Source organism: Thamnophis sirtalis, unplaced genomic scaffold (assembly GCF_051295495.1).
Source record: "Thamnophis sirtalis isolate CommonGarterSnake01/CBP01778 unplaced genomic scaffold, rThaSir2_p1.2 scaffold_7, whole genome shotgun sequence".
Lineage (NCBI taxonomy): Eukaryota > Metazoa > Chordata > Lepidosauria > Squamata > Natricidae > Thamnophis > Thamnophis sirtalis.
This window is the reverse complement of record NW_028261387.1, coordinates 50,278,908-50,423,086: the sequence shown is the minus strand read 5'-3', so window position 1 is coordinate 50,423,086 and position 144,179 is coordinate 50,278,908. Positions and strand designations below refer to the sequence as shown.

Sequence of the window (144,179 nt, the reverse complement as noted above, 5' to 3'; positions counted from 1 at the left end):
AAATGTACCATATATTTCTGCACATTTAAATATATCAATACATCTCTGCAGTCTCTACCAAAGGGGATCAAACACGAGCATGTGTTGGACTTCTTGAAATTTATCCTTGTTTGGAGAAGTGAAGCATAACTATATATCTTTTCCTTACCTCATAATAAGACAAAAATCCTCTTTCTTTTGTGTAAACACCAGCTGTGCCAGGCCCTGAAGTTGGTGCCTTCACTCCATTCTGTGAAGTAGAAAGGGTGAAGGTTCGTCCATAGGCAGGAATTCCCAGAATGATCTTTTTAGGTGGCGCTCCCTTGGTCTTCCAGTACTGCACAGCATTGTCCTTTGGAGCAATAAACAAATAAGCAAGACTTCAGTCCATTTTGTCTGGTTTTGAGGCTAATCCTTTTTATTATTCAGTTATGCTACAGTCCTAACATAAATATATTGGTGAAGATACTGTCATATATATCAAGGAAAATGGTTCCATTTTAAGACATTCAGACTGGTAATTTTTCTTCCCAACTGTAGCCTTTCACTTCATACTGAGGAACGATTTATTCCCTTCAAATGGGTGAGGAACCACTTGCCTTCAGCTGCAATTAAAGTTGTCTTATCAGTATTGGCAACTGTGAAGAAACTGTGGTTCAGAAATACCTGTATTTGGAAGGCTACCGATAACATGTTGTATTGATTCCTACTTTAGAGGATCTTATAAATTTATGCAGCAACTTTGTAAAGAATGCAAGAAAGATAATATAAAGTAAACTAATGAGTAAAACTCTATTGTCACTCAAGCTCTTTGGATGAATAGGCGGGAAACAAATTGTACGGCTTTAGGAAAAAGGTTAACACATTGATATTCAAAATTGTATTTTATCCATATTTTCATTGGATGATGTGAAACAAAATGCAAATAGTTTAACAGATTGATATATATTCTAAGATGGCATAATATTGAAAAACTTTATATTCTAAAATATATATTTTTGTACCTGAGATTACATATTCATAATGTTTTTTTACAAAATAATCTATAAATAATAGTATGTGTTTCTTAATTGCCTACAGAATAATCTAGATATTTTTAATACTAACAGGTATGATTAATGAATAACATTCAATATTCTATACTCATGCATACAAATGATCTAGTATAACTTAGCACATTTTAAAAATAAATAAGGAGTTATTTGGCATGATTAAATTAGACTCTTTAATGCAGAGACCTTCCCCTCATCCAGAAGCTTGAAAAAAGGGAAGAAGCATATTGAGTGAATAGTAGAGAGGTGCTGAGTACTTTTTCACAATCATTTTTGACGTGTGCACGATCCTAGGATCTTCAATGCACTTATTTTAAATATCCACCAGATTAGATTTATACTGTGATCTTTCTAATACAGCTTTTCTGCTGCTATGCCTCAATTAGCAGTCATTGATGATATGTTATTATTATTTATTTTATTATTAAACTTATTTGCCACCCATCTGGTATCCAATGATTCTGGGCGGCTTGCAATATAAAAACACTAAAACCATCAATTATAAAATAGAACAGCAGATAAAATCACTAACACAGGTGGCAAAGGAGGGAGCCGGACACATGGGATGGGGGAAGGAGGAGGTGGGATTATTGTAGGTTTTAATTAGCCAACCACCTCCAATATGAAGCTTTCCCATTGGGTCCCAAGCCATCTGGAAGAGCCAGGTCTTAAGGCTCTTATGAAAAGTCAGGAGGGTGGGAACCAATCTCAACTTAGGGAGTGGGATGTTCCAGAGGGCAGCAGCTACAGCAGAGAAGGCTCTTCTCTGGGATCATGCCAGCTGAAATTCCTTGGCTAAAGTATGCCTCCTCTGTTGGTGCAGCTGGAGTGGGCCACTTCCCATGACTGCTTTACCAGCATTCATGCCCACTTAGAAATTTACAAACAACCTGGCAAAATCAGTTCACTTAATAGAATGATAGTTATTAAGAAAAGCACTTCTCACAGATCTTTTTACTAGTAGTTTTAAAGAGCTAGTAATTGTTGAGAGTCACTGTTGAGAGAACCAAGTTGTAATTTTTAGGTGCACAACATGAATATATTAAAAGGGAAAGTGTTGAATAAAATATTTTAAACCAGCATGCTGATTCTCAATCCATTTGTTAAATTGTTTTCTGTATGTAACAAGTGTTAAATAGGTAAATTACTTTTCATCCTTTCTCTAAATCTAAATGTAGAGTCTCTGTGGGATCAAGTGTTTAACACTTACAGTGTCAGGGAAAAGGGGGCTGACGTGCCCTGTGACTGAGGCTTCCTGAAAATCATATGACATGAGGTTGATAAAGTCCAAAGATCTATGAGTAAAGTAATAAAATATACATTATGTGAATTCAATCTTTAATATCATACAAGTAGTCCTCAACGTATAACCACAACTGAACCCAAAATTTCTGTTGTTAAGTGAGACATTTGTTTTGCCTCATTTTGCAAATTTTCTTGCCCTAGTTGTTAAGTGAATCACCGCAGTTAATAAGTTAGTAAACTGGTTGTTAAGTGAATCTGGCTTCCCCATTGACTTTGCTTGCCAGAAGGTAGAAAAAGGAGATCATATGATCCTAGGACACACAGAGGTCATAAGTATGAATCAGTTGCCAAGCATTTTCAGTGCTGTTGTAACTCTGAACAGTCACTAAATGAACTGTAGAACTACCTGTAATTTGAATGGTTCCATGGAGCATGATGTTTTACAACAAAGAAATAAGAACTTGTTAGCTTGCAATGTTGGAGATAACGGATGAAATTAATTTAAAGGTCAGCATGCTGTCCATTTTAGTTAATAATTTTTCCAGGATATACTCAAGCTGAAATCTTGTCCACTTCATAAGCATTGTCAATAGTCTGCTTCCCAGCAGCAACGGCAGCACTAAGCAAGAGTCTTTTCTTTCCTGTCCTCTGGGCTTCTGCTGTAAATTCTTTCATCATTTCCTAAGATAAGCAGATGGCAACATTAGTTTTATTACTGTCATCTTTTAAAATAAAATAAAATATAAATTAAAAATGTAGGTTACTTAAAAAGATGCAGGTGATTTAATGAGTGGATAGTGATACTAATTCAGTCAATTTTGTCTCCAAAGTAACTGCAAATCTAGGATACTTCTTATTTGAGTTATATTTTTATTAAAGGCATTTTAGGTATCTATTACATATTTTTGAGAGCCATGGTGCAATGGTCAAGGCATAGGCTAGAAACCCGGAAACTTTGAGTTTTAGTCCTGTTTTAGGCACAAAACCAGCTGGGTTATCTTGGGCTAATCATTCTCCCTCTTAGCCCTAGCAAGAAGGCAATGGCAAACCACTTCGACATTTTGGAATTGAATAACCGATTGCATATGCAAATCTGTTATGACTTAGTTCCAGTAACAAAGTAATTATTAAGCAGCATTCATTCTGTACAACTTTTGCGATATTCTCTGATGTTCTGTTTTACTGTTTCCGTGTTCCTAGGTACACTGTTGTACATAGAATTTGCTAGTATAAAATAACATTGCAGCAAGAAACTTTTTATTTGCTGTTTGCATTTTATCATCAACTCAAAGTTTTGCAGTACCTGAACTAAGAGTGTGAAACGTTGTTTATCCACTGCAGGGCTGCCTCTGGCACCAGGATATTTCCAATCTAGGTCTAAGCCATCAAAGTCATGTTTTCGGAGCAATGAAACCACAGAAGAAATAAATACCTGGCGGTTTTGAGCAGTAGCTACCATTGCAGAGAATCTACCAAAGAAGTTGCATATGAGCACATCAAGCAAACAAACAAGATACCAATTTGCTTTGTCACGTACATATATCATACAGTATGTGTACCCATCCAATATCTGTACCCAAACTACAGAACTCGGAGGGTTCTACCTTAGTCTTTTGACTTGAAAAGTCACTTAATCCCAAATAACGTATTTCCTATTAAATCTTCGTTCAGCTTGATTCTATTTTTTTTAATTCTAGTTCCAAATATTTGATGTTTTGAAGGTTTTGAAACATGAATATTATATGATTAACTATGTATAGTAGCCAGTTTTATGCACATTTGCCATCTTTCCTTATTACAATTATGTATTTTTTTTAATCTTGTGCAGTCATTGTTACTGTCAGCAATATTATAGGAAATACCAGTGTACAACAATGAAAATAATTGCAAAGTAGGGCCCTCAAAGAGCATCCCAAGAATTAGTCCAGTGTTTTGGCAGTTGCCACCTAGGCTTGTTCATCACAGCATGATGAATAAAGTCCCCTCCATAGATATCTCAGAGGTTCTTACTTTGCACTACCAAAATTCCATCCACCAATAGCTAAAAGTGTATTCAATCCTGGATTCCTAAATGAGAAAAAAAATTGGTTAGTAGAATTCAATTGCTTTTCTTAACTAGTTTATCTCTCATTCTATATGTGGTTTTTATGCTTAGAAAAGTCCATTGGGCCTGATTCAGGTTGATGCTTACGATGTAGGCAAAATTCTCCCAGCTGCATCAGTGTATACAAAAGGAATTTAAAACATTTTTTTTTTCTAATGCAGTCCTCAGGGTTGGAATCATTTTTACTTCCATAAACTTCCATAAAGTTCCCTGTGTAAAAATTTTATATACTTCCTTCTACAACCATATAATCCAAAATCCCAGTTCCAAGAATTTCTAGAAAGACCCCTTATCCCACCTCACCCCAACTGGCTCCATACGTTTTTTTGTGGTTATTGAAATCCTTGTAGAGCTGTTCGTCATTCCACTCTATCGTTGTGATCTTATTGTCTTTCATTCCCGCAAATGCGTAAATGAGATGAGTGCACAGTTTGGGATCGATGTCTTTAGGCAAGAATTTTCCTCTATCTTGCCTGTGCTGAGACCAGTTGGTGAAATAGCAAACAAGCCTGAAAGCAGAACCTGTCCAAATGAGATTGTATATCAAAGACATTTTGGTCTATTCAATTAATCACTCCTCCCAGGAAAATAAGATATTTCTGTTGCTTTATCTGTTTAATGACTTATTCCTAAACTAGCAAAATCCAGATATACTGAATTTTTAGGGGCATGCATAAGCACACCAGAGTGCCTATCGTCCCTGCCCTAATAATTTGTATTAATTTCATGTATTCATAATCATGTTTATGGAGGAAACCCACCATCTGACTAGGACCTATGAAAAACGTGAAGTCCAAAGAGCTTCCATTTTATGTGACCTCGCATTCCTACACAACTGCCGAGATGAAAACCTAATCCCCACACGATTCCAATTGAAATTCCACTCCAACTCTGCAGCCACCAAACACATCCTGAAAAGAACAGAATTGGCCCTAATCAGAAATGAACTTCACATGAAAAGATTCCTCCTAGACCGAATCAACAAAGATCTCCTCACTCTTCACCTCGAACTCAGCAACAAGATCCACCCCACACTTTGGGACAAATCGAAACAACTCGCCGCCTGGAGAGCTGAAACAAAGACCACCCTCAAGACAGAAACACACACCAACAAACTCCGAAGACTAAAAGAACACCAGAAACCAACCCCCCACACACACAGCCGCACATGAAACAAACAGTGCATAACATCTCAGATAGGATCCTCACCAAAGCCGAAACCCTGAAATCCTTTCAAAAGGATTCAACTTTGCAGTTGCCCCCAAATACATCCCCACTAAAACCATTATATGCGGAGTTGAAACCAGCCTGACCAAAATCAACCCTGACGACGCTAACAGAATCAGATCCGAAATCACCAACATCCTCTGTACCAGCAAGCCACCCAAAAGCAACTTACCCAAAGAAGAACAGACAGCACTACATAACCTAAAAGAATACACCAGCATAATAATCCTACCAGCAGATAAGGGCAATGCCACAGTGGTTATGAACACTTCTGACTACCAAACCAAATTAACCAACCTACTCCAAGACTCCACATACAAACCCCTAAACACGGACCCCACCACCTACCTGGAAAAAACCACTAGATCCAAAATAAAAGCTTCCCCCATCAGTGAAGAGATCCAGCAAAGAATCATTCCCAGAGAGAAATCATCCATGAAGAGTATTCGGCGACTTCAGCTTGTCCAGAATGCGGCCACGCGAGCGATCGTGGGTGCGCCTCGATTCACCCACGTAACACCTATCCTCCACGAGCTGCACTGGCTGCCTGTTGGTCTCCGGATTCGCTTCAAGGTGCTAGTTGTCACATACAAAGCCCTTCATGGTATTGGATCTGGGTACTTGAGAGACCGCCTACTGCCAATTACCTCCACTAGACCAATAAGATCCCACAGACTAGGACTCCTCCGAATTCCATCAGCCGCCCAGTGTCGACTGACGACTACCCGGAGGAGGGCCTTCTCTGTGGCTGCTCCGACCCTGTGGAACGAACTCCCCGTGGAGATTCGTACCCTCACCACCCTCCAGGCCTTCCGCATAGCCCTTAAAACCTGGCTGTTTCGACAGGCCTGGGGCTAAAGACTTGCAGCCCCACTTCGAATGGTATGATTGTTGTGTTTTTTAACTGTGTATGGTCTTTATATTTTGCAACTTTGTTTGTTTCCCCCTCCCTTGAATTGTGAGCCGCCCTGAGTCCCTTTCAGGGAAAAGGGCGGCATACAAATAAAGTAAATTCAAACAAAGTAAAATTCAAATCCAGATGCCCCAAGCTCTATGGTCTCCCCAAGATACACAAAGAAGGAACTCCACTTAGATCAATAGTCAGCTCCATAGGCTCACCTTTACAAAATCTAGCCAAATTTCTCGCCAAACAACTATAGCCCTATGCAGATTCCATCACCTCACATGTAAAAAACTCTTTCCACTTCATAGAGATCATAAAGAAACAAAACTTACAGCCCAGTGACCTACTCATGAGCTTTGATGTCGTATCACTCTTCACCCAAGTGCCAATCAAAGAAGCCTTGACAGCTATCCAAAACAAATACAACCCCCCCAAACACATCCTTGATCTGACCAACCACTGCCTATCTAACACATACTTTATTTATAATGGACAAAAATACAAACAGATAGAAGGAGCACCCATGGGATCACCCCTCTCACCTGTCATTGCCAACCTCTACATGGAAAACTTTGAAACCCAAGCCCTAGAAAAATCTGATCACAAACCCAAACTCTGGCTCAGATATGTAGATGACACTTTCATAATCTGGCCACATGGGAAAGAACAACTGGACAACTTCCTTACACACCTCAACAGCCTACACCCCAAAATACAGTTCACCATGGAAACAGAAGTAAATAACCAACTTCCCTTCCTGGACGTCTTAGTCTACAAGAAATCTAATGGCTCCCTAGGACACACCATCTACCAGAAGAAAACACACACTAACCGCTATCTGCACGCACTCTCACACCACCACCCAGCCCAGATCAACTCCGTAGCCAAGACACTCATCTCTAGAACAAAACGCCTAGCAGATGAACAACACCTAAAAACCGAACTACACACTCTCACTAACGTACTGACATCCAATGGATTCCAAAGAAATAAGATCACCAACCTAATACAAAAAGAAACCCGCACTAAAGTCCAGGACAGAGAACAAGAAAACGGAAAAGCCCTCCTCCCATACATAAAAGGCACCACAGCCAGAATCAGCAAAATCCTCCGCAAACACAACATCAAGACAGCATTCTACACAGACCGAAAAATATCCACCATCTTAAGAAACCCCAAAGACAAAATTGAGTTAGAAAATCAAGGAGTATATGAAATCCCATGCCCCACCTGCCCCACCACATACATTGGACAAACCAACAGAAGAATAAATGCACACATTGAAGAACACAAAAATGCAATCAGAAAAGAGGAACCAACTTCTTCCCTGGTCCAACACCTTAAAGCCACAAGACATAAAATTGATTTTAATAAGACTAGAACTATCGCCAAGGCTGAACATTTCAACAACCGAATAATCAGAGAAGCAATTGAAATAGAAAAACGCCCACACAGCATGAACAGGCGGGATGATACCTTCCGCCTGCCAGCATTTTGGAAGCCTGCCCTTATTGATAAACGAGTCCCGAACATGATGAATGACACCAGGCCCACACTCACAAGAGCCATACAGAATATCACCACCAAAAATCCACAAAGAAAACAGACAAAAACACAAACTGATGAAGAGGCACGGCCGAGAACCAGAAGCCAAACTGCAAATGCACAATTAGCCTCTTTAAAACCCCTCCTACCCTTACATGAAACACAACCCCCCAAACAATCAGAACAGAACACACCTCCACCCAATCAGGACACACCTCCACCCAATCAGGACACAGCCAAGCCCCCACCCAACCAGTTCAAACTCCCACTGGCAGTTAAAAGGAAGAAACAGCCGAGATCTCACATTACTCCTGGAAACACCAAGCCTGAAGTAGCCTTAAGATGACGAATGAGACTTCGTCGAAACGTCGTCAAGACATCTCCAATTCTACGCGGGAGAAAACCCGAATAACTAGAGACCTATATATGTGTGTGTGTGTGTGTGTGTATAATCTAATTCATGCTTGATTAAATAAATAAAATAAAAATAAAATAAATTGCAGTTCCCTAAAATCCCAACCAGAATAGTCAATTGTAAGAAAGATATTCTATTAGGAAGAAACCAAATTAAGAAACATTGGTTTTATTATCATGATCAGTGACCAAAATTAACTACGTATTTAAAACAGGATAGAAATAAATATAATAGAACATTAAAGTTACCCCAACCTTCCTAAAATAAACAGAGCTAATTTGCTAGCTTACTAAAACTATTTAATGCAGTAGTGAGTAGTACATTATTTTAGGTTACTTAAAGAATAATTGGCAAAATAGGTATAAATGAATTTATCTGTTTCTCACTATCTGTTATTTAAACTGTAAAAATATAAAATTACAATTTACTCAAAAACTGTATAAGGTTCTAAACATAGTGAATTGTAATAGGAATGAAATAGAATATGGCCACTCTCCTGGAGTTCCCTTCTAAAGTGTCCATTAGAAGGGGAAGAATAAAATAATCTGTGTCATTGTGACTACTTCTTAAAAGAGATATAGTTAAGTTTAATTTGAATTGAAAAAGAAAACTGTGTTTCCTTGAAAATAAGACAGGGTCTTATTTTCTTTTGACCCACAAAATATGGCTTGGGCCTTATTATCAGGGGAGGGCTTATTGTTTTGGGGTTGCCGGGTGGCTGCTCTCTTGTGAGCAGGCTCCCAAAGAGCCAGGCACAGCCTCATGGGGAATGGCTGTGTTGCGCTGTCACAGCAGTGCAACACAGCTGCCATGAAGCGACCACGCTCATAAGCAGCCAAGCCGTGGGAGCGCATGTTCGCTGCCACCTGGCTCCCGCGTCTTGGCCCGGCTTCCAAACTGAGTCTTCCGGCAGTGGCTGCTCTGGGCATATGCTCTATGGTTGTACGCTCTGGAAATACGCTCTGCCGGCAGCCATAGAGCGTATGCCCAGAGTGGCCAGTGCTGGAAGTCTTGGTTTGGAAGCCGCCAAAAAAGCCATGCTGGGATGGCGGCGGTGGCATCGGAAGGGCTCTGGTTCTGCAGTTAGAGCTGGGCCAGGGCATATTTACCATGAGGGTGCTACTATGGAGGAACACAAATGGCACAAAGAGCAGAACTTCCAAAACTGTAAATAACTTTCTAATGAAGTTGAACTATGCAAAGTTCTTTGTTCAGAATGTTTCTGAAGAGAGAGTTCCTGTGATGGGTTGCAGGTGGTATGCCCCAGTACGGGTGTACTAGAGCCTGTCTGGAGCACTGGGTACCATTCCGGTACAGTGCTCCAGAGGGCCCACCTGCCCGCCCAAGCTCCTTACCTATCCTTTAAAGTCTTCTGCGCTTCTGCGCACAGTGGGTACAGCTGAGCAGCTGGAGCATTGCGGAGGCTCACAGAGGCATCGCTGGACAGGAAGACACATGCGTGCACTGTGCAAGTGTGTGCGCATGCTGCACATGTCCATGTGGACACCGCCAGGCCCGTTCCAACCGTACCAGTTGGAAAGGGATCTGGAACCCACCACTGGAGAGTTCTATCTATCAGAATATGTTCTTCTCTATTGCTTATTATTATTTTTCTGATTCCAGAAACAGCTTCTATTGGGTCCTCCACTTATCTAATTTTCTTCTTTCTACATCTACTTCTAAATTTGAAGGAATAATGTTTCACATTTATTCAACATTTTTACTTATCGAATTTATGTCTCACAAAAATGACTCTATCTGGCACAAACCATTATTTATCACTTGTTGGCCTGCTTATGGTGGTGAATGTCTAAATCTAACTTCTCATGCTGCTTGGGCTCATGAAAGGTATTACCAATCTTCATGCTCTTTTCATTGTTGATTCCTTTATGGAATATTTTATTAGAGCCCCATAAATTGAGCTTTAATCTTTCCTGTTTTCTCATGATTCATTAGGAAATAAGATAATACTATATGATTACTTACTGCAGTGAAGAAACAGCAAGAGAGCTAAACCTAGAATAAAAGGAAAATAGAAAACAAATTAGCTAAGTAATATAGGCTCTTTGGATCTAAGATTATTATAATATGATTAATATTTACTATCAATGCTTTTTTATATTTTAGTTTGAATGCACCAGAAAACTGCTTATATCTCCTTTGGTGGGGTACATTGGTTCTGCAAAGTAGTCTATAGACTAAAGAATAGTTCTTTAAGAATAGTGTGGGTATATTTGATGAAAAATGTGGCATCTTGGTCAAGACGTGTAAAAACTGAACTATGCTTGCATTACATTAGTAGTGAATGGTATAGGTGTGACAGGTATGACATGCTGATAATTTCTCTCTCCCTCTCTCTCTCTCTCTCTTTCTCTCCTCTCCCCCTCCCTCCCCCTCCCTCCCCCCTCTCTCACGCACACATAATGAAGTTAGAGAGCATGAATAGTGAAGTTAGAGTACACTTTTTATACAATGAAAAGTAATAAGAACAAAAACTAAACTCATAAAAAGTATTGCTTTGTTAAACATGTGTAGGAAGGTAGAATTCTAACCAAAAGAGTACATCAAGACCAGTAACTAAAAACTTGTGAAGTGCAGTGTGCTTTTATGTCAAGTAGGGGGTGTACCTGCTAGATTTTTCCTCTTCAGCCGGCTGCTGAGAAATTTATGAAAGCAAACAGGAAACTTTATCATGCATTATTAATACAGTGAATGCATATAGGTATGAATTAAAGAACATTTTCCATAAAAATGAAGTTGAAGGCTGTTTGGTTGCTGAATGCAACAAATATAGAATATATAGAAGTAAAGCATGTAAGAAAATAAATGGAATGCTTAGTGAATGCTTCAACAATGAAAAAAGTAGTAAGACAAGGATATATGATGTCTTTTGAGTTCTTTAATATATTTATGTCTGAGGAATCATTGGAGAACATTAGAACTGCATTAGCCTGGGATGGAAATACAGTATATGTCTTCCTTTATATGCAGACATTTCTTTCATTGCAAACCTGCATGAGTTGTGGCAGATGTCAGATTTAAGGCAAAGAGGCATAAGAATTTCCAATGAAATGTACTGATGACTCAAGCTCACGGGGACAATAAATTAATTTTTGCAATCTATTTTAGAGCAAGTAAATGAATTGGTGTGTCATGGTGAAATCTTATGTGCAACTGCTAGTTCAGTTATTGTGGTGTAGTAGGCAATATGTAATCTCTTATATGGAATGTTTGTGGAAAATCCAGTTGCCTCTTGAAAAAGCACATTTGGGATTGGACACATGGAAGGATATTTTTTAAACAAGGATCCAGAAGTTAATTTTAAGAGTGTCAGCGTCTATAGATAAACTGGCTTTGAAATGTTATAAAAGAAGAGAAAGTTTTACATGACAAAATTCATACTGATCTGAAAGTGTATTTTAAAATGACAGGCTACAGTATGATATAGGGAAAAATGCTACACTGGACATAAAAAAGAAACCAGCTGATGTCTTAATAATTAAAAGGTATATATAAATAACAAATTAAGAGAGTAGCCTGAATAATTTTCCTATACTGAATTTACAAAAAAGACTGGTTAAAGAAGTTTGTACAAAGCGACAAAGAAAAATAAAAATAAATCAAGTTCTAAGATATTGTTTCAAAAGACTAAAGACTAAGATTGTTAAAAGTAAAAGGAAGAAATATAAAGTGGGTTTGTTTGATCAAGGTTAAAACAGATACACTATTACATCTAGTAAATCTTAATTGACTTGGTGATCAGTACTTAACAACAAGGCTTTAAGGATTTGTTTATAGATAAGAGATATGTAAATAAGAGATCATTTGTTGCATTTTAGGAGAAGGTTATAAATTACTAAAATTGTTTATATATTTATTTATACTTTATAATTGTTTACACATCCCATCATGTTGGGATGAAGAGAGAAGAAGTTTCTTTATATGCTTCTTTTTTTCTTTACTATATTTTTATTTTTATGTTCTTGTTTTAGTTTGCATTCGTATTTATCTTTTTAATTGAAACTTTAAATACAGATATCGCCCACACACAATAATGGCAATAATCAATCCCCATCACAACTACTAAAAACCTAAACTTCTTGATGTTATCCATGCAAATCTGAATGAGAACCTGATTATCAATCCAGATAGAGCAAAAAATATCAAAGAAGCAAGAACTACATAGATTTTACTTGACTTCTAGTCTGGGATAAATACAAAATTCTGAAAATTGTTACAGGAATTTCTCAGCCTTTTTCTCAGTGAGCTAATTAAGACATAATGTCTTTGAATGTTTTTCCCCATATTCCTGTCCACTTGAGCTAAGTTGCTATTGGCAAAATAAACTGTCAAGTGATTCACCTGCTATCTCTTTATTCTCTTCTATTCCTTTCCCAGTTTCCCTACAATCTCTCATATTGTTGTATAGACCTCCCAAAGTACTCTGATTCTACCAAAGATCCTATAGTAGGTAGAATTGTATGGCTCCCGCACCAGGAAGAAGTAGCACAAATAGCTTTTTGCTCATATTATTATAATCTATGGAACCTTGATGCTTCATCGTTAGAACTTTGCAAGACAGAGCTGTGCAGATTGGCCTGCCTAGGAGAAATCAAACAAACTGTGCTACTATCATTGCTAAAGGTGAACTTCAGCCTAGAAATATATTGGGAGAATTTTTCTCCTTGAAAATTGTACTGAAATAACCTACAAGTTACAACACAAAAAAGATAAAGATTTTGGAAAGGCCATTTGTAGAGTTCAATTTCAGTTCCCTATTAAAGATACTTAGATACAGAAGGCATATGTTTCCTGTGCATCTTGTCACTATACTTTTTCAATTATTCCATTGAAAGAAACAGACTTGAAAGCACAAACCTGTTAACATGTGGCCTTTATGATAGAAATACCTATTTAGAGTAAATTAATGTATCTTTTTATGAATTTTATATAGAAAAAATATACTGCATAGTTGCACAGAAGCATAAGTAAATTATATAAATAAGTTAACACAGCATCAACATCCAACATATTAACATGTTATTGAATCTAAGATTACCAGTCCAAATAATAACTCGACCCATTCTGAATGCAGATAATGTCCAGTGCTCTATTTGCAAAGAAGTAGGTCTTTGTGTTTACCTATGTGGTGTATATATACCAGCTTAACACCAACAGAGTACGATGTGGCAACAGCATTTCCTGGATGTTGAACAAATGACAATCACAAGGAGAAAGCAATTTCATAACAGGGATTAGTATTGATGTGGATCAGGGACGTGCAGTCACTAGAGGCAGGGGGCGTGGCCTCACCAGTCATGAGGAAAAGGAAAGGATTTTAAAGAATTTTTAAAAAATAATTAAAGCCAAGGTAGTTGCTGCCAGATTCACAGTGCCTTGGAACAGTGCTTTGTGTTAATCATAGGAGGAGGCCAGAGAACTAGGGGCCTCTTTTGCATAAGGAATTTTTCGCCTTTTAAGAGTTAAGCAAGGGTTAACAAGTAAAAAATTCCTTATGCAAATGAGGCATGTATTCTCTCCTGTAGAGGGAATTTTAGAGGCTTTTTAGAGTTCTCTGGGAGCAACTAGCTCAGTCTGACAGATCTCTGGCCTTTAATGAGGGGAAGGCAGGGCAGGGAGAAGCAGAGTTGAAATCGTCTCTGAAACAGCTGGAAAAGGTGCATGTGTGGGGAGGGGGGGAGGAATTCAAAAAGTTTGATCGGAAGGCAGCAGGGGAAGGGGGTTATGGCAGAGGAGCTGCTTTCAAGCCTTTGGAAAATATATCCAATCTAACTTCTGTGTTTGTGTTTGAGAGTGAGTGAATGAGAGAGGGATCGAAGTTCTCTGTGTGTGTGTGTTTGTTTGAGGGAGAGAGGGAGGAAGGAGGGGGAGGGAGAAGAAAAAGAATGGGAAAACTTATTTTGCAAGGGGGAAAATGCTGTTGCTTTAAATCGGAACTGAGCATGCCTGGCTGTGGAATTCTGGGAGTTGAAGTCCACAAGTCTAAAAAGTTCCTCACCAGGCCTAAAGCTGACCACACGTCACTAATGTGGATACATAACAGTTTTGGTACTAAAAAAGCAAAGATCAAGGCACTTAAGAATGAACTTGCCTGATTCTCAGTAAATGTAGGAAATTTGAGCAAAAATAGAAATCTGGGAAAAATGCAAAAGCTGTAATCAATTTCTGTTTTACTAGAAATGTATATCTTAAAAAGCTCTAAAGACCTTTTAAAGGTCAGTTTACTGGCCTTGCTGTTGACTGTTTCCTGACGTGTGAGGTGGTCTTCCTGGTTACCATCCTGTCAGCCAGAAGAATTTCAGAACTGGAAGGCCTCTCAGTGAGGGAAGAGTTATGTATCTTCCACCCTGACAGGGTGGTACTCAGACTGGACCCCTCCTTCATCCCTAAGGTTCCTGGGCCCAGGAATTGATACTGCCAAATTTCTGTCCAGGCCCATCTCATGCTCTGGAGGAGAGGTAGCACACCTTAGATGGGAGGAGGTTTCTCAAGATCTACCTTAAGCGGACTTCCTCTCACCAGAGAATGGAGGCGTTGTTTGTCTACTTTCAGCCTTCAACTTTGGGCACCAAAGCTTTTCCATCAACTGTGGGACTGTGGATTTGGGTGTGCATTGCCAAGGCCTATGAACTGCAGGCCCTTCCAGTGCTAAGGTGTATCACGGCTAGGGTGACCAGACGTACCGATTTCAGTGTGATAAGGACGCTTTATAACAATTTTCCCCGCGTCCCTCCGCCTTTTAAAAAAGTCCCGATTTTCTGGCTTCATGTTGAAAGCACAGTGGATTTGCTTAAGAAATCCTAACCGGGGCAAGACAAAAGACACCCTGTCTAACCTCTCTCTCTCTGTCTCAGTACTTTCATTGAAGATATTAAAATGTTAAAGCAACAAAATGGACGTCCCCCTCCCCCCCATGCCGTTTTTACGCACTTTTATTTTTAAAAAAATGATCTAGTGCCATAGAGCTGCAGGAAATGGCTAGAGAGGTTACTTCCTGGATTTTCCGGAGGGGAGGGGCACGTAGGTTGGAGGAATGCTCCGAAATATGGTGGCATTTTTCCCTGACTAATTTCACCATTTCAATTTGCTCAGTTCTTTGTATTAACATCTACATTATTCTGGGTTTACTTGGAGTGCAAGCCTGCTGGTAAGTGGGTTTTTTTCTTTTCTTTTAAAATAATATTTTATTTATTGTGCATAGGATTTATTAAAATAGTTTTATTCTGTGTGGATTTAAGTTAAGAACTCCCTGTTATTAAGCTTTCCTCAATTAATCTCTGAGTAGATTCCCACCAACTTCAAGATCCCAAGGGCACATCTTGGAAGCTATACCTTTGCTTAGTTTATAGATGATGCCTTTCCTTAAATATAAAAATAAATACATTTATTGTTCAAATGTGTACATCTCAATAGAAATGACTCTCAGGGGTGACAACAATCCACTAAAATAATAATATAAAACAGTAATTACAAAAACAGGAGCAACTGTTATGAAAATTATTATTAAAAAATAAAGAATAAAAATGGAGTTATTAAGTATATTAATTGCAGCAACCACAATACAATACCTCGGTCCTTCTTTTTATTAAACTAGACATACCCAATTCCAAGGAATTAAAAGACGCTTGCTCCTGGGGAGGAAAGCTATGGCAAATCTAGACAGCATCCAAAAAAGCAAGGTGACCAGATTTTCAGTAAAGAGGGACACCTTTGATTGGGGGTGGGGGCTTGATTAAAATTTTTACACGGAGCAACAAAAATTTTCATACAACGCAAAAATAGTATTGTAATATTTTTTTAAATTTCAACATAACTACAATTTACAAATATAAATTGTAACTGTTGCCAAACATCAAAATTTTGATCGTGTGACCATGAGGATGCTGCAACGATCGCTAAGTGTGAAAATGGTCACTAAGTGTGAAAAATGGTCATCAGTCACTTTTTTCAATGCCATTGTAACTTTGGTCACTAAGCCCATTATACCACCTTTCTTGCCACAGTTCTTAAGTGAATAACTGCAGCTGGTATTTTGTATTTTTTTAAAAATATAATTTTTATTAAACATTACCTTTAAAAAATAGAAAGAAAAATACAACAACATAAGAAAGACAAATCATACATAACAATATAAAGTAAATATACAACCTTTTGTATCGGCATTCATTAGTTATACATTTTTTTTAAGCGTAAAACATACAGATACAAATACCGTTTTAAACATACAACCCCCCTCCCCTTCCCCCCCCCCCGCGGTGACAGTCATTCACAGCCCAACTTTTTCTTTCCTTCCTCATTGTTAGGTCTCTAAGCCACATCTTCTCATTGCAAAGTTTAGGGATCTATTACAATACCCATGTTAACTTTCCCCATTTTAAGTCCCTGCTGTTCTCCTTGTTGCCCACATATACCATAGGTTCCAGCTAAGATAATGTTCCGTTTCTCCTTTGTCCCTCAGCCAACCCGTCATTCTGTCCATTTCTGCACATTCATAGATCTTTTTAATTATAGCATCTTCCGACGGTATGGTAGTGGATTTCCAAAATTGTGCATAAGTTATTCTTGCGGCCACAATTATATGTAGGCTCAAATGCCATATTGAACTGTTTATGTTTTCTGGTTTAATGCTTAGTAGAAGGTTCTCGGGTCTCCATTCCATGTTTGCCCCGGTAACCTCTTTTAACCATTTTTTAATCCTTTTCCAATATTTCGTGGCCTCAGTACAGGACCACCAAATATGGTAGAATGTGCCATCCTTTCTTCCACATTTCCAACACAATGGAAATAACCCAGGGAACATCTTGGCTAACCTCGTTGGGGGGAAGTGCCACCTATAAACCATCATGTATATGTTTTCTTTGAATGCTGTAGATGTTGTAAGTTTAATGGCATTTTGTATTTTGGATAGAATCTTTTTTTAAATTGTCTTAGACTATAGAAGCTGCCCTGCAAAAGATGGAGGTACCTCATAAAAAGGATTTAAATGAAAGTAAGGAAATGAAAATTGGCTAAATTAATCATATGCTCTTATTTTTGAAATTAATGTATTATTTAACAGTTATTTTAGCACATATACATAATGAACAGATATTTCTAAATTCATATGAGCAAAATCCATTCTCTTCAATGCCTCCCCTCCCATGTATACATGCATGTGTGTGTGTGCACACACAAACATACAGGAGGTAGAAAATCTTGACAAAAACAGACACTAATATCTGAATTTCTTATTTGCTGACAAATCCTCAGGGGCTACTCCAGAGGTACTGGTCAAAACCATTTTCTTGATCCTGTTCTTATATATTGGTGCTTTTCTGCCTTTTCTTCAAAATTTGAGTTGGTCTTCAGAATTTGACTGTATTTAAACCTATTGCAGTTCTCCCTGTTTCCCAGGATACTTCCAAACTGGCACTTCTTGTGCTACATTCAGAAAAGGAATTATTCCTGCCTCCCTTTATGTGCAGAAAGAACTGGTGAGATAAATTCAGGGAATGAAGCAAGGCAAAAGCTCCAGAAGGACATGGACTATATCATAAGGAAGTTAAGAAATGGTGGGGAAACTGAAAAAGTCAAAAGAAAAACCAGAAGCCAATAATAAGGAAATTGTGGGCAAACGGAGAAACAGTCATAAGGAAACATTCTCTTGATCTAAACCAAAAAACCACAACTTCATTCTCCTAATTCATTCAAAGTTTTTAAAGGTGTAGGTCAGTGTTTCTCAATGTCAGCAACTTTTAAGATGTGTGGACATCAACTCCCAGAATGAGACTTCAGATACATCCTTTTTTCCTTCTTTTACCTTCTTTCTTTCCTCCATTTCTTCCTCCCTCCCTCCTTGCCTGCCTTTCAACTATCTCCATTCAGATCTAGATATAACTTTCTTCTTTCTCTTAAATTTTAGAGACAACCAACATATTATATCTATTGTTTTTTTTATTTCCTGAATCTGTTTTATTTACAATTGATTCCTTTAATTTCCCAACTCTCAATTTCTCATAACCCAAAGTCCTCAGCACATAGGAATGTACTGTTGGCCATTATGACTTTGATCAACTAAAGCTTTAGTAAGAAAAAGCAAGAGCAGCCTAGGTATAAGTCATACTCAGCTTCATTCACTGCTAATGGTAAACTGTTCATATTCTCTATCACAGCAAAAGCATCTAATTCTATATGCTGTGTATTTGATTTCACTGCATAAGAATGCAATTGAAAAAGCCATACAAAACCTGTAAGAACTGGCAAATGATGTGAGTTTGTTGTCATCCAACATATCTGGGGAACACAAAATTAATGAAAGCTGCCTCAAAACATTAGTGACATATTGTTTTGATTGTATAAGACTTCATCATAGATACTGATAATAAAAGAAACTGATTGATAATTAATGACATTTCATTTTTAGATCAATTTTTCCAATCATGTAAGTTTTAAAAAGGAAAAGAAAAAAACAATATATTTTTCTTTAATAATTATGTGATAGTAGTCCTGCCAGTTCTAACATCTTCTATAGAAGAGGTTCCACAAATCTACAGTATCATTTAGAACTGGTTCCAGCTCCCTCCCCCCGCCCGTCCGCACATCATCAAGATGAAGAGCGAGAGGAAGAATTCTGGGAGTTGAAGTCCACAAGTCTTAAAGCTGTCAAGTTTGAACGCCTCTGAGGTTTTTTTTTCTAAAGGGTTTGGGGTGCAAGGATCTTGTAACTTGACAGCTTTAAGACTTGCATGCTTCAAATGCCAGAATTTCAGAGCTAACATTTTGGTTGCTAAGCAAGAATGTTGTTAAGTGAGTTTCACCACATTTTACAAGTTGGCCACGCCCACCAAGTCCCATGGCTGGCAAGCCACTTCCACCCGGTCACATGGCCAGCAAGCCACTCCCACACCATCACATGGCCAGCAAGCCACTCCCACAAAGCAGGCCACACCTACAGAAAAGGTTTTTAAAAAATTTGAAACCCACCACTGTGTGATAGGTACGTGTTCTTATAAAAAATGCTCATTCAATGCAGTTTCCTTTGTTAGAAAAATACTAAGCAATTAACCATAATTTCAAAATTATAAGCTAACAATAAATATACCGGTAATTTGATCCTTTTTTGCATCAATGTCTTTTAACTAAATATGTTTAGGCTAGTCTTCACAAATATGATGATCTCATTGCATTATGCTGATGACTGATTGGCTAGTTTCATCATCACTGGCTATTGATCTGTGAGAGTTGTTTTATTGCATTAGTTGTAGGTTGCTTAGCATTTTTAATTAAACTAGCATACAATTTTTTAAAACAAATAATTACAGGTTGGGCTGTAAAACAAATACAGGGCTGGACTGGACTGGTTTAGCTCTGTCCACTTATTCACAGACCTGGATCCTCTCCAGATAATTCTTTGCCTGAAAAAATATCAAATTACCGTTATGCTAAACCAGGAAAAGTGCTCCCTCACTTTGAAATCCTCATTAAAGGTTTCAGAAGTTGTCTTGCATCTGTAGCCAGTTGTTGATTAAAAGCAGCAAATGAATCCAAGTACTTTCATGTTTCTGTAGGTGACTGATCCATTTCGAGTTTCGAGTTTAATAAAATTTGTATGCTGCCCACTCCCATTGGGACTCTGACTTACTTTTCCACATGACTTCACTTGAGGTTTTTTTTTTTTTTCAGTTTCTCTACAAGCAAAAGACAGGCAAAAGACAGGATGACAAGATTTGTTCCACATACAGACATTAAAGGACCAGCCATTTAATCTTTCTCCAATAATAATACCCTCCATGCCACTCTTCTTAAACACAGTAGATTACTTGAGGAGGGTCAGAATGATTCTCCTCCAAACTTCTTTTATCTTCTCTGGAGTCATCAGGCTCTGCTTTCTGACATACAGTTTGCTGTACAATTGATCCTGCAACATCTAAGTAGAGTAAGGTGACCAGATTTTAACATTGGTAAAGAGGGACACCATTGACCTGGGAAGGGGGGGGTGATTAAAATTTTTTAAAAAAATTGGGACTTTTTTAAAAACACTGCGGGACGATGGACAAATTGTTCAAAATCGGGACTGTCCCACCAAGAGGGACGTCTGGTCCCCTATACAAGAGGTGCTGACTGAGGAGGAAGAGGAGGAGGAGGATGAAGATGTCTCCTGACAATTCTATATATAACTGAACAGCAGCTTGGGATGTGAGGTGGGAAGGTTCTTGGAGTGGGGCTGAAAATTTAAAAAATTGCTTTTCAAACACTTGAAATAGAGTAATGCTGTATTAAACACTGCTTGCAGGCATATAAACATCCATATGAGTGTTATATGTGCACTAAAGCAGTGTACCTGCTTTGAATAAATAGAAGTGTGCTCTGTTCTCACACTGCAATCTTGGATCAGTGTTGTGTGGAGTTTACCAGTGTGTGGCTCAAAGTGGGCAAAACTGGCAAATTTGATACATGTGTCAGCTGAACATGGATTGTGTAAAACACCAAAGAAATGCTGTACTAGCATCTCATGGCAAGATCATAGCTGCTTCTCAAATTAATGTTGACCCAGGCATTTTTTCCCTCAAAATTATCACCTTTCACACCCTCCTGCCTGTTGTATTCCACTTACATAATGTAAGGATTGAGTGAAAAATAATGGCTCCGAGGTTGTCAATTGCCATAAAAGGTAGTACTGACATGTTAAAAATGCTGAAACTTTGTTTTGTTTTGATTGTTGAGAAGTAGTTTTGAAAAAATATTGGGTTGCTATTGTTTGTTAAATGGAAGGCTGTGACAGGTTCTCAAGCACGCTTTAAGCAATGTGCCACGACTGAATTTTTGAGTGCTGAAGTCACTTCAACTGAAATTCATTGCTGAAAGCAGCTTCTTTATGGTGATGATCATGTTGCCGTAAGTATAATTATTGCTGGGCCAAAAATATAAATATGGTGAACCAGAAAGAGCTGATTTGTATGATCAAAAATGAAGGGAATGTTGCAATAACATCATCAAGCTGATGAATTGATTCAGGGCAATTAAATCACTCAAAGGGAGATGCTGTCAATCTTGGTATTTCACAGGAATATGTGAGACACAGTATTCTTCAATATCAGCAGTACAGTTGTGTGCGCAGTGATAAAGTATTCTTACTGACAATGACAAACTGCTTTATGATGTCATTTTATGATTTTCAAACATTTTGTACATTTTTCTGTGTACAACAATAATACTTATATATTTGCTTTTTAAAAGGGTCCTGTTAGGAGGGCTATGTCATTAATTTTGGAGGATGACTTGCTTTTAAATACTTCAAAATAGTCTTGTGTCTTTCATTTGTAAATATTTAAAATTTCTATACAAGTCCCTCTACCCAAATATGTATTTTATATTCTAATGAGATACAAGTAACAAATCTAGTATTAAGGTTTACCATACCATGGAAATTAAATATGCATTGTCTGATAAGATTAATTTCTCCTCACTTCTCACTTTAAATAAACAAAAATAAAAACATTATTATAAACACAGTATTATTGTTCTTATTGGAGTTCTAATAAAAATTTTCTCTAGTATTTCAATCCTGTGTATATTTTCTTAAAAATGGCACCAATTAGCAAAATATTTACAGTTTACCAATGGACCTGTTTCCCATGATAGTGAAGCTATGAAGAAATAAAATGTAGTCATTTAACTACCAACTCACTCCAGATGCCAGTCATTAGATCTCAAGTTAATCTACTTCCAAGGGAATGCTACTGTGAAAGGGAGTATAGTACAAGTTCCTCTGCCTTGGTTTATAAGCATAATAATTAGTAAGATTTATCTCTATGTAAATAGTCATAAAATATAATTATATGAATTAAATGCAATCTTATTCAAGGATATAAATTATTGTTATTGGCTATTTTTAAAAAATTAAATGTAATATAGGTAGTCCTCAATATACAACAGTTCATTTAGTGACAGTTCAAAGTTACAACGGCACAGAAAAAGGACTTCTACTGCTTTTCACTTTCCACATATTTTATTTCATTTTCATTTTCCTTTTTATACAATCACTTATATACTGTGCAATTAAAAAAGCAATAAACACAACTTGTCTTCTATTCCATCATGAAAAACCAGTATAACACTTCGATCCTCCATACACCCTTTCTTCTCCCCTTCCAACTTTCCTTTCTCCCCTCCAACATTCCCCTCTTCTACTTCCCCTCCCCCTCAAACATTCCTTTCTCCCCTTCCCTCCATCTCACCCTCCTTACATTCCCCTCTCACTCCCTCTTAACTCCTCCCTCTTCTTTCCCTCTACTCCTCACTTCGGTGTATTTCTACTATTCATTAATCTATTCAATTTGTATTTTACACTAAAATTAAAAGAAAAGAGAAAAAAAAGAGAAAAGAAAAGGAAAAGAAAAAAAGGAAAAAAGAGCAACAGTATACAAGTGCATTCTTATTATTTTAACAATTGAAACTATCTCTCCACCCTCCCCCCCCCCGTGAACCCCCCTCCCTAGCCCCCTTCCGACTTCCCAGATCCCATTCCCGGCATGACTCTTTATCAAGCACAGTCTGGAGTATATTAAAACCAAATAGATTAAAAATTAAAGGATTAAAAATAAGGGAAAAAAGAAAGAAATAAAAAAAAAGAACCAAAAAAAGAAAGAAAAATCAATAAACTCTCTACATTAAGCTCAGCTTCCCATCACTATTAAAACTTAAGCAATGTGCATCATTCCTAAACTCAATTAATTTATTACTTGCAGGATTTCAAACTATGTTGAAACCAAGTGAGTTAATCAAATAAAATTCTACTGTAGCCAGGACCTTATCTCTTTATCTAGGTATGTGTCCATTTCCAAACCTTTAATTTGTCCCTTTTACCTCGTTCTCTATAAAGCAATTTAGACACCTCAAATACTTCTCACGGTTACCATTCTAACTCCTCTCATCCTGCCTCTACCCGTGTCCATATATATATTTTATATCATCCGTACTCCTCTCATATTTGCTCCGCCTTCCTTCAAACTCCCTGAATGTATCCTTCCAAGCATTTTATTCAAATAGCAATAACAATTTCTATACAAGTCACCTTACTTTCTGGCTTCGAATAAGCTCTAATTGAACCTTCACTACCCTCCCGTCTGCACCACCCTTCCCAACTCCATTCAACCTAAGCCGCAGTCCAGAAACATCACAATCTCCGCCCTCCTCACCCTAGAGAATAAATCATAAACAATTTATATAAAAGTTCAAAGTTATCCATCAAGTCATTTTTAAGTCCCATACAGTATATTTTCCGAGGGTATCAGCATTAAGCAAATATTTTGGAAGCAAAACTAAATCCTTGTTCTCTTTTCTTCTGCCCTTCCGGAGGGGGAAAACGATACCTCCCACCTTGTAATTGTGTGTTTAATTGTTTCTCTTCTGCTTCTCCTTGTCTTTCTCCATGTCCGGGTGATTCAGGAAGTCCCGCCTTCAGGATCTTGTAGTAGAAATCTCGGGCTTCCCAAACAGAGTTAAGGCGATGTTTCTGGTTATCGAATGTAACCATAATACCAAATGGCACCTCCCATCTGTACTCTATTTGATTATTTCTGAGTTCTTTGGTTAGGAAAGCATAGTCTCTTCTGGATCTTAGCATTTGAGATGGTATTTCTTTAAAGACGATCAAATCCTGTCCATCGATTCGCAGCCTGTTATTGTAAAACTTTTGTAGTATCGCGTTTCTGGATTCTTTTGTAGCAAAATATATAATTATGTCTCTGGAAGCTGTCTCTGTTTTGCTGTCCACGAATTATGGCGGTAAATTTTTTGAATCTGCCAATCAAAGTTGAGTCCCGGACTTCCCACCGAACAACTGAAAGCCTCCGAAAAGGTCTGTTTCAAATTCTCCTGTTCCTTTTCACGCAATCCCCTAACTCTTATTGCAAACGCAGTCTTTTTATAATTTGTCATAACAAGTTGTCTTTCTGCCTTTTCAATTTCCTGTTGCAATTTTAAATGTCAGATTAAAATTAGTTTCTTCCAAGAGTTCCAGTTTATCTTCCATTCCTGCAATATAATCTGTCATTACAGTTATAACCTCGATCATATTCTCCTTTGTTTGAGCAATCTTAGCATCAAGTTTATCACATAATTCCGAAACAAATTGCTTCATTTCCGCCCTAAATTCATTAAGAGTTTCAAAAAGAAATTCTTTCGTTAACAAATCTCCAGTAGAGGGCGTAGAAGGCAAAGGCTGCGGCTTTATGGCAATTGCTTGCGATGTATTATTGAAGAAGCGTTTCGGTTGCTTTGACTTAGGAGCCATAATAAAAGAGTAAAACAAACAAACAAAGTCTCTGCTCACCTTGATTTAAAATAAAGTACTTTCAGTAAACTTTTGGCAGTTAGCAAAGAGAAGTCTTCAGGGAAATGGGGCTAGTCAGGCATATCATATATCAACTGCGAAGGCTATGAAATCGCCATTTTGAAAAGCAGTCAAACAAAGGAGCCTTTTGTAAAATTGAAGCTGGTATTTTGAATAATAATAAACCAAAGGGTTCTCAGGAATGGTTGCTGCTCGTATAGAATTTAAATAGCTTAGTTTTGTCCTGAGGGGGGGCAACCTGCCTTGAGCTGAAAAAAACAACAGCTGAGAAGATCTGGCTGGAGTAAAAAAAAACTCAGCTTTAATGTTGAACCTCCTTTCCGTTCACAGCAAAAACAAAGGGCTGTGAACAACAAAGAGAATTCTAACGACTGAGTTCCTCCCTGCCCCTTCCTTGTCTGAAGGGAGATATCTATAGATCTTTTAGATATACAGACCAGAACTCTGAGGAGAGCTCCGTTGAGCTCCCGACGACGACAGGCTCCTCCCCCGGAAGTCTGCTTTTCACACTTATGACCATTGCAGCATCCCCCCATGGTCACGAGATTTACATTCGGATGCTTGGCAACTGACACAGATTTATGACAGTTGCAGTTTTCCGGAGTCATGTGATTCCCATTCGCGGCCCTCTGACAAGCAAAGAATGGGGAAAGCAGATTCACTCAACAACCATGTTACTAATTTAACTGATTCACTTAACAAATGTGGCAAGAAAAATTGTAAAATGGGGCAAAACTCAATAAATTTCTCACTTAACAACATAAATTTTGGGCTCAATTGTGGTCGTGCATTCAGGACTACCTGCACTTATCTTCAGCGTTACTTCATTCTGCTGTGGCATTAAATTTCATATAGAACAAGCTTGTTCTTTCAGAATTGTGGAATTGTTATATAACTGTCTACCTTTAGAAAAGTTTCTCTTGAGTTAAACTCAGCTCCTATAATTTTATTGATGTGTCATAATTTTCTTTGCAGTAGTATGGAAATTGTCAGTTGCTTTTGGGCAATTTTTAATACCCCACTTTCCCCCACCTCCTCTTTTTCCCTCTTTCTCCTTTTTGTCCTTTCTTCTCCTTCCCCCCAAAAAGAGAAAGAGAGGGAGAAAGAGGAGATGGGGGGGATAGTGGGATCCTTGCTGCTTTCTGAGCTTGGTGCAGCAAGGATCCCACTATCTCCCCGACCTCCACTTTCTCCCTCTTTCTCCTTTTTGTCCTTTCTCCTCCTTCCCCCCAAAAAGAGAAAGAGAGGGAAAAAGAGGAGGTGGGGGATAGTTCCTCCCTGCAGCAAACTTGTGACAGCCGCCCAAGCTCCCTCCCCACGCCTTCTCGCCTTCCCTCAGGTGGAAATTGCTCACAATCACCCTCTCACAAGGCTCTCGACTCCTCCGGGGACTCTTCGCCACGGTGGCTCGACAAGCTCAGGCTTTCTCCTGCTGCTATTGCTGCTGCTGTATGGCTTCAGCAGAACGTGGCACGGGACATCTTGGGGACCGAGCACGGCCGGCGCAAAATACTGTCCGTACCGCACCTAGTAGGTCCTAGGAGACAGGCCATGCAAGTTCCCGGGATGAGTGACATCCTCGTTCCTACAGAAGCGGCTATTCTTTAGGCACAGATACAGTGCTTTTTGTCCTCCTTCGGAAGCCGTCTCTCGTGACATTTGCGAGCCAATCAAGAGTGTGGCTTTGAAAACTTGTGCTGTGATCGTGCTCCGTGGGAGCGAGTGTCTCTCCCCGAATATGGAGAACGTAGTGGGCAACTTGTATGTATCCTAGAAAATCAGTAAGACCCGCTGGCGGCCCGTATCTGCCACAGCCTTGCAGCCACTTTACATTGGTAAAGATTTTTTTTTTTTTTAAATGGGACTTTTTAAGAATACTGCGGGACGCGGGACAAATTGTGCGAAATCATCACTGTCCGGCCAAAAGCAGAACGTCTGGTCACCTTAAGCATGGCCAATTTGCAAGATGATGGGAAGACTATACTTTCCTCTATGTCAGAAGCAGGCACCCATTCTTATCTTTGTAGCACACATACTCATTTGTAGCAGAAGGGACTGAGAGCTGCAGTCTGATGGGGTGTGATGTAAAGCGAGCAAAGTTTTGACACCAAACTGATCAACTTAGAGAGGGTGAATATGAGCTTCAAAGACGTGATCAGATGTTAAGACTTATTAAAACTCAGAGTTAAAGTTGAAACCTAATGTTTTTCAAAGCCATAAAGAAACATTGAGAGAACAGCCATCAGAGCACAAAGCAAAGCTTTTTCCTCTCCTGATTTTTTGCGTAAGGCTGTTACAAAACCCTTGGCTTCTAGCTGTCCATAGTTCTAGTCCTTTGCCAGGACTTGTTGCTGAGCGTTCAACAATTCTTCCCGGCAGACTTGCCTTTCTATCTACAATTACCGTATATGTATAAAAGCTTCCACATAATCACACAGTTCTGATTCCAGAGAGTCAGGGATTTCAGTCATGTTTTCATTCATGCAGCTCTACACATTTTGGGAATAGCACTGGATATATGGAACTTGGTTAATATTTCCCGACTCCAAGACTGACTAATTATGAGTCTTAAAGAATAAACTGGTTATCCCTTACAGTGTTGTCTGAACATAATTTAAGGAGTTGGTTTTTAATATTTAAACCTGATAAGTGATCCTTGACTTATCAGCACAATTGAACCCCAAATTTCTTTTGCTAAGCAAGGCAGTTGTTAAGTGAGTTTTGCCCCATATTACAACCTTTCTTGCCACAGTTGTTAAGTGAATCACTGCAATTGTTAGTACATGGTTGCTAAGTGAATAGCTTCCTCAATGGCGTTGCTTGCGAGAAGGTCACAAAAGATAAAAAGATAACCACACAAGCCAGGAGACTGCAACCATTATAATAAATGCATGCTAGTTGCCAAGTGTCTGGATTTTGGTCATGTGATCATAAGGGCTGTGCAAACATCATAAGCATGAAAAATGGTCATGTCACATTTTCAGTGCCATGGTAACTTCAAACAGTCACTAAATGAATGGTTGCAAGTCAAGGACTACCCAATGTGAGAGACTGTTCATCTGAACTTGTCTGAAAGTGAAAGTCATCAGGAGAAGTCTTATTACCATAAATGTGCCTTCACTTTTTAAGAGTGACTTGTTGTTCACACAGAAAAAGAGCTTATCTGCATTCTGTGGAATGATCTCCACAGGACGGAAATGCACTCCACAGGATGGAGTCAGGCTTTTCAGCCAAGCCTTTTCACTCGAGCTAAATTGTATGTGCTATTTTTATGAGTTTTACTTACGGGATGAAAAATATTGTTTTAAAAATCATTAAATAAAAAGGGATCACGGATGAGATTTTCCTCCATTTAGAGCTGGAAGAGATGTTAAGCCTTAAAACTTGTTCTGCTGTGTTTTTCCATTTAGACAGACGTAAAGAAAAATAAAGGAATCCTGATTCCATCGCAGTGCTTGCATCATAACAGCAGTTGCACAACAATCATTCCAGGAACAGAGAAACAATTCCTCCTAAAGGACACTACAAGCCTGTTAAGAGACTATATAAATAAGAGGAGCTCCACAATATAGGTATGAACTGGTGAAGGAACAACATTTCTACTGTGGTACAGTGGCACACTAGGAACCAGGATGGCTCAACTGTCAATATGGATTAGAAAGTCTCAGGTCTTGTCCTTTAATGTTAAATTATGATCTCATATGCAGAATTTCCGTGATTTGTACTAGCAGTTCAGATGACACTACAGTTTTGTGCTCCCGTGCCGCCAGAGAGGGTGATGCGTGCCACCTCTGGCACGCGTGCCATAGGTTCACTATCACAGATATAAGGTATGTTGATATACTGCTAGTTTTGCCGCAGTGTTTCTGAAATCACAGCAAAGCTAGAGCTGTCACATAAAGCATTGACATTCTGCAGAAATCATGAGTATTCTATCCTCCCATGGGAAATCACTGGATCTTTGACTCCCATCACCTCTTTAGAGATTCAGTGACCATAATGTTGTTCTCAGATTATTTTGTGTTGACAAAAGTAAAGATTATGAAATCAATTGTGTTCAGCTTCAAACTAAACTCTTTTGAGAATTAGGGAGTAGAAATGATGACTGTGCAGTAGTAGTCAAAGAAAATAAAAGTTCAGTTCTCTTTAGGAATTTGACCAGACTCCAACTATTCTAAGAGGGGATTGTTAAATTGTATCAACAGATAGGGTTTTTAAAATGTGATATCCATTTTCTTGAGCTGTAGGGAAAAATACGTAGTTTTGGTGGGGAAAAATTAGTCTATGGACTAAATATTTCTTTCCATATTCTAAAAAAATCTGGACCTACCTGAAGGACTAATTCTTATATGACCAGGAAGTTTTTAAAGTGACTCAACTTCCAATAGAGAATTGGACAGCTATAGGAGAAAAAAACCTAATGTGTATCCTTTGTCTCTTTTGCCACAGTTCATTCACACGCACTGCTAGGACATTATAAGAAAACAAAAATCACAAAAAGCAGATGAGCAGGTTTCTTGATTGCAGGAACTATCGGTACTTTAATTTTCCCCCCTAAAACTTTACAATCCCCAGCTGGAGCTTGATGCAAACAACACATACATAAATAGTTTGTGATAATTAATTTATTATAAGTTACTGACACATGTAAAGAACTCACAGTTCAAATATTCTCTCGTAATGACTCTAATATTATTTTCATTTCTATAATACATGGTAAATTACTGAGGAAAAATAGTTTCCAGTAATTATGCTGCTGTTTTGGAGAGTTAAATTATGTTGTAGCTGTTGATTTGCTGCAAAACATCAGTAGATCTACAAGTAGATCTATTTCCCCCCTCCTATGAATCACTTGCCCTTAGGTTAAAAAAAAAACCTGCTCCAACTGTTGTAGAACAGATAAAGCATCAGTAGATGGCAGCATTGTGTTATAAGCTGGGTTTTTTTTTCTGTTTTTCTACAATAATTTTCTCTTGTTGACAACTTTATCTTTACTCTGTTCATTTTCATATTTCGTAGTCTTATTTTATAATCTAGGATAACTTTGTACTTGCTAACATTGAAGAAAGTGTACACAACTTTTTTTAGGCCAGTTTATTTGGATCTTCAAGTGACATACTAGGGTTGCAACCCAGAGGTGGGTTGTCCCAGTTCTGCACAAACTGGTAGTGAAATTCAGGCCTGGGTCCCAGAACCAGCAGCGACCCAGATCTGCCACGCCCACGAACCGGTTCCCTTACTGCTATGGGCTGCCGCCATTTTGTTTTTTAGTGACTGTATGTGCTCAGTTCACTGTAAATTGTTCTGTGTATGTGTGAATGACAATTTACATTGAACAGTGCATGCATGCACAGCGTGCACGTATGGTGCATGGTTGCAAACCGGTAATAAAACCGTCAGCAACCCACCCCTGTTGCAATCCAAAAAGTAAATGGAATAAAGACAAAGAAGAAAGAATTCCCCTGGCTGGGGAGAGAATTTGTCTGGCTGGGAAATTTTGGGAGTTGAAGTCCACAAGTCTTAAAGTTTCCAAGGTTAGACAGCCCTGATTTAGATAATGGTTCAGGAAGATGCTGCTCAGGGCCAGTCTCGTCCACCTTCTTCATTGTCTCCATATTCCAGATGATGATTAAATACATAGTGAAACTGCCTCTCCAAATCATTTTACAAAAACAGATGAATCATATCTATGGGTTGTTCCCTGTTATGAGAAGCAACTTCATCCTTTTGCACCTCTCCTTCTCTTCCCATCACCCAGCATGGAATTATTCCCTTCATTGTTCAACAATGCATTAGTAGATTTTTCCATTGTGTTTCTTACTTAATAGCCATGTATGCAGATAATTCATTGTATGTTGCAATGATCTTTATTTTGCAACACTTTCTTCTTGGATGTGTTCAAGTCACCCTTCTCATGTGGTGAGAAGGGAATAGCCAACTCATTTTTCAACTTCGATAAAAGACAAAGTAATTGATAGCTAACTCCATTACAGAACTCCCTTACTGAGATTTCCTTCAAAGGAAATGCTATTGCTATTGCTATTGCTATTGTTGCTCTCTTGCTATTTGAAATCCATGCTGTTCATTTTTCTTTGGCCATTTTTCAAATGCCTTGGTTTGGCCTTTCCAGTTTTGTTCTAGAAAATGTAGCCAAGCTAAAAGACTTGTGAAATCCCTAGTACAAAAGATGTGCCACTGTTGATACTTCCTTGGTACTTTAATACTTTAAATTAAGGGACCTGCTGTGCTTTCTCCACTAATTTAATTAAAGGGAAATCCCCATTGAGGTTCCAGGATCTGTCTGTGATTGTAACTCTGCATCCTGCCAGTAAATATTTATTTATTTATTTATTTATTTATTAGACTTCTATACCGCTTAATAGGGCATTCAGCCCTCTCTAAGCGGTTTACAAATTTTTTAGCAAATTGAGTCAGCAACTTGCCCCCACAGTCTGGGTCCTCATTTCACCCACCTCGGAAGGATGGAAGGCTGAGTCGACCTTGAGCCAGTGAAATTTGAACTGCTGAACTGCAGATCACAGTCAGCTGAAGTGGCCTGCAATACTGCACCCTAACCACTGCGCCACCTCGGCTCTCCACTGCGCCACCTCGGCTCTAAATAGGTATGGAGAAATGCATACTCATTACTGGTCTAAATCCCTAGGGGAAAAAACATGGTTTGTAAAGTATGGCTGCCTTTCTGGCAAATTACGACCAGGAATTAAGACTAAGGTCTGCAGTTTCTGTGAAAAATTTCCATCCAAAATTTTTATTCTGATGTCTGTGGAGTTTATATCTGTACATGTCTGTTTGCTTGTACATATGGAAACATAATACCAGACCCAGTCAGAGGTTCAAGTCCATATAGTAATTTAGCCTGAGTATCATGCTCAAAAGAAAGCTCTATTTTACAACACTGTATTTTAAAATGTTCAAATAATATGAGGGGGTGTCTTTTTTATTATTTGGCCTTGTCTTGATTTCATGCATTATTATATTTCATTTTTATTATAAGATAGTTAGGAGACCCAAAAGCTGGAAGTCATTTGGGCCCCTATAAACCTGAAAGGGCCTGCACAGAGCATCTAGCAATATACAGGTAGTCCTCGAGTTACAATTGTTCGCTTAGTGACTATTCAAAGTTATATTGGCATTGAAAAAACTAATTTGTGACCCTTTTTACATTTATTACCATTGCAGCATCCCTATGGTCCTGTGATTTACATTCAGATTCTTGACAACTGACTCACATTTATGAGGGTTGCAATGTCCCAGGGTCATATGACTCCCTTTTGCGACCTTCTGACTAGCAAAGTCAATGGGGAAGCCAGATTCACTTAACAGCCCTGTTACTAATTTAATAACTGCAGTGATTCACTTAATGTAACATGGCAAGAAAAGTCATAAAATGGGGCTAAACTCACTTAACAAATTTCTCACTTACCAAAATACATTTTGGGCTCAATTGTGGTCATAAATTGAGGACTACCTGTAGTTGTAAGGGTTAATTTAAATTTCCACAAATCCAAACAGCTCCAGTTTCTGTCAAACCCATCCTTTTTCTGCAGTCAAGGTTATTCCAACCTGTACGTGTATCACTAAGGAGAAGCCAGTGGCTACATTGAAAAGGTAAATGCACAAAAAAATGAGATTGTGTTCATATATAATATGCTTAGTATTTTTTTTCATTTTCCAGAGTTCAAACATCAGCATAAAAAGATGTTGGAACATGACTATCAAATGCCATGGAGTAGCCTATAATTCCATTTTCAACTATGCTGGCTAAGGTTGAGGTACTAAATAGTCACTTCAAGTACAAGTTGTCTGATTTTTCTCTTGGTACAATGAATGATTCTGCTTGAGCAGTTTGACATTATTTATAGAGCACTTCAAAATATAAAGTTTAGATTTAAGATAGTGAGATGATGGCACACTAACAAGGAAGCTTATGTTTCTCTGTGGGTGCAAACAATTACCACATTGTACATTCACACTTCCTGGAATAAAATTGCTCTCTTTTAACCATGCTTATTTCATTGCGTGTGATCTTTGGTATCTATATGTAAAACAATGTTGCATACAGTGTTATATGCAACACTGTGTAGACCAGATAATCTTTAAACAATGTTAGCATTGTCTCTTAATTCATCTCTTTCCTTATATTTATAAGTAGGCCTTTCTTCACTTGTGTTTAATTATTACAGAAACACATGCCGGCAATTCTTTTTCCCCCAAAAAATATCTTCATAAATTGCCCTTATATCATCCCCAACCCATAATAAGATTAGCTTAAAATATTCTTAGCTGTTCTTTTAAGCTGTTAGCTGAGCTGTTCTTTAACAAAGTTGTGTTGTCTATTGTTTGTAAGCAACACAGCACTGTACTTTTGTCATAGGTATAGTGTGGAGTGCTCTTCCAACTATTTGAATGGTATTAAAGTCAGCTTAGCAGTTTGAAAGTATGCAAATGCAAGTAGATAAATAGATATCGCTGGGAAGGTAACAGCATTCCATGCCCCTCTGGGAATACACATGCTGATCATGTGTACTGGCTCCCTTGAATAGAAAATGGAGATGAGTACCACCCAGGGGTGGGCTGCTATGGGTTCTTCCGGGTTCGGAAGAACCCGTAGCTAACGTTATGGCCGATTCAGAGAAGGGGCGTTGGTCCTACCTGAGACGCCCATTCTCATAGGTAGGGAGGAGCAGCCAGGATTGGGTGCTGCTCTCGTCTTCTGCCTGGAGACTGAGCCTATCATCTTTTTTGGTGACGCCCCTAGTACTGGACTGTTCCCCAGTTTGGGTGGCGGCCTGTGACTTGTGAAAAATATAAGCCTCCCCTTCTGGCAAGACCAGACAGTCTTTTTTCCCCCCTCTTTAAAGTTTTTTTTTAATTTTTCCATTTTCATAACATATAACCACATGTATACAATTACATAGCCAACATCATATTGTATTATTAAATGTTTACATCAATTCACCTTACCATCAACTCTAAGGTGACCAGATTTTCAGATTGGAAAAGAGGGACACCCTTGACCGGGGGGGGAGGGGGGGGGCTTGATTAAAAAAAAAATTTTTTGTCAAAAGGTCACCCCAGGACACTGAAACCAGCATAAATACGAATCTGTTGCCAAACAAAATTTTGATCACGTGACCATGAGGATGCTGCAACGGTCGCTAAGTGTGAAAAATGGTCGCAACGGTCGCTAAGTGTGAAAAATGGTCTCAACGGTCGCTAAGTGTGAAAAATGGTCATCAGTCACTTTTTTCAATGCCATTGTAACTTTGGTCACTAAATGTTTTCCCCCTCCTCGAGACTCCTCACTTCTTCCTTCATTCCTCTTGCTTATCTACCTTCACCTTATCTGTCTTCTGCTCTTTCCCTCTCTTCCTTCCTTCCTCCCTCCTTGCATCCTCTTCTTTCCTCACTCACTCCCTTCCTCCTTTTTTCTCTTCCTTCCTCCTTCCATTCTTTATACGATATAAAATTCAATGAGGGTGAAACACACCAAATCTGGCAAAGCTGCCTTGCACCAACCTGGCCTGCCCATAGAATAGCAGCCACTTTGAGACACATAAACCTGGTCTGAACATATTGCATCACAAAGATTTGCAAAGATCACATTTGCAAAAAGGAACATTTCTTGTAGTAAATACATTTTATAAACAATTTAAAAGTAAAAATCCCCCCAAAATAATAAAAAAGGTATTCTATAAATAAAAGAAATCCTTAAAAACCATTGTTAAGTATTACACCAGCAATAATTTATACTGTCACCATTTCAAACTATCATCAGAAATACGAATCCGTTGCCAAACATCAACATTTTGATCACGTGACCATGAGGATGCTGCAACGGTCGCTAAGTGTGAAAAACGGTCGCAACGGTCGCTAAGTGTGAAAAATGGTATCAACGGTCGCTAAGTGTGAAAATGGTCGCTAAGTGTGAAAAATGGTCATCAGTCACTTTTTTCAATGCCATTGTATCTTCCTGATTATTAAAAGTGCAAATTCACTCAGTGTCAATCATGACTCCTGAGTCCATTTCAAAGTATTGTGCATAGAAATTTTAAAAATGGCTTGTTTCAATTTATTTTGGATAGAATCTTTTTTTAAATAGTCTAAGACAATTTAAAAAAAGAATCAACACAGAATACCACTATTTTAAAAAATCATATGCACAATAAATAAAATATTATTTTAAAATACATTGAGCCTATACTCCTTACAGTAAATGACTCATCTGGAAACAAGCCAATAGCATTTTTTGTGCTTTCAAATTTACAGATGTTCCAAAATCAGCTTAAAGTCCAAATATTTAAAGACCACCCCCCTCAAAGCTATCTTACCAGAGCTTTAAATATCTTCTGGGGAGGCCCTGTAATCCCATTCATGACAAAGGTAGGGCTTTCTCAGGAGGAAGGTTTCAGTGCCCATCCTTTGGAAACCTCCTCCAGAGCAGGGAGCCCTAACCTGCTGTCCATTCAGGAAGGCTGTACAAATTATTCTGTCTTCTAAAGCCATTGGGATTTAATATGGTTTTATCACTGGATTTTCTTTTTATTGTTTTTGTGGAATTGTTACAATGATTTTATAATAATATAATTTTATTTGGCATTTTTGTTGCTGTAAACTGCTGAAAGCCCCTGATAGAATACAAATTATTTAATAATAAATTTAAAAAGCTGGATACAAGATATGAAAACATTGCAAACTATTGTTCAAGATAATTTGAGAAAAGGGAATCATTCACCAAGAGTGCTAATAACTACTGCTAAGTTATATAGCAAATCAGATACTAAGGCCTAATGCCACAGAGGGGAGAGAAATTCATAAGTTTTCAAGATTTCCTGCACTGCTTCAAACATATACCCTTAATACCAATGAATCCACAGCTATTATTTGATACAAGAAGATGGGTATGGAGAACGGAAAGAAATTTAAATTAATAAAAAAGATGCCACTGAAATCATCTGTTTTAAATTATAATCCCTCTTCCTGACAGTGGATCAATAAAAAAAGATTATGCCCAATTCAAACTGGAAAAATACATTTAGCTCAAAAAAATAAGATCGTCATGGTGATGAAAGAACATGGCAAGTATCCCTAGGAATTATTTGTCTCTCCAGGCAAATAAGAAAATACCTGTTGCTCTGGTCTTTAATGCAATTCTTGCTTAAGGCAGAGCCCTCCCCCGAAAAAATGCTTCTGCCGGGCTGCGAGAGCCACGTGGAAGTTGTCTGCACAGCTGAAAAAAGGACTGTTTGCTGGGCTGGGAGGAGGAGACAGCCCCCTGCCTTCTCCCCCTTTGGCTTTGCGGAGTTCCCAGCCAGCACGGGTGGCAAGTCTGGATGGAACCACCACGTGGAAGTTCTCTGCGCGACCGGCAGCCGCTTTTTACTCCTGAGTAAAATTTTTACTCGGGAGTAAGTAAAATGTACTCCCGAGTAAAAATTTTTACAAAACATGATTAATTTTACTCACCACCAGTAAGCGCAGCTGCAACCCCAACAAGAAAGACAAAATAAAATGGAGACTCCTCTGCGTCCTCAGCTAAGGAGTCCAGCCAATCAGTGAGCTGGTTGGCCAGCTCACTGTTTGGCTGGAGTCCAGCCAATCAAATCAGTGAGCGGCAGGCTGGGCTGGCTTAAATTTGTAGGTAGCATAGAACAGAACGATGAGCCAGCCCAGCAGCTGATGGGCGGGAGCTGCCAGCGCCAAAAAAAGCGTGCCTTTTAAAAAAGCGGGCGGGATGCGGGAAAATGCATCAAAAAGCGGGGGTGTCCCGCCAAAAGCGTTATGTCTGGTCACCTTAATCAACTCCCAAAAATAATTAGTGGCTCTTCTGCTCTCCATACACCATATTTGTACCTCATCCATCATTTTCTGCTCCCTCTCTCCCCCCCTCTCTACCTCCTTTGTTCCCTGTCATCCTTCTCTTCTCTAATTCCCCTTCCTTTCTCCTTCTCCTCTCTCCCCTTTCCACTCCTTCTTTCTCTTCTCCTATCCACCCCCCTGCCCTCTCTCCTATCCCTCTCTTCTTCCCTTACCTCTCTCCTCTACTTCACACACTTTATCTCATTTACTGGGTTTATTTCAGCTTCTGAGCGAGCTCAATTTTATGTTGATGGTATTTATAATTCCTTTTCAATATACATATTTAATTTTGACATATATCTTCCTTCTTTAAAAAAAGAGAACAGAAAAGTATATATATATAGTCATTGTGCTTTTAACCCACCACCCCAGGCTAATTTTTGCCGAGATGTAGACCTGGTTACAATTCCCAGCTATTCTCATCATTATATTTATATAACTATACATCCTTACATGCCCCCAATTTGTGATTCTGTCTTTAAATCTCAATAGTTTCCCATTGTAAGTATATTTCATGTTCCCTCTCCATTTTGCCATATCTTGGATTAGATTACCCTTAATTGTCTATATATTTCAATCCTTACTGTTCAATGTTCATTACAATTCCCTTAATCTACTATATAGAATAACAAACAGCACACATCTCACTTTATTCATCATCTTAAAGGAGATATTATATACATACATACATACATACACACATACATACATACATACATACACATACATACATATATACATACATACATGTTTCATATATTTTAACCCATGCTTAATTGTTCTTCTATTGTCATATTCAATCAATTATTAAAAGTTCATGTAAAAAAGTGAATCACAAACCTCTGCTTTACAGTCTCCCCATATCAGTTTCATATTTGTTCATATTCCATGTATTTTGACCTTTATTTAATTATCTTTCCATTATCATATTCAATCAATTAGCAACTCCATTTTTGTCATATTTAGGAATAAACCCCTTATCTTAGCTTTATATTTTCCCATATAACTATTTCTAGTTGTCTGATTTTTCCCTAGTAAGTCTTTTATCCCATTTCTCTGTTTCTGCCTTTTCCTTTTCTTTGTTTTGACATGTCCACCCTCTTCAATTTTCCTCACTCCACCATCAAAGAAATCTTTTATATTTCTCTTTGTTGGGGTATAACCTCCTACTTCAATTTTCTTTATGCCACTGTCAACCTCCAAAACATCTTTTGTCTGTTTCTATTCCCTTTTGTTGGGACACATCCCCCCACATTTACCATTTTCCCTATACCATTGCCAAGCCCAATGGAGTTTTTGTCTGCTTTTTATTTCCCACTGTTTCTACCCCTTCATTATCTTTCCCCCATTCTTCTTTCCCTTCTTCTTTAAATCCCTGCTTCTCTGGTGGAATGGGCCGTGATACACCTTAGCACTGGAAGGGGGTGCAGTTCATAGGCCTTGGCAATGCACACCCAAATTCACAGTCCCACAGTTGATGGAAAAGCTTTGGTGCCCAAAGTTGAAGGCTGAAAGTAGACGAACAACGCCTCTGTTCTCCGGTGAGAGGAAGTCCGCTTAAGGTAGACCTTGAGAAACCTCCTCACATTTAAGGTGTGCTACTTCCCCTCCAGAGCATGGGATGGGCCTGGACAGAAATTTGGCAGTATCAATTCCTGGGCCCAGGAACCTTAGGGATGAAGGAGGGGTCCAGTCTGAGTACTACCCTGTCAGGGTGGAAGATACATAACTCTTCCCTCACTGAGAGGCCTGCCTGTTCTGAAATTCCCCTGGCTGACAGGTGGTAACCAGGAAGACTACCTCACAAGTCAGGAAACAGTCAACAGCAAGGCCAGTAAACTGACCTTTAAAAGGTCTTTAGAGCTTTTTAAGATATACATTTCTAGTAAAACAGAAATTGATTACAGCTTTTGCATTTTTCCCAGATTTCTATTTTTGCTCAATTTTCCTGCATTTACTGAAAATCAGGCAAGTTCATTCTTAAGTGCCTTGATCTTTGCTTTTTTAGTACCAAAACTGTTATGTATCCACATCAATACTAATCCCTGTTATGAAATTGCTTTCTCCTTGTGATTGTCATTTGTTCAACATCCAGGAAATGCTGTTGCCACATCGTACTCTGTTGGTGTTAAGCTGGTATATATACACCACATAGGTAAACACAAAGACCTACTTCTTTGCAAATAGAGCACTGGACATCATCTGCATTCAGAATGGGTCGAGTTATTATTTGGACTGGTAATCTTAGATTCAATAACATGTTTATATGTTGGATGTTGATGCTGTGTTAACTTATTTATATAACTTACTTATGCTTCTGTGCAACTATTCAGTATATTTTTTCTATATAAAATTCATAAAAAGATACATTAATTTACTCTAAATAGGTATTTCTATCATAAAGGCCACATGTTAACAGGTTTGTGCTTTCAAGTCTGTTTCTTTCAATGGAATAATTGAAAAAGTATAGTGACAAGATGCACAGGAAACATATGCCTTCTGTATCTAAGTATCTTTAATAGGGAACTGAAATTGAACTCTACAAATGGCCTTTCCAAAATCTTTATCTTATTTGTGTTGTAACTTGTAGGTTATTTCAGTACAATTTTCAAGGAGAAAAATTCTCCCAATATATTTCTAGGCTGAAGTTCACCTTTAGCAATGATAGTAGCACAGTTTGTTTGATTTCTCCTAGGCAAGCCAATCTGCACAGCTCAGTCTTGCAAAGTTCTAATGATGAAGCATCAAGGTTCCATAGATTATAATAATATGAGCAAAAAGCTATTTGTGCTACTTCTTCCTGGTGCGGGAGCCATACAATTCTACCTACTATAGGATCTTTGGTACAATCAGAGTACTTTGGGAGGTCTATACAACAATATGAGAGATTGTAGGGAAACTGGGAAAGGAATAGAAGAGAATAAAGAGATAGCAGGTGAATCACTTGACAGTTTATTTTGCCAATAGCAATTTAGCTCAAGTGGACAGGAATCTGGGGAAAAACATTCAAAGACATTATGTCTTAATTAGCTCACTGAGGAAAAGGCTGAGAAATTCCTGTAACAATTTTCAGAATTTTGTATTTATCCCAGACTAGAAGTCAAGTAAAATCTATGTAGTTCTTGCTTCTTTGATATTTTTTGCTCTATCTGGATTGATAATCAGGTTTTCATTCAGTTTTGCATGGATAACATCAAGGAGTTTAGGTTTTTAGTAACTGTGATGGGGATTGATTATTGCCATTATTGTGTGTATCTGTATTTAGTTTCAATTAAAAAGATAAATACTAATGCAAACTAAAAAAGAATAGAAAAATAAAAATATAGTAAAGAAAAAAGAAGCATATAAAGAAATTTCTTCTCTCTTCATCCCAACATGATGGGATGTGTAAACAATTATAAAGTATAAATAAATATATAAACAATTTTAGTAATTTATAACCTTCTCTTAAAATGCAACAAATGATCTCTTATTTGCATATCTCATCTCTTATCTATAAACAAATCCTTAAAGCCTTGTTGTTAAGTACTGATCACCAAGTCAATTAAGATTTACTAGATGTAATAGTGTATCTGTTTTAACCTTGATCTAACAAACCAACTTTATATTTCTTCCTTTTACTTTTAACAATCTTAGTCTTTAGTCTTTTGAAACAATATCTTAGAACTTGATTTCTTTTTATTTTTCTTTGTCGCTTTGTACAAACTTCTTTAACCAGTCTTTTTTGTAAATTCAGTATAGGAAAATTATTCAGGCTACTCTCTTAATTTGTTATTTATATATACCTTTTAATTATTAAGATATCAGCTGGTTTCTTTTTTATGTCGAGTGTAGCATTTTTCCCTATATCATACTGTAGCCTGTCATTTTAAAGTACACTTTCAGATCAATATGAATTTTGTCATGTAAAACTTGTTCTTCTTTTATAACATTTCAGAGCCAGTTTATCTATAGGCGCTGACACTCTTAAAATTAACTTCTGGATCCTTGTTTCAAAAATATCCTTCCATGTGTCCAATCCCAAATGTGCTTTTTCAAGAGGCAACTGGATTTTCCACAAACATTCCATATAAGAGATTACATATTGCCTACTACACCACAATAACTGAACTAGCAGTTGCACATAAGATTTCACCATGACACACCAATTCATTTACTTGCTCTAAAATAGATTGCAAAAATTAATTTATTGTCCCCGTGAGCTTGAGTCATCAGTACATTTCATTGGAAATTCTTATGCCTCTTTGCCTTAAATCTGACATCTGCCACAATTCATTGCAGGTTTGCAATGAAAGAAATGTCTGCATATAAAGGAAGACATATACTGTATTTCCATCCCAGGCTAATGCAGTTCTAATGTTCTCCAATGATTCCTCAGACATAAATATATTAAAGAACTCAAAAGACATCATATATCCTTGTCTTACTACTTTTTTCATTGTTGAAGCATTCACTAAGCATTCCATTTATTTTCTTACATGCTTTACTTCTATATATTCTACATTTGTTGCATTCAGCAACCAAACAGCCTTCAACTTCATTTTTATGGAAAATGTTCTTTAATTCATACCTATATGCATTCACTGTATTAATAATGCATGATAAAGTTTCCTGTTTGCTTTCATAAATTTCTCAGCAACCGGCTGAAGAGGAAAAATCTAGCAGGTACACCCCCTACTTGACATAAAAGCACACTGCACTTCACAAGTTTTTAGTTACTGGTCTTGATGTACTCTTTCGGTTAGAATTCTACCTTTCTACACATGTTTAACAAAGCAATACTTTCTATGAGTTTAGTTTTTGTTCTTATTACTTTTCATTGTATAAAAAGTGTACTCTAACTTCACTACTCATGCTCTCTAACTTCATTATGTGTGCGTGAGAGAGGGGGGGAGGGAGGGGGAGAGGACAGAAAAACAGAGAGAGAGAGAGAGAAATTATCAGCATGTCATATCTGTCTCACCTATACCATTCACTACTAATGTAATGCAAGCATAGTTCAGTTTTTACACGTCTTGACCAAGATGCCACATTTCTCATCAAATATACCCACACTATTCGTAAAGAACTATTCTTTAGTCTATAGACTACTTTGCAGAACCAATGTACCCCACCAAAGGAGATATAAGCAGTTTTCTGGTGCATTCAAAGTAAAATATAAAAAAGCATTTATAGTAAATATTAATCGTATTATGATAATCTTAGATCCAAAGAGCCTATATTACTTAGCTAATTTGTTTTCTATTTTCCTTTTATTCTAGGTTTAGCTCTCTTGCTGTTTCTTCACTGCAGTAAGTAATCATATAGTATCATCTTATTTCCTAATGAATCATGAGAAAACAGGAAAGATTAAAGCTCAATTTATGGGGCTGTAATAAAATATTCCATAAAGGAATCAGCAATGAAAAGAGCATGAAGGTTGGTGATACCTTTCATGATCCCAAGCAGCATGAGAAGTTAGATTTAGACATTCACCACCATAAACAGGACAACAAGTGATAAATAATGGTTTGTGCCAGATAGAGTCATTTTTGTGAGACATAAATTCGATAAGTAAAAATGTTAAATAAATGTGACACATTATTCCTTCAAATTTAGAAGTAGATGTAGAAAGAAGAAAGTTAGATAAGTGGAGGACCCAATAGAAGCTGTTTCTGAAATCAGAAAAATAATAATAAGCAATAGAGAAGAACATATTCTGATAGATAGAACTCTCCAGTGGTGGGTTCCAGATCTAACTGCAGAGCCAGGGCACCTCCGATGCCGCCGCCGCCATCCCAGCATGGCTTTTTTGGCAGCTTCCAAACCAAGACTTCCAGCAGTGGCCACTCTGGGCATATACTCTATGGCTGCTGGTAGAGCGTACTCGAAGAGCGTACAACCATAGAGCATATGCCCAGAGAGGCCACTGCCGGAAGACTCAATTTGGAAGCCGCCAAAAAAGCCATGATGGGATGGCGGTGGCAGAGGAAACGGAGGTGTTCTGACTCTGCAGGGAGAGCTGGGCCAGGGCATCATAAGGCTGGGAGGTGCACAAGCCAGAGTAGAACAGCCACTCATGCAACCCCCCTCTCCAGCTGTGCAGAGTGCCATTCATTGACATTTCGAAGGCGCCAAGCCGCAGGAGCCGGGTGGCGGCTAACATGTGCTCCCATGGCTTGGCGATCCCCTTAGGTCAGTGAATGGTGCTGTGCCCGGCTGGAAAGGGGGTTTGCCAGGTGACTGCTCGTGAGCGTGGTCACTTCATGGCAGCTGTGTTGCACTGCTGTGACAGCGCAACACAGCCATTCGCCATGAGGCTGTACCTGGCTCTTTGGGAGCCTGCTCACAAGAGAGCAGCCACCCGGCAACCCCAAAACAATAAGCCCTCCCCTGATAATAAGGCCCAAGCCATATTTTGTGGGTCAAAAGAAAATAAGACCCTGTCTTATTTTCAGGGAAACACGGTATTGCTATTTAATGATATTGTTACTCAATCAATGCACCAAAATGTTTTTTATACAAGAAGTAATGTTAAAAAATAAATAACAGAAAAAGTAAATAGGACCCTGATGATGCTGTACCAATGCCAGTGAATGGTTCCCCCAGTGTCTCTTGTGTTTTCTTTTTCAATTCAAATTAAACTTAACTATATCTCTTTTAAGAAGTAGTCACAATGACACAGATAATTTTATTCTTCCCCTTCTAATGGACACTTTAGAAAGGAACTCCAGGAGAGTGGCCATATTCTATTTCATTCCTATTACAATTCACTATGTTTAGAACCTTATACAGTTTTTGAGTAAATTGTAATTTTATATTTTTACAGTTTAAATAACAGATAGTGGGAAACAGATAAATTCATTTATACCTATTTTGCCAATTATTCTTTAAGTAACCTAAAATAATGTACTAGTCACTACTGCATTAAAATTTAAGTATTTTAGTGATTTCCTAATTAGTTTTAGTAAGCTAGCAAATTAGCTCTGTTTATTTTAGGAAGGTTGGGGTAACTTTAATGTTCTATTATATTTATTTCTATCCTGTTTTAAATAAGTAGTTAATTTTGGTCACTGATCATGATAATAAAACCAACATTTCTTATATTTGGTTTCTTCCTAATAGAATATCTTTCTTACAATTGACTATTCTGGTTGGGATTTTAGGGAACTGCAATTTATTTTATTTTTATTTTATTTATTTAATCAAGCATGAATTAGATAACAGATATATATATATATATATATATATATATATATATATATATATATATATATATATATATATATATATATATATATATATATATATATATATATATATATATATATATAAACATTATTATGAATACATGAAATTATTATAAATAGAAGGAAATTATTAGGGCAGGGACGGTAGGCACTCTGGTGTGCTTATGCATGCCCCTTAAAATTCAGTATATCTGGATTTTGCTAGCTTGGGAATAAGTCATTAAACAGATAAAGCAACAGAAATATCTTATTTTCCTGGGAGGAGTGATTAACTGAATAGACCAAAATGTCTTTGATATACAATCTCATTTGGACAGGTTCTGCTTTGAAGCTTGTTTGCTATTTCACCAACTGGTCTCAGTACAGGCAAGATAGAGGAAAATTTTTGCCTAAAGACATCGATCCCAAACTGTGCACTCATCTCATTTACGCATTTGCGGGAATGAAAGACAATAAGATCACAACGGCAGAGTGGAATGACGAACAGCTCTACAAGGATTTCAATAACCACAAAAAAACGTATGGAGCCAGTTGGGGTGAGGTGGGATAAGGGGTCTTTCTAGAAATTCTTGGAACTGGGATTTTGGATTATATGGTTGTAGAAGAAAGTATATAAATTTTTTACACAGAGAACTTTATGGAAGTTTATGGAAGTAGAAATGATTCCAACCCTGAGGACTGCATTAGGAAAAAATTGTTTTAAATTCCTTTTGTATACACTGATGCAGCTGGGAGAATTTTGCCTACATCGTAAAGCATCAACCTGAATCAGGCCCAATGGACTTTTCTAAGCATAAAAACCACATATAGAATGAGAGATAAACTAGTTAAGAAAAGCAATTGAATTCTACTAACCAATTTTTTTTCTCATTTAGGAATCCAGGATTGAATACACTTTTAGCTATTGGTGGATGGAATTTTGGTAGTGCAAAGTAAGAACCTCTGAGATATCTATGGAGGGGACTTTATTCATCATGCTGTGATGAACAAGCCTAGGTGGCAACTGCCAAAACACTGGACTAATTCTTGGGATGCTCTTTGAGGGCCCTACTTTGCAATTATTTTCATTGTTGTACACTGGTATTTCCTATAATATTGCTGACAGTAACAATGACTGCACAAGATTAAAAAAAATACATAATTGTAATAAGGAAAGATGGCAAATGTGCATAAAACTGGCTACTATACATAGTTAATCATATAATATTCATGTTTCAAAACCTTCAAAACATCAAATATTTGGAACTAGAATTAAAAAAAATAGAATCAAGCTGAATGAAGATTTAATAGGAAATACGTTATTTGGGATTAAGTGACTTTTCAAGTCAAAAGACTAAGGTAGAACCCTCCGAGTTCTGTAGTTTGGGTACAGATATTGGATGGGTACACATACTGTATGATATATGTACGTGACAAAGCAAATTGGTATCTTGTTTGTTTGCTTGATGTGCTCATATGCAACTTCTTTGGTAGATTCTCTGCAATGGTAGCTACTGCTCAAAACCGCCAGGTATTTATTTCTTCTGTGGTTTCATTGCTCCGAAAACATGACTTTGATGGCTTAGACCTAGATTGGGAATATCCTGGTGCCAGAGGCAGCCCTGCAGTGGATAAACAACGTTTCACCCTCTTAGTTCAGGTACTGCAAAACTTTGAGTTGATGATAAAATGCAAACAGCAAATAAAAAGTTTCTTGCTGCAATGTTATTTTATACTAGCAAATTCTATGTACAACAGTGTACCTAGGAACACGGAAACAGTAAAACAGAACATCAGAGAATATCGCAAAAGTTGTACAGAATGAATGCTGCTTAATAATTACTTTGTTACTGGAACTAAGTCATAACAGATTTGCATATGCAATCGGTTATTCAATTCCAAAATGTAATATAGGGATACCTTTCTTTATCTATAGCTAAGACCCTTCAACAGCATAGTACACATCAGATGTTCAGTTTAAACCCATTAATACATTTAGCAAGTAAGCAATATGTATTTTTTTTCCTTCTGTTCAATCGTGTGTGATTCTCCTTGAACTACTCTTTGCAGTTTTCTTTGCAAAGGTTTTCGAAGTGGTTTGCCATTGCCTTCTTGCTAGGGCTAAGAGGGAGAATGATTAGCCCAAGATAACCCAGCTGGCTTTGTGCCTAAAACAGGACTAAAACTCAAAGTTTCCGGGTTTCTAGCCTATGCCTTGACCATTGCACCATGGCTCTCAAAAATATGTAATAGATACCTAAAATCCCTTTAATAAAGATATAACTCAAATAAGAAATATCCTAGATTTGCAGTTACATTGGAGACAAAAGTGACTGAATTAGTATCACTATCCACTCATTAAATCACCTGCATCTTTTTAAGTAACCTACATTTTTAATTTATATTTTATTTTAAAAGATGACAGGAATAAAACTAATGTTGCCATCTGCTTATCTTAGGAAATGATGAAAGAATTTACAGCAGAAGCCCAGAGGACAGGAAAGAAAAGACTCTTGCTTAGTGCTGCCGTTGCTGCTGGGAAGCAGACTATTGACAATGGTTATGAAGTGGACAAGATTTCAGCGTGAGTATATCCTGGAAAAATTATTAACTAAAATGGAGAACATGCTGAACTTTAAATTAATTTAATCCGTTAGCTCCAACATTGCAAGCTAACAAGTTCTTATTTCTTTGTTGTAAAACATCATGCTCCATGGAACCATTCAAATTACAGGTAGTTCTACAGTTCATTTAGTGACTGTTCAGAGTTACAACAGCACTGAAAATGCTTGGCAACTGATTCATACTTATGACCTTTGCTGTGTCCTAGGGTCATATGATCTCCTTTTTCTACCTTCTGGCAAGCAAAGTCAATGGGGAAGCCAGATTCACTTAACAACCAGTTTACTAACTTATTAACTGCGGTGATTCACTTAACAACTAGGGCAAGAAAATTTGCAAAATGAGGCAAAACAAATGTCTCACTTAACAACAGAACTTTTGGGCTCAGTTGTGGTTGTACGTTGAGGACTACTTGTATGATATTAAAGATGGAATTCACATAATGTATATTTTATTACTTTACTCATAGATCTTTGGACTTTATCAATCTCATGTCATATGATTTTCAAGGAGCTGGAGTCACAGGGCACGTCAGCCCCCTTTTCCCTGACACTGTAAGTATTAAACACTTAATCCCATAGAGACTCTACATTTAGATTTAGAAAAAACATGAAAAGTAATTTACATATTTAACACATGTTGCATATAGAAAACAATTTAACAAATGGATTGAGAATCAGCATGCTGGTTTAAAATATTTTATTCAACACTTTCCCTTTTAATATATTCATGTTGTGCACCTAAAAATTACAACTTGGTTCTCTAAACAGTGACTCTCAACAATTACTAGCTCTTTAAAACTACTAGTGAAAAGATCTGTGAGAAGTGCTTTTCTTAATAACTATCATTCTATTAAGCGAACTGATTTTGCCAGGTTGTTTGTAAACTTCTAGGTGGGCATGAATGCTGGTAAAGCAGTCATGGAAACTGGCCCACTCCAGCTGCACCAGCAGAGAAGGCATACTTTAGCCAAGGAATTTCAGCTGGCATGATCCCAGAGAAGAGCCTTCTCTGCTGTAGCTGCTGCCCTCTGGAACATCCCACTCCCTAAGTTGAGATTGGTTCCCACCCTCCTGACTTTTCATAAGAGCCTTAAGACCTGGCTCTGCCAGATGGCTTGGGACCCAATGGGAAAGCGGAGATGGTTGGCTAATTAAAACCTACAATAATCCCACCTCCACCTTCCCCCACCCCATGTGTCCGGCTCCCTCCTTTGCCACCTGTGTTAGTGATTTTATCTGCTGTTCTATTTTATAATTGATGGTTTTAATGTTTTTATATTGCAAGCCACCCAGAGTCCTTGGATACCAGATGGGTGGCAAATAAGTTTAATAATAAAATAAATAATAATAACATATCATCAATGACTGCTAATTGAGGCATAGCAGCAGAAAAGCTGTATTAGAAAGATCACAGTATAAATCTAATCTGGTGGATATTTAAAATGAGTGCATTGAAGATCCTAGGATTGTGCACACTTCAAAAACAATTATGAAAAAGTACTCAGCACCTCTCTACTATTCACTCAATATGCTTCTTCCCTTTTTTCAAGCTTCTGGATGAGGGAAAGGTCTCTGCATTAAAGAGTCTAATTTAGTTATGTCAAATAACTCCTTATTTATTTTTAAAATGTGCTAAAATATACTAGATCATTTGTATGCATGAGTATAGAATATTGAATGCTGTTCATTAATCATACCTGTTAGTATTAAAATATCTAGATTATTATGTAGGCAATTAAGAAACACATACTATTATGCCATCTTAGAATATATATCAATCTGTTAAACTATTTGCACTTTGTCTCACATCATCCAATGAAAATATGGATAAAATACAATTTTGAATATCAATGTGTTAACCTTTTTCCTAAAGCCGTACAATTTGTTTCCCGCCTATTCATCCAAAGAGCTTGAGTGACAATAGAGTTTTACTCATTAGTTTACTTTATATTATCTTTCTTGCATTCTTTACAAAGCTGCTGCATAAATTTATAAGATCCTCTAAAGTAGGAATCAATACAACATGTTATCGGTAGCCTTCCAAATACAGGTATTTCTGAACCACAGTTTCTTCACAGTTGCCAATACTGATAAGACAACTTTAATTGCAGCTGAAGGCAAGTGGTTCCTCACCCATTTGAAGGGAATAAATCGTTCCTCAGTATGAAGTGAAAGGCTACAGTTGGGAAGAAAAATTACCAGTAGGAATGTCTTACAATGGAACCATTTTCCTTGATATATATGACAGTATCTTCACCAATATATTTATGTTAGGACTGTAGCATAACTGAATAATAAAAGGGATTAGCCTCAAAACCAGACAAAATGGACTGAAGTCTTGCTTATTTGTTTATTGCTCCAAAGGACAATGCTGTGCAGTACTGGAAGACCAAGGGAGCGCCACCTAAAAAGATCATTCTGGGAATTCCTGCCTATGGACGAACCTTCACCCTTTCTACTTCACAGAATGGAGTGAAGGCACCAACTTCAGGGCCTGGCACAGCTGGTGTTTACACAAAAGAAAGAGGATTTTTGTCTTATTATGAGGTAAGGAAAAGATAAATAGTTATGCTTCACTTCTCCAAACAAGGATAAATTTCAAGAAGTCCAACACATGCTCGTGTTTGATCCCCTTTGGTAGAGACTGCAGAGATGTATTGATATATTTAAATGTGCAGAAATATATGGTACATTTAGAAATATACAGATTTGTATAGGTGAAAGGATTTAAAATATCAATATATTCACTGCTTCCAAAACATATCTCTAGAATGAAGCATCTTGGGTGAATAAAGTTCAAATGATTGATTTGGATTAGACTATTTCTCTCCCTTTCTCTACCTCCCTCGAAAAAATGTACAGTCAGCCCCATTAGTTCCTTATGGCAGACCAACAAAATCCTAGATGACAACTTCCTTATTGTGGGGATGCAAGGAGGCTGCCTTCTTTCTTACTTACTATTCTTTTTTTGTTTCTTTGCAAACCTAATCTTAAATAAAAGAGATGAAAACAGGGAGACATTTGTTGTTCCTTGTCTCCTACAATTATCTGAAAAGTTTCTAATGAAAACTTTGGTCAAGTACTAAAGACATATTCTTGGAATATCATGAGTTGTTTATACTTCTTTTTCATCTGTCTCAAGTCAAGTACATATTTTTGTTTCAGATCTGTGACTTTAAAAATGGTGCTACCACAAAAGTGATTGAAAGTCAGAAAGTTCCATATTCCTTCAAAGGAAACCAATGGGTAGGATACGATGATGTCAGGAGCATTATCAAAAAGGTAAGGATTATATATTTTAATTTAAATGTTTGTGTATTCTTCTAGTATATCTCAGCAACATTTATGTTCATAAATCACAAAATAGTAGCAACATAAACTGCTTTAGGGTCCTTTATATCTGAAAGGCGTTTTTGTAGAAATTACAATAGTCCTGGTTTTACTAAGGGGAAACCTATATTTAATCATATTTTCCTCAGATATATAACCCTGTAACCATGCAGGGCTGGCTTGAAACATTTTGGTGCTCTAGGGAAAGTCATATTCTGTCACCCCCCTGTGTAAAGAGGGACCCTCCTGTTTCTTGCTTCTTTTTGCACATTGTAAGTGTGAAAGTTTTGACTTTCACCCTTACAATTTACAGCCTGGTAATCCCCCCCCCCCCGCTCATTTTGGGAGGGAAGGAGAGGCATTGTCAATATATTTACCATGAATCACAGTAAATGATTTTAAATACATCACCACCATTGTAATAATAGAGCAACCATTCTGTACAATTATATTTAACCCTCAAAAGAGTGCACTAGTATATGAGTATAACTTTGATTAGCTGGTATCATGCAACTTGGTCATAACTGCTTGACCAACTTTGGAGGTGTTTTCAAAAAGGGTAGAAAGAAAAAGTTCTAAAGCACCAAGAAAGGATTACCAGATTTTATATGAATATTTCAGCAGGTTTTTTTTCGATTTTTGCACCCCCTAAAATTTGGTGCCCTAGACAAGTTCCTAGTTGCCAGGCCTAGCACCACCCCCAAACCATGACAAATCATGGCAGCTGAAACTGTTGAGCAACATAACTTCTATTTGAGTTCAAACCTTTAAATTCCTATTTTCTGTTTCATTCAGGTCCAGTATTTGAAAAAACAAAACCTCGGTGGTGGTATGGTGTGGGCCTTAGACCTAGATGACTTCAGTGGCTCCTTTTGCAAAGAAGGAAGATACCCACTTATTCAAACTCTGAAAAAGCAGATGAGTTCCACAAATTAATTGGGTAATATTGTACTTTCTTTTCTTGGAATCATATTTTAATCCCAAGGCTAAAAAGGAACTAAGCATTTACCCAACATCCTCATTCTACTGGCATTTCCTATTATATAGCAATGACAAAGTATGACAATTTTCAATACTTCTGTAAAAGGGAAAATATTTTCTTTACCATAATGCTCAAGACTTTGTTATCACTTTTCCACAATACAAACACCTATAGCCATTTGAAATAGTAAATATTACAAATACTGTAAGTATTTATTATCTTGCCCACCAATAGATCAAATATGTGTCCTTCTTTTGACTCTTGCCTCTAATTCCATTCAACTTTATTGAATGACTCTAAAGTCTAGTATTAGAATGATAAGGGGGGAAATATTTCTGTTTACTTTGTCAACATCACAGGCATGTGTTGAGTTCGTAAGATTTTGCTCTCCCCTTCTGAAGATATTTAGAGGTCAAACAATGTTTATTCAAAAGTGAAACTACTGCTTTAATCACTAGAGTTGTGCAGATTGTGTAGGTCATGATAAACCTTAGTGAGGCACTCTGTTCCATGGGAGCAAGTAACTCCTCCTTGACCAAGAATCTACAAGGAAACAATCTGCTTTATTTCACAAGGGGGTGGGAATGGGAGGGGGCTTCTGTTATTGTGGAAAGCAAAGATGTATAATCTCCTTGTGTCACTGAGAAGAAGTGGGGTGCTGGGAGAGGGGAAACATAGAAAACCTTTTTTCTTTCCACTCAGGATCTTTGTCCCCACTGGGAATAATCAGCACAAAAGGCAACAACAATATACCAATTGCAAGATCTGTCGAGGGATTATTCATTTTAACAACAACAGAGCAACAGAATAACAGAGTTGAAAGAGGCCTTCCATGCAATATTTGTCAGTCAGCATGAACAGGCAATTAAAGGTTGCCAGCTGTACAACCTATACTGTATAGAAAAGATTCTACAGCAAAATTTGACATTAGAGAATCCTATTTCATTTCAAAGGAATACCGATAGCTAGGAGGAATAATATGACATATTAGGGTTTTACGATGTCCTCAGATTTGATTTTTCTTTTTGATAAATATAGTATACTTTGAGGGAACATAAATATTTCTAAAATGCCACTTTAACAATACTAATATTTTGTAAAGATTTTATTCTCCCCCCCCCCCTTATTTTATTGCTGCCTTGGTAGCAAATCAGATTTAGCCACATGGAATTGTCACTGAGAATCAATATACTGAACCAGTTTCATAGAAGCGTTTCTTGAATAGGCAGATATTTTCTTTTACCTTTACAATGATTTCTCTCCCCCTAAAATATCCAAAGTGCTGAAAAAAATCCAGTCGGGTACATTATGCCCTTAATCCATCTGTTGAGTTTGAGTTTGAGTTTATTGGTTTTGTATGCCGCCCACTCCCGAAGGACTCGGGGCGGATTACAATAAAAAGTGAAGGGGGATAAATAAGGCAAACAATTTAAAATACAAACAACATTCACAATTAAAGTGGGGCTGGATACTTCAACAGCCCCAGGCCTGCCGGAACAGCCAGGACTTAGTAGCTTTATGGAAGGCTGAGAGGGTAGTAAGGGTCTGGATCTCAACGGGGAGGTCGTTCCAGAGGGCCGGAGCTGCAACAGAGAAGGCCCTCCCCCGGGGGGTCGCCAGCCGGCATTGGCTGGCGGATGGAATCCAGAGAAGGCCAAGTTGTGCGATCGAATCGGTCTTTGGGAGGTAATTGGCAGGAGGCGGTCTCTCAGGTAACCAGGTCCGATGCCATGCAGGGCTTTAAAAGTAACGACTAGCACCTTGAAGTGTGTCCAGAGACCAATGGGCATCCAGTGCAGCTCGTGGAGGATAGGTGTAACGTGGGTGTACCTAGGTGCACACACAATCGCTCGCGGGGCTGCATTCTGGACTAACTGAAGTCTTCGAACACTCTTCAAGGGCAGCCCCATGTAGAGCGCATTACAGTAATCCAGTCTTGAGGTGACGAGGGTGTGAGTAACTATCCGAAGGGCCTCCCGGTCCAGGTAGGGTCGCAATTGGTGCACCAGGCGAACCTGGGCAAAGGTCCCCCTGGTCACAGCCAACAAGTGATATTCTAACGTCAGCTGTGGATCCAGAAGGACGCCCAAATTGCAAACCCGCTCTGAGGGGCGTATGATTTCACCCCCCAGGCTAAGGGATGGGATAGCTGGAGTTTAATAATTTAAAATTTAAAATTATGTTTAGAATAATTGTTAAATGTCATTTGCCTACCTATGGCACAATAAATTACTTGAACAATAATTGCAACTGTATCATTTATAAAACAGAGAAGTTAAGGGTTAGATAAAGCAAATTTTCTTGCAGAAAAATATTCTACACTGAGAGATAGAAAACACATCTTACAGTGCTTGTTAAGTGGAGGCAACTCAGTGCTAGAGAGAGGGGGAAGAGGGAGTGAATTTTCTTTTTCTCCATATGATACACTGATGAAATAAGTTTTTTTTTAAAAAAGTAAAATCCTTGTATTTATTATGATTCCTCCGCAAAACTTATTTGTGATGGTGTACTGACAGGCCTTCACACATTTCTAAATGCAATGTCTGAACAAGTGTTTGCAGATGCTTCTTGTCCTTTCAACAAGACAGATATAAACCAAGAGTTCCTGCTCCATGGCAACCCCAAATCATTAGCCGTCCACCATGGACTCCACTTTGCTTGTTTTCAGAAGGGTAGCCAAGATGCATCTTTGAATTTAATTTAATTGAATTTTAGAATAATATTTCATTCAGTTGTTGATAAATATACTTTGTTGTTGTTGTTGTTGATGATGATGATGATGATGATGATGATGATGATGACGACGACGATGATATTATGATGTTGTGATCACCCCTCCAGCAGACCATGGGCAGCTTACAACAGCAGAATATATAATTAAAATTTTTGAAACCATGACAATAAAACCACCCAAACTAAAAAGGAGCCATAGCAATTAAAAAAATGAAAGAGACTCCATATACTTGGAGCCAGGTCTTAAAGGACTTCCAGAATACCATATTTATTTCTGGGGGTGGGCACTGTTGCAGAGGCAGGAGATAGTAACAAAGAAAGTATTTTATAGGCTGTAACAGTGGTAGTATGTTGCCAGTTCACACTTGTTCAGGCGAACTGGTAGTGGTGGCGGTGTGAGGCCCACTCTGACATCATCAAGGACCTTCTGTGCATTCCCAGATGCGCATGAGCCAAGGTGGCGCAGTGGTTAAATGCAGCACTGCAGGCTACTGCTAGATCAGCAGGTCAGCGGTTCAAATCTCACCGGCTCAGGGTTGACTCAGCCTTCCATCCTTCCGAGGTGGGTAAAATGAGGACCCAGATTGTTGGGGGCAATATGCTGACTCTCTGTAAACCGCTTAGAGAGGCCTGAAAGGCCTATGAAGCGGTATATAAGTCTACTGCTATTGCTATTGCTATTGCTACTGAACCAATAGCGAAGAAAATAAAATACCATCTCTGGGCTGTAAGCTAACTAGAACTTTAGAGGGGGGCAGGAAATAAAGTTGAGAGAGACTGTATAACTTGAAAAATTGCTAAAGTAATGTTATTTTTTTTGGCAGGTTTCTCTTTCACTTTCAGCAGCATTCCTGAATATGAAATGTCAGATCTAGATTCAACACAAACCGCTTCACCAGCAGCAGTTTTTCACTTTGATATGGCTAAAGGGATCTACAGCATATTAAACTATAAAATGAATTATATATTAGAGTATAAGTAATCTAGTATAGTATTTCTGATCCAACAAGTACCATTTCCAGATGCTGGATCCAGTAAGGCTAATGCTTGACAATCCATACAGATGATGCAACTATTTTAATTGAAGCACCGGTCCTCATCAGTCCCGAAGATAATAATATTCTATAACTAGCAATGTATTGTCTCTAAATTAAACTATCCATTCTTTCCAATGTATTCATCAACACATTTCTTTAACCTTTAATAAATGCATACTATCCTTTGATTCTTTATTCCAATGTGTACACAACCAAGATATTATTACTTCATAGTAATACTAATTACTATTTCATAGTAATAGTCTAAGGTGGACTAGAAATAAACTAATTTCAGTCATGGCAATTATATTTTTCTTTTTAACCTTAACAGAATTAGCAAAATATATTAAACAATAATGGCCTCTCTCTATTTGAGTATATCCACTTTGTTGCTGGTCATCCTCTTCTCTTTCTTTCCACCTCTCCCAGCATTATAGACTTCTCTAGAGAGCTAGTCATTGCATAATGTGTTTAAAATAGGATAAAGATTCAGTTTGTGTGGTAGATAAATCTGATAAAAAATTAACTATTGTTTTACAACAGTATGGTACAGCAAGAAACCAAGCATTGTAGCTCTGTCATTTATGGCGACTGAATGCTGTGCTAGGAACAAACATGCATGGAGCTTCCATGACTAAACAAAATATTGCTAATGAAATAATCAATTCCAATCACATTATCTGAAAACACTGTGGAATATATAAGGAGTGCATGTACAAAGCAGCCCAGATCCAATTTAAAACATGAAGACACAATGTGTATAGACTATGCACAAATCTGTTTTTCACTTGGCAATATATCTGGTCAAGAAATTCATTATTTTATTTTATTAATTCATGATTATAAGAGACAGAATAATCAATTACTTAGTTTTACATTTATAGCATGACTTGAATAATTAGATTCTAAAATGAGCTGTGGGCTGCTTTTATCTTACCTGATGTTGAAATTAGGATCACATCAGTTGTGTTTGTGTCATTAGTCAAGTGTGCTTCCTTAAAAAGGATACTATATTTAGAAATTCCTTGCCTATTCTATAGTAACTGAATCTTATTTAAGCTGAATTCATCCTGAAAATAGTGACCAAACTTGCATAATTGTCACCCATGAGGATTTGAAACTTGCCTTAATTATGAGTGAACATTTTTTTGAAAAATGACTACAGCTTTTATGCCCTGTCAATAAACAATCCATGAGTAGCATTTGGTTATTTGTTGCTCTCATCCTGGAATTTACAGAATCAAAAATATTACAGTATGCAATGAAGCAATTTCTGAGACTGATCTGCCTATAATTTTCTAAAAGAAAAGCAAACTAGATTTGTAAAAGTTCACAGCATTAAAAAAAATATTTTAAAAAAGTTACAGTAGAAGCTACCCTGCAAAAGATGGAGGTACCTCATAAAAAAGATTTAAAAGGAAGTAAGGAAATGAAAATTGGCTAAATTAATCATATGCTCTTATTTTTGAAATTAATGTATTATTTAACAGTTATTTTATCACATATACATAATAAACAGATACTTCTAAATTCATGTGAGCAAAATCCATTCTCTTCAATGCATCCCCTCCCATGTATACATGCATGTGTGTGTGTGCACACACAAACATATAGGAGATAGAAAATCTTGACAAAGACAGACACTAATATCTGAATTTCTTATTTGCTGACAAATCCTCAGGGGCTACTCCAGATGTACTGGTCAAAACCATTTTTTGATCCTGTTCTTATATATTGGTGCTTTTCTGCCTTTTCTTCAAAATTTGAGTTGGTCTTCAGAATTTGACTGTATTTAAACCTATTGTAGTTCTCCCTGTTTCCCAGGATACTTCCAAACTGGCACTTCTTGTGCTACATTCAGAAAAGGAATTATTCCTGCCTCCCTTTATGTGCAGAAAGAACTGGTGAGAGAAATTCAGGGAATGAAGCAAGGCAACAGCTCCAGAAGGACATGGACTATATCATAAGGAAGTTAAGAAATGGTGGGGAAACTGAAAAAGTCAAAAGAAAAACCAGAAGGAAATTGTGGGCAAACGGAGAAACAGTCATAAGGAAACATTCTCTTGATCTAAACCAAAAAACCACAACTTCATTCTCCTAATTCATTCAAAGTTTTTAAAGGTGTAGGTCAGTGTTTCTCAATGTCAGCAACTTTTAAGATGTGTGGACATCAACTCCCAGAATGAGACTTCAGATACATCCTTTTTTCCTTCTTTTACCTTCTTTCTTTCCTCCATTTCTTCCTCCCTCCCTCCTTGCCTGCCTTTCAACTATCTCCATTCAGATCTAGATATAACTTTCTTCTTTCTCTTAAATTTTAAAGACAACCAACACATTATATCTATTGTTTTTTATTTCCTGAATCTGTTTTGTTTACAATTGATTCCTTTAATTTCCCAACTCTCAATTTCTCATAACCCAAAGTCCTCAGCACATAGGTCTGTACTGTTGGCCATTATGACTTTGATCAACTAAAGCTTTAGTAAGAAAAAGCAAGAGCAGCCTAGGTATAAGTCATACTCAGCTTCATTCACTGCTAATGGTAAACTGTTCATATTCTCTATCACAGCAAAAGCATCTAATTCTATATGCTGTGTATTTGATTTCACTGCATAAGAATGCAATTGAAAAAGCCATACAAAACCTGTAAGAACTGGCAAATGATGTGAGTTTGTTGTCATCCAACATATCTGGGGAACACAAAATTAATGAAAGCTGCCTCAAAACATTAGTGACATATTGTTTTGATTGTATAAGACTTCATCATAGATACTGATAATAAAAGAAACTGATTGATAATTAATGACATTTCATTTTTAGATCAATTTTTCCAATCATGTAAGTTTTAAAAAGGAAAAGAAAAAAACAATATATTTTTCTTTAATAATTATGTGATAGTAGTCCTGCCAGTTCTAACATCTTCTATAGAAGAGGTTCCACAAATCTACAGTATCATTTAGAACTGGTTCCAGCTCCCTCCCCCCGCCCGTCCGCACATCATCAAGATGAAGAGCGAGAGGAAGAATTCTGGGAGTTGAAGTCCACAAGTCTTAAAGCTGTCAAGTTTGAACGCCTCTGAGGTTTTTTTTTCTAAAGGGTTTGGGGTGCAAGGATCTTGTAACTTGACAGCTTTAAGACTTGCATGCTTCAAATGCCAGAATTTCAGAGCTAACATTTTGGTTGCTAAGCAAGAATGTTGTTAAGTGAGTTTCACCACATTTTACAAGTTGGCCACGCCCACCAAGTCCCATGGCTGGCAAGCCACTTCCACCTGGTCACATGGCCAGCAAGCCACTCCCACACCATCACATGGCCAGCAAGCCACTCCCACAAAGCAGGCCACACCTACAGAAAAGGTTTTTAAAAAATTTGAAACCCACCACTGTGTGATAGGTACGTGTTCTTATAAAAAATGCTCATTCAATGCAGTTTCCTTTGTTAGAAAAATACTAAGCAATTAACCATAATTTCAAAATTATAAGCTAACAATAAATATACCGGTAATTTGATCCTTTTTTGCATCAATGTCTTTTAACTAAATATGTCTAGGCTAGTCTTCACACATATGATGATCTCATTGCATTATGCTGATGACTGATTGGCTAGTTTCATCATCACTGGCTATTGATCTGTGAGAGTTGTTTTATTGCATTAGTTGTAGGTTGCTTAGCATTTTTAATTAAACTAGCATACAATTTTTTAAAACAAATAATTACAGGTTGGGCTGTAAAACAAATACAGGGCTGGACTGGACTGGTTTAGCTCTGTCCACTTATTCACAGACCTGGATCCTCTCCAGATAATTCTTTGCCTGAAAAAATATCAAACTACCATTATGCTAAACCAGGAAAAGTGCTCCCTCACTTTGAAATCCTCATTAAAGGTTTCAGAAGTTGTCTTGCATCTGTAGTCAGTTGTTGATTAAAAGCAGCTAATGAATCCAAGTACTTTCATGCTTCTGTAGGTGACTGATCCATTTCGAGTTTCGAGTTTAATAAAATTTGTATGCCGCCCACTCCCTTTGGGACTCTGACTTACTTTTCCACATGACTTCACTTGAGGTTTTTTTTTTTTCAGTTTCTCTACAAGCAAAAGACAGGCAAAAGACAGGATGACAAGATTTGTTCCACATACAGACATTAAAGGACCAGCCGTTTAATCTTTCTCCAATAACAATATCCTCCATGCCACTCTTCTTAAACATAGTAGATTACTTGAGGAGGGTCAGAATGATTCTCCTCCCAACTTCTTTTATCTTCTCTGGAGTCATCAGGCTCTGCTTTCTGACATACAGTTTGCTGTACAATTGATCCTGCAACATCTAAGTAGAGTAAGGTGACCAGATTTTAACATTGGTAAAGAGGGACACCATTGACCTGGGAAGGGGGAGGGGTGATTAAATTTTTTTTAAAAAAATTGGGACTTTTTTAAAAACATTGCGGGACGATGGACAAATTGTTCAAAATCGGGACTGTCCCACCAAGAGGGACGTCTGGTCACCTTAGACAAGAGGTGCTGACTGAGAGGAAGAGGAGGAGGAGGATGAAGATGTCTCCTGACAATTCTATATATAACTGAACAGCAGCTTGGGATGTGAGGTGGGAAGGTTCTTGGAGTGGGGCTGAAAATTTAAAAAATTGCTTTTCAAACACTTGAAATAGAGTGATGCTGTATTAAACACTGCTTGCAGGCATATAAACATCCATATGGGTGTTATATGTGCACTAAAGCAGTGTACCTGCTTTGTATAAATAGCAGTGCGCTCTGTTCCCACCTTCCTGCCTGTTGTATTCCACTTACATAATGTAAGGATTGAGTGAAAAATAATGGCTCCGAGGTTGTCAATTGCCATAAAAGGTAGTACTGACATGTTAGAAATGCTGAAACTTTGTTTTGTTTTGATTGTTGAGAAGTAGTTTTGAAAAAATATTGGGTTGCTATTGTTTGTGAAATGGAAGGCTGTGACAGGTTCTCAAGCATGCTTTAAGCAATGTGCCACGACTGAATTTTTGAGTGCTGAAGTCACTTCAACTGAAATTCACTGCTGAAAGCAGCTTCTTTATGGTGATGATCATGTTGCCGTAAGTATAATTATTGCTGGGCCAAAAATATAAATATGGTGAACCAGAAAGAGCTGATTTGTATGATCAAAAATGAAGTGAATGTTGCAATAACATCATCAAGCTGATGAATTGATTCAGGGCAATTAAATCACTCAACGGGAGATGCTGTCAATCTTGGTATTTCACAGGAATATGTGAGACACAGTATTCTTCAATATCAGCAGTACAGTTGTGTGCGCAGTGATAAAGTACTCTTACTGACAATGACAAACTGCTTTATGATGTCATTTTATGATTTTCAAACATTTTGTACATTTTTCTGTGTACAACAATAATACTTATATATTTGTTTTTTAAAAGGGTCCTGTTAGGAGGGCTATGTCATTAATTTTGGGGGATGACTTGCTTTTAAATACTTCAAAATAGTCTTGTGTCTTTCATTTGTAAATATTTAAAATTTCTATACAAGTCCCTCCACCCAAATATATATTTTATATTCTAATGAGATACAAGTAACAAATCTAGTATTAATGTTTACCATACCATGGAAATTAAATATGTATTGTCTGATGAGATTAATTTCTCCTCACTTCTCACTTTAAATAAACAAAAATAAAAACATATTATTATAAACACAGTATTATTGTTCTTATTGGAGTTCTAATAAAAATTTTCTCTAGTATTTCAATCCTGTGTATATTTTCTTAAAAATGGCACCAATTAGCAAAATATTTACAGTTTACCAATGGACCTGTTTGCCATGATAGTGAAGCTATGAAGAAATAAAATGTAGTCATTTAACTACCAACTCACTCCAGATGCCAGTCATTAGATCTCAAGTTAATCTACTTCCAAGGGAATGCTACTGTGAAAGGGAGTATAGTACAAGTTCCTCTGCCTTGGTTTATAAGCATAATAATTAGTAAGATTTATCTCTATGTAAATAGTCATAAAATATAATTATATGAATTAAATGCAATCTTATTCAAGGATATAAATTATTGTTATTGGCTATTTAAAAAAAAATTAAATGTAATATAGGTAGTCCTCAATATACAACAGTTCATTTAGTGACAGTTCAAAGTTACAACGGCACAGAAAAAGGACTTCTACTGTTTTTCACACTTATGACCATTGCAGCATCCCCCATGGTCACGAGATTTACATTCGGATGCTTGGCAACTGACACAGATTTATGACAGTTGCAGTTTTCTGGAGTCATGTGATTCCCATTCGTGGCCCTCTGACAAGCAAAGAATGGGGAAAGCAGATTCACTCAACAACCATGTTACTAATTTAACTGATTCACTTAACAAATGTGGCAAGAAAAATTGTAAAATGGGACAAAACTCAATAAATTTCTCACTTAACAACATAAATTTTGGGCTCAATTGTGGTCGTGCATTGAGGACTACCTGCACTTATCTTCAGTGTTACTTCATTCTGCTGTAGCATTAAATTTCATATAGAACAAGCTTGTTCTTTCAGAATTGTGGAATTGTTATATAACTGTCTACCTTTAGAAAAGTTTCTCTTGAGTTAAACTCAGCTCCTATAATTTTATTGATGTGTCGTAATTTTCTTTGCAGTAGTATGGAAATTGTCAGTTGCTTTTGGGCAATTTTTAATACCCCACTATCCCCCACCTCCTCTTTCTCCCTCTTTCTCCTTTTTGTCCTTTCTCCTTCTTCCCCCCAAAAAGAGAAAGAGAGGGAAAAAGAGGAGGTGGGGGATAGTTCCTCCACAAAACAAACTTGTGGCAGCCGCCCAAGCTCCCTCCCCACGCCTTCTCGCCTTCCCTCAGGTGGAAATTGCTCACAATCACCCTCTCGCAAGGCTCTCGACTCCTCCGGGGACTCTTCGCCGCGGTGGCTCGACAAGCTCAGGCTTTGTCCTGCTCCTATTGCTGCTGCCATCTGGCTCCAGCAGAACGTGGCACGGGACGTCTTGGGGACCGAGCACGGCCGGTGCAAAATACTGTCCGTACCGCACCTAATAGGTCCTAGGAGACAGGCCATGCAAGTTCCCGGGATGAGTGACATCCTCGTTCCTACAGAAGCGGCTATTCTTTAGGCGCAGATACAGCACTTTTTGTCCTCCTTTGGAAGCCGTCCCTCATGACGTTTGCGAGCCAATCAAGAGTGTGGCTTTGAAAACCTGCGCCGTGATCGTGCTGTGCGGGAGCGAGTGTCTCTCCCCGAATATGGAGGACGTAGTGGGCAACTTGTATGTATCCTAGAAAATCAGTAAGACCCGCTGGCGGCCCGTATCTGCCACAGCCTTGCAGCCTCTTTACATTGGTAAAGATTAAAAAAAATTAAAAATTGGGAGTTTTTAAGAATGCTGCGGGATGCAGGACAAATTGTGCAAAATCGTCACTGTCCGACCAAAAGCGGGACGTCTGGTCACCTTAAGCATGGCCAATTTGCAAGATGATGGGAAGACTATACTTTCCTCTATGTCAGAAGCAGGCACCCATTCTTATCTTTGTAGCACACGTACTCATTTGTGGCAGAAAGTACTGAGAGCTGCAGTCTGATGGGGTGTGATGTAAAGCGAGCAAGGTTTTGACACCAAACTGATCAACTTAGAGAGGGTGAATATGAGCTTCAAAGACGTGATCAGATGTTAAGACTTATTAAAACTCAGAGTTAAAGTTGAAACCTAATGTTTTTCAAAGCCATAAAGAAACATCAGAGCACAAAGCAAAGCTTTTTCCTCTCCTGATTTTTTGCGTAAGGCTGTTACAAAAGCCTTGGCTTCTAGCTGTCCATAGTTCTAGTCCTTTGCCAGGACTTGTTGCTGAGCATTCACCAATTCTTCCCGGCAGACTTGCCTTTCTATCTACAATTACCGTATATGTATAAAAGCTTCCACATAATCACACAGTTCTGATTCCAGAGAGTCAGGGATTTCAGTCATGTTTTCATTCATGCAGCTCTACACATTTTGGGAATAGCACTGGATATATGGAACTTGGTTAATATTTCCCCACTCCAAGACTGACTAATTATGAGTCTTAAAGAATAAACTGGTTATCCCTTACAGTGTTGTCTGAGCATAATTTAAGGAGTTGGTTTTTAATATTTAAACCTGATAAGTGATCCTTGACTTATCACCACAATTGAACCCCAAATTTCTTTTGCTAAGCAAGGCAGTTGTTAAGTGAGTTTTGCCCCATATTACAACCTTTCTTGCCACAGTTGTTAAGTGAATCACTGCAGTTGTTAGTACATGGTTGCTAAGTGAATAGCTTCCTCAATGGCGTTGCTTGCGAGAAGGTCACAAAAGATAAAAAGATAACCACACAAGTCAGGAGACTGCAACCATTATAATAAATGCATGCTAGTTGCCAAGTGTCTGGATTTTGGTCATGTGATCTTAAGGGCTGTGCAAACATCATAAGCATGAAAAATGGTCATGTCACATTTTCAGTGCCATGGTAACTTCAAACAGTCACTAAATGAATGGTTGCAAGTCAAGGACTACCCGATGTGAGAGACTGTTCATCTGAACTTGTCTGAAAGTGAAAGTCATCAGGAGAAGTCTTATTACCATAAATGTGCCTTCACTTTTTAAGAGTGACTTGTTGTTCACACAGAAAAAGAGCTTATCTGCATTCTGTGGAATGCTCTCCACAGGACGGAAATGCACTCCACAGGATGGAGTCAGGCTTTTCAGCCAAGCCTTTTCACTTGAGCTAAATTGTATGTGCTATTTTTATGAGTTTTACTTACGGGATGAAAAATATTGTTTTAAAAATCATTAAATAAAAAGGGATCACGGATGAGATTTTCCTCCATTTAGAGCTGGGAGAGATGCGAAGCCTTAAAACTTGTTCTGCTGTGTTTTTCCATTTAGACAGACATAAAGAAAAATAAAGGAATCCTGATTCCATCGCAGTGCTTGCATCATAACAGCAGTTGCACAACAATCATTCCAGGAACAGAGAAACAATTCCTCCTAAAGGACACTACAAGCCTGTTAAGAGACTATATAAAGAAGAGGAGCTCCACAATATAGGTATCAACTGGTGAAGGAGCAACATTTCTACTGTGGTACAGTGGCACACTAGGAACCAGGATGGCTCAACTGTCAATATGGATTGGTAAGTCTCAGGTCTTGTCCTTTAATGTTAAATTATGATCTCATATGCAGAATTTCCGTGATTTGTACTAGCAGTTCAGATGACACTACAGTTTTGTACTCGTGATGTGAACAAGATGGATTAAATGAAATAATCTTTTGAACATTGATGATGATATACTTTAAAGTTGCTGAAAGAAAATTTGTTGTCTGGGTGGGAAAATCCCATGAAGCTGTCCAGCTTAGGAAGCCTGATACATCTTACTATCTAGTTAATTTCAAATACTTGTATTAATTGAAGAACCTCCCTTTGACCACAGAAGGGTGTGAACTAAGTATTATGATCATTGTTTTAGCTTTGCTAGAAAGTAATTTTCTTCTCTTGGTTTTGTTTGTTTTGTATTAGGCATTGCTACGCTGATATTTCTTCAAAATGGTATGTCACTATTTCTTGCGTGGATGGGGGAAGGGGGAGGCATTACAAGTCGTTCTAAATTTAAAATGTTTTTTGTCAAGCTTTATTTGAATGAGAAGCTATTACTTTTCCCATTCAACGTAATGAAGAAAGAAAAAGAAAAACTGGGATATCTTAATGGAACTTTGGCTGCTAAACAGCACAGTCAAACAAATAATTTGAGAACCACTTTAAGAGGGCTTTTGCCTGAACAATGTTTCATGTTGAAAAGCTGGTGAAATAAGATACTGATTCTAAAGAGAAAGATGAAGCAACACTTTATTTCATGTCATATCCATTCACTTGCAGATGACAGCAAGCATAAGCTTAGCAGATGACTGCTGAAGAGCCAATGTTGCCTCTTCTGGGTCTGCCAAAGGAGGCAACTGGAACAATGTGAAAATCAAATTATGTCATTTCTGCCGTCTCCACTCCAAAATTGAATAGCATTACTTTTGCTGCACATTGTGTCTCATTGAGACATATCGTAATGCCTGGCATAGAGCTGTTAAATCACTATCCAGGAATATAGGTGGTCCTTATAGGGGTTTTTTTAACACTAAAGTGGTTGCTTTACAAATACTGAATGAGTGGTACTTACGACTAGTCATCACACTTATGTTCAGCTGACAATTATGACATTGCAGCATTGTATAATTTCCATTTGCATCCTCTGCCACTTCCGACAAGTAAAAACGATAAGGAAACTGGCAGGAGATTGCATATTTATTTATTTATTTGCTTATTTGTTGGTTTGATTGATTTGTTTATTCAGTTTCTGTCATTGCCCATTTCAACTAATGGCTTTGGGCTTAGAATTCTAAAACAATTAAAATACATAGGTATAACCACCAAGTTAATTAATTAATTAATTAATTAATAATAAAGCCAAGAAACGTGATCCTTACCACAATCAGAACCTCAAGCTTGGATCCACAGCCATGTTTTTAAAGCCTTACAAAAGGCCAGCATGGTTAGTGGCATTCTAATCTCAGAAAAGAGAATATTCCACAAAGCAAGGGCTATATCCAAAAAGGCTATCTTCTAATCCCCATCAGCCAGGATCTGCAACATGCCCTCTCTGCTAGATCAAACTGGGCAGGTAAAGAGTCTTGTAAAAAGACTGTCCTTCAAGTAACCCAGACCCAAGCCATGTAGAGTTTTAAAAGCAGCACCTTGAACTGCACCCAGAAATATACTGCTACCCAAAGCAGTCATGTAGTAGTGGTGTTAAATATGCTGTACATATGGCACAAATGTACTACCCACGCAGCCACATTGGGCACCAATGGAAATTTCTGAATGATCATGGAAAGCACACTGCAATAATTAAATGAGAGGTTAAATGCGTGACAGTGAGCAGGACTTCCTGCTCTAGGAATGCAACTGATGCACCAGCCAAAAGTGTGCAAAGGCTCTCTTAGCTTTGGCTGCCATCTGCTCTTGGAACAGTACTGAGAGTCTAGGAGCCCCCTAGATTGTGCATTGGGTCTGTCTGGGGTAGTGCCAACCTATCCAGAACTAAAGATGAAAGAACCTTGTCTTCAGAGGGGTGAATGGTAATCACATGACATTCTTGCTTTAAAATGGCAACCAGAAATGATGACATTTCTGTTGCAAAATGGTACAGTTGTGTGATGTTGTGCTTTAGACTGCCTTGCTTAGCAATGGAAATTCCAAACCCAATTACTATTGTTAAGTGAGTACAACTTGTATGACCTGCCCACCTAACAATTCGAAATCATGCAAATGCGAGTAGATAAATAGTTACCACTTTAGTGGAAATTCCGTGCACCTGGGTTTATATTAGCCACATGACCACGGAAGCATCATTTGGCTGGTTCCCTTGGCTAAGAAATGGAGATGAGCACTGCCCCCTAGAGTTGGAAACAACTGGAAAATAACCTTTACCTTACTTGTATGACTGTTCATTCCTGTTTACAATTCATAACAAGCACAAGATTAACAGAAAAAAATATTTCACCATACATTTGTGATGTGCTTGGAATTATCTTAAGTGAGTGCATCCAAATGATAGCTTTGGCATATACAACTAAGGGCAAGAGTGCAAACTTGGAAGAAGCAGGATAGTATAAGTAGACCTGACAATGTCTGCATTCTTTAGACTGAATAACTCATGCCTTTTGTTTAACACAACTTATTTTGTTTTCTTTCTCTTTATAACAGTTTCTGCCTTTAACTTGGTCTGTTACTTCACCAGCTGGTCTCAGTACAGGGAAGCCCCAGCACGCTTTGTCACTGATGACATTGATCCAAATGTTTGCACCCACCTCATTTATGCTTTTGCTAATATATCGGGCAATCAAATCACCAAATACGAATGGAATGATGATAATACCTATAATAACCTCAGGGGACTTAAAACTAGGTAGGTGCAGCACGAACTACAAATATTTTTGTAATATTGCAATAAATGTTCAATATTTCTAATGCAATGCTCCATTTTACACATCTCCTCTTACTTTTCAAATCACTTGACAACTTCTGCATCAAAAGTCATCTTACATTTTCACAGGATAATAGAATCAGTAACATTGATTAGTAGAAAGGAAGGAAGTTTTCAATGAATAAACTTTTGCCAGTGAGAAGAGCTTGAGGCAAAAATTTTATCTTATACCAGTAGAAGCTAAAAAAAAAAAATTATAGTAGCTAATGAAATAATTGTCTGTTTCTTTTTCTTTTTTCTAACACAAATATGCGGCGCCAAGTAAAGCAATAGATTACAATTACTGCTTTCTTTTCTGCTAAAGGGGTCTTTGTTGAATGTAGGAGCATCTGTAAGAAAAGATGATGGAAGAATCAGTGCAGAAGCAATGACAAGGCTATCTAGCAAACAGCTGTCCAAAAGATCATTGGCACTATAGGCATACCAATATTTTTTTTTTTTTTACTTTGAACTTAATAGTTAGAAAGAGGAAGAGGATCAGAAATGAAACTATGGGCAATTATATTGAGTATAACTGAGTATTTACATTTACTTTTTCAGGAATCCCAGACTGAAAATTCTTCTGTCTGTTGGTGGAGCTAATTTAGGCTCTAGACCGTAAGTATAGAACTGTTTGTTTGTTTGTTCGTTTGTTCGTTTGTTTGTTTGATCTCCAAACCAGATGTAACTGAATTGTTAACTGAGTTGTTTCAGATAAGATTGTAATGATAACTGCAGCACAAAGGGAAAGAGGTACCGATTCCAACTCTGATCAGGGGTCTTATGACAGAATCATCTTGTAGGGGAGACAGGTGGCCTAGACATTTAATGAATTAAATAAATAAATAAAATTGCCATTGGAAAAAATGTGCATATGCAATGGCAAACTATATTTGTATTTCAGGGTATACCTTGCTCGTTATTTAGCTTCTCATAATGAGCTGATCCCTAAAAATTAACTATTCTTTTCCTGCTAAATGCTGAATTTGAAAAATCATAACCCACGTCTGTCTTCCTCGTCTCTCCTAGTCTCCACTTGTTCACATATAGAGAATACTTCCCCAAAGTGGTGTCAAAATGTGCTGGAACTGCAACTGTGAATATACATACGCACACATGTACACGCACGCACGCGCACACACACACACACAGTGCCTGTCTGACATAAATTGAGTTTTACTTATACTGAATCATTTGCAAAGGGTGTCTATGAAGATTCTCAGTCATCCAGGTCAGGATTGTCTCAAAAGCACTTTTCAAAAGGCATCTGGACTTTCTTAGTTTTTCCTTAAAGAATAAGATGTCTCCCCTTCCCTATCCTCTCAGAACTGATGAAGCTTCTTAAATGAGAAGTGAAATGTCTTCCAAAAAAAAACAAACCCTGAAGAAAGTCCAATTGCCCTTTGAAAAAGCATCTTTGAGAGAGATTGGCAAAGGGTAATTCTGAACTGAAGCCATTTTGTGCTGTGTAGCAGGTCACCACTATTCTACAGCTTTATAAAGCTAGACAGAAAGTGAAAAGGGAGAGGAAAGATTATAAAGTGCTAGTTTATTAAATTGAATTCTGAATCTTTAGAATTCAAGTCCTTTGACACTTTTTAATGATGATGCTGATGAAGTGCAGCTTTTAAATTCTCTTTCCACTAATACCAATGGTACTATGGAAACTTTGAATGGTTTGGGAATGTAATAATAGAAGGGAGCTGACAACTTAAATTTTACTTTTGAAAGGATAGTGATTTTATTAGCCAGTAAAAAGCCAGCTTGTGAATACAATTTGTTTTGTATGTATTTGTTTCTGTTATTGCTGAACTTGCCATTATTTATTTATTTACTTATTTATTTGATTTCTATAGCTGCCCATTTCAGCAAATGACTCTGGGCAGCTTGCAATATTAGATGTGCATACTGCACAGCTGATTAAAATGATTCAATTATATTCCTTTAAAAGTGTTCTTTTTAAAATCTGATTGTCTCTCTCGCTCTCCCATTTATAACAGCTTCCAGAATATAAATACCTCTCCTGCCACACGCTCGGAATTTGTAGCATCCGTGATTCGCTTTCTTCGGACCAATAATTTTGATGGTCTTGATGTCGCTTGGTCCAGGCCAAGCCAGGATGATAAAAGGGGTTTAGTTAAGCTGGTTCAGGTACATGTATATTAAATCATCTCTTTGTAAATAGTATAAGGATATGACTTTCCTTTTTCTATGCATATTAAAGATTTGTACAATCATTTCATTCCACCAGAACACTGCCTCAGTTATTCAAATACACCGATTATCTTTATGAGGGCACTTTCCTCCATTGTTTGTCTCTCAACTTTCTGGTATCTTTTTTCCTCAGTCAAATGATAAAGGTTTTCTTCAGAAGCTCACCATTTCCTGAATCATTCACATTAGCTACTCCTTTTCTAGTAAACAGTATTTACATGATGTTATGTCTAAGAAAGCCACTCCCTCAAATTTTACTTCAGTTATACTTCCCCATATCCTCACCTATAATACTTTAGAGCACAAGTGTTTATTCTCTGGCTTCCAAATAATTTGTGTTATGTAGACTTCTAGAAAAATTATGAAGGAAAAGGGGAGAGGGAGCAAACAATTTTTAAGCCTCTTCTTCTTCTCCTGTGGAGTTCAGCAGCTCCAGGATTAATTCATGCTTTGATGCTCTGGGAAAAGCGTCTGCAGACAGCTGTGAGGACAGCCTTTGGCCAAATTAGTTGTCAAACTAATCTCACATGGATGGAGCATAGTGCTGTGAATATCAAAACAATTGTGAAATCCTGTTGACATTCTCAAACCTAATTCCTTTGCATTTACCCTGCATTTACAAGGTTAAAAAACAGAATAAGCAGGTTATGCAGAGACGTTCCTAACATTGGACAACACAGCCTGTTTTAGTAAACAAAAAAGGGTGAAAATATTTGCAATACTACAGATTCTTGCTGCTTTTCTACTGTATATGACTCAAGAACTTGCAAGTTAAATCTTTTTACCACTTATTAAATCACAATAATGCTTCAATTAATGTCATTTAGGACCTGAATGCAGCATTCCGCTATGAGGGCCGGAAGAATGCAAACAGGCAAAAACTCATATTGAGTGTGGCAGTAGCAGCTGGAAAAGAAGCTATTGATAGTGGCTTCGATATCCCGAATATTGCTAAGCAAGTACTCTTATTATCTATCATGACTCATAAAATACATAGAGATATGAACATACATTAATGAGCTATCCCAACTGAACATTTCCAATTTATCATTTTTTATACTTGCCTATATTAAAAACTTTGAATGAAATTGTTTTATCACTGAAACAGGGCATTTTTAAATAAAAACAACAGCAACAACAAAATCAATGCAAATAGTCCTCAACTTACGATTACAATTGAGCCCAAAATTTCTGTTGCTAATGAAATATTTGTTAAGTGAATTTTGCCCCATTTTACAATCTTTTTTGACAGTTGTTGAGTGAATCACTGCAGTTATTAAATTAATAACACAGTGATTAAATGAATCTGACTTGCTCATTAACTTTGCTTGTAAGAAGGTTGCAAAAGGTAATTACATGACCACAGGGCACTGCATCTGTCATAAATATGAGTGGGTTGCCAAGCATCTGAACTTTGATGACATAACTATGGGGATCCTGCAATGGTTGTGTGAAAAATGGTCATAAGTCACTTTTTTCAGTGCTGTTGTAATTTTGAATGGTCACTAAATGAACTGATTTACAAGGACTACCTATAAGTGGATCAAAATCATTTCAAGACATGTGCAAGGAGAATAAACTGTTTATTTTTATTACTTGCATAATCTTCTCCTTTAAAGTTCTTTAAGCAGAATGGTGTTAAGGTTTTAATTAAAATTCATAGTCCACAAATGTATGGATCTCATCTCTAATTGTATTCATAAAAGTTAAGTACGTTAAATTCAGAATTCCTATTGAAATTCAGTGTGAGGTAATGGCTTTTTTCAGAACCTTTACAGATACTTAGTAAAAACATAGTCATTGCCTAAATTTTATTGAATTATTATTTATTTTTCCTGTAGATTTGCAGATTTCCTTAATGTCATGACTTTTGATTTTCATGGTTATTGGCCAGATCATAGTCACCCCTATACTGGCCATGGAAGCCCACTTCGGAAGAGCAGAGCTGACAAAGGAGCTGCAGCCTCTTATAATGTTGTAAGTTATCTAGTTGTGAATTTTTTCAAGTAGGTTTGAAATACTATATTTGACTTTGACCCTAATTGACTCTAATGATATAGTAGCACGTATAAGCATTGTACTGATCTAGTTATCTTGAAATCCAGTGCTAATGAATGATGCCAACGCAACAGATTCAGCCCCACACTTGCAACCGCAATCCCAGTAACAGATTGACAATAATTATGGGCAGGAGTTCCAAGCATGTTTCCTACATTATCTAGAAGCTTTTGCTTGGCTGGGGAATCATTCATCTTTCCTTTGTTATCCTGATGGTGTATAGTAAGGACTGATAAAAATGGGTTCTTGTTCCATTCCAGGTTCCCTATCCAATGTGACCATGAAAAAAGTATTTTGAATATATATTGCTTGCAAATATTGCTTGCAAATATTGCTTGCACTTAGTGACCACTTTGTTTAACAACTGAGTTGTCAGGTCCAATTAAGATCACTGAATGAGGATTACCTGTATAGTCCTAGTTTTCCTCTGAAGTTGATTTATGGATGTAGTCTACTATGTATGGCTGACTCTATATGTTCATTTTCAGGACTATGCTGTGAGATATTTGAAAACCAAAGGTGCCCCTAATTCGAAAATCATCATGGGAATTCCGACCTATGGAAACACTTTCACTCTTTCTTCTGCACAGACTGGGGTTGCAGCTCCCGCCTCTGGCCCTGGGCTAGCTGGCACATTCACAAAAACAGCAGGAACCCTGGCATATTATGAGGTAAAAATCATTTTAGTGGTTTCCCTACTTGTACCTAAGCATGGTATCATGGCAACATATTTTTCTGCTGTATCCCCTTGATCTCCTTCCCAATCTATGAATGAGGCAGGTTTAGGTTGTTCTTAGCAGTATTTTAATTTTTATAACTGTCCTTATTTTAAAGCCATTTAAGAATTGCTTCAAGTTGTGTAAAATATGTTAGGCTTTGTCATCTGTAACCTGGGAGGGAAACCAAGTGACTTGAAAACAGAGGGAAGATTGCCAATGGAGAGAGCAGATTTCATTATTTTATAGGCAGGGGGTTGGACTAGAAGACCTCCAAGGTCCCTTCCAACTCTGCTACTGTATAGTTTTATCTTTCAGTCAATATCCTATATATGCACACAAACGCACAGCACATACAGTACATATATATTAGATCCCACAGATTAGGCCTCCTCCGAATTCCATCCGCCGGCCAATGCTGATTGTCGACCACCCGGAGGAGGGCCTTCTCTGTGGCTGCTCTGGCCCTCTGGAATGATCTCCCCGTGGAGATCCGGACCCTTCAGGCTTTCCGCAAAGCCGTCAAGACCTGGCTGTTCCGACAGGCCTGGGGCTGATGAGTTCCCATCCCCACTCGAACTGTGTGGCTGTTGACTGTTTTTAAATTGTTTCCGTATTTTGTTTGCTTGCCTTTTGCTTTTTTCTGTATTATTCCCTTCCCTTTTGGTTTGTTAGCCATCCTGAGTCCCTCCAGAAATAGGGCGGCATACAAGTGTAATAAACCTTGAACCTTGAACTACATAGATCAATCAGAATTAGTATAAACATTTGTACTTATTGAAACTTCCATACCACTTTCAAATACTACTTCAGACGTTTTAAAAAAAATTACAGCAATACAGTTGGAATAATCTGTGAATGGACATGCTGACCATTCTTTCTTAACAAAAAAAAAGCTACAGGTGATGATGACATATCATCTGAAACTGGTAAACAATGTTTAATTATTTGAGATCACTTGAACATATGACAACAGCATCAATGATAATACTCACCCATTATAGTGCAAACTGAATACAAGGGAGCCTATCTCCCATTCTAAACATATAATATACCAATTTTTCAGATCTAGAGATGATCAACCCGTTTTATCTCCATTAGCAAGCCAAAGCATTTGCTAAAATAACAAAGACAGATGGGGGGGGGGGAATGCTCCAAATGTAGCTAACCTGATAACAGTCATACCCAAGTTCAAAAGACAGCCAGATAATCTACTGATACCATAATATTTATCCTTTCTAATTTATTTGACAGATTTGTAGTTTTAATCATGGTGCCACAATAGAAAAGATTGAAGAGCAAAGTGTCCCTTATTCCTACAAAGGGAACCAATGGGTGGGCTATGAAGATGAAACAAGCGTTCAAATTAAGGCAAGTATTATAGAATGATTGCTTATTACTTATTAATTAAATACAATGGTGGTGATACAAATGGTATGCAACAAGATTGAAAAGAATTATTTCATTTGCTCAAAAAGAAAGCAAAAAATGTTGTAGAAAAATCTCACTGCTATGCAATAGGGCAATTTTAAGCACCCTTTCCTGGACTACACCCTGTACTCATTCACTCATGCCGTAGTCATCTAATGCAATGTGCTCTATCAACATGGAGCTACCCTCAAAGAATATTTGGAAGCTACAACTCGCATAGCATGCAAAAGAATGGACCATTCTAGGGATCCCTAGAGTGGCCCATATAAAACCACTATGCATGAATTGCACTGATTGCAAGTTTGCTTCTGGGTCCAATTCAAGGTTTTGGTTATCACCTTTAAAGCCCTTCTTGACATGGGTTCAGACTATCTGAGGAACTATCTCACTCCAATGAAATTGACCTGCTCTACTTGCAGAAGGGGCATGTTATGGAACCTATCAACGAAGTAATTGTGACTGGCAAGGTCCAGGAAAGTCTTTTGTGCTATGGCTTCCACCTTTTGGAACATTGTGCCCCTTGAAGTGAGATCTGTTCCCAACATTTTGACTTTCTGAAAGGGCCTGAAAACCTGGCTTTGTCAGGTGCAAAGAATTAGGATTATTCATAAAGTTGCAGCATAAAAGATTTATTCAAATCTATATACCAGAATCTAGTCAACTAATGGCCAGCACTAAAAGGACATTATATCAGGGGTGTCACACTCACATCACGGAGGTGTCATGTGACATATCGGGACTTTTTTCCCCTTTGGGTGTGGGTCAGAAGTAGGTTGCTTCTGGTTGGGCCCGGTTCAGCCAAACTGGTAATGAAATTTAGGCCTGGGTTGCAGAACCAGCAGCAACCCAGGCCTGCTATGCCCCTGAAGTAGTTCTCTGGCCGCTGCTGGGCCGCCACCATTTTGGTTTTTAGTGACTGCGCATTGTTCACAAGGACGTAGTGTGCAGGTTGCAAACTAGTAGTAAAACCAGCAGCAGCCCACCCCTGGTGTGGGTATGGCCAGCACGTAATGCATCCGGCCTGTGGGCAGGAGTTTGACAGCCCTGCACTTGATAAAGGACAATGGAATTCAAGTGGTGCTGGCCTTAGATCTCTTGTGGCAATGCAAGGACTCTAAACTGATGATGCATTTCACTCCATCCAGAGGTGGATTCTTACTGGTTTTGGCATGCCGGCCTGGGTCACAGAACCAGCAGCGACCCACGCTCCTGAAGCAGTTCCCTCGCCGCCGCTGGGCCACCGCCATTTTGGTTTTTAGTGACTCTGAATATTACTCTAATATTACTCTGAAGTGCTGTAGCTTTGAAGGGGAAAAGATGCTTCCAAGTGCATGTGGGCATCCACCTAGCTTTTGTCTTCAATTTCTTAACATGTTCTTTTCTAGAATTGCTCTGCTGCTGCAGTAGTCAAGGAATCTTAAGAAAAGTCTAGATGTTTTAAGGTATTGCAGACTGATGTTATGTATATTCCCTTGAGCAATCCTAAACACATTTTTACTTTCCAGGCTAAAGCGCTACACAATCCTATTTGTATATTCAAAACATTCTTTTCTTACTAAAAATATCTGAAAATGATATCCGTAGGAGCCTAATAGTGTTAGCTGCCCAACTGGCTGACAAACAAACAAATTCAAATTTTGGAAACAATAAGCCCTTTTGAAGATATGAGATAAAGTGAAGATTGACATACTTCAGTGTGTGGTTTGTGAGATAAAAAGTTCATGTAAGCTCATATTTGTTACTGAGTAGATACTGTGTTTGGGATTTTATTTCATTCCTCCCTCTCTCCCCTTCTCTCTCCCCTTTAGGTTCAGTATGCAAAGAACAACAATTTGGGAGGCATTATGGTTTGGACACTTGATCAAGATGATTTTTCAGGTACCTTCTGCAAGAAGGGCAATTATCCACTACTTACTGCTATTAAAAATGAAATAAATAAATAAGAACATGTATTTGCCCCCCAAAAAGCCCCAATTTTAAATAGCAATAGAATCTTATAGGTTAAGTCAATTTTGACTCTCTTTGAGGGACTAAAAACAAATGCTTACTTCTAAATACTATATATGCTTAATGTAGCATTATAAATAACTAGTTATTAGTTCTGTATTATTTCATGTTTAATATTATTCATGTCCTATTAAGTATTGTGTATTTCCATTATCTTGACCTATTTCTGCAGGCAGTATGTGGTCTTTTGACATTATGCCTAGGCTTTCATTATATAAATAAATAGTTCATCTTGTTCATACTGTATTAAAATGCCCATAAGGTTCATTAAATGTGCTGTCTCAAAAAAAAGTCATAACATTTTCAATAAAAGATTTGCCTCCCTTTATTTTGGTATTCCATATATCAGAAACTATGTTTGTTCTTTTACTGAATGGAAGATGGTGAGATGGAGCGTGTTTTCTTCAAAACACACCTTTTTCCAAAATAATTTATCTACAGTTGTAAATAATCACCTCGACAATTCAGCTGCCCCTTCTGTGGAATATCAACAAATTACTTCGATTTGATTTAAGGACAAGCATTATGTATCACTTTTATAGAATGGATATAAGCTGGATGCTGCAACAAATGCTATTTTATCAAACTGGAGATTTTTTTTTACAAATAACTCTTGTACTTAAGTGTTTTAGTATCACTGAAAGGAAATATCTTCCTTTGAGCACATTTTTGGCTTCAGCATATTAGAGATTATCAGTGAGAGAAAAATGTATGATGTTACTGGGATAATAATATCCCAGTGAAAGAGAAGAATTGGCTACTATTTGAGCACATGGACAAATTGTTTTCTAATTAGTTGGTTTGAAATGAAACTATAAATTGCCCATAAAATTTGGTGACCTGACTAAACACACAGTGGATAACTGCACTAAGCTTTTTGCCTAATACAGTGGGAAATGCACTCAGTCCCAGAAAATGCACATAAAATGTAGCCTATTTCAAATGATGACAAAATGATCCCTAAAGACTGATAATCAACATAATTCAATTCTGATTTACGTGTTCTCATGAAATCCATATTTATAGTTTTATATAAGCTCTGTCTGCTAAAATTAATTTGGTATGAAAATACATGTATAAAGCACAAGTATCAGGATGATCAGAAATAAATGTGCTAACCCATTTCCCACCAGCTTTTTAAAAGCAACAGATGCAAACTATTTTTCTGAGGAGGAACTGAAAGTGGAATAAAATTATCCATGCAAAATTCCCAGGTGTGGAAAGATTTTTAAGCACATCCAGCAGGACAAGAACTCTATCTTCCATTGAAGAAGGAAGTTTGGGGTGGGACTAAAGTAGAATAAAATATGGATTAAAAATATAAGAATGAAGACGTGGCATAAAAGGGACAGTTAGAAGTTTGCTTAAAGGAAATGTCATCAGCCTCTAGCCACAAATCCCTATGTCAAAAGTCCAAACCACAAGTTTCAGATAAAGTTTGTTAATGACACATGGTCCATACCTGTAACAAAAGGAGAAGTAAGACCCTCATCTGCTTATAAGGCTTTTCCCCCAAAATAACCAATAAGAAATGAGTTAAGTATTTCCGTGTTGCGATGCTTTTGAGAATGTATAAGAACGCGTGCTTTGATGGTGAAGGTTGTTCAGAATTTGCAATGTTAGCTATTTCGCTAACTTTCTGAACCTGGCTGCCAAATAAACATTTCCTGTATCCTGAGAAGTCTAAAGCCTGTCATTTTCTGCAACAGGACCAGTGGGAATGTAGATGCCGGGGAACAAAGTGGCATTTATGTAGCAGAAAGCTCCCTCCTGTATTACTTACTATATATAGAACATATATCTCTACATATGAATGCTAAACCACTGAAATATCTTGCACATAAAAGAATATGGCATTTATTATGGCCATAGCTTCTATGAAACAAAACACAGATCCAGAAACTACAACTAGGTTTGGAAATGACTTGTCTCAAACCTTGAAGACATTCCTGGAAAGTAGTGCCATTTTACTAAGAGATAGGAACAGGATAAGAGGAAAGGCCTCAACAATGACCCTTCCTCTTATCATTTCTCCACTGGACTATTGCAAGACACTTTATATGGAGCTACCTTTGAAGAGCATTCAAAAACTGCAACTGAGATAAATTGCAACAGCTCAATTACTGGCAGGTATTACTGCTAGTACTGTACCACATTGTACCTATGTTTTTGACTCTACATTAGTCACTAATAGGTTTCTGAATACAATTGTTCTGCTGATTTTGATCTATAAAGATCTATGTAGTCACCACAAAGTTACTTATAGAACACTTTCCATCTGAATCAGCTAATTTACCAAATTCTTCCTGGAAAAAAATTGAGTCACACTTTACTTTTGGGTAGTAAGGAGGATGGTGGCAAGGTAGGGGACCTATTTCTCATCTGCTGCTCCAAGCCCACTCCTACTAACTAGGAAGTTCCTTCCAAAATTATTTTGGCTTCAAGTGCAGGGAAAGTTGGACAGCTGGTTTCTGCAGTGACACCTGTCTGCACAATGAATGACCAACACTTTTAAAAGTGCTTAGGAGACTGTTGATAAATGTTAGTTTAGTGCATTTTTGAAAGCGAGCCAGGCCTCTATGAAAAAAAACAGTATAGAACAGTGTTTCTCAACCTTCACAACTTTTAAGCTGTGAGGACTTCAACTGCCAGAATTCCTCAGCTGGCATGCTTTAACTGATTTAAACTGGAAAAAGGGAACAAGGTTCTGCCAGTTTGTCTGTTGCTGATTCTGTTACCACTGGATGTACAGGTTTGTAATTGTTTCTGCTAATAAAAGCTTTCACATGGTCATGTTTTAATTTTTTCATTATCTGAGAGAGGCAAAATTTTGCCTCTGTGCCTCTGACATGCTAGTCAGTTAATATAAGAGGCATCTAAACAAGCCATTTCAAGTACTGATAATACTGGCACATTAATAGAGCATGTCTGAACTGTTTGATTAACCTAGATTTAAATATCACCCCTTGATGCAGCCTCTAATTTTAACTCAAACCAAGCTTATCTGTCACAGTTTTCTTATATTTAGAAGAGGGGGAGTTCTTTCTCACTAAATTTAACTGTTGGTGTCCTTATTCTATTAGGGAAGGCACGATGAGATTGTGTGTAACGCCACCCTCCATTTATTCTAGTTTTACAAATTATCAGGCACATTTCTCTGCTATGATGGTAAGGAAGCCAAATATTAAATGCCTCTTATATCTAAGGTGACCAGATTTTAACATTGGTAAAGCGGGACACCATTGACTGGGGGGGGGGGGATGTTCTTGATTAAAAATTTTAAAAAACTGGGACTTTTTTAAAACGCTGCGGGACGCAGGACAAATTGTTAAAAATTGGGACTGTCCTGCCAAAAGCGGGACATCTGGTCACCTTACTTATATCTCATTCTTCCAGTCAAAATGACCCAGACATAGTTACATAATCTATATGATGACAACCTTGAAGATTATGCTGTTCTACAACCACTAATGATTTGAGGAAAAAAGTGATCAGGGAGACAATATTTTGATCTATTCCCATTAAATTTTCTATCATTTAGTTTCTAGATCACCAAAAAAAGAATCTATATCATGTCAGAACCTAATTCAGGTAAGCTCGTAATTATTTCTACTATGAAATATTTTATTATTTTAGCTAGAATTACTTCCCTTGAACATTCAGGTAATTCCCTTGAATATTTCTCATAAAAGATATACGACATGTTGAATAATGAGATTTGTTTAAAATTATTTTATTTATCCCAGTGGTTTCATTTCTCTCAGTATTTCAAACTTCAGTATCAGATCCAATACATTATTTTTTCCACTGCTATAAATAACACAAAGTTTAAGTACAGGTAGTCCTCAACTTATGACCATAACTGAACCCAAACTTTCTGTTGCTAAGTGAGACGGTTAAGTGAGTTTTGCACCATTTTATGACCTTTGTCACAGTTGTTAAGTTAGCTTAATACGATTGTTAAGTAATTCTGGCTTCCCCACTCCAATCAGTGGGGACCTTTCAGAAGGTCCCAAAAGATTATCACACAAGTGTTAAGTGAATTGCTGCAGTTCTTAAATTAGTAACACTTAAGTGAATCTGGCTTTCCCATTTATTTTGCTTGTGAGAAGGTCGCAAAAAGGGATCATGTGACCCCGGGACACTGCAACCATCATAAGTATGAGTCAGTTGCCAAGCTCTGAATTTTGATTACACGACCATGGGGGATACTGCAACATTTGTGAGTGTGCAAAAAGCTCATAAGTCATTTTTTCCAGTGTCATTGTAACTTTGAATGGTCACTAAACAAATTGCTTTAAGTCGAGGACTACCTGTAATTGGACAACAATGGATTTGTAAAACACTTGTACAGAAAAAATAAGGAACAACAAAGTAACTGACAAAAATCAATTTGGGAAAGAAAAATGCAATTCAACTGTAGTTAGGCTTTTCTTTTTTAGTGAAGGAAACATTTGGGAAATAAACATTTCAACATCTGCCAGATAAACATTAATTGAGCTTCTTACATAGTTAAATATAACACATGCAAAGTCATATACTAACAAAGATAACATAAAACAGATCTGAGGAAAGCTGATTATGTAGCTTCTTTTTAATCAGGCTTTAGGCCCATGAACAATGCTGACACTGTTTGTGACCTTTAGCGGAGGTGGAATAAATATGGTGCAGCTCTTCTAGACCTGCTCAATCTCTCTTCAGCTTTCAGTATCATTGACCATAGTATCATTGTAAATCAACTCCAGAGATTAGGAATGGGGAAACTATTGCAATATCCTCCCCCTTCCTCTAGGCCTAGGGTTAGTTTTGGGAGGAAGGATCAAGCTTGAGATCCTTCTTCTGCAGGGTCCCACAAGACTCAAGACTCTCCCACATTTATTTAACATCTACATGAGCCACTGAATGAAGTCATCCATCAGCATAGATCATAGCCTCAGTATTGGATAGTATCCAGCTTTATGTTTCACACCTGTTTGCACAGGTGATGCTCTGGTGATCTTGTCCCAGTGCCAGAAGATATAAGGGAACTGGGGAGGAATAGGCTTACACAAATCCAAGTGGCTTTGGATTCAAAGACCTTCTATTTTCAAGAACAATTATTAGATTTCAAGGATGATCCATACCTACAGTCTCGTGTTTAATTTGAGAGCCTTCCTGGACTCAGTTCTATGACCTGATGGTAGCCATGGCCAAGAGGACTTTTGCACTGATCCATAGTGTGTACTAAATATGATCTTTCATGAAAGGAGGGGAGCAGAAAACAGAATAACAGAGTTGGAAGGGACTTTGGAGGTCTTCTATCTAGTTCAACCCTCTGTTTAGGAAGGAAACCCTACACAAGCTTCTCACGAGCACTCATAACTTAATCATCTATTTGAACACTAAAACAATCCATCCAGGGCTAACCTTGAAAACTATTCAGAAGCTATGACCACTTCTCATTTTGCTACCCAAAACCTCAACTTTGTGCCCTGGCTATCAGTGAGCTTTTAACTGCAGTTCGAAATGCCAATTGTCACCTGTACAAAAATTAATGACTTAAGAACTGCTTTCTTCCATTGTTTCTGTCCAATCAGTGACATCTTGTGGGACCTAGGAATCAGGCCTTTGTTGTTTGTACCTGTGCCATGGAAGATCTTCTCCCTTAAATCCACATGGCACTGACCACACTGTTTTCTCAAATCTTTAAATTCCTGCTTCTCGCAACAAGCTGTGGGTTGGATTGGATTATAATTAATATTGGACCTATGTCTTATGACTGGGACTGGATTGTTTTGTTTTTCGAATCTGCCATCCAATATTGTTTATTTTTATTATCATTCTGTTGTTTTTAATCCAAAATGTAAGCTACCTAGAGGTGCCTTTGTGATTGAAACAGACTACAACTTGATTGATTGAATTAATTAATTATCATATTACCCTTTTATTTAAGTACTGTATAACCAAATAGTTTAGATAAGCACATGCTACAGAAGATAGTGCTTTATGGATAAACAAATCTGATTGGGAATTCCAATCTACCAAACAAGTTTGTTCAGGAACAAGAAACTCTATTTCCTCACCTTCTCTCAGCTACGGATTTCTGAACCAGCTGAACAGCCGTTTTCAACACTCATTAACCATTGTATAAAAATAGACTATTGTAGGGTCTTCAAAATAAGGATGCAATAATAAAATAATTTCGTTGGCTCAGCCAGCCCTTTATTTTCAAAGGCTAGAGCGATTCTTTTTCCTCGCTCAAGAAAGATGGAGAATATTCCTGCATCCCCCTCAAAAGTGTAGAGTTAAGAGTTAGTTGCCATAGGGAGAGGGAAGCGTAAACACGCGGCACTTCTTCATAATCAGTTTCTTTGCTGAACTAACGGAACTGAGCCCCACCGCCAGTGACGGATTAAGGCTCACTGGTGCCCTAAACACTGACAAATCTTGGTGCCCCCCTCCCCTCCTTTGTACATACTGTACAAATCTTCATTGGTTTTTTTTTCTTTCTCAACTTTGTGGTGCTCCCTTTGGGCTTGGTGCCCTAAGCACGTGCTTAGTCTGCTTAATGATTAATAAACCACTGTCTACCGCCGAAGGCACGGGGCAAAATTGAATGTGCCGCGAAAATGATAGGGGCGAGGCTATACTCCACCCGCCGCCCACATTGCCACTGTCAGACAAAAGTACAGTTAGCCATAACCGCGCTGCAACAATCAGGACGACTATTAGGTGGCAATAAAGAACCACGACAACTGTGCTGCTGCCGCCTAGGAGTCGCCCAGGTGTCGTAGCCCTGGATTTTCAGACGCTGCGCGGCGGGCCTCCCCAACATTTCTCTCTCCCCGCCTTTGCAGATTCGGCGCAAGCCCTAGTGGTTCCTCAGGATTCCAGTCTGGAGGACACCCCTCTTCTGTTGCCATGGCAAGATTCCAAACAGCTGGGAACCCTGGCGATGATGTCCAGCCAGCGCCGTCTGGCGTTGCAGCTCTCAGGTGAGTCGGGAGGGGATTGGCTAGAAGGCGTGCGCAACAAGCGTTTTTGCCCCCGCACTGTGGAGTGCCGTGGATCAGCTGGAGACCCGCGGGTCGTTCTTCCTCGGAGGAGACGTGCTAACGTGGAAGCAAGGGAAATCCGGGGATTTTTGCGATCCTACAAACTTTGTTTTTCTGGGTCGCCATGTCTCAGCTGTGGAGTCCGACCTTGGACAATGGCACCCTGCGGATGCGAACACGGTTGGATTTTCAAAATTACCTGGATTCGGACTGGGAACTGGGCTGTAAGTTAGCGCCAATTTAAAGTCAGAGCTCTGATCGAGGCAGACGCTTCAGTCAAGCGATTTGGGATTTTAGGATTAATTTCACTTAATTTACTATATTTTATTGCTAATGTAAAAGGAAGAGAAAGGCATTTCTGAAATTATTTGCCTCGGGTTCCAGAATAAATTTACATAAGCATAATTCTATGTAGACTTCTTTTAAAATAACACTATCTAAAGGGACTGTCGCAATAGTAAAGGAATATAGTTCCTCTGTTCAATCATTTACATAGCAGCAAAATTATATGGATGTGAAACCCCTGCCTGCCAAATATGTATTAGCGGTGGAATTTCAAATTCCAATGTCACATTATTGGACCTTGAACAATATGTTTTCTTTCTTGGGAAATAGCATTGTTTATTTCAGTACAGACAATAGCAAAAAAAAATCTACTTTAAGTTTTCCAGGATGTAATCACAAAACTAATAGGAGTTAATTCTGGAACAAGTAGATGAATTAGTACAGTACTCTAAACTTCCATGAAGTGTCCCTCTCTCTCATCAATATATTACCATCTTGTTAGTTAGAAGGTTTTAAGTCACTGCAGAGAAACATTATAGTAAGTCGGCCTTGGAATGTATGCTGAAATTATTTAGTCCAAACCCCATTTACTGTAGCATTCCAAATTCCAACTGCAGCATTCCTGAGCAATGATTGCCCAGCCTCTGCTATTTTTCAAAAAGGAAAGTTTGCTTCTCATTGTTGAATTTCTGAGACAGGCAGTTGCCACCAAACAGGCAGTTGCCACCAAAAAGTGAGAATGGTAAACAAAAAGCCAGTTTGCACATTTGTACAAAAAGTCCTTGACTTAGAATCATAACTGATCCTGGCAGTTGGTCTTAAGTTGTGATAGTTGTAAAGTGAGTCATGTGACCAATCCAGTTTTACAACCTTTTTGTGGTGGTCATTAAGCAAAAAACATGGTCATTAAATGAAACCATTGTTTGCTATGGGCAATTTTTTTGCCAGAAACTGGATGTGAATGCCAGGTTTTGGCAAAAATCCTAATCACATGAATGCAAGACACTGTAAATGGTTGTAAATGCAGGTCAGTTGCCAAGCACCCAAAACATGGTTACATGTTTGCAGGAGGACTTCCAAACTGTCAGGACTTCCAAAGCTGTCAGGACATCCAAACAGCATTGCAAGTACCTTTTTGTTGGGGAGTGTCCCTTATAACTTTGAATGGTTGCTAAGCAACTAAATTGAGGACAACCTGTATATAGGAACACATGGGATGAAAGAAAGCCAAATTTGAATCCAAAGACGGTATAATTTTGGGAATATATCTGAATGGTCCAAGATTGTTAAATATAATGGCTGTTGTGCATAACAACCCTGTATAATGTTAAGTTTGTGGGAAATTTCAACCAAGTTTCATTTCCCAAGTATAAGACTGATACTTGTACTATTAGAAAGTTTTTCTGTAATATTTAATTAAAAGTTTTTCTTTCCAGACCTTTAAAGGTTACCAGATACACACTCCCCCCACCCTCAAAATAATAACCAAATCAGCTGAAAGGACTTTGAAGGATGGATTCAGAATGGGTATAATAGATATAATTTGTAACACTTATGTTGTCATTTCTCATAACTCCTAGTGGATTTTTGGTGTTTATAGGGAGAGATAAGATTTTAGAGATGGGTTTACAGAAACTAAGAGAAGATATTGAAATAAAAAGATATTTGCTTTTAAGAGATAATGATAAGCTCTTAATGTTGATTATACTTGCTGGAGATGAGCAGAGTTTCCTTTTTTCTTTTTCTGCACTTTTTAAATTTTCTTTAATGTATCTCTTTATTTTGTATGAGTATAAATTTTATTTGTACAATACCATTTCTAATAAAATTATTGGGAAAATATAATAATCACCAAATTTCACTGTGGAGAGGGGGTAGAGGATTCAGTGTATTTTATTGTCTCCATTATTGCAAATTGGCATATTTTGAGTATTATCTCAACCTGGCTAATATTGTAGCACAACATTTAAACATTCTTACCTTTCCCAGGCAGAGGCACAACCCTCCAATATTAGGGTAAGTATTCTAAAAGCCCATTAGCAAAGCATATGCAATTCCAGGAATATAAACACAACGGTATGTATACCGTATTTTCTAAAGTAATATTTGGAATAGCTGTAAACAAGGTTGACTCACCCTTCCATCCTGCTGAGGTCAGAAAAATGGGGACCTGGATTGTTGAGGGCAATGCGCTGACTCTGTGAACTGCTTAGAGAGGGCTATAAGCACTGTAAAGCAGTATATAAGTGTTGTGACTCAGCAGATGTCTTCTGTGAGTCTTTTCGGGATACAAGATTCATTATGCAGCTGGGGCTTGTTAGGGGAGGTTTGGAGATAAAAGGACAGATGCTGCCACGCCCTAGTTGCAGCAGTCAACGTTCCTTCATGCGTACAACATTACTTGTTACACTTGGATAAGTGCTTTGGTGTTTCCTGTAACCCTGATTTAAGGCTACGCTTGGAGAAGTGCATTGCTTGTAAGAGTTGTTTTGTTTTCATTCCGTTATTTGGTCAGAGACTGTATTTATGTTATTTTTGGGCTCGAAGCCAGTTTGAACTGAGAACTGATAAAGAAAGTTCCTTTTAAGTTTATTTGTCTTGCCGTTTGTTAAGAGCCGTGAAGGGGGGACAGAACAGATTGACTCCTGCCTGATAAGCCTTAATTTCAGTAATTATGGAACAATTAATGGCTGAAAATAGATTAATGGCACAGCAAATCGCAATGTTGTCAGATCAAGTTCAACAGTTGCAGAGAGATGCAAAAAAACCTAGCCAAGGAGGAAGTGCCCAGTAGCCATGCCAGATAAATATGATGGGAGTCTGGCCATGATTGCTGGGTTTCTGGGACAATGCCAGCTGTTCCTGAGCCTGAGAGCGGAGGACTTTCCCACTGGCCGGACGAAGGTGGGATTCATTATCAGCTTGCTCTCAGGCACAGCTGCCCGTTGGGCCACCCCCTTGTTAGTTCAGCAGAGCCCTTTGTTGGATGACTTCCAGGGCTTCTGCCAGTATTTCAAACGGATGTTTGAAGATCTGATCAAGGGGGAAACAGCTGCTAGAAGTTTGAAATCACTGCAGCAGGGGAGTGGTTCATTGCAGGACTATGTGTCTGAATTCAGGCTACATAGCCAGGATTCCACATGGAATGAACAAGCTCTAATGGACACGTTCCAGGATGGATTGTCTGAGGCCTTGCAGGCTGAACTGGCGAGGGTGGACAGGCCACCAACGTTCAACGCATTGGTCCACTTGTGCCTCCAGATAGACGCCCAGCTGCAGAGGCGAAAGCCTCACCGTGTATTCCAGGAGACCACTAGCATGCTGGTTCAGCAAGGAACTGCAGTGGACTGGGAGGAGCCCATGGAGTTGGGTGCTGTCAGACCTCAAGTGTCATGGACAGAGATGGACAGATGACGTGCAGAGGGATTGTGTTTTTACTGTGGAGATCTTGGACACTTGGCAGGGAGCTGCCCCAAGAAGAACAGAAGGGTTGCACGGACTGCAGCCGTCCCTTAGCAACGCACGATCAAGTTGGACAACCAGCACGTTGGTGTGGCCGTGTTACCCCGTTCGCACAAGATAGCGTGCGTTCGGGGGGTGTGGAGTCGCAGGGCAGATGCCCTACCGAGTAAAGTAAAGAACTCCGACCCTGCGAACTCGCTTCCACCTCGGACTGTTCTACCCGTTGCATCCTGCGCTGCCATTGGTCATCCTGTGAGCATGCAGACTCTGATACGGGATGCGCAGCGGGGTGATGACTGGGTGGAGCAACAAAATGCAGAAGTGAGGCCAGCGTCCCCATGGACTTTGGAAGGGGATCTTTTGAAGTGTCGGGGCCGGCTCTATGTTCCCGCAGGGCACATCCATCGATGGGTGCTCACACAGATTCATTGCATATCTGCGTTAAGACATTGGGGGTTTGTTCGGACATTGCGCCTGGCTTCCCGTCAATTTTGGTGGCCCCATCTGAAAAATGACGTACGGAGGTGCGTGAAGTCACGTGCCCAGTGTCATTGGGCCAGGTCTACAAGGAGAACTCCGCCGAGATTCCAGCCATTGTCGACTCCAGTCCCCACAGCACTGGACTTTGTCTGTAGGGTCCCAGAGAGGTACCAGGGTCTTGGACTGTGCTCCGGGGAGGCTGTCACCAACCCTTCTGGGCCACACCCCAATCATCGAAACCAGGGGAAGGGCTCTGCGGGAGGGGATTGCGTGGTGGCTCGGCAGGAGTCGGTAGAGCTGCCGTCAACCTCTGACGGAAGGGGGGTTGGTGGGTCGGCCGTGCAGAGGGTGGAGGACCCTGGACAGGGTGTTAAGGCTCAGCCGAAGTCAGTAGAGGTGCCATCAACCTCCAATGGTAGGGGGGGCTGGTGGGTCGGCCTTGCAGAGGGTAGAGGACCCTGGACAGGGTGTTCAGGCTCGGCCGAAGCTGGTAGAGGTGCCATCAACCTCCGATGGTAGGGGGGCTGGTGGGTTGGCCTTGCGGAGGGTGGATGACCCTGGACGGGGTGTCGACGCCGGGAAGGGCGGAAGGAAACATGGTGGCCACCGGATACCTAAAGAATTCTGATTCAAGGGGGCTATGCCTCCAGAGGTTTGGGATTCATGAAAAAGGCATCAAGGGAAATGGGTGCTGGTCATCTTGTTACACTTGGATAAGTGCTTTGGTGTTTCCTGTAACCCTGATTTAAGGCTACGCTTGGAGAAGTGCATTGCTTGTAAGAGTTGTTTTGTTTTCATTCCGTTATTTGGTCAGAGACTGCATTTATGTTATTTTTGGGCTCGAAGCCAGTTTGAACTGAGAACTGATAAAGAAAGTTCCTTTTAAGTTTATTTGTCTTGCCGTTTGTTAAGAGCCGTGAAGGGGGGAACAGAACAATAAGTCTACGTGCTATTGCTATTGCTATACCCCCACTGCATCAGTACTCTGTAGAACAGATCAATACTACATTCTCTCAGATATGAAATTGTCAAACAGCTAAATTTCGTGTTGCTGCAATAAGATTGAGACAACATATGATGCAAATCTGAATACTGTTATGGATAGTCCTCACTTATTGACTAAAGTTTAGACCTGCAACTCTATCACTAAATGACACTTATCATTAAATGAAATCTCACATGACTGTGCTGCACTTATGACATCAATTCTGGCTACTATATATCTATTTTTCCTTTCTAATTAAGTTTTTTATGTAAATAACCAAGTATTTATATAAAAGTAATGTAATTAATGGTAATTAAGTGAATGAACTTGACTGGCTGGCTGTATTCCGTGTTTCACTGAAAAGTTAGTCTAATAGTTAAGAGATGTCACTGTGTTATTTTATAAACTTAAGTTTGTAGCACATTATAAAATGTTCGACTGACATGAACTCCTATTGGGGTTTTCAGATGGTCAGATAGGAAATTCATTTGGGTCCTGTCAAGAAAAGAAAATTTTCCCCTTTCATCATGCACCAGACCGATTAGGTAATCAGTTCGCACCAATTAAAGGGGATCCTGACCGTGGACCAGGAACTTATAATCATGCAGAGGTAACTAGTGTTCCTTTTCATTTTTCTTTATTTTTCATTTTTCTTTATTCTTTAGAAAGGATATTTACTATTCAGATTACATTGATAACTTTTGCTTCCAAAATTCAAATATATTGCAAATAAAAGCTATGTCTCTGGTCTTAGAAAATTGATAATTAGAGAATATTTCCAAAGATTTGAGACACCACAGTTGAACCTCATAGTATTTTCACACGATGACTCTGTGGCTTGATACTCTCTTTCATTTCTACCTACTTCACATGATTGCTTCCAGAAAAAAAATCCATGAATACAAGTTCTGTTATTTAGACTAATGAATCCTATAGTATATGTATTAACGTTTTTAGCTCTGTAGTTTTCCACCCAGAATCTTTTCCTTGTAAGATGAGCAGCTATCTAAATTGGTTTAATAAATAATAAGTGGGAAAACAAACGGAGTGCACCATTTCTTCAACCATTCTTCTAAGTGGCTCAAATTATTCCAATAAGCTGGGGGGAAATTGGTTAATTGCTTTGAGAAAATTCAGTTTTAAAAAAAGTTAAATTTAAGTAGGGTATTACATTGTAATTATTTTATTTTATTATACACCACCAAGCTCCAACATTGACTTTTGATTTGTCTGTATAATATAATTAAGTGTCATTATGATTTTGTATTTCTTTATACTACTCAGGCTTTCGCTCTGAATACCCAAGATTTACTTTTTATTAACTTCTTCTCAGTAGAAATCTTTTGCCGACTCTATTATGCTGCTAAACATTGTTCTTCCCCCCCCCCAATTATTATAGTGTAGAATAACTTTAACATTTCTTTTAATATGTAGAGGAACAATCTTATATATAACTTGGCTAAGAGACCACAGAGTATCAAAGGCTACAGCATGGGAGCAAGAACAACACCACGTTTTGTAATAATAAACAAGGTAAAAACATTTTCCATATATATTCTCTATAGTACGAGTTCTCTTCTGCAGGAAGAAATCCTTCAGCAGACAACTCTTGCAGCCAATGTGCCTTGTACACACAGAAGAAATTCACTTTCTATGCTGTGGGAAGGGCTTCTTTGTACTCTAAAATTTAAATTTAAACTTAAATAGAATGCCAAAATATTTCCACCACAGCCATCATTACAAACCAGAGTGGCTCAGAGACAAGTTTAACCTTTCACAATTCATGTTTCATGCTTCTCTAGAAGAAAACAGTAAAGGTAGAAATGTTTATATTACTTATATTCTTTATGTGAAACCCCACCCCCTTCACCAAAATGGCTGTGCATAGCCGTTAGGTGGCTAAAATACTAAACTGTATATATGCACATTTAGGTAAATAGTGTTCTGTATACCCTCTCGGAGGCGGCGATCGATCCCAATCACGAACGGACTCCGCGGCAGGGTGGGGGCAGCAGTGGCAGCCGCCCGCAGATAACCTCCACGCGGTTCAGGGGCTTCTGCTGGGCGGCGGGAGCCCCGGAAGCGAGAGGAAGTTTTCTGCGGGCGGCTGCAGCTGCCCCCACCCTCTCGGAGGCGGCGATCCCAATCACGAACGGACTCCGTGGAAGGGTGGGGCCCGTGGGGGCAGCAGCAGCCGCCCGCAGATAACCTCCACACGGTTCAGGGGCTTCTGCCGGGTGGCGGGAGCCCCGGAAGCGAGAGGAAGTTGTCTGCGGGCGGCTGCCAGTGCCCCAACCTCTCCTCCTGCCGCGGTGATCCATTTTGATTCACGAACAGACTCCGCGGCAGGAGGAGAGGTTGGGGCGCTGGCAGCCGCCCACAGACAACTTGCAAGCGGTTCAGGGGCTTCTGCTGGGCGGCAGGAGCCCCGGAAGCGAGAGGAAGTTGTCTGCGGGCGGCTGCCAGCGCCCCAACCTCTCCTCTTGCCGCGGCGATCCATTTTGATTCACGAACGGACTCTGCGGCAGGAGGAGAGGTTGGGGCGCTGGCAGCCGCCCGCAGACAACTTCCAAGCGGTTCAGGGGCTTCTGCTGGGCGGCGGGAGCCCCGGAAGCGAGAGGAAGTTGTCTGCGGGCGGCTGCCAGCGCCCCAACCTCTCCTCCTGCCGCGGCGAGCGGAAAATTCGATTAGAATTAGATTACTCACCAGTCAGCGCAGCTGCAATCTCTTTCGTCTTTTGGCGAAAGGAAATGGAGACTCGCGCAGGCATGCTGAAAATTTCCCATCCCAGCCAGCTCACTGATTGGCTGGAGTCCAGGCCAATCCAATCAGTGAGCGGCAGGCTGGGCTGGCTTAAATTTGAAGGAGGTAAAAGGCTAAAAGCACGCTTTTTTTGGCGCTCGCCGCTCCCGCCCATCAGCTGCTAGCTTGCTGGGCTGGCTCATCTGGTAGGATAGAGAACAGAACGATGAGCCAGCCCAGCAAGCTAGCAGCTGATGGGCGGGAGCTGCGAGCGCCAAAAAAAGCGTGCTTTTTAAAAAAGCGTGCGGGACGCGGGAAAATGCATTGGAAAGCGGGGGTGTCCCGCCAAGGTCGGGACGTCTGGTCACCTTATACATACACAGTATATAATATTACACCTGTATATATATGTTGCACCTTACACTGGCACTATGTAAAATCTCAATTCACTTCAGAAAAGCCCCAGAAAGAGAATCAAGCTTTTTTTATGTAACATTGGCACACCCATCTTGCAGCATTCATATCATATGGTGGATAATTTTATACACCCAAAATACTTCATCACACATTAAATTATTCTAATAAGACATCAAACTAGAAAGGAATCTAATATAACTGTGCAGTATTTTGAATTTATTTAGACAGACATCCTTCATGAAACTAAAGCAACAATTTCTTTTTTCAGGATTGCACAGTTGTAATCCTGTTGTGTTGGAGTCACTGTTAATGCAAAAAAGTGTACAAAAATATTAAATTGGATTTTAATTACCGTTCCAGATTTATTTACAGATTATTCGGTTTTTATGGAGTTTGACAGAGTTAAAGATCAAGATTATTCACTCAGTTTTAACTGTAAGCTAATTGGAGTGTTTATGGACTTCAAACAACATTCTTTATAATTTCATTTTATGCTCTCTTTTTTTTTAGCATTTGACCCCTGCGCCTACAACATATCAATCAATATGGATCAAAGAACACAAGCATAAGACTGCTCATTTCCCATTTCTCAGCAATGTACCACGGTTTTTAGAGCAGGTTCAAGATAGAGAACTCTTTCCTGGGTACTGTTTTTCATTTCTTAAATTAAAAACTGGCTATTAGAAATGGAACCTGAAAAATAAAGTAAGTTCAGTGCTAAGGAGCATAGGCAGGAAAAAATGTATGTTTTGAGTTTCCTTTTGCTTTTCATTTAATTTTGGAAAGGATTTAACTATGCATAAGCTGGAAATTGTATGGTTTAGTTACCGTATTTTTCAGAGTATAAGATGCACCAAGATTTTGCAGAGGCAATTTTTTTAAAAAGTAAGTAGGTAAGAGGGATAGAGAGGGAGAGAAAGAGAGAGAAATACAGTAGGTAGGAGAGAGAGAGAGAGTAGTTAGGTAGATAGGTAGATAAAGGAATAGAGAGAGAGTGTAGGTAGGTAGATAGGGGGAGAGAGAGTGTAGGTAGGGAGATAGGTAGAGGGATAGAGAGAAATAGAGAGAGAGAGAAATACAGTAGATAGGGAGGGAGGAACAGAGAGAATAGTTAGGTTGGTAGGTAGAGGGATAGATAGTTAGAGAGAGAAATACGGTAGGTAGGTAGGTAGGTAGGTAGGTAGGTAGGTAGGTAGGTAGGTAGATGTTTCCAGGTGTATTTATCCATGTGCTGGAGAAGGAAATTGCTGACAATCTGCAGCACCTAAGACTTTGTTTCTGCTGGCACAGCACTTGACCAATGTAATTCTCATCAATCAGTTAAAGAGCATTCCAAAAGGAAAAAAAAAGTTTTTGCACTCTGCAAACCTCCCAAAAATGGGCCCATTTTCGCTTCGGGGGGGAGGCGAAAACGAGCCTGGATTTTGTCAAAAAAATTTGGAGCCTTATGGAGGCTTATAGAGTGCTGCTGGGGGGAGGGTTAAAATATTCTTGTTTTTGCTCATTTCTCCCCTCCCCAGCCCCCAGGAACTCTTTGAAAGCCTCCATAAGGCTTTGCACAGCCATTTTGGTGAAGGGGTGGGGCTTTAGGGGGCAAAAAATGCTATATTCGATGTATAAGACACATCCAGATTTTCAGCCTTTTTTGGGAGGGAAAAAAAGGTGCATCTTATACTCCGAAAAATACGGTAGTCATGAATATATCTGAAGAACAAAGTAACCTTTAGCTATCATTTATATGTCTGAATATCACTATGGGGCTTCCATAGTGTCAGTGGGACTCATGTACTTAGAGATTTTGTTGGATTTATGGGATGGCATAATTGTCATCTTGTGCTGTTTGGGGGGCTTTTCAGCAACTATTTTAACAAACGCTAGTAACTCTCCAAAAATTTTCTGTGTTGAAATGAAAACCTGATACATCTTAATGGTATGTTGACGGTATATAAATCCGTCCCAATACAGCAGCGAAATTACAGTTGTACGAGCCATAGGATTTTTTTCATTTGAAAAAAATGCAGGTAGGAATGGGGGGACAACAGAACCCAAATATAAATATGTTTTGCTAATCTGTGGCATACTTTTTGCATTACATTGAAATGTCATTTGATTGTAAATTATTGACGGAGACTAATTTTCTAGTAATTGACTGCATGCAAGATTGCATTCTCGGAGCCTTTCTGTCTAAAGAGCTTAATAAAATGCATTCTTTTTCATCATAAAGTTTTAAACCTTTACCCAATTCCAGATATATATAGAGAGGGGGGGAGGGAGAGGTTTGTATGTCTGTGTTTATTTATTATCAAATGAAGAGAAAAAAGAGACGACAGGATATACTACAGCAAAAAAAATTATTAAATCCTATTCTTTTTGATTTATGCAACTTATAAAAATTATTTTGGAGCCCTGATGGTGCAATGGTTAGAATGCAGTATTGTAGGCAAACTCTGCCCCCAGCCTGGAATTTGATTCTGACAGCAGTCAAGATTCATTCAGCATTCCATCCTTCCAAGGTCGGTTGGTTGGTAAAATGGGACCCAGTTTATTGGGGGCAATATACTGACATGGTAAACTACCCAGAGATTGCTCTAAAGCACTATGGGGTGGTATATGAGTCTAAGTGCTATTACTATTATGTTGTGACTCAGCAGATGTCTGCTGTGAGTCTTTTCGGGATACAAGATTCATTATGCAGCTGGGGCTGGTTAGAGGCAAGTTTAAAGATAAAAGGACGGATGCTGCCACGCCCTAGTCGCAGGAATCAACGTTCCGTCGTGTGTACAACATTGCTTAATACACTTGGATAAGTGTTTTGGTGTTTTCCTGTAACCCTGATTTGTGGAGACTTTGGAAGAAGTGCATTGCTTGTAAGAGTTTTGTTTTGCATTCTTGTCGGAGACTTGTATTTATGTTATTTTTGGGCTCGAAGCCAGTTTGAACTGAGAACTGATAAAGAAAGACTTCCTTTTAAGTTTGTCTGCTTGCATTTGTTAAGAGCCAGAAGGGGGGACAGAACACTATTATATTGCTATTATGAATGGAAAGTTATAACTTTTTTTAACAGTTTAACCAATCTAGCACTACTATTAAAAAGCACAATATATATTGATATGTTTATTTTATATAGTATATATAGCATAAAAACTGCAGTATAAGTAGCCCTCAACTTATGACCACAATTGAGCCCAAAATGTATGTTGTTACGTGAGAAATTTGTTAAGTAATTTTTCCCTCATTTTACAACTTTTCTTGCCACATTTGTTTAGTGAATCATTGTAGTTGTTAAGTTAGTAACATGGTTGTTAAGTGAATCTGCATTCCCCATTGAGTTTACTTATCAGACGATTGCAAAAAGGGTCACATGAACCTGGGACACTGCAGTGGTCATAAATATGAGTCAGTTGCCAAGCAACCAAATTTAAATCACATGACCATGGTGATGCTACAACAGTCATAAATGTGAAATATGATCGTGTCTCTTTTTTCAGTGCTGTTGTAACTTTAGACGGTCACTAAAGAAACTGTTGTAAGTTGAGGACTATCTGTATACAACAGAAAATAATACGTTTTGAACAACTTGTCTGTTCTCTCTCCTGTCTCTTCAGACCTGGAACTTACAACCCAAACAAGTTGCCACACAGACATGTCAGCTGGCCAGGGAAGTTTGGTTCCCCAGACTGGTCTTTGGTTCCAATGCCACAAAGAAGAACTTTCAGAGCTGAGGTATGAAATTTGGGGTTAAACGTGTTATCAGTTTGGAATGACAGAAATGTTTCATTTCTTGAAATAAATTAATGTATTTTCTTGTACTTGAGCAACAGCTTACAAGAAACCACATGGCAGCCTACAACTACAATGCCAGTGATGGCTAACCTTTTTATCACCGTGCACACCCACAATGCAATGCGTGTACGCCCACTTTCCCCCTGCCCCTGTGCATGCACATGGACCCCCCTGCATGTGTGCATAACCCCCAAGTGCGCCCCCATGTGCATGCACACATGACCCCTGCACGTGTGTCCCCCCTGTGCATGCACACACGTCTCCCATATGTGCCCACACACGTGCCCCTACAGACCTTTATATGGTTTTGCCGCTCTTTGAGACTCTTGTCCAGCAACTCAACATGATAATATTAAATAGAAGAAAATGGTTATTCTTGTTAAGCTATATTGAACCACAACCAGTAGATTTATGCTGGGGAAAGGAATACACAGTTGTTCACCAATAATGAGAAAGGAGAGAAAGAAGAGGGAATGGAAAAGTCAAGTTATATACTGTGGAGTATAGTCATTGCTCCTCACTGATACTCCTCTAACGAATAAGATCATTAAAACCCATCTTTTTTAATGGGATGTTTTTGAAACAGTCTTGATTTTTGTAACTTCTTGGAAACATCCATGGTATTTTCTTGCAGAATGTCTTGCAATTATAGAAATGGTTTGACATTACTTTCTTCTGGGATACTTTTCAACTTCAGTCTAGTGCTGAAAGGTGGTGGTGGCGCAGTGGTTAGAATGTAGCACTGCAGAGTACTTCTGTTGAGTGCCAGCTGACTGCAGTTCGGCACTTTGATTCTCACTGGCTCAAGGTTGACTCAGCCTTCCATCCTTCTGAGGTCAGTAAAATGAGGACCCAAATTATTGGGGGCAATATGCTGATGTTTAGAGAGGGCTGTAAAGCATTTTGAAGCGGTATATAAGTGTAAGTGCTATTGCTAGTGGGTGCCCAACGTCACACAGCTTAACAAGAACTTGCCCCCAATCCAACACATTATTATTATACCATGCTAGCTCTGCTACAAGAATTATAATGGTATAATAGTATAAATTTATCTCACTAATGTATTTATTGTAATTATCTTTTAAAAGCTAACTTGTATCTCTTCCTGCAGAATTTCTTTACCTGAAGTATTTTGTAGTGATAGGTAAGGAGCTAAGGGGGGACACTATTGATTACTATTCGGTTGGGGAAACCTTCCCAACCTAGACTAGGAAGTTGGAAAATATTCCAGAAGAAAAATAACAAGCCATACTCCTACCATGCCAATCAAACTCCCCTCCAAAATAATTCATAGTTTTTAATTATTTGTATAATGATTGTGTGATTAGTACTAATAATACAATAAGACAGCAATTATGTACAGTTAATATTTTTTAATTTTGTTTTATTTCAGCTGATTTCAGATAAAGAATTCAAGAAATATCGGAATTTGGTGGCCTATCTGAGTATATATTACAGTGATTAATTCTTGTGGCTGAATATATTTCCTGTCCTACATACTTAGATCACTAATTTACTTTTTATCATTAGACAGAATTAGAGCATTTTTAATTAATTTGTTACTTGGATTCAATATAAATACTATTTCATAAAGAGTTTTTTTGTTACCTTTTAAAGGCTTCTTTTTTCCTAATGTTCTCTGCTATTTCAGTATAAAACCTTTACTCTTTCGAAGTTGCTTCAAATGTTTGGATTTTGCCAAAAGCCACATCTGTTAAAATATTTCTGGTTTCGAACAGTTTAGCTAGAGAAATGCTTAAGAGAAATATAGATTTTTAAAGTATAATTTCTATTTATATGTCAGTTTAGATCCTAAAGCTCACAAAAGTCATGCCAAATTGGAGAAATTATTATGGGAACAAGCATGTATTGATTAAAATTGAAAATATTTTGTCCTGCTACTCCACTGCACTGGCCAATATTTTTTGAAACACAAAAGTATTAGAAGAATGTGCCATATGATCTGATATGGTCTTATGATACCACTTCTTGGACTGCATTTTCTGCATGTAACTGAGAATGGAAATTTCATGAAATATATATGCAATGACATTTTTAGAACTATTTTAGCACAGTGTTCTTTTCTGTCTGCTGCAGAGAAGACAAACTTCATTCGTACTGAACAAGAAACCCACTTTGTGGGTCTAAGCATGTAGGATTTCCCACTCAAGGAAAGATTTCCATACTATATTCTTGTAGGAGAAACCATGCTTTTCATTCAACCTGAACTGAGCTGTAGCTATTGTATTTAGGAACTAGATTTGTACCGTACAATTTTTAACCTTCTGTATTCTGCAGTATGGGAGAAAATACATGAGTAATAAAAACGTATTACAATTTCTAATCAGTTTTGTGAGATAATATACCAAACTTATAGCAGACAATGGCTCTGCCGATGTAGCAGGATGCTTAAATATTTCTCTGCACACCACTTTATAAAAAGATATTTTAAGTTCATTTTATATATTCTTGATTTCTCCAAAAATTATATTTCATTTAGAAGTTACATAGAAAGTCTTATGATTCCAATGGAATCCATTGTATGTCTTGTAAACTAGCAGTTTTAGATTAGAAGGTACACAAAACCACTTGTACCAAATGGAAAGAATGTACAGTTTGCCAAACAGAACCTTCACTTTCAATCCTTCCTCATTCTAGTGTCTTTTAGATGTTGATTGTATAACTCCCATAACCTCTGCCTATTCATCAAGCTGGTATGAGGAGACTTGTACAAATTTTGTAAAATATACCACACTAGGAGAATATCTTTACAGCATAAATCCTGCCTCTCTCTATCCAGTCATCCACTTATTAAAGTAATTGATAATTTACTGTTAATAACCAAACATCTCCAAACATATTGCTGCAGTGAAAGAAACGTAGAAACTGATTCTGAGTCATGGATTTATTTTTAAAAAATTCAAAGAAAATATCACCTGAACAGGAAGAATATAAGACTTGTTAATCTTCCACTGAATGTTATTCTATTTCTTTCAGGTTGGGTAACAAAGCATGCACCATATTTATTTTTTGCTAATATCATCATAAAAGGCAGAAAATAAATTTGATATTAGAAATCATAGAACGGTACCACCATTTTCTCAACAGTACATTTTCATCAGTAATTTGGGATTTTGAGTTTTAAAATATGACACTGCTTATTTCATTACATAAATCACTCTATGTTATATCCTCCAAAGTATTTATGATCAAGAAAGTTCAGGAATGTTGTATACAGATGAGGATGGGGTAGACTCTCCAGTCTTCTTGCAGAGGCCTATAGAACAAATAGACAAAAAATATCTGTAATTGGAATTTCAAGGTAAAATAAATGAAAGCAGAAAAAACTGGAGGTGGGACTTAACATTTTTTTAAAGTTTAATAGCAACCTTCTCTGACGAGGGTATAAAGTTTGGGCTATAGCATAAAAGAATTAATCGTTTTGCTTGCTTGTCCTACAATACCTAAATTGTCTTGCTGGTTGCTATTTTTTTCTGGGGCTTATATTACAATTATATTAACCACAACTTATTTTTGCTCAAAGGCAAAGTGGTAGTTTCCTAAAGATCTGTGAGTTTGGGGAAAACAAGTTAGGTTTTCAGTTATTCAACTGTGGGAATACAATAATGGATTTACCATTGCCTTAATTTAGTTTGACCCATTGTATGTACTGTATATATGTTACTGTTATTCTGAATAAAACTTTGGGAGTTTAACAGTTGGTCCCAATCTTTATTTTTAACATTATATGATACTAAACAAATGTATTGTTAAAGTTTATGACGGATACCATATGAGTGCTCCAGATATTTTTTCCCATTCCAAGCCTTCCCTTTCAAATAGAAAGACATCATGAAAGATAATCATTCCAAATTCAGAGTCATTTCAAAAGTATTTTCAGTTAGTCTCAGCATATATTAGTAGCACTTGCAATGGCATAGAAATTTCATAGGATTTATTTCATAATAGGAAAACCACAAATTCTGAATGCAGCTAATAAGGGGACAATCAATTCTAAGCATGTCCATTTTCTCGTCAAGAGTCACTCTTGCCTAATTAATACTGCATCCCATGATCAAAATAACTCTTCACCTTATATCCTTCACCAATTCTCTCAGTTTTTATTTTGCTACATGTATAATCATTCCTGTGCAGTGCCATGATGATACTTACAATATGTTTAACTCTCATATTTTAAACCAATCATTCCTATTCATTGTTGGGTCTCTGAATACGCCAGTCATTTTATCTGTGCTCTGTTGTCTCTACCACCACAGTCATGTCACTTCATGGAATTATGTTTTTACCTAGGTCAGTCAGTCACTCACTCACTCTCACTCACTCACTCTGTTGCACAGTGTCATCCCCCCCCCCCAAACATACATAATATTGCCATTCAGTGGACCATAACAAGAAATTATCACCAAACGTTTTTCTACTTTTCATACACATCTACAACAACCTAAATTCCACTAATTCATGAGAAAGCATACATTTTAGCTCTTTCATTTATATACCTTCACTTCCATGCATGTGTTCATCAACTCAAGTCTAGAAGATCAGATCTATTTACTCTTTTCCATTTCTTTGTGTCACACAGACACAATATATTTTCCTTTCAATTCCTTTAATTCATACATTCAGGTTCTTCACTATTTACACCTCTTAGATTCTAAGTCATAGTCTTCCATATAGAGTAGTCCTTTACTTACAACAGTTCATTTAGCACTGAAAAAATGTGTCTTATGACCGTTTTTCACAGTTACAACCTTTGCAGCATCCCCATGATCGTGTCCCAAGGTCATATGATCACTTTTTTGTGACCTGACAAAGTCAATAGGGAACTTAACAACTAGATTACTAATTTATCAACTGCAGTGATTCACTTAACAACTATGGCAAGAAAAGGGACAAAACTCATTTAACAAAACTCTCAACACCACAAGTTTTGGGGTCAACTGTGGTTGTAAGTTGAGGACTACCTATATCATGGCCATTCCCAGATGGAACTAAATATTAACCTCTGCCATTCACCATGGCTTTTCTCAGTTGAGGTTTTCGTGTTATACTTTATGTTATACTTAGGAAAGGAAATGTGTACATGGGGTTACTAGCCTTACATGTGTAGCTGACATCTATGTCACATGCAAGATTGTTTATTAATTTTGTCCCATGCATACTCACAATTATATACAAATTCAAAAGTAGTTAGCGTTATAATTGCATATAGTTACGCTGGGGGTTATGTTTTTACATTTTTTATGTTTTAATTTGAGGACTTTCCATGTATTAACTGATATTGTATGGTACTTTCTTGTTAGCCAGCTTCAAGTCTTTTTCCTCTAGAAATACATTAATACTAGTCATGTTTCACCCTGTAAATTTTCTTCATCCTAACCCCAGAATATAAATTGGCAATGAGGTTTAGATAATGGAAAGTTAAACTTTAATCTACTCCTAACTTTAATGGATACTGTAATGATTTGTAATGCTGCCCCTGGGAATTCACGTCCTACTTTCATCTATTTTTATTAACATTTGTTGTTATTACTGATATTTTAGTGTTGGTTATTTTTAATCTTGTTAATGAGATAATGTAGGTGAAAAAAGTTCAAAACGTTTATTTCTATATGCATTATAACTGGATATTATATGATCATTTTATCTTTAAGAATCGGTACCTCCCCAGCCTTTTCTTCTGTTATATCTTTTTAGATTTTAAACCTGAGAGCAAGGACTGTTTCTTTTTAACGACCTCAAAATCAAAGTGAGAGTTAATCTGTCTGAAGAGCAGTGGTATTAATACATTACCTCAGTTCATTAAAACACTCTTTAGTTTATTCACAAGGGGGTTGATTCCTTGACCACAGAAATTGCCTGAGAAGTCATCCAGACCAAGAGTCCAGACCATGGCTCCTCCATACTCTTTCGTCTTCAAAAACTCAGTCTACAAAGATAAACAGCAGCTTTTAGTGTTAGCCAAGCTGAAATTTATATTGAATGAATAACATTAAGGGGAAAAAACCCTATAATCACTTCTACTTCCACTATGATGACTAAGTGAGTGCTCTGGTCACTGTGTTCAAAACTGACTCACTGAGAAACAAGCATGTTTAAATTGTATAACAATACAAAGATGTTTAGATTTAGATCTAATACACGGAGTGATACACGAAGCTGGACATTTGACCAGGAATACTTCATGCTATGTTTTGTTATAAAGTTCAGCGGTTCTATGTGAATCTTAAGTAGAGCTGATGTATATGAGCTGCAAACATTCTGACTATCACTAGATGGCCATAAAAAGCAGTTGCTGTCATTTTATAGCCCTTTATTAGTTGTCTGGATTTTTGCAACCCAGAGATGGTGATCTTGCCTTAACGCTCTGACTTTGTTTACAAAAAAATCTTTGTATTATTCAATGGCATCAGGCCCAGATAAGAATTTATACTACGTAACAGCATAGGATAACTTTAATAAGCAGATGGAACTTTTCCGTGTATATTCTATATTGGAACTTAGTCATTATTTTATTTCATTGGGTAAACTAGGTTTAACCCAATAATTATTACACAAAATGACAACTTACTTTAAACTGAAAACTTTTCTCATTATCATATGCAACCCATTCTCCATTTTTGAAAGCATATGGAACCTTCTGTTCCTCAATCCATGCTTTGCTAGCTCCTTGTAAGAATGCACAAACCTGTCAAAATGATCAAAGCGTTTCAAGAGAGAGAACAAAACAAAGCAAAACTGTTTTTACAATATTTCCCCATTGGAATTAATTGCTATTAAAGAGTATTGTAGTTTGTGTGCTCAAATTTTAACCAACAGCAGTTTCTTAAAAAAAATAGATCTCAGTAGTATAAGAATAGGAAGAATAGGACAAAAGATGGCTCAATTGATAGCCAAGAAAATGTTCTAATAATTAGTGGGGAGAGAAATCCCAATTTAAGTCACTTAAATTACAGTAAACAAACAATTTGGTTCTGTAAATTCCATTAAATGGTGACATTGCTCCTAACATGAACAGAATTATATTGCTAAGATTTTTTTGTTGTTGTTAGGTTTTGGTATTTTGGCCTATCTTTCAAGTATTTTAGAGACACATTCATAGAATTATTTCTGTTTACTCTTTGTACAAACTCAAAGCAAGTAAAGCCAAGAGAGAACAATTTATCCATGGCCATTTTATAAAGTTACCTATGGAAAGTTCAGCCTTAGGTCCACCTTGATAATAGAATGAAACTGGCTTCTCACTATTTTCTTGTGCAAGTTTATTAGTAAATTAGTAATTTCCCAACCTAGCCAAGGCCCCTGGGATTTCCTGAAAATCATCTATCCAAGCCTAAGCCAATCAAAACCTTAGTTTCTGGAGATTAGCCAAGGAAAATCAGGGGTTGCCATCTAGTTAGATAAATTATTATTATTTTTAATAAAATGAAGGGCATTTACCTCGTAATATGCCAGGACACCAGAATCTTTGGTATAGACTCCAGGACTGCCTCCACCAGAGGCTGGAGCACCAACATTAGTATTTGTACTAGAAAGTCTAAAAGTACGTGCATATGTTGGATACCCCATCATGAGTTTTTCAGATGGTGCTCCACTGTCATTCCAATATTTCATTGCATATTCCTACAATACAGAAACAAACAAACAAACATGATATACATACAGTCTGTTCACAGTACAAAGCAGGGTAGAGGAAGATCAAGAACAGTATGATCATTTATTAGTCCGTTCGGCAGGAAATCATACAGCAAACCACACCAGATGGATAAATAAATGGGCCCATGTTTCACTTCCCAGTTTTAGTGTTTGATGGAAATGAGAACAAAAGGAGAAGCTATGGTTGGAACAAATGCCTTTTGCAAATAAATAATAGTAATCATCATCATCATCATCATCATCATCATCATCATCATCATCATCATCATCATCACAGGTATAGCCCAGGTATTTATTGCTTTTATGATGTTTCCTCCACTGAATTTGGACTTTAGTATCTTGCGAATTCTTTGACTGTACTTGGCTGAAGTTGATTCCTTGATTTTATTATGCATTAGGTCAGAGGCCTCTAAGAGCAATAAATACCTGGGCTATACCTTTGATTCGAAACTCTGCAGGAATAATTGACTAGACCCAGATGGAGTTGGACAATTTGGACAGTAAAACAAGGAAGCTTATGACAATGAATCATGCCTTGTGCCCTAAAAGTGATGTTGACTGATTACATCTACCAAGAGCAAAGGGTGGTCGAGGATTCCTACAAGTAAAGCAGATTGTGGAAGAAGAAAGACAAAGCTTGAATGACTACATCCAGAAAAGTGAAGAACCAATGATTAAGGAAGTAAATAAAGGAGGCCTTTTGAAGACAACCAAGTCGAAAGCTGAATACAAGAAAGAAGTAATTGAGAAGTGAGCTGAAAATTGGAAAATCAAAGCTATCCATGGCCAATACTTGAAAAGGATTGAAGGCAAAGCCGACCAAAAGCTAACTTGGAACTGGTTAAGATCAGGAGAACTGAAAAAAGAAACAGAAGGCTTTATTTTGGCAGCTCAAGAAGAAGCCTTAGCCACAAATTGCATGAAGACAAAAATTCAACATACCAACAGCAAATGCCGCCTCTGTAATGAGAAAGATGAGACAGTTGATCATTTGATCAGTGGGTGCAGCAAAATTTCACAAACTGACTACCAACAATGCCATGACCATGTTGCTAAGATCATTCACTGAAAACTGTGCCAGAAGTTTGGATTTGACTGGGAACATCAGGTTTAGAAGGTTTTAAAGAATGAGAAAATCAGGTGGCAGAGGATTATTACAAGTGAAGCAAACAATTGAAGAAGAAAAACATGCACTGGCTGATTATTTAAAAGAAAGTCAAGAACATCTATTAATTGAAGTAAAGAACAAAAATCTACTGAAGGCCCAACAGACGAAACAAGAATACAGAAAAGATGTGATAAAATCAAGAATGGAGAGTTGGCAGAACAAAGCACTGCATGGCCAATTTCTGGAAAAAATAAAAGATAAAGTGGACAGTGAACAAACTTGGTTATGGTTAACAACAAGTACATTAAAGAAAGAAACAGAGTCACTAATCCTGGCTGCGCAAGAACAAGCTATCCTCACAAATGCCATTAAGGCCAAAATCAAAAAATCCTCGGATGATGCCAAACGCAGACTTTGCAAAGAAGCTGGTGAAACTGTTGATCACATACTCAGCTGCTGTAAAAAAAATCACGCAGACTGATTATAAATTGTGGCACAATTCAGTAGCACAAATGATCCATTGGAATTTGTGCAAAAATTATAATATTAAAACAGCAACAAACTGGTGGGAACATCAGCCTGAAAAAGTCACCGAAAATCAGATGGTCAAGATCTTGTGGGATTTCCGTATACAGATAAAATACTGGCCAGACATCACACTGGTTGAGAAAAATAAGGTCACAATCATAGACATCGCAATACCAGGTGATAGCAGGGTCGCTGAGAAGGAACATGAAAAAATCGCAAAATACCAGGACTTAAAAATCGAAATTCAACGACAATGGCACAAACCAGCAGTGGTAATTCCAGTGGTAATTGGCACACTGGGTGCTATTCCAAAAGCACTGGAATTACATTTAAAACAGTTAAAAATTGACAAAATCACCATTAGTCAAATGCAAAAAGCCGCACTGCTTGGATCTGCACGCATATTACGAAAATACGTTACGACGTCCTAGGCCCCTGGGTGGGGTCCGATTAGTAACCAATGCCAAATCCAGCGAAACAACTGCCCGCTGTGATACAATTGTATAATAATAATAATAATAACAACAACAACAATCAGCTGATGTTTGCAGCAGCCTTCATAACCACCAAAGAATTGGGTTTAAAAATACAAAAGAACCAAAGAGGCAAGAAGAGGAAGCCTAAATGGAAAATTCAGTTGGAATATGAAGATCAAAAAATTTCGTGGAGACTTGAGCAACTTGAAGAACCTAAGGCAAGGTCAGCTAAAGAACAAGCAGGTCAAAAGCTTTAGAGAATGAGAAAGTCAAGATCTTGTGGGACTTCAGAATTCAGACTGACAGACACTTGGCCCACAACACACCTGACATAACAATCGTTAAAAAGAAAAAAAGTATGGTTCATTGACATTGCAATACCTGGAGATGCACGAATTGAAGATAAACAGCAAGAAAAAAATCAGAAAGTACCGGGACCTGCAAATTGAAGTTGAGCGACTGTGGAAAAAGAAATCATGTGTTGTCCTGATTGTAAATGGAGCCCTTGGAGCAATACTTAAAGGGCTACCTCGCTATTTGCAAATTTTAAATTTATCAGACTTGAACATTCTGATTCTATAAAAAACCACCCTACTTGGAACAGCTTATATCCTCCAATGTTATCTTAACAATTCCTAGGTCCTTGGTTAGGACTCAAGCTGTTGAGCTACCAACCATCCCCATAGGCTGTGAATCTCACCAACGATTAAACACATAATAATAATAATGAAAAAGTTATCGAAAATGAATAGGTGAAGATCTTGTGGGACTTTCTAATACAAACGGATCGTCATTTGGAGCACAACACGCCAGATATCATGGTTGTAGAGGGCCGAAGTGTACAGTTTATTGATATTGCTGTTCCAGAGTCAAAGAAAAAGAACTAGAAAAAATAATGAAATATCGCGACCTGGCCATTGAAACTACACTGCTATGCATGAAGCATGAAACAGCGATACCCATTGTCATCGGGGCACTTGGCACAATGCCCAAGAATTTTACAAGATACATCATCAAATTGCAGCTTCCTGCAATAACACCAGCAGAACTGCTTAAAACTGCGCTACTCGGAACATCTTATATTTTAAGAAGGTACTTGATTGATACTCAAAATACTGGCAGCAAACTGTATCAACCATAAGCACCAAGTCTCTGGTATTTGTATTGCATTTTTTGATGTTCAGTTGGCTGAGTTTCATGTTTAATGAATAAAGTATATAATAATAATATTGGTTTCAGCCTTCTTTCTATCGTTCCTTGAGCTAACACTTCTTTTTCAGATTTAATGATTAAATGATTAAAAATGCTTTCAAGTGCTTACAGTGTACATCATGCTCAATGCATTGTGATCTTTGCATATCATGTTCAGTGCTTCCTAAGTTTAAAAAAATGAGAATTCAAATAGATGAATTAACTAACTTGTGGCCCAGATTTAAGTGACCCATTAGTTACAGTACTAGGTTGTTTATATGGTGCAAATCATGTTACAGCCAGAGCTTGCTTAATCCTTTCTCAATTACTGTACCCAACTCAGGCTGCCTTGTATTTAGGAAGTCTAAGACAATTTCATTTCTTCTTCTGCATATCTTTTGTCTTTTGTCAGTAAGATAGCAATTTTAGCATGATGGGATAAAAGCATTCTGCTTTTGCTGAGACGTAGTCAATTCAAACCTGTTTTGATTTTTACATACATTTACATCAGATATCTTGAGTTTCATCAGTTTTCTACATATGTTTGCATTGCTTAATCAAATTCCCACTATTAGAACTACAAAAGCGATAACAGATCTTTATGTTGCTATTTTTCTTACACAATTGTAGAAGGGAACTGGGTCATAGTCTATTAAACCTTGATGCAGTGGGCTGTTGTGTCCTGTCACTGGAGCCCAACTTCCATGGAAATCATAAGTCATCACATTGATAAAATCAAGATTCCTGAATGCAAATTAAAATAAAGGTCAAAATTAAGGAACAATAAACAAACAGCCAGTATAAAGCATCAAATAACAATAGCTATTTGGGAACATAAAAATATATGTAATGGTAAGCTATAGCAGGATGTAGTAAATGATCTTTAGAAAGCTATAAGAATCCTTAACTGAAATACCCTATATATCACTTTTTTTCCAATCTGGCCCTAAGAGATAGGATAGATGGAACATCTCATCATCCCACAGTTTGTTATCTGATCTTGCAGAGGTAATATTTCAAACAGTGGTACCTTAGTATTCAACTGCTTTGAAACTCATCAAATTTGGTACTCAATGCATTTCGATATGAAAATGTTGTCCTGGTATTCATGTTCATTTGGTACTCAATGCACAAGCTAGAACATATCAGTGTCAGCTGCCCTCCCTAGATTATTCCTTATGAGAAAAAATTGTTTGGTACTCATCATTTTTTATACTCATCTCGTCTCCCAGAACCAATTAAGGATGAGTACCAAGGTACCTCTGTAACTTCATATTGGACCTCTTCTCTTAGATTGCATGACCTACTTTCCCAATGCAGGCACTTCATATGCAACATCTATGGTTGTTTTGCTTGCAGATACAGCCGCTGAAAGCAGGAGCTGTGGATTTCCAGTTTGTTCACTCTCTCTCCTAAAGCCTGCTGATAGTTCCTGCAGAGGGAAACAGAAGCAGCAGTAGTTACTATTGCTCACTTACAAGAGACCAGGAAATGTTTCAAAGGAAGCTTTTTCATGTTAGAAATCTAACATGTTCTCAGTGTAGGCAGAGCAAAATGTTTCAGCAACTCCCAATTCCAACCACCTGCATTCACATTTTGTTTTCTTTCCCTCCTTCACAAGAAAACTAACTGATCAAGCTCCTTGTCCTTTTAGAGGTGCGCTAAACAAGGAATAGAAGAGGATCTAAATAAGCCTGCAAGTCCAACATACAGTACTCCTTTCTCACTATCTTTGGGTAGTATAGTGGAGTCATAAGGGCATACTGAAATCTTTTTTGCAACATGAGAGGAATGATGGAGAAGGTTCTAAGGCAGCTTCCCAGGAGAGGAGCAATGGCGTGCATTCCAGATTGTAGCTTTAAGCTCCAATCTTATTGCATTTAACTTGGAAAATAAGCATCCCTGAATTCAGTCAAATTTATTTCTAAGTAGACATGCACAGAATTGTACTGTTAATCATGAAAGAGTGTAGGAATATTTGTAAATAATACAAAAATGTAGTTGGATCATCAGTCCTACCTTTGCTCGTACTATGTATTTTGCCATTCTAAATAAATGAAGGTTATCTATAAATACATAAGTACTTCATACAGGCTCAAAAATATGCTGTCCTTTTATTTGTATACTCTATCAATAAAATATGCATTCTAAGACTGGGTTCTAGAGCAACATTGTGATAAGAGCAAAATTCTGAACAGCAGATCTTAATTGGACATTGATTTTCAATTTTAATTTTAAAATAAATTTTACTGCAGTTTCACTGTTGTTGATTTCAGAAGGGCATTCATTGCAGAATATCAAAACACACAGTTTAAACAGCCTACAAGATTCTTTTATGGAAATTTCAATTAAAAGTTTATGTTTTCGGTCTCTCACCTGAATCAGAATGGTAAAGAGGTGTTTGTCCTCTGGAGGGCTACCTTTGGTACCTGGGTATTCCCAGTTCAGATCCAGACCATCAAATCCATACTCACGGAGAAAAGATATAACTGATGAGATGAATGTCTGGCGATTTGCTGAAGATGATACCATTGTAGTAAATCTAGAAGACATACATTATTTTTGGACAGCATACTTTTCAATGTTCATTGGCATGTACCTCTTTTTTATTTCTACAGAACATCATGAACCATAGTTAGAGATTGGCAAGATCCAGCACCTACCCCCCCCCCTTTATAAATAATAATAGAAAATGCTCCATTTGCTTCCATGTTCAACCAAATATTTTTATAGTTAGCAGGGAAATCTACATGTCCCAAATTATACTTTAAGTAGTTAACTATTCCATTTTATTAAAAAGTGTTATGTGAAAGCCTCAGCTGATCAGACTCTTGATGGTCAATGGAGATCAATATTCATAGATCTACCTATTGATGACTATGGTGTATAGCACTTTGTAATTCAGAATGGAATAGGAGTATTTGAGAAGGCAGGACCTTTTGAGAAGAGGAAGATGCATGGTCTAATCTCATGGATAATGCACGGATGAGGTTAGGAATATGTTAAAATACAGGTGGTTTTGTGCAGTTTGTTTTACATGTATAAGGAGAATGCTGATACTGTTCCCTGTTACAAAACAAATGTCAGAATAGTAAATATTATATATAGGGTGAGGAATTATTTGTTAAGTGTGATGGGAGTGGTATTTCACAGAATTCTGACAGAAAGAGTAGCAGAGTTACAATGAACAAAATTTGGAAAGAACAGTGTAGTTTTCTGCTAGATAAGGATTGTGTGGTCCAGATCTTTGTTCCTTAGTAGTTCATTAAAAGTAATGATGAGTATGCACGTATTATATGTATGAATTTGAAGAACTGGGACTTATTCTCCAAGTCTAAAGGTCCTTCCTCGTGGCTTCATTAAAGTTTTATCCACCAGTCCTTCAGTCAACTGCAGACTATACCTGCATAAAGTTTTCTGCTCCTACTGGTGGTCTCTATCCTGGAAAATGCTTAAAAACAGTGCTGCTCATATTTACTGTGTGTACAGGCACATTAAATACAGAGATTGGTGGATTTCCCAATTTTATTTCCTTCTCCTTCTGCAAAATACCATCAGTTAGTGAAAAGTATCTACCATTCACTCTCCTTAATATGGAATGAGAATAGACTTGCTAAAAAGGTGAGTTTTGATAAATGGCTAGATTGCCAAGTTCAAGCAAGTATTTTGATGATGCTTCCACAGACAGCCTAACAAAACTTGATATAATTTGGACTCCTTTGCAACATAGAATCAGTGCTATTTTAGAACAGCATTGTGTTCAAAAACATAGTAAATAACAGCAAAGAAATGAGAACTACACCAAGCAAGAACAGAGAGACAAATAGGTCTTTCTCTCCTTCTTTACCATGTACCACCAATGCTGCCACACAAATGAGCTGATCCACATCTCTGAGTTGATGATTGGAAAATAATGTCTGGGGACTGTAGGGGAGGAAATATGGCCAATGAATGCCCGGCTGATCCCACCCAACTGAGTCATTGACAGATTGGAAAGTACAATGTGAAGCATATGAGATTATATCCTTTGTAAAATCCATGCTGGGGTAGGAGAAAAGCATAAAGACTAGTATGATAAAGGCATGTAAGTCTGATTCATGCCTGGATTGGGAAATAGACAAAGGCAGCATAGGAAAAAAAGTTATCCCAGCATTTTTATACTGCAATTATAACAATTAAGGAAAAATTATTACACAAGTTTCTCTATCGTGCCTTAAATGTCACATTACAAATTACCAACAAAGCAATGTAACATGAAGATAGGGGTAATGTTGCAGAAAAGGAGGAGTTAACACATAGAGTCACTGCTATTTCCAAAGCCAAACTAGCTTAAACTGGCCAAGGCAAAAGAAGAGAAGTGTCATTCTGTCAGAGTTTTCAGCTTGTTTTGTTTGTTTTCACCAGTGAAAGCAGTGGTGTAGAAAATTAGCTGTGAAGCCTTCAGACTGAAGAGCAAAATCCAAATTTTATAGGAGAAATTGAGATACTTTAGACTGAGCAGTAACACTGTTTGCTTGACTTCCCTACAGAACTTTCAATGTATGTAAATGTGGTTTCCATCATCTTTTTGCCAGCAGAATTCCTTCCCAGCTGCAGAGATGGAATCTCCATCCCTTCCTATCTCTTTTAGACCAGATTAAAAATCACATCGTTACAAATATATGGCCTCTTTCAGTGGAAACGATTAGGAGAAAAGTCTTACTTTTGGTTATTAAAGGTTCCCCCTCCAACTGCCAGCAATGTGCGTAAATTGCTATTTCTGGAAAGCAAGAAAAATAATATAAACATTCTGTGTATATTGACAGTCAACAAAATAATGTACAGTATGTCTTGAAAAATTATCCCGAGATTCCTATCAATTGTTTCTTTTTTATGTGTACCAGTAGTTTTATATGTATCAGTAGCTAGAATGCAGTAGCAGGCTACTTCTGCTGATTTCTCTCTTCTTGGTTTTGTTAGCCGCCCTGAGTCCCTCGGGAATAGGGCGGCATACAAGTCGAATAAAACCTTCAAACCTTCAATTTCTATCTGCCTGTAGTTTGGCCGTTCGATTCTCACTGGCTCATGGTTGACTCAGCCTTCCATTCTTCCAAAGTCGATAAAATCAGGACCCAGATGGTGGGAGATAATATGCTGACTCTGTAAACTGCTTAGAGGGATTGTAAAGCACTGTGAAGCGGTATATAAGTCTGTGCTATTGCTATTGCTACTGCTACTGCTTTGAAGAAAATTTTGTGCCAAGGTTTATTGACACAGTAGAGATTAAAGAAACCATACATGATAGATCAGAACATAAAAGGCTTTTAGATTCTTGGCTTCTCTGGCACTTCCAATATAGAAGACCATTTCCCCTTTCTCTTTCTCATTGATATTTCCAATATAATGAATCTAAATATTTAAGGCTTATGTTAGTATTATTTTAATTAGATAATAATTTACTCTGATTCTTTAAATTATTATTTTCTCCTGGATGAAAGAACTTCGGGTCTATCTATCTCACACTGAACAAGTGAAAGCCTCTGGCTAGCTGGTAATTATGTTTGTAACAGGCTAAAGCAGTGGTGGGTTTCAAATTTTTTTAGAACCTCTTCTGTAGGTGTGGCCTGCTTTGTGGGAGTGGCTTGCCGGCCATGTGACAGGGTGGGAATGGCTTGCTGGCCATATGACTGGGTGGGTGTGGCCAACTTGTAAAATGTGGTGAAACTCACTTAACAACGCTCTTGCTTAGCAACCAAAATGTTGGCTCAGAAACTCTGGCATTTGAAGCACACAAGTCTTAAAGCTGTGAAGTTACAAGACCCTGGCACCCCTAACCCTTTAGAAAAAATACTCCAGGGGTGTTCAAACTTGACAGCTTTAAGACTTGTGGACTTCCTCCTCTCGCTCTTCATCTTGATGATGCGCTGACGGGCGGGGGGAGGGAGCTGGAACCGGTTCTAAACAGCACTGTAGATTTGTGGAACCTCTTCTATAGAAGAGGTTAGAACTGGCAGAAACCCACCCCTGGGCTAAAGATATATATATATATAAACACTCATAACTAACATTTGCATTTTCCTAATGGTAAAAGAGAGAAAGAACCATTGGTTTTTAACTTAATACATTCCATTTTATGGGATATATACTAGGGGTATATCTGCAAAAAAAAGATTTGTGTACATTGGTTTGATCCCTAGGAAATATATCCACTCCAAGCAATATCCAATGTTCCTTCATCCAGAAAACATACAATCGGTCTATGTAAAGTTGGTTGTGAATCATCTTGCTCCAAAGAGGGATCCCTAACAGTGTATCAAAAGAGTCTGGCTAAGTTAGGAAGAACCCAAAACTGTACAGAAAGCTCTATAATATCCTCAAAATAATTTGAAAAATAAAGAAAAATACCTATACTCTCAGAACTGAAAAGGGGAAAGGGATCTAATTCATATACATGACACAGCCTGCCCTAACTACTTTATATCTGTCCTAGGCACTGGAATTATGACCATTTGACAATATTAACAATAAATAAGTGTCCACAGTATATAACTTAAGTGATGAGCCATAAGGTCTGAATTAAGTGCTTTTTTCTGTTTTATCTGGTTTGATGCTATCATCTTCACTGATATTGTTACACAAATATATTTTTTCGGAAAATTACTTGCCTGTTCTTTAGGGCATTGAGTTTTCTGTAAAGTATTGCATCATTCCATTCTCTAGTTTTAATTTGATTGTTCTCCATATCCGCAAAAGCAAAAATTAAGTGGGTGCACAGAAATGGATCTATGTTATCTGGGGTGAACGTGGCTGGTTCTTTCCTGTACTGAGCCCAGTTGGTGACATAACAGACAAGCTTGTAGGTAGAACCTGAAAAGAGATGATATTACAAATGGCTAAACTTGCTTGCAGTTTATCTTCACCATAACATTTGTCTTCTTCCCAGATGGAAAAACAGATTTCCCCTTTATTTAGAATAGTGGGAAATGGTAAACTATAAAAAAAATGTAAAGTATGCACATATACACACTTGACCTTTGAGTGCAGTACTGATTCATTCATACAATTAAATTGGAAGTTTGGAAGTTTGGAAGTTTATTAGCATTTGTATGCCGCCCACTCCCTAGGGACTCTGGGTGGCTTATAGACAAACAAGGGAATATATAAAAATTAAAATAGAAATACAATTATTTAAAATTCCACAACATACATACTACTTAAAGTGGGGCTGGATGCTAATCAACAGCCCCAGGCCTGCCGGAACAGCCAGGTCTTAGTGGCTTTACGGAAGGCCAGAAGAGTAGTGAGGGTCCGGATCTCAACGGGGAGATCGTTCCATAGGGCCGGGGCAGCAACAGAGAAGGCCCTCCCCCGGGGGGGTCGCCAGCCGACATTGACCGGCCAATGGTACTCGGAGGAGGCCCAATCTGTGTGATCTTATCAGTCTTTGGGAGGTAAATGGCAGGAGGCGGTCTCTCAGGTAGCCAGGTCCTAAATCATGTAGGGCTTTAAAAGTAACGACTAGCACCTTGAAGTGTGTCCGGAGACCAATGGGGAGCCAGTGCAGCTCGCGGAGGATAGGTGTAACATGGGTGTATCTAGGCACACCCATTATCGCTCACGCGGCTGCATTCTGGACCAACTGCAGTCTTCAAGCACTCTTCAGAGGCAGCTCCATGTAGTGAGTGACCATCCGAAGGGCCTCCCGGTCCAGATAGGGTCGCAACTGGTGCACCAGGCGAACCTGAGCAAAGCCCCCCCTGGTCACAGCCGACAAGTGATGTTCTAACGTCAGCTGCGGATCCAGGAGGACTCCCAAATTGCGAACCCTCTCTGAGGGGTGTAGAGTTTCACCACCACCCCCCAGGCTAAGAGATGGAATAACTGGACCATCCTTGGGATGGAGCATCAATAGCCACTCAGTCTTGTTGGGATTGAGTGCAAGCTTGTTCGCTCCCATCCAGACCCTGACAGCCTCCAGGCACTGGCACATCACTTCTACTGCTTCGCTGAGTTGGCACAGGGCGGACAGATACAGTTGAGTATCATCCGCGTATTGGTGGTATTTAATCCCGTGCCAGCGTATGATCTCGCCCAGCAGCTTCATGTAGATATTAAATAGGAGGGGGGACAGGACCGAGCCCTGCGGCACCCCATAATTGAGGGGCCTAGGGGTTGATCTCTGCCCTCCAACCAACACTGACTGCGACCTGTCCGAGAGGTAGGAGGAGAACCACCGTAGGATGGTGCCTCCCACTCCCACCTCTCGCAACCGTCGCAGAAGGATACCATGGTCAATGGTATCGAAGGCCGCTGAGAGGTCAAGAAGCACTAGAATAGAGGAATGACCTCTATCCCTGGCTCGCCAGAGATCATCAATCAGCGCGACCAAAGCAGTTTCCGTGCCGTAACCAGGCCTGAAACCCAACTGAAAGGGATCCAGATAATCAGATTCATCCAAGGTCCGTCGGAGTTGAAAGGCCACCACCTTTTCAACAACCTTCCCTACGAAAGGGAGGTTGGAGACTGGACGATAGTTGTTCAAAATGGCTGGGTCCAGGGAAGGCTTCTTCAGGAGGGGTCTCACCACTGCATCCTTTAGGGGGTGCGGGAAAGATCCCTCCCAAAGAGAGGTGTTAACAATCCTGTGGAGCCAGCCACATGTCACCTCCCTGCTGGTCGAGACCAGCCAGGAGGGGCATGGGTCGAGTATACAGGTGGAGGCACTCACCACTCCCATGGCCTTGTCCACTTCCTCAGGAGCGACAAGTTGAAACTCGCTCCATAACAACCGATCAAGACCTTCCCCCAGCCCCTCAGCTGGTACCGTCCAAGTGGAGTCCAGGTCTGTCCGGATCTGAGCGATTTTATCCGACAGAAACTGGACAAATTCCTCAGCTCTACCCTGTAAAGGGTCGTCCGCATCCCTCCCTTTCAAGAGGGAGCGGGCTATTCTAAACAGGGCAGCTGGGCGCGATTCTGCGGATGCAATAAGAGTGGAAAAATGCACACATTTTGCCGCCCATATCACCACGAGATAAGTCCTAATATAGGCTCAAATTAAGTCAAATTGAGTCAAATTAAAAGGTTTCTGAAATAATGAGTTTTTCTAAGTTAAGCAGTTTGTTGTATGAAACAGTGACATTATAAGTGACTTTTTTCATAAATGAGACATTAGCAACTTCAGCTAAGAACCAGGAATATTTTGAGAAAAGTAAGAACATTACAGGGAAGGCAGAGGTCATAAGCTTCAATATCACTGTGTGTTCTTTATTTCTGGACCTCAGGAATCAGTCCTTGTCATTATAATCCATTTTTATCTCTTTAAATTCTGCTTCTGGTCATGCTAAGACCGCTTAAGATTTTTTTGAACTGATCTGCTCAGCTAACAAATACAAGTAAAAGAGTCCTACCAAGCTGCAGATTCAGCAGAACAATGAAACCTGCAAAGCAAAAATGTTCAACATCATGAGTAGATAAGGGGTTATAATAGACATATATTATTTATTTCCCAAACCATAGACAGATGATCAAATGAGTCCATAAAATGTGACAAAATAAATATCTGAGATCAACTAAATTCAACAATAAATTACTCATCATGTTTAAAACTATAGTTTTAATGTTCAGGATTGTAAAAAAAAACCTCCATTCATTTCTTTAGCACTATTTTGCTTGTTTGTAATAAGGCTGATTCCTACTTCCCACTTGCCCAGGGACAAGGATGGGCACTTCCACCAGTTTGGGAAGGAACAGGAATGATTGGCTGCATCCTTAGTCCTTCCCTCCTGCAACCTATTGGGAAAGGGACCACTACTTGAGTTTTTTGGCTTTGCATCAAAAGTACTGTTTTTTCATCTATTTTGGAAGGAGCAAGACAGTCTACACTCTGTCTCCTGCCTTTCATTCCATCCTACACGGATGCCTTTGCTTCAGTTGGTTGGTATGTGCTCGGATGGGCCAGGCCCCCTTCCATGGATCTCTGGTCTTTGCCTTCAAGGGCCATTTTGTCCAGGGTAGCTGGGGTGCCTGTTGTGAAAGGCTGAATCTTTGATAGGAGCTTTTGTTTTCTTCTTTTAAATACAGTCTCTGGTGGAACTGTGAAAATTTAGCCACTTCCTCTTCTCCTTTAACTATGTGAAACTTGACAGGGTTCTGCCATGTTTTCCCCCTTTTTTAAAAAAAAAAAGATTGATATTCTTATGCTGCTCTACTCTAAATTTGGCTGCAAATGGTAGAAAGAACTGTAAAATTGGTGTTTTGTCTTCAGAAGTCTTGCTCACTGAAGAAAAAGCAAATACCATTTGATTTTTCTGGCTTTCAAGGAAAAAGAAGCAGAGGAATTATCAATCAGGGATCATGTTGATAATGGTCCAGACAGAACATCTGGCCATGACTGTAGCCAAAAGAAAGGAAGAATGTAAAATCCAGAAAGGGGTTCCTTAAATTGACTTTCTTTCTAGCCAGTTTACACAGAGACAAGTAGGTGAAGGCTGCAGCAGAAAAAAATCTATAAATATGCATGTTTACTCACCAGCCCAAAGTTTTTGATTCATCATTTGGATACCTGCACAAATAAGACAAATAATTACAGAAATGCTTCTGCACTTTCTTAAAAGTTAAGTCCATAATCATGAACATTAGTTCATTTAATGCTTTACTTTTAATGTCTTATTGCAATTACAGAGTTGTAAAAAAGCCAAAACTTAATAAAATTGTTCATTTCATCCTTTCCAAGTTAGCAAGTTTTAATACAGTTGACATTGTAAGTCATTCTCTTCATTCAGCATAATAATCAATGAGGAACAAAAAAGCCTAAACACTTGAAAGCCATTTAAATAGTTCTTCACATACCTATCAGCTTGAGGAAATTTTTGCAATTGAAACAGCCTGACCCTCTCTCCTGTTATGCTTCTGCCCATCTGCAAAGTTCTGGAAAGGAGGAACTTCTCTTATCTCCAGCCTCTGTAGAAATCACTTTGTCTCCACACCCTGATTGTTGGGTGTTTTTTTAAACTTTCAACAGTTCATTATGTTCTGATTAAGTAAACACAAGTGAATCAGGAAGTCAAGCAGACCTAGGGAAAATGCAGACATATCAGCTTGACCTCAATACATGAAAAAAATCCTAGAACAATAATAAAGCAGGGCTTTGAAAGCACTTAGAAAGAAACAAGGTGATTAGTAAAAGCCAGCTTGTTTGTTAAAAACAGGTTATGTAAGCCCAATTTTAAATGCTCTTTTTTGAAGAAAGTAAACCAAGTAAGTGCTATGGATAACACATATTTAGGCTTGGGTTAGGCCATGGATTAAGTTAACCCACTTCCTTCAGAAAGTGGAGCTATATAGAATGGACTGCCAGAGGGTTTCATAGTTGCAGGAATGACTATATGCAACACATGGCGTTTAATGGATGTATATCTATCTGGGGAAATATACAGTACCTCAGGCTTCTGTTTTGGGACCAAATGTACATTTTTATAAATAACTTAGATAATGTCATAAAAGAGATATCTGCAATTTTGCAGATGATACAAGTGGGGATTGGTATTGCTAACACTTCAGAAGACAGAGTCAAGATTCAAAAGAATCCTGCTACAAGTGTTCAGTGGTGGCAAATACAAGATTTTATATCTAAGTTGATAGTACTTTTGAGCAATATCTAAGAGTTAATCGCTCCAAACTCGATTGCAGAAAATACAACTTCAGCAACAGAGTGGTCAAACGCCTGGAATGCTCTGACTTTGTTACATCTTCAAACCCCCACAGCTTCAACCTTAAACTGTCTACCGTGGACCTCACCCCATTCCTAAGAGGTCTATAAAGGGGACCTGCATAAGCACACCAGCATGCCCACCAGTGGTGGATTTCAAAATTTTTTAGAACCTCTTCTGTAGGTGTGGCCCGCTTTGTGGGAGTGGCTTGTCAGCCATGTGACTGGGTGGGAGTGGCTTGTCAGCCATGTGACTGGGTGGAAGTGGCTTGTCAGCCATGTGACTGGGTGGGTGTGGCCAACTTGTAAAATGTAGTGAAACTCACTTAACAACGCTCTTGCTTAGCAACCAAAATGTTGGCTCAGAAACTCTGGCATTTGAAGCACACAAGTCTTAAAGCTGTCAAGTCACAAAATCCTTGCACCCCTAACCCTTTAGAAAACCCCCCCCCCAGGGGTTTTCAAACTTGACAGCTTTAAGACTTGTGAATTTCAACTCCCAGGATTCCTCCTCTCGCTCTTCATCTTGATGATGCGCAGACGGGCGGGGGGAGGGAGCTGGAACCGGTTCTAAACGGTACTGTAGATTTGTGGAATCTCTTCTATAGAAGAGGTTAGAACTGGCAGGAACCCACCCCTGGTGCCCACCATCTCTGTCCTACTGTCCCCATTGTACATGTTTGACAAACTAAAATAAATAAATACTTGGTTTTGAATGAACTAAAAAAAAGAGTCTTGACAGGCCACAAATTCAGCATTAGCCAACAGTATGCTACAGCTGTCAAAACAGCCAATGCAGTCTTGGGTTACATCAAAGAGAGCTAACATGGAGATGACAGGAAGTGATACTTTTACTCTACATTGCAGTGGTCAGTCTGCATCTCCACCTAGAATCCTGTATTCAATTTTGGACATCACAATTTTTATATAATGTAAAACAATGCCCAGTTTGATTATTCTAAACATTATGCAGATATTTTCAATGGATATAGCTCTCCCCTCACAAAGAGTAGCATTTTTTTAAATAAGCCCCATTAAATGTAGTGCTCTACATAGTTGTTCTGAGAGTAAGTTAAATATATGGACTTATTCAGAAGAAATTGGTGAAAACTCTTATAATCTTTTAAGATTATAAGAGCCAGATTCCTTTCTTGCAACTAAAATCAATTGAAGCAGACTTCTTTCAGGAAGAAAAAGCAAAGCAATCACTAGTAATCACATGGGAGAATGAGCACACCGAGATCTGATGCTGGTGAACCTGATAGTGGCACGCAACAATGTTCCCTCTAATTTTTTTTTCAGTGTGAGCAGAAAAGTATAGTGTTTGAGCGGCATATTTTCATGCCTGAGCACCTGAATTTTTTTCACAGATGTCACCTAAGACAACAACGAAATCAGTATTATTTGAAACTCAAAGTTATGTTTATTCAAGGTACCTGCTTAATTAAAAGTGTTATATAATATCAGTATCACTTAACAACGCTCCTGCTTAGCAACCAAAATGTTGGCTCAGAAAGTCTGGCATTTGAGGCACGCAAGTTTTAAAGGTGTTGTTACAAAACCCTTGCACCCCTAACCCTTTAGGGGAAAAAAACTCCAGGGGTCTTCAAACGTGACAGCTTTAAGACTTGTGGTCTTCAACTCCCAGAATTCCTCCCTGAGGGGAATTATATATTTGGACTGTTTCATAGTTACATTAGAGAACTACATTGTTAGAACTTAGCACAAAAGATACCTTTTATCTGAAAATCCAAATAGAGTAAACCTGCTATTATCCCAGAGCACTAATGTCATTTGTCCCAATCTGTTTTACGAGTCTGTATTAAAATAGATAGAAATATTTTCACTAAATTTTATAGATCTATATTTCAGGAACCTATCAGAAGTTAGGGCAAGATAAGAGTGGAAGAATGAATTTTGTTGCAGGTCATGGGGATTTTTTCAGCATCTTAAAAGTGGAGTGCATGTGCATTGAACTAGCAATACCCATTTAATAACAAAAGGAAATGGCTGAATTAAATTTGGTAAAGTTGAAAGGGGGCTGTAAAAAGCTTGTGGTTTTTAAAATCATAGAATCAGAAGGGATACTGGAGGTCTTCTAGTCCAGCCCCTTGTCCAAGGCAGGAGTCTTTATATCATCTGAGACAAATGGCCGTCCAGTCTTTTGAAAACCTGTAGCAAATGAATTAAGATTCAATTGATTTTAATTGTTCTTACTGTCAGATTTCTCCTTATTTCCAGCTTGAGTCTCCTTCTGACAAGTTTCCATTGCTTCTTGTCCTGTCCTCAGGTGCTATTGCTGCCGCCTCCTCCTCCTCCTCCAACAGCACCAACACATTTGCTGCCCAAAGCTCCCGCTGGCGCCCCCACAGCATTGGGTGGAAATCAGGCAGTGCTGTTGGAGGAGGAGGCGGCGAACCAGCCTGCCACCGCCGGCCACCGCCAGCCCTGCTGCTCTTCCCACCCCCTTCCCAGCCCCACAGTCCAGTGGTCGCAGCAGAAGCAGCCCCGGGGCTCCGCTGCCGCTCCCCGCATTTTCTGGACGGGGTCTCACGGGAAGGAATCCCCCTTTGAAGAGCCGTGCTCTTCAAAACAAGTCTGGGGAGGTCCTTTGCAGGCGGCCAGTTGTAGCCGCCTGCAAAGGACTTCCCCACGTTTGCTTTAAAGAAATCTCTGCGCGGCAGATAAAAACTGCTGCGCGGGGTTTTCTTGCCACGTGCGCAGCCGCGCACCTTAGAGGGAACAGTGGCACGCAAAGCTCTCTCTACGGGTACGTAAGCTGTCGCCCAGCTTGCGCACGCCTTACACCATCCAGCTGATTTTTGGGTCTTGCCATGCATGCGGGAGATCCACATGCATGGGCAAGAGGGGGAGCGCAGGGGGAGCGCAAGGAGGTGCGGTGTGCCCCCCCTGCACCCCATTTTTGGTCCCAGGAGGCTTATAGGAAGCCTGCTAGGCCCAAAATGGGCCATGGGGGTGTATGATATTCCCCCAGGCCCATTTTTGGTCCCAGGAGGTTTCAGGGAGGCCTGCTAGGCCCAAAAAGGGGTGCAGGGGGTCGCACATCCATGTGCAGGGGGCGGTGTGCACGCAGGGGATTTGCTTGCGCATTGCATTATGGGTGTGGGCACGTAGACGTGCGCTTTCACAAGCGTGCTAGTGCTTTAGGCACGCGAGGAGAAAAAGGTTGTCCATCACTGGCCTAGTGTGTTATCCAGCAGTGTTTATAAAAGCTGCCAAATCATTTTATATAAATCTTTGTTCAATTAATGCTCAAAAAGCTGCTTTTGATTTTTGATGCAGAGAATATTACCACGGGTGTCAAACGGATGCATCACGCACAGGCCACACCCACACCCAGCTCTGTGAATGGGAAAAACAGTGAAACATCATGTGATGGCAATGTGATGCAGCAAGTTTGACACCTATGATATAGGCAGTTCTTAGCTCAACAATAGTAATTCTCAGAAGGATATAGGCATCCCAACTGCTCATCATTTATGCATGAGCCAGCAGTGTGCTGCAGCTGCCAAAAAAAGCCAATGTAGTCTTAGACTGTATCAACAGAGGGATAGCATTAAGGTCATGACTAGTTCCACTCTATTCCACTAGTGAGAATATTGTGCCCGTTTCTGGTCACCATGATACAAAAAAAAAAGACGTTGAGGCTTTAGAAGAGAAGACCAACAAGAGGTCTGAACATTAAATTGTATCAGGAATAGTTAAGGGAACTAGGTATGTTTAGTCTAATGAAGAGTATTAGGGGTGACATGACAGCTGTCTTCCGGTCAGTGGTGGGATTCAAATTTTTTATTATCGGTTCTGTGAGCGTGGCTTGGTGAGTGGCAGGGGAAGGATACTGTAAAATCCCCACTTCCTTCTGATCAGCTGGAACTTTGGAGACAGAGAATAGAGGGGGCAGGGACAGTCAGAGGTGGTATTTATTGGTTCTCCGAACTACTCAAAATATCTGCTACCAGTTCTCCAGAATTGGTCAGAACCTGAATACCAACTCTGCTTCCAGTACTTGAGGGGTTGTCATTGAGATGAGGGGGTTCGCTTATTCTCCAAAGCACCACATGGCCGGACAGGAAGTAACAGGTGGAAGCTCATAAGAAAGGTCCTGACAGTGAGAGCAATTAATCAATGGAACAGCTTCCCTACCAGAATTGTGCTTGCTCCATTGTTGGAAGTTTTCAAGGAAATGTTGAATATCCATTTGTCTGGAATGGTAGGAGGACTCCTGCCTTAGGCAGGGGGGGGGTGGACTAGAAAACTTCCAAGATTTATGATTCTATGATCTTTTGTTACCTTTGGTGACCTTTCAAACACCTGGTGTGTTTCTGCATAAATGCTAGCAGATAAAGGAGCTTCTTTCTTCATTTCTTTCACTTCCTGGAAAATAAAAGTGGTTATTGTTCTCAGGCATGGATACTGGCCTTCTGTAAACAGACATGTACCCAATATTTCACATTTAGTATAATCTCAAGAAAACATTACTGGGTGAAGAGTAACATGTTACATAATGATACTCAACCTAAATGGGCTTAGGTGCATCATGTACTAATTTGGAAAAAATCTTTTCATCCTCCATAATCCTGCCTAATTAACAGGCCCAAAGCGAAGTATGCAAATGAAACAAAAATGTGATGCACAAAATATTTGATATGTTTTGGTACAGAACTAAATTACTTAGTACAAAATTGCAATTTTATTTTTTCAGCTTGCCGGACACTCAAAAAAGGATGCGTGGAGGTCACAGGGATAAAAGGTGCCATTCAAATCAAATACAGCGCACAGGAGGCAGTACTGGTCAAGAAAAATGCATGGGGGACATAGGGATATGTGAGAGGTGCTGCGCTAGATGGAACTGGTACAACAGGGGATGGGATGGCGTAGGTTGGGAAGGTTGCCTGGGGATGCTTAGGATTCTGCAAGAGGTGCTGTACATGTTAAAAAACAGCATTTGGGACAGTGCAAGTGCTGAAGGGGCTGCATGAGTCAGGAAGAGTGCCGGGAGTGCATAAGGTGTCATGCAAGCCAGGGAAGAGTTGCGGGGGCAGAAAGGCTGCATGGGGGTGCCTAAGAGGTGCCATATGAGTCGGGGAAACCACATGGGAGTACAACATGGGTCAGGGTGCACAGACAAGCGCAAGAGATGCTGTTATGAATTAGAGAGGGTGCGGAGGGGGTAATGCAGGCCAGGGAAAGCACTCATGAGACAGCACATGCTGAGGGTTCCTTCTTCTTTATTTGACCCTTCTTTCCCTTTCCCTTCCAGCAGGGAAGTTGGGTGGGATTGAAAAACTTGTTTGGAAATTGTCATGGAAAGTTGAAAATGAAAATCATGTGAACTCCAATAGCAGCCAATAGTATGAAGCAACCACAACGTCCCCGAATTTCATTCCTTTGGGAATTGTGGGTCCTGGATTTTGGATACATTCTGCATTTGAGGTAATTCAAATATTGCTTCCCTATAATGCACTATATTGGACGCTTAAAGGTCATGAGAGTTTTAGTATATGTAGATAACTGTTACAATTCACATTTTCAATATAGGAACATACTGCAAACAATGTGCAATAGTCATGAATCCGGCTAAGAATTTCCTCCCAAACGATTCATTGCAATTTATCTTACGTTAGATGACCTGAATTCACATTATATCTGGAGATTAGCAAGTCTTTCCTACTACTTATAATTAAAGATTAGCATTAACCTGAGTTTTCACAGGTTTGGAACAGAAAACAATTCAAACAAAGACAGGCAAAAATCACTTCAACAAATCACGAAGATAATCCAGAAGAAACCACAGCAAAGATAATCTTCTAAACAATACAATGCAATTCAGCTTTGTCTCCAAGATGGAATAATTTGGAAATTAAAGGCATGAGCAGAGAATGGGTTACTATAGGCAATATTCTTACAGTATTCTTGTTTCAACTTTCAGATATGAAGTTTTACTCTTTATTCTCCTGTTCAACCAGAAACTAGAGATATTTTTTCTGACATATAGCAATAGCATTTAGACATATACTGCTTTACAGCCCTCTCTAAGCGGTTTACAGAGTCAGCATATTGCCCCAACAATATGGTCCTCATTTTACCGATCTCGGAAGGAGGGAAGGCTGAGTCAACTTGAGGATCGAACTGCCAAACTGCTGGCAGCCGACAGCCAGCAGAAGTAGCCTACAGTACTGCGTTCTAACCAATGCGCCTCACAATCTCCAGGCTATGTAGGCACAATGAGTAAATATCAGCTGCGAAATCTGCATTGGCATCAGGAAGGGCATCTGGCCAATACACACTTAGCTCCTTTCAATTGCCCCAATTCCACCCTGATGCAAGGGATTACAGGGGGATATAATATGTACACTGTACCTAATAAAAGATCGAATAAAAGAGTAAATGGAATATTGCAGCCTTTGTTGGCTCAGAACAATTTTTTTTCTCCAGCATTTGATTCTTTTTTTTAATCTTTCAGACTCTTGATAGTTTAAATGTATAAGGAAGTTTATTTTATTTTTGAGATACAAAAACAGTAGAATCTACATTTCTTTACTTAGATTTTAATCAATGCCCCCACCTTACTACCAACCACAGTGCTAAAAAATCAGAGCACTAAGAGAAAACAGAATAAGGAATGGTCCCTTCACTTCAGAGGTAAAGCATGCTTTGAAGAACATTGCAATATAATGATAGAAGTCACGATATTTTCCTTAATTAAGTTTACATCTTACATTTCAATCAGGGAAATAGCAGAAAATCCCAATGGCTGCAAGGTTTATCAGCCAGTGAAAACCAGTAACAGAGCTGTTTCTGTAAACTTTTTTAAAAGTAAAGGCTAAAACTGAAACCCCAAAATTTCCAGACAGCAAGAACCAATTGCTGGAAAATCATCACTTTTTCATGAAATGCAGCTGCTGCCCTTTTAGAATGAAGGGAAAACGTTATCTGCTGTAGCTCTACTTCTTTTGTCCCCTATAGAAAAGGCCTTTTCTGAAAGACATTTTAAAAATATATACTCCTGATTTAACAAATGAGATAGCAAATGGGATTCCTGAAACTTCAGTTTTGTATGTGCACCTTGCTTTATAGAGAAATACTGGAAATAAGAGATGGATATAAAATAATTCTGACAAATTACAGAAAATACAAACTTACAAAAACTCAGAATCAAAACAAAACACTCTGGGCTGTATGAAGCCAGACAGAAGAGTTACAGTCAATGTGCTGAACTATAAATGCACTTGCAGAAATTATTCTTAAACTCTGTATTGATGTGCTAGCAACCTTGTGTCTACACCTGGACAATACTGTCCCTTCTTTCCTCTCCCAATAGTGCATGCTAGAGAAAGGATTAGTCCAGACCTTCTATTTCAGATATTTCTAGATCTTGAGAAATAGTCAGCCGAGTAGTTCTGAACAGCCTCAGTTTTTAAAGGCACAACAGTAGAGATCAATGAGGGATGACCTGAAACCAAAGAGCTAGAAAACAAGAAGGAATTCCAGTTCTGGACTTGGCAAAATGAGAGGACAAACTTCTGCAGTGACCCAACTGATCCATTTGCAATTCTTGGAAAGAAGATGCTCCTGAGGATGAAGAGCTGCAGCAGCTACTGTAAGATAGCAGCATATTATTCTTATGCAGAGACAAATTTCAATCCATGTAGCCATCAGTGCTTCTAAGGCATTCTTTCAGATTTCACCTTAAATTATCAAAAATTGCTGGAGATAAAGAAAACAGGAACTGGGGAATCCAGTATTTCCACTTGGCTCTTAACCAGGAGGGCTGTTCTGCCTTTCCAGTGCCCTATCTTAACTGTGCAGAGATCAGGAGAAACTGTTCCTTCTTACTTTGCTCCATCAATTTGTTCACTTCATTTCTTCCTACGAATCTTGGGCTTCTTCACTGGACGGAGGTAAGGATTGTCTATCAAGTTTTCCTCTCCATTTCGACTGCCAGAAAGAGAAGTATTGTGCTGAAGTACTGATGCATTCTCCTTCTCAGCTCCTGAATCGTCCTGGCAGATAAGACATAAAGTGAATATTATCAGATTTAAAACTGAAAAATTAGTACCCATAAGAAAAACCAAGATGGAACAGAAACAGATATACAACATGCAACAGGCACACAACCCTGGTACATCCCAGAGAATATGATGCATTCTGCTGAATAATGGGAAAAATTATTCTGGAATTAAAGTAGTACAAGACTGAGCATTGATGAGATTCGCTTTTCAGGATTAAAAGCTGCTGTTGAAGAAGAGGGAAAAATGAGGTAATTCATGCAATAATCCTGCTTTTTATGTATTTTTGAGGATGTGTTACTATGAACTCTGGTGATCTGGGATCATTTTGTTTTTAAATGGATGTTTTGCCATTTTAACATTTAACCAGATAGCTTCCACTAATGGATAATGTTGCCATAGGCAAAGCTTACCCAACTGCTAAGGGAGATGGAGAATAGATATCCTCTCTCAAACAATTGAACAAGTGATCCCTATCTTATAGTGCTGCTTAATTGTCCACAAAGTTTTTTTTTAATTCTCTGTTTAATCCACCTGTTAACCCATATGCCAGATTCCTGCCAAATAAAGATGGAAGCATAGCTCTCATCTATCATCAGTATAAACCTTGATCAGACTGCAGCAACATTAGTCTGTTCTATTCAAAACCAAGGGCATGTTTCCTTTCTACGTTTCTCTTCCTTTATACAGCAAGTTCATTCTTCTCTAGATCAAAAGTTGCCCCAAAGTGAAGAAGGATATACAGGTAGTCCTGAACTTACAATAGTTTACTTAGTGACTGTTAAAAGTTACAACAGCAAAAAAAAGGTGACTTATGACCATTTTCACACTTATGACCATTGCAGCATCCTCATGGTCATGTGATCAAAATTTAGATTCTTGGCAACTGATTCATATTTATGACCGTTGCAATGTCCCGGGATCACATGATCCCTTTTTGCGACCTTCTCACAAGCAAAATAAATGGAAAAGCCAGATTCACTTAACCACCGTGTTACTAATTTAAGAACTGCAGTGATTCACTTAACAAATGTGGCAAGAAAAGTTGTAAAATGGGGCAAAACTCACTTAACAAAATTGTCACTTAGCAACATAAATTTTGGGCTCAGTTGTGGTCATGGAGAACTACCTGTATTACACAGAGGAAAACTACACCACCATGTGGCAGGCTTGCTCCAAAAGTCTTCTAACTTTTAAGCATTTTTTGCATCTACCCTGTTTTCCCAAAAATAAGACGTCCCCATATAATAAGCCCAATCTGGCTTTTGAGCACATGCACTGAAATAATCCCTCCCCCAAAATAAGCCCTCCTCTAAAATAGTTAAATGCATGTGCAGCCAGTCCCTGCCACTTCCTGGCAGGGGGAAGGGGGGAACATGCCCCATGCACCCCATAGATACTTGCCATCCATGTGGAATGGACTTGCAGAAGCTGCACCCGCAAACCCTAGCTACCATGCTCCTTCTCTTAGTGGCAGCTGCAAAAAGAGCAGCAGGCCCAGTGACACTAGGGCTGGCAAGAGTGTGCCAGAAACAGACACAGAACTTCCAACCCTCTCTGGATCAACTGATCCGCGGTCCATGGGCAGAGGTTAAGGGGCCTCCTGCACCTCAAAAATAATAAGAACTCCCCGAAAATAAGGCCAAGCACTTATTTCAGGGGTCAAAAGACCCTGATTTATTTTGGGGAAAACACGGTAGGATTATGTAGCAAATTGGGACTTGATCCACAAATTTCATTTACAAGGTGGCAGTTCAATACAGAGTTTCCAGAAATTTAGTGCTTATATTACATCGACTTAAGCAAAACATCTTGAGTTCTACCATGCTCATCTGGAGAGCGAGGTTCTCTGTGTCTGTCTGGTCATCTTGTTCAGACGAATCAGTCTCTTCCATCTGCTGCATCTCCAATTCAGAAGGAAGCAGAGCTGTCAGGTAGGGTATTGCAAAAGGCCTGGCAGCTATCACTGAAGACAAAGAAGGAGAAATTATTTTAGAAAACAATCAGAAAAAGTGATTTCTGATTCTTCTCTCAGATAATCTGCCTAAAATATAAGAAGCAAAGAAGGAAAATTGGTTTTACCAAGAAAGAAGCAGATTGTTTTAGATCATTTATTGCCCTATAAGTTGTGAAGAGATATAATGTAACTCTCTGTGTAATGGATGTTATTGTTGAATATCTGTTAACAGTGGGATTATTACACATGCTGTATACAGGGCTACCCTGAATATTCGGAATCTACAACTAGTACAGAACACAGACAGCTCTGGAGACCCCTCCCCCTCAGGTGATACACATGACACTGCTGTTATGTGAGCTGAACTCACTGTCTATTTGTTTCTGGATCCAATTCAAGGTGTTGGTCATCAGCTTTAAAGCCCTTTATGGAATAGATCCAGGGTATCTGAGGAACCACCCTACCCCAATGGGACTAACCTGCCCCTCTCATTCCAGTGGGAAGGGCCTACTTTGGATCCTGTCAGCCAAAGAATTTCAGCTGGCGGGATTCAAGAGAAGGCCCTTTTCTGCTGCGGCCCCCACCCTCTGGAATATTCTCCCATCAGAGGTGAGATCTGCCCCCATATTCTTGGCCTTCCCCCCAACATCTAAAAGCTTGGCTCTGCTGCTTGGCCTGAGGCCAAGGGAGCTGCCACAAGATGTAGATGGTCTCCAGGCTAAAGGCAGTGCTGGAACTCAGGCTTCCCCACTCCTGGTCCAGCATCTTAATCTCTAGACCAAACATGCTCTGCTAGGCTTAGTAAACATATTTTACATGTCTCAAAAACACACACAAAAGGAAACATTCCAACAATTTTAGCCCCCACTATCTCTACCATCTCAACAATATGATGCCCAGCTGCAAAAAAAGTTACCTGCCTTTGATCCTAAGCACTAAGCATTATACTGAAACAATGTATCCTCCCCCCAATTGCAGCCTAGACACCTCTTACAAGGAAAAGTGCTGACATCATCTTTGAAAAGACTCTGTGTCTCTCCAGTTTTTGCCATGAAGCGGGTCAAAGCTCTTTCAACATCTCGTCTCTGTGAAGCAGCTTTTTCTCGCAAGATCTGATAATCCAGTACAGGCTCCCGATAAGTCTGTAGGCAAAGGAAGGGAAAACATAAATAAGGACTATGCATTAACTTATCACATGCCTTTCTCCCACTCTCGGGGGGGGGGGGGGGGGCAAAAGAGCCAGTCACTCATGCACATCTAATGGAGAATCAAAGCTTTTTATTCATGGCATGTCTTCCAAAAATAGCAGAAAAGAATTTCTATTCTAGGACCACACATTTAACACTAAAGGAAATTTCTACTGCATATCGTTCTGTATCACTTTATGTATTTTTAACAATACTTTATGATTATTTTATGTAAGACTTACTGGTGTTTTGATGTAAGTATGAGGATCCGGAAACTCTGGGAAATGGCTAGGGATGTGAGAAGGATGAGGTTTGTTCTGTCCAGCTGTCAGGGCTTTTGGGGTGACAGGCTGATTTGTTACAGGTGCTGTAATTGAAAATGGAAATTTGATGACAACTTCTACCACGATGCTATCAGTCAACTGAAAAGAAAAATAATGCAATGGCTCTGCCATCTAATATGACAATTTGTTCAGACAAAAGGAATAAGAACATTGTTCAGGAAACAAAATATGAAAAAGCAAAATATTTAATGCAGACCAATCCTGAAATAACACGTTAACTAATTTGAAACCACCAAAACCATAGAAAATTCTACTCTGAACCGTCTTCTCTTTTCCATTGATTATCAATCCAGTGCCATCATGTACTTTTTCCATGTTCTCAAGTTCAATAACAAGGAACATGGATAAAAGGATAACAAGATCCATATACAACCAGTTCATATTTAGGGCTCAACTGTGCCATTCTGAATTCCTTAACTGACATGATAGGTGATAAGAATGGGGCACAGCTAAGCAGAGGACAGAGCTCCTTTAATGGCTGTTAAAAATGGGATATTCTAAAAATGGGATCATCCCATATCTATTACCCGAATGATGAATGAATGTTGTTTACTATTTTACTTTTATGTACTATTTTGTGTCTATTGTCTGTACCCTCCCTTCCCCATTTTATGTAAGCCGCCCTGAGTCCCCTCAGGGAAAAGGGCGGCCTATAAATATTAATAAAATCACTAAAAAAAATCACTATTATCAGCCCTGAATCAGCATAAATAGTCCCACCCAGATATGGACACACTGATTTCAATGGGAGATTCTTAAAGATCTGCCAGATGCTCTTTCAACTACTGATTTCAACAGAAGTTTGATGGCCATTAAATCTGCTTAAAACTGCATATATGTATTGCTTAAGAGTACCACAGAAATTTCTAATGAAAGATTAATGTAATAGCGTGAAAAGCCATGTAATGTATAATAGACATAAGTCAGCTAGGCTAACCTTTCATTCTATGTAAATAGCTAAGAAAGGTGATTTCAAGAAAAGCAGGCTTCCAAACAGAAAAAGGTACTGTACATAAAGAAATATTTATTTAATGCGCTTGCCTGCTATAGAAATTATTCTTACCTTTGAGAATACAATACCATATTAAAGATAAATTAGCATACGTTATCTAAGCATATTTTTGAACTAATGCATTGCACTGGGTACTTGAGAGACCACCTTCTGCCGATTACCTCCCACAGACCCATTCGATCCCACAGATTAGGCCTCCTCCGTATTCCATCTGCCGGCCAATGTCAGCTGGCGACTACTCGGAGGAGGGCCTTCTCTGTGGCTGCCCCGACCCTTTGGAACGAGCTCCCTGTGGAGATTCGGACCCTCTCCACCCTTCGGGCCTTCCGGATGGCCGTGAAGACCTGGCTGTCCCAGCAAGCCTGGGGTTGGGTTCACCCCCCACTCAAATTTGCTGTGTCTGTTGTGCTTTTAAATTGTTTGTATTGTCTGATTGTTTTTGTCTTACTTTTTGTAATTTCCCCTCCCTTGGCTTTTGTTCAGCCACCCTGAGTCCCTTCGGGGAATAGGGCGGCCTACAAATTGAATAAACTCCAAACTCCAAACTTCTTCTCAGGACATACACAAAGTAGTAACAGGATACTAGACAACAGCTTACATACGTGCAGTGATCACCATCCGCTGGGAACGTTTAGCATATGCAGGGAGCATCTCCACATTAAAGCCTAAAATATACGAAAAGAAAAAGCATTTGAGCAAGTCCCCTCTCTTGATTCTACTACAATATTTACCAACTGGTAACTTTCAGTTTGTGGATTTCGAGTCTGAGGATTCTTAGCAATGGCTATACTAGTTGAATAATTCTGGGAACTGAAGTTTATCTACTTGGAAGTTGCCCATTAGGAAATATTGCTCTACAGAGTTCTACAGAGGACCAGTAGAACAAGAATATATCCAAATATATCAGTCTGTTCTGACAAGTTGATATGTATCTCCTAAGAATGCAGTCAATCACATGTTTAAAGTCAATCACAAAATAGGATGTACCAGTAAACAAAATTGAAAAAGGGATTACGTTGTCTTCAGCTGCTCTGACATAGTATCCACGTGCACATGATCTGCACTCAGATGCTTTGTTCTCACTTTTATCAGATCAAAGAAAAATGTGTGTAAAATCTATTTCATACTGAATATTACTGCATAAGTATTTACATTGAATGTTATATTTCAGGATGTACATCATCTCTCCAAAACCTTATATAAAGATAATTCAGCTCTACTGCTCAGAAAAAGGAGGACAAATGGATGAAATAAAAGGGCACTCAGACTCCAGAATGAAGAAAGGCACCCCAAAGTGCTATAAAATTCTCTGGGTTGCTGATCTTCATGATTTGATTCAGTAAATTTAGGATTCATTTTGAAGAAATCAATTATATATCCTATGTAGATAAGCCATATCAATTGCCACAAGATATATACTCTCGCATCTACAGCACAGGAACATGAAAATAAACCCACCGTCTTGGCACTTACCCATTTCAACTAAGGTGACCACAATGTCTGAAAGGGTTGGCTGTGTCCTTGCGGTATGTTCACAAAAAGACTTGGCACTCCTCCCTATTTCACAAATATCTGACAAAAGAGAGTTCACCATAGCACTTAAGTTTGAAACCTAGAGTCACTTACATTATCAACATCAACCCACTTCTGAATTAAGGAAACGATATCTCTGAAAAGTCAATTTGGTCTAGTGGTTAAGGCACTAGGCTAGAAAGCAGGACACTGTAAGTTCAAATCCTGCCTTAGCTTTAAAAGCTGGGTGGGTGGCTTTGGACCAGTCACTCTCTCTCAATCCAACTCACATTACAGGGTTGCTGTTTGGGGAAAATAGGAGGAGGAAATAACTCCAGAGAATAAAGATGGAATAAAAATGTAATTCTCCCCTCTTCCAGTGTTTAGGTTGCCAAGGAAGAGAGATATGGATAAAACTGCTATTATTCTCCTATATTATATACTATTCATAGTATTTTGGAACATGAGTCTTTAACCATCTTGTAAGGTATGTCCTTAAAATAAATGCAAAACAAGAAAGGCTGACCAAAGAGGTTCATTTTTATGTTTCAAGAATTGCTAAACAAACTAGACTTTAAAGAAAAATGGATGTTAGCATTTCCCAGGGCTGAATGAATAGGCAAACATACAATATGTTTCATTATAAAGTGAAAGGATTCCTAACTGTATGAGTGTATATGTATATACACACACACACAGATATAGTTTGATCTGGATGTAACAAACTAGATACATAATCTTACAAGCATAATCAAAATGAAAACACCAATACACTAAAGAATAAGTCTATATGCAGGAGTTGTGAAATGTTTCTATGATCTCACAGGTTAAATTGTACATTGAATTAAATTGAAAATTAAAGCAAGCAATGGATTCCATGATTGTTCATTTTTGTTCAGCATGATAATGCTAATAGTTCTATAAAAATAGTACTGCCATTTAATAACATTAACTGTTGTAAACTTGCTAAATATAGAATGGAGTTTCTTACTTGATTCTATAGTAGAATCAATCAAGAAGCTCCATTCTATATTTAGCAAGTCTACAACAATTAATGGTATTAAATGGCAGAAATCATTCCTAATCCTAATCATTCCTAATCCTAATCATTCCTAATTCCTAAACAAATCCCAAAAATATGTACACAGAACATTTGTAAGGAGAATGAATTCCCATTATCCATTTGTTACCAACAAATATAAATGTAAACGACCAAGTCCTTAAATTTATTTTTCTGAGGGATCTATGAGGCAAAAGAGCAACATTCCTTTTTTAAAATAAGAATGTCAAGAAACTGACCAAATAATTTAAGTTTTTCAAAATAAATTTTGGCTGAATAACCAACACAAAGATGGAGTAGGAAGATTCTCAGTCTTTTTCTCATATGCCTTGTCTGCATTCTCACAATGAACTGTGCCCCCAGTTTGGCCAAATCACAGAAGATGTAGTCAACACTGCTGAATCCTTTCAAGACACTCCAAAATAAACAGAACTGCAGAGAGTAGAAGTGCCTGTGTTTTTGCTATTCATTCAGTTTTGGTAATTGTTTTCTCAAACACTAATGGATTTCACAGAGGAAAAATTATTTATACCACTATTATCATAATTGGGAATACTCACAGCTCTGAAGCATCTCTGTCATGGTTTCTACAGCAGCTTTCTCAGCACTCTCAAATCCAGCCTCTGTCAACAATGAACTAACTACTACCTGGAGAGTCCTTCTTCGAGCCAGATAATAATTATCTGCTGGGGTTGTAGAATGTTTACTACCTGATCGCTATTTAAAGAGAAAACAGGTAAAACAGAATGAATGAAAGAACAACACAAAAAATACAGAAAATGACAAGGGTAATAATTGAGTGGTTTTGGTTATTAATCAAAGAGTTTACAAAAATTCATATAGGTTCACAACTCACACTAAAGTAGGATTTTTCAGCACTGGTATGTGATTTGCTGAACAAGACAAAATGGATTAACTTGCATATAATATTAAGCCATTATGTGTATCCTATTAACCTAATAACATCCTATTAACCCAATCCTTCTGCAAAGCCAACTATGGTTTACTGCTATATGTGAATAGCAGTAAACCATAGTCTGAAACTCTGAATAACAAAAAATCAGGAGTTTGTAACCAAAGTTTTGTTAGGCAGAAAAGGTGCTCCCAAACTACTACTGATGTGAAAATCCAGGCACTTTCTTCACAATCCACTTTCAGTGACTATAGCAAAAAATTGTTTATATTATTTATATGCCGCTCAAATTTCAGATATTCTGTTGTTTATGTAATGTACAATTAAAAATAAAAATCAATTACAAATGATTAATGTAAGCATTTGGAGATAGCAGAATCTTATTTAACCGTGAAAAATGCTTCCTCCTACTAATTCATGAAACCTGACAATAAAATTGCTAAAATATGCACTGTTTTCCTCTTCTCATATCAAGTTCAGGTTGACCAATTAGTCTAAGGCTACACAAATTATCAACACAGTTTAGTCACCAGAACTCAACACTATGACAACTCTGCTGATGGAGGATGCGCTTAAAAAAAAGTTTCAAGGAGACACATTGGCAATGGACAGTATTCAGATCCAAAGAAGTCAAAAGATCCTTTGAACTCACCATGGATACCTCCTCTGCATCTGTTTGAGCATTGCTTTTACTGATCTTACATGGTAGCCTTGCAGGTTCAGCAAAATATTTGTTTTGAGTTTAGAGGTATTTGGCAGGGTGCAATCATATGTCACCACTCTTTTACCACCTCCTAAATGCTAATATGTGCAGGGTGTACCAAAAGCTTGATCCTATAATTATATAAATTACAATAAATGTTTGGATTGGTTGCCATTTTCTTTTAAACACTCCCTTACTTATTTGACCCATGACACTGTTAAACATTCCTAAGTGTAGCAATTTTCTTTGAATAAAATCAAAATATTGTGATTGATCTTTGAGGTCTGACTCTTGGTACACTCTGTACTTTCCTAAATTCCTAAACTACTATGCAATCCCAGGAAAATCTAGGTTTTTCCTCAGAATGTGCAAAAGGCACAGCCTGCACTAAATCTAAATTTCATCTTTTTTGTACATGCATCATGAAGTTGCACACATGTATGACAGGGACAGAGTTTGGACGCATAGAACAGCTTTAAATCTAGTAGTATTTTCGCTCAAAATCCTTAAGTTTATGAATAAAAGAACTGTTGCACCAGGTGGACAACGCTTGTGTAAAGAGCTAGTAAAATAAAAGGGGGAAAGATATATATTTTAAGTTTTGGCTTCCTAAACATGCATGTGCCGATCTCAGCTGTGTGCATGTTTGGGATGCCACCGTACATGCCAGGCGTTTATTACGCCCTTTGCAGACACTTGGGAAATCTGCAGAGCAACTTAATTCCGTCCCTCGATTCGGAACCGTTTGAAAAAAAAAAGGGGGGGGATAGACAGTTTCTGGAGCCAATCAGAATCAAAGGATTCCTCAAATCATAAATGGTTCGCCTCTAAAGATTGTGTCAGAACAGAAACCTCCCCTGCTCGGAACCTCTCGCCGCCCCAACCGAGACGCTGCGAAATGAGCCTGAGAAGGCTACCAGAACCCAATTTGATTAATCTACAGGATGTACCACAAAAAGAAACCAGTTTCCCGGAATCCATCCTTACCGTGCTAAAGGTATTAGACCCACCAGTCCCCGGGTCTGCCATCTTGGATTCATAGGAGTATATATGAGCATGCGCCGCTGCGCAGTGTCTTGTGGAACCTGTAGTTTCGAGACGTAGAAGGCGGGCTGAAAGCGCGTTTTCGGCCCTACGGGGAATTGGGGTGTGATAACTGTTACTCCGCCTTAAACACGCGGGATGGGAATGCTCTTAAACAAAATAAACTCGGTAATAGTAATGAGCAGGTTTAACTGTACCGTTCCCATGAGTCTGAAGTCAAATGAACCGAGAGGAATGTAATTGTAATTGGCTATTGCCGCCCTTAGATTTGGTGGGTCCTACTTTTAGGAAAAGCTGTGATCAGTGTCTTGAACATTTGATTTGATCGATAATTGTTATTGATAATTAGCCATTTGATTTCTGAAGCATTATCTGTCCTGGGGAGGAGAAGGTTGTAAACAGTGGTCCCAATGAAACAATACATTCGAAATACACCGTCGCGAAATGTCAGTACAAAGCTCAAACACATTTGCAAGCTGGGGATAATAACATGTTTGTAAGATAGTAGCTTTACAAACTTCTGTCATGTTAAATCTACTAATTTAATTTCAGATGAATACAATTTTTAAAGTTATTTTCTATATTCATCTGTCACATTTAAATGTTAAATATATTAAGCTTCATTAGACACATTTACATTTGGCTCTGGTAAAATACGGCTTTATCCATGAATCAAGAGAACACCACACTTCCAAATTACTATTGTTTCTATCTCCTACTGCCTTAAAAATGTGTATTATGTTTTCTTAGGTATCTGCAATCAGTCCTGTTCTTTGGAATGCTGCTTCCAAGGCTGGTTTGGTTCACAGTTTTTTCCCCTTTTTTAGTTTGTCTTAGATGTAATGTTGATGTTATCAGCATATTTATGTGGTCTGGAGTTATCATTTGTGTACTAGTATTTATGCAGTCCAAAATGAGCACCCAGCAAACCACACTCTTCATCACACTGATGTTACATAGTCTGGTCATAAAAACTCTGCAAGAAAACAACCCCAGAGAGCACCATGAACCCAACAAAATTCTCCTTATCCATTTCATATAAACAGAAGCAAAATACATTATTTGTATGTCCTTCCCTTGCATCATTACATTTCTTTTTTATTATTATTATTATTAATTTTTTTATTTTATTTTTGTTACATAATAAAGTCTTTTGTGAACAGAGCATTGTCCAAAGTCCTCCTTTAACATTCCCTTCAAAAGACATCATTCATTTTACATTATATTTCCATTATTTCCAATTTTAACCGTATTACTTTTCTTCTCCTATTTTCCAATTTCTAGTTTTTAACATGTACAGACAATATGATTTTTCTTTCTCTTTAAAATAAACAATTCATCATTTCTTTTCCATCTATTTTCCATTAAAAATATGAATCTTCAAGTTTCAAATTTCAAGTTTTATATAATCAACATAGCATAATTATTTATCAGCTTTAAGGTTCTTAATATAATTTCCACACATTCTAATTAAAACATATTTTTACCCTGTTAACAATCTCTCTTTTTACTGAATCATATTATTCTACTTTTTATTAAGAAAAAAAATTTTTTTTTATTTTGTTACTTAAACAACACATGCCCACACCAGTGGGAAAAGAAAAAATCAAAACACAGAGAAGATAAAACAAAAAACAAGGCAGGGGGGGGGGGGGAAGGAAAAACAAAAGAAGAAAAAAGAGGGGAAAAAACAAAAAAAAACCACAGGTATATATTATAAAAAAGTATATCAGCTGGTTACAACATGTTTTGGTGCATCTCTTCCATTAATTCATATTGATTCAAATATCTTAACTCAAATGTTTACCATATTGACATCATTATACCTCCACTTTTAGTTGACTACAGTTATTTAAACATTCTTCATCCTTAACTATGCCAAAGATTTAATCCATAACCACATGCTAGCATTTCATTTACTTGTTTGTAAAATCCTCTATTAACATCAAATCCTCATATCCTGTTTTAGCTGAACATCCATAATATTTAATACCAAAAATTCCATCTTCCATGCATATAGTTTATTATCATTCTCCCTTCTTTATGTAATTATATCGTATATCGTAACATTTTCCCCATATTAGTTAACATTTAACTGTATATAGTTTTATTTTATTTTTTAATAGTGATAATTATTGTGATTAATAACCTTTGTATATGGTCCAAAAATATTTCCAACCTTCCCTTCTCATATCCAATTATTATTTATCATATCAACTCCACATTATATACATTACTATCAATATCAATTATTATTCAGCTATGTCTACTACAAATAAGAGTAATTAGGTTTAGCTAATTTTGAATTGTATTCTTCCATCTATCAGCCTGTGTCTCTCCAATAACAAAACCTCCTTAATCCTATTGCCATTCGTGGAACAAGTTCACCAAACGTCTTTATAAGCAAGTCCAAACCGGAATATCTTCGCACCTTTTTGCTTAAGATGCCTCTGATGTAATATCGTTGTCCTACGCTTGTTGCACTTTTCAGCTTGTCTTTAATTCTCAGTGGTGGTATCGGAAATTCTGCAAATGATGTTTCATAAAGTATAAATTCTTTAATGCTTCTCATTCCTCCTGCGCTCTGTCTTTTGAAATAAATCTTCTGTATGGCTGCCCCCCTTTCAAACGTTGCATCTCTTTCTCCCTCCGAAGTAAACCAGATGCCCGGCGTGTCAGCAAGTTGAGAATCTTTAAACCAGATGCCCGGAGTGTCAGCAAATTGAGAAACTTCATTTCTGACATTCTTCATTTGTATTTCAGGAACATTCAAACATTCAACGTTCTCACTTTTTTCTTCATATTTTGATGTTAAAAACAACAAATAGTCCAGCTTTTTTTCAAATCTATCATACGTGTCAGACAACTTTTGAAACGCAGAGAAAATCATTTGAAATGAATCATTTGAAACTTGAATAGACGCCATGTTTATGACGCAGCTAATATTTCTCCCTTTAGAAGCTTTAAGGTATTTGCAAGTAAAAACAAGCTGGGAGCTGTGCAATCTTATCTGATCTTAGACCAACACAGCCAAGCAATAAAAGTGTCAAATTGTAAAGAGCCAAATTATAGTAAATTGATTTACAGCCCACTTAAAGAGAGTCAGAGGAGATGTTGAAGTAATCTTTCCTTTATCCATGTAAGTAGCATTTAAAACATTTAAGAAATAGGGTAACCACCGGCTATAAACCCATTAAAAAAAAACCAATTCGCCGCTAGATTCTTCTGTTCTTTGGTTTCAATTAGCTTAAATTTTTATGCGGACTGTATCTCTTTGAGTAATAAAATCAGCTTACCAGTTGAAAACACTCACACCATTCTTAGGGGCAACCTGCAGTTTCGGTTAGCTTACAGCTAATCCAGAAGGAACTGGCAAAGGAGGTTAAATTCCAAGCCCCCAAAGACTTTGCGAACGTTTCTGGGGTCACTGGATCTCCTCCAACCTTTCACTGTCTCTCCAGGACAGCTTGGGTCCGAAACGAACCGTTCAATTTCCTTCAGAATAGGGGAATTTCAGGAATAGCCTGGAACTCCGTCTTCTCACTGCTAGGCCCCGCCTTCTTCCTCGCATCATTACATTTCTTCATGTTGTATGCCAAAAGATCCAGGCAGGTCTTATAAGACGCGGCTATGTTTTTCTATAGATGTTTACTTTTCATGTACAGTACTTAATGAATCCTTTGAGTCTGAGCGAATCCCAGCACTATCACCAATTGTTACTGGTTATTTCTTAGACTATATCTAATTAGACTGACCCAGTTTCAAGAGACAAACAAAAGTACTGGGCTTTGGTTTCTTTATATTTCCTTGTAAGGTTTGGGGAAATGGTTTATTTTGTAAAATCATATAAAAGCGATGTGCAACTCTCATATATTCTATTCTTTTGCAACCCCAAACTATTACTAAGTAATACGTGTCGGGCACCCACTCTGCTGGCCATTGAGAAATATCTGAAGATCTCATTCTGCCGACTCACTTGGGTTCACAAAGTAACATATAACCTTGGGTTGGTGTCTTGAAGACCCTCCTTTCATCTTTTTAACTTTATTAATTTTATCCTTGTTTTAATTGATTCCCACTGGAATACAATTCATTTTTGTTTTAATTGTACACTGCCTAGTGGCTTATTAGCGAGATGGATGCTTTTCAAATTCAACAAATAATTACCATTACACTATACCATGACAAAGCTTATACTATGCTCGATATACTATTACCATTTAATAACTAGTATTCTATTAAAATTACCTGCTTATAATCTGTTCTATACTATTACTAGCATGCTTCATCATTTCTTTCTTAAGCCTGTTCTGCCTTAAATCTCTTCTTTTTTAAGATTTCTTATTTTCTCGTTAATGCCCAAGGTACCTTGTTTGCTGGTGGCTGCAAAACTACAAAACACTCTCTTCCCCCCCACTGGGTCAATGTTGTAGTTTTATTGGCAACTCTGCCATGCTGACCCTGAGGGAAAGGCTCAAATGGGAGGAAAAGAAAGCAGCACAGGTGCTTGCAATTTTGTTAAATAGCCTGCCTTTCCACATTTTACCACTTATATAAGTCTTTCTCTTGTATTTGGATTGCTTATGTCTTATTTTCCAACCCACAATATTATAGCCGATCTTTTGGTTTGAATTTTGCTCATAAAATGGCATATATAGCTCTTCCTATTTTTTTACCCACAACAATCCTATAAGGTTGGGGGTGGAGAGGGAGAGGGAGAGGGGGGGGAATAACCAAATGTACAGATATTGAATATGTGGTACCTAGTTTAACAGCAGTAACTGTAAGAGGGATGTAGGTGTCCTAGTAGACCACCATTTAAGTATGATCCAGCAGTTTGCTGCAGCTGCCAAAAAAGCTAATGCTGCCTCAATAGAGAGATAATGTCAAGACAATGAGAAGTGATAGTACTGCTTTACACCACACTGGTGAGACCACACTTGGAACATTTCATTCAGTTCTGGTCACTATGATACAAAAAGGTTTTTGAAACCATGGAAAGTTGCACAGAAGACAACGACGATAAAGGGTCTGGAGGCTAAATCATATGACAAACAGTTGAGAGACCTATACATGTCTAGCCTATCGAAGAAAAGGATCAGTGGGGACCTGATAAATGTCATCCAGTACTTAAGGGATTGTTATGAAGAAGAGGGGATTGACTTATTCTCTAGAGCACCAGAGGCCAGGACAAGAAGTAATGGGTAAAAGCTTGTCAAAGAGAGATGCAACCTAGAAGTAAGGAGAAATTTTCTGAAAGTGAGAGAATCAATGGAATACCATGCTTCCTGGGGTTATGGGTACTCCATAATTACAGGTTTTCAAAAATAGACTGGAACCATATGGCTTGGATGGTCTTGAGAAGGAGGTTGGATTAGAAGACCCTCAAGCTCCCTTCCTGCCCTATGATTTTGAGTTCTTAACTACTATATCTTGCTAGCTTCCTAATGTACATTAGATTTCATACATATTTTGATATATCTTCTGAAAGTTACAAGAAACATGGATTGTTAGGTAGTATTTTGAAATGTTTGCTATGTAAGTGCCAGCATTCAAGTATTATTTCATGAAAGAGTCCTATGTACTGTATGTGGCCTCCCATCCCATCTACTCTGTATGCTCATCTTTATGTGTTCAGATTTCCTGGAAAATATGCACAGAAAAGAACAAAAATATTGAGCAAATAGCAGAGAACTGTGGCAACATTCCAGTAATATAGTGCTACCTGTCTCCCACAGTCATTTAAAGAAGTGGTTCTTTTGTGTAGCTGTTTAGGACATTCTAGAGCACAGAAAGACAACGCTCCTCTATTTTTAAAACTTTTATTTAAAAAAAGTTTTTAACATAAGAGTGAAGGGAAGAAACAACCCTTTGTAAAATTATATGTTCTGTACCTCTGTATGAAGGCAGGCTGGAGCAGAAAGGATGGTTGTCTTTTTCGGTTACTTGCTGGGCTCCAAAGCCTAAAGGGACTTTAAGGAATTGGAATGATTGTGCTGCACAGTAGCCTCTTTCCTAGTTCTGTATGGGCCAGCTGTGCTTTGGAAAAAGACTCAAATAACTTTTGGCAAAAGCTGCAGTGATCATTTATATTCCAAACCAGGAGCCAGTGCGTTCAGATCAGTGTCTGCCAGTCAGTACATTATAGTATAATTTGATGTCCCTGAGCCACTTGCTGAGTGAAAAACACAGCTGGACTTAAAAAGAGCCCATTTTTCAAGCTACAAATAGATCATCAGAGCAATGCTCATTGTTCAAAATAGACTCAAAACATCTCACAATTCAGTAGTAACTGTTTAGGTTCATCATTCTGCAGGAGATATGCACATTTTTAAACTGTGTTCTATAAACATCCTCTTCTCTCTTTTTTTTGTTGGGGGAAAGGGTTGTTGGATCATTGTTGCAGTGGGGAAACTACAGTGCTATTTCATTTTCTCTTTTAATCGAATATATTATCTTTTGGTTTGCTTTCTTCTAAGTTAGTGATTGTTTTAGCAGAACTATTCTGAATATCAAAGCATATATGCGTATATAGCAGACTGTATAACAGGAAACGTTTTACAGCCCCTCAGCACCCCACTTCCTGTTTAACTATCACACATGTGGCAGAGAGAAGGTATTGCTCCAACCAATGAGAATGCTGAAACATAAAAATGTAAACAACTATCAGAGAAAGCTGTTGTTCTGAGTCGATTTAAATTGCCATATCACACCAAGCAACATAGGTTTAATAGCAGCAAAAACATTAGGAAGTTTGAACTTTGAAAAATAAGTTGGAACATAAGAAATGCTGCTTTAAAAAAAACAATGGAGAACTGTTGACAGTCAACAATAAGGTAGGAAGCTGCTCAGTTTCTTTAACTTGTAAATAACAAAACACTTGAGTGCATGTTCCAAAAATTAGAAACAGTATATTCCTTAAAAAAAAAAAACAGGACACATTTTTTATATTCGAATCTGACATTGACTGGTCCTAGATGATATGTAATTAGGTTGGAACTAAACTTAGTCATATAGTAGAACCATATGAAATCCATGTGATTTAAATCAGTCATTTTCCATATTAAATCATCAGTAATTTAAATCCATTAAGTTTGGTACGCTCACTCTTAGCTCAGATTAAGTTTAGAGAATTGTATCTTGAATGTATACCAAACTAATGTGCTTGTATATACTATTCTCATGCATTTATTGTTGTTCCCTTGTGCATCTGTTTACATGCTCCCTCCTGCATGTAAAATATTTGTGAATATTTTGTGAAATATTTTAGAAAAATAAATCTTCAACAAATATGCATAAGAAATGAAATTATTCATAATAGTATTTACATAAAATGCAGATAATTTGAAAAGGATTAAATGCCCATTCTCATTCTTTTTAAACATCAACATTCTGATTTGTGTATACAGAACACTATTTACCTAAATGTGCATATATACAGTTTAGTATTTTAGCATTTATTTTTGAAAAAAATCAAACTCCTAAATCATAGTGTATAGCTTATTGCTCCTATCTTGGACATATTTTTTCTGATCAAACATTTGTGTTTACTGGGCTGGTGCATAAAGCTGAAAAGAGTTATTGTTTGTAATTTTTCTACATTATTTTGCTGTGAAAGAAGAGTTTTCTTCTTGGGGATAGATATTGATGGAGATTTCTTGTGCCATTAGGAATTGTTGCAAAGAAAAGATAAAGAATCTTATGGTGTGATATTGGTGAATTTTTTTAAAAAAATAGCCTGTATTGTCTTTCTGTCCCAAATAGTTAAATATAATTTCATTATAAACATCTGCAGGGCTTATGGGATTCCCATAATATGGGAGAGTCATGCCTTTCTAGATTATATTTGCCCATTTGTGGTTTTCTGTCTCATCTGTGAAATTCACAACCTTTTATTTGTTATGTTCTGAATTTTTCTCTTTTTAGAAAGTGATAAGAAATCTACCTGCAATTTAATCTTGACCAGGCATCCTGACTTTTAAGAAGTCACTGGCATGCCAGTTTTAAAATTGTTTTTTTTTCTTGATAGTTAAGGTCAAAAATTTAAACTTGCTGTCACAACTTTGAGCAGGGTGTGAGATTGTTGATGTCCATTTTACTGTCTTTCAATAACTTCTGTATAATGTTCCAATCAAGCCTCAAATTAAGATGTTACCAACTAGTGTGTGAGCTACTGGAAAGATTGTGTGCCTATAGTCTGAGTTAAGAGTAAGAGTTTCATTTCATGCATCAGAAGGCTGTATAGTGTAGAGAGAAAAATATGTTCAAAACATTACAGTTGTATGTGTTAGCCGCCTGAATCTTGGCTGAGTTTTTAAATTAATAATAAATATTATAGCAATAAAATTGCAGGTTCATGTAGAATGCCTACTTAGCAGTAGTTATTAGCACTCTTGGTGAATGATTCCCTTTTCTCAAATTATCTTGAACAATAGTTTGCAGTGTTTTCATATCTTGCATTCAGCTTTAAATAGCCTGCAGCACAGATCTATTTATACAGTTTATACACATATTTACTTGAACTTTCCTTGTTCTATAAGATGTACCCCCCCATCAAAAAGAGTACTCATATTCATAACTTTTTATTTTTGAGTAGGCATGTAGTCAAATATAGATCAAATAACATGCATGTTTACAATTGTTTATAGCAGCAGCATGCAGTAATTTGAGGTTCATAGTGAGCACTGAATGGGATTCCAGAGATCGTTCTCCCAAAAAATAGGCAGAGCCAGGATGGAGAGATGTAGGACAAAAAATAAATTTTAATTGAATTAATTTATACTAATTAATTAAACATAGCAAATAATATTCATCCCAATGGATTGAATCATTTCCCTTTTGTATCGCATCAAACTTTTTAATTTCTGACCTATAGGGAGCTGTGCTGGACCAAACTGAAGGCTTCCATTAGTCACATGTGGCCCTAGGCTATTAAATTGTGTGATAGAAAAAAATGTGCGTAGCTCAGGGTTGAACTGGGTGGTCTTGCTGCCCTCTGAAAACAGCCAATCACAGAGAACATCAAGGACCCACAAATTCCGTATCTCTGGATTAAAGAACCAAGCCAAAAAGAGGAACTTCTGAAACAAATACAATCTATTGTATTCTATATTACTGTCTTTGTTTTAAAAAATTTCTCTCAGGATCCCAAAATGGTGTTTGTTTGTATGGGTTATATTTATCAATATGTATTGCATTAAATATTGAAATCGAAGTATTCACTGCTACTGTGGATTCTCACAATTGTTTGATGGGATTTCAACATAGGCTGGCAAATTTGAATTTTGAGTACCCTTGATTGGGTCTTGGGGGACCCTCTGGACTCCAAGGAGAGATTTTAAGAAACACTGATTTCTTTTGCCAGGTAATATGTAATAGGTTGCCACTGCAAGTGAATTTGAAAAAGATAGCTTACTCTATGGTGTTGTTTTTTTTATTTTTATACTGGAATTCTTCATGAAAAAATCCA

The 144,179-nt window shown here is 38.3% G+C and overlaps 6 protein-coding genes across 10 annotated transcripts in view; 3 read left to right on the top strand and 3 right to left on the bottom strand.

Moving 5' to 3' along the window:
* The window catches only part of LOC148044653 (chitotriosidase-1-like), a 16,427-nt gene extending 2,857 nt beyond the window's left edge, over positions 1–13,570 (bottom strand). The window contains exons 1-8 of the mRNA XM_087719989.1: positions 13,531–13,570; positions 10,458–10,487; positions 4,701–4,902; positions 4,287–4,343; positions 3,580–3,745; positions 2,833–2,957; positions 2,242–2,326; positions 149–331 (exon numbers count right to left, since the gene is read on the bottom strand). Of these exons, the coding sequence (XP_087576115.1) occupies positions 149–331; positions 2,242–2,326; positions 2,833–2,957; positions 3,580–3,745; positions 4,287–4,343; positions 4,701–4,902; positions 10,458–10,487; positions 13,531–13,555 (873 nt within the window). The 5' untranslated portion in view covers positions 13,556–13,570. The remainder of the gene's footprint in view (positions 1–148; positions 332–2,241; positions 2,327–2,832; positions 2,958–3,579; positions 3,746–4,286; positions 4,344–4,700; positions 4,903–10,457; positions 10,488–13,530) is intronic.
* A 25,251-nt stretch (positions 13,571–38,821) lies between these two features.
* Positions 38,822–54,807, top strand: LOC148044652 (chitotriosidase-1-like). Its single transcript, XM_087719988.1, has 11 exons — positions 38,822–38,943; positions 41,967–41,996; positions 44,252–44,453; positions 44,810–44,866; positions 45,408–45,573; positions 46,373–46,497; positions 47,005–47,089; positions 48,902–49,084; positions 49,703–49,819; positions 50,663–50,807; positions 54,407–54,807. Exons 1-10 carry the CDS (start codon positions 38,919–38,921, stop codon positions 50,801–50,803), a joined length of 1,131 nt encoding a protein of 376 aa, XP_087576114.1. The 5' UTR covers positions 38,822–38,918; the 3' UTR covers positions 50,804–50,807; positions 54,407–54,807.
* An 8,760-nt stretch (positions 54,808–63,567) lies between these two features.
* LOC106547177 (chitinase-3-like protein 1) lies at positions 63,568–75,422 on the top strand. The gene is made up of 10 exons (XM_014064246.2): positions 63,568–63,790; positions 64,175–64,204; positions 66,410–66,611; positions 67,230–67,286; positions 68,669–68,819; positions 69,710–69,837; positions 70,724–70,859; positions 71,429–71,611; positions 72,911–73,027; positions 74,896–75,422. Exons 1-10 carry the CDS (start codon positions 63,766–63,768, stop codon positions 75,028–75,030), a joined length of 1,164 nt encoding a protein of 387 aa, XP_013919721.1. The 5' UTR covers positions 63,568–63,765; the 3' UTR covers positions 75,031–75,422.
* A 3,235-nt stretch (positions 75,423–78,657) lies between these two features.
* Positions 78,658–95,877, top strand: CIMAP3 (ciliary microtubule associated protein 3). Of its 3 annotated transcripts, XM_087719990.1 has the most exons (7): positions 78,668–78,685; positions 81,931–82,068; positions 87,808–87,950; positions 88,775–88,873; positions 91,010–91,143; positions 94,105–94,222; positions 95,676–95,877. In XM_087719990.1, the coding sequence occupies exons 2-7, from the start codon at positions 82,029–82,031 to the stop codon at positions 95,745–95,747; spliced, it is 606 nt and encodes a 201-aa protein (XP_087576116.1). In that variant the 5' UTR covers positions 78,668–78,685; positions 81,931–82,028; the 3' UTR covers positions 95,748–95,877. The 3 variants fall into 3 exon arrangements, with proteins under 3 accessions (XP_087576118.1, XP_087576116.1, XP_087576117.1); XM_087719992.1 differs by lacking the exon at positions 91,010–91,143 and having other exon boundaries at positions 78,658–78,685; XM_087719991.1 differs by lacking the exons at positions 78,668–78,685; positions 81,931–82,068 and adding an exon at positions 82,078–82,352.
* Positions 95,878–97,172: 1,295 nt separating this feature from the next.
* On the bottom strand, positions 97,173–116,242 carry LOC106540196 (acidic mammalian chitinase). Of its 2 annotated transcripts, XM_014055239.2 has the most exons (12): positions 116,090–116,242; positions 115,770–115,802; positions 114,649–114,678; positions 111,904–112,105; positions 109,962–110,018; positions 107,636–107,801; positions 106,567–106,691; positions 105,880–106,003; positions 101,741–101,923; positions 100,872–100,988; positions 100,094–100,229; positions 97,173–97,559 (listed from the first exon to the last, which is right to left on the bottom strand). In XM_014055239.2, the coding sequence occupies exons 2-11, from the start codon at positions 115,792–115,794 to the stop codon at positions 100,095–100,097; spliced, it is 1,164 nt and encodes a 387-aa protein (XP_013910714.2). In that variant the 5' UTR covers positions 115,795–115,802; positions 116,090–116,242; the 3' UTR covers positions 97,173–97,559; position 100,094. The 2 variants fall into 2 exon arrangements, with proteins under 2 accessions (XP_013910714.2, XP_087576113.1); XM_087719987.1 differs by lacking the exons at positions 114,649–114,678; positions 115,770–115,802; positions 116,090–116,242 and adding an exon at positions 114,463–114,610.
* Positions 116,243–123,449: 7,207 nt separating this feature from the next.
* Positions 123,450–134,738, bottom strand: TAF8 (TATA-box binding protein associated factor 8). Of its 2 annotated transcripts, XM_014055238.2 has the most exons (8): positions 134,654–134,738; positions 132,611–132,767; positions 130,952–131,050; positions 130,081–130,143; positions 128,365–128,489; positions 127,930–128,077; positions 126,802–126,944; positions 123,450–124,972 (listed from the first exon to the last, which is right to left on the bottom strand). In XM_014055238.2, exons 1-8 carry the CDS (start codon positions 134,693–134,695, stop codon positions 124,829–124,831), a joined length of 921 nt encoding a protein of 306 aa, XP_013910713.1. In that variant the 5' UTR covers positions 134,696–134,738; the 3' UTR covers positions 123,450–124,828. The 2 variants fall into 2 exon arrangements, with proteins under 2 accessions (XP_013910713.1, XP_087576112.1); XM_087719986.1 differs by lacking the exon at positions 130,952–131,050 and having other exon boundaries at positions 134,654–134,714.
* Between the last annotated feature and the right edge of the window lie 9,441 nt (positions 134,739–144,179).

Excerpts from the sequence above, each read along its gene's own strand:
- LOC148044652 (XM_087719988.1), top strand. The coding sequence starts at position 38,919 with ATGGGTCGAGTTATTATTTGGACTG. Across the intron at positions 44,454-44,809 it reads TTCAATAACCACAAAAAAAC|GAATCCAGGATTGAATACAC; the intron begins GTATGGAGCCAG and ends TTTCTCATTTAG. Across the intron at positions 47,090-48,901 it reads GCCCCCTTTTCCCTGACACT|GACAATGCTGTGCAGTACTG; the intron begins GTAAGTATTAAA and ends ATTGCTCCAAAG.
- LOC106547177 (XM_014064246.2), top strand. The coding sequence starts at position 63,766 with ATGGCTCAACTGTCAATATGGATTG. Across the intron at positions 66,612-67,229 it reads CTCAGGGGACTTAAAACTAG|GAATCCCAGACTGAAAATTC; the intron begins GTAGGTGCAGCA and ends TTACTTTTTCAG. Across the intron at positions 69,838-70,723 it reads GATATCCCGAATATTGCTAA|ATTTGCAGATTTCCTTAATG; the intron begins GCAAGTACTCTT and ends TTTTTCCTGTAG.
- CIMAP3 (XM_087719991.1), top strand. The coding sequence starts at position 82,253 with ATGTCTCAGCTGTGGAGTCCGACCTTGGACAATGGCACCCTGCGGATG. Across the intron at positions 87,951-88,774 it reads GAACTTATAATCATGCAGAG|AGGAACAATCTTATATATAA; the intron begins GTAACTAGTGTT and ends TTTAATATGTAG. Across the intron at positions 91,144-94,104 it reads GATAGAGAACTCTTTCCTGG|ACCTGGAACTTACAACCCAA; the intron begins GTACTGTTTTTC and ends CTGTCTCTTCAG.
- LOC106540196 (XM_014055239.2), bottom strand. The coding sequence starts at position 115,794 with ATGATGAATCAAAAACTTTGGGCTG. Across the intron at positions 107,802-109,961 it reads GGAACCTTTAATAACCAAAA|ATTTACTACAATGGTATCAT; the intron begins GTAAGACTTTTC and ends TATGTCTTCTAG. Across the intron at positions 100,989-101,740 it reads GTGTCCTGGCATATTACGAG|GTTTGTGCATTCTTACAAGG; the intron begins GTAAATGCCCTT and ends TCATTTTGACAG.
- TAF8 (XM_014055238.2), bottom strand. The coding sequence starts at position 134,695 with ATGGCAGACCCGGGGACTGGTGGGTCTAATACCTTTAGCACG. Across the intron at positions 132,768-134,653 it reads GGTCTAATACCTTTAGCACG|CGATCAGGTAGTAAACATTC; the intron begins GTAAGGATGGAT and ends CTCTTTAAATAG. Across the intron at positions 126,945-127,929 it reads TGATGTCAGCACTTTTCCTT|TGATAGCTGCCAGGCCTTTT; the intron begins GTAAGAGGTGTC and ends CTTTGTCTTCAG.